Source organism: Podarcis gaigeae (genome assembly GCF_964106915.1).
Source record: "Podarcis gaigeae genome assembly, chromosome: 6".
NCBI classification, from domain to species: Eukaryota; Metazoa; Chordata; class Lepidosauria; order Squamata; family Lacertidae; genus Podarcis; species Podarcis gaigeae.
Genome location: NC_139682.1, coordinates 52,856,897 through 52,983,686, shown reverse-complemented (window position 1 = coordinate 52,983,686; position 126,790 = coordinate 52,856,897). Strand labels below are relative to the sequence as shown.

General features: G+C 42.8%; 1 protein-coding gene and 1 long non-coding RNA gene across 2 annotated transcripts; both read left to right on the top strand.

Annotated features, from left to right (window-relative positions):
* The first annotated feature begins 71,518 nt into the window (after positions 1–71,518).
* LOC310847841 lies at positions 71,519–84,151 on the top strand. Its single transcript, XR_014566049.1, has 3 exons — positions 71,519–71,614; positions 83,317–83,355; positions 84,024–84,151. It is a non-coding gene; the product is annotated as an uncharacterized lncRNA (long non-coding RNA).
* A 2,240-nt stretch (positions 84,152–86,391) lies between these two features.
* Positions 86,392–123,393, top strand: DMBX1 (diencephalon/mesencephalon homeobox 1). Its single transcript, XM_083745268.1, has 5 exons — positions 86,392–86,677; positions 113,158–113,324; positions 114,692–114,870; positions 116,998–117,352; positions 119,882–123,393. The coding sequence occupies exons 2-5, from the start codon at positions 113,171–113,173 to the stop codon at positions 120,280–120,282; spliced, it is 1,089 nt and encodes a 362-aa protein (XP_083601394.1). The 5' UTR covers positions 86,392–86,677; positions 113,158–113,170; the 3' UTR covers positions 120,283–123,393.
* The last annotated feature ends 3,397 nt before the right edge of the window (positions 123,394–126,790 follow it).

Here is a 126,790-nt window from a genome sequence, read left to right as displayed (position 1 = left end):
CAATGCTAACAATAACAACAAAACTACAGAAAAACAAACAAATAATAATAATAATAATAGAATAGCAGACCCTCCAAGTGTCCTATTTTCCAGGGACATCCCAGATTTGGAGAAGCCATCCCGGTTTCTGATTGATCCTGGAATATCCCACTTTTCTTTAGGACGTCCCTATTTTCATTTGAGAAATGTTGGAGGGTATGGAGTTATCTGACCCCCCTAGCCATCTGAAGCCAATCCTGCATAGGGAAGGGTTTTTTTAAAAAAATGTTTAATGTTTTATTATGTACTTATATGTTGGAAGCTGCCCAGAGTGGCTGGGGCAATCCAGTAAGGTGTGCGGGGTATAAATAGTAAAATTATCATTATGAAATGGGATGTCCCTATTTTCACTGGAGAAATGTTGGAAGGTATGGAATACTGCTTCTGATTTTAGATACAACATTTGATATATAAAGCTTTGCTCTGAATGTTGGGTCCATCTCAAAAACACTTGGAAAATATTCCAAATGAAGCTTTAACGTGGAGCCTTACGCCTGCTTTCTGTATTGTGTTAAGCTAAAATGAAGCAAATGTTGAAACATTCCCTTGCTAACTCTCAGTCTCCTGAAATCCATAATGTTATAATTAATATGTCACAGGGAACCTGCTCAATATTTATCAAAAGCTGGATTGGCAGGTGTAGATGAGGGTCTGGACTTTCCAGGTTTGAAACATCGTAGCTCCTTGAAAGTAAATAACATCCCATCCTAAACCATAGTGAATTTTAGTTCCATATTTCTATTGATGCACTTTTCATGTTCTTTTCTCCCATTGCAAAGTGCAGGTGGGCCGATTTCGGTTGGGACCATGGCAAAGGGCAAAAGGATTAAAGTCCCCCATCCCTCATGCCAGAATTGTGATCTGGTTTGTCTCCTGCATACCAGCTTATTATTATTATTATTATTATTATTATTATTATTATTATTATTAACCCACTGTGTAAGGGTTGAAAATGTGAATTATATCATGTCTAGCTTGGCTCTCATTTAAACAGCCTCTGATGGGGAGTGGGTGATTCCTGTCAGAGAGGTCCCCATCAATCCCCTTCATACAACTTCTGTGGTAAGTGGATGACACATAGCTGATTACCTCAGCCAACACTCCTGTACAGAGTAATGTCAAGTCATACAAAGGATAGTTATATGAGCTGTGGAGGGTTCCCTTTCACACACCAGAATCAGCTTTGTGTCTAATAGCAAGGACCGTGTCTCTATACCTCCACAACGCAAGCTGGATTTATTATTATACACTTGCATATGATATATAGACGCAGCATGCATCCTTTCTCCTTTTCAGAGTGTTTTGTTTATCTTAGTGCAGTTTTCAAATTGATTGTCTCAGATTTTGCATGTATTTATTGGGCATCCAACCATTCCACTTAAGCAAAATAGTGCTTAATATGCCCCAAGGAGAAACTTTACCCAATTGGCTCCCGGTGCTGTTAATTTGCATATCATTACCATCTTCTTAGACTGATAGCTTTGACAGAAGTGTCTCCCATTACTCTGCATTTAACTTGCACATTATCCAGGCTAAGTCACTCTGTGCTTCAGTTGCCATGAAACATCTTTGATGGTGGGGTTCCCTCCCCTCCCCGAAAAATACATATCTTCTTCAGATAGAAGAAGTGTGCATGCACACGAAAGCTCATACCAAGAACTAACTTAGTTGGTCTTTAAGGTGCTACTGGAAGGAATTTTTGTTTTGTTTTGACTATGGCAGACCAACACGGCTACATATCTGTAATATGTAAATGAACTAACTTACAGACTAAAATTGGTGCAGAGAAGAGAGAAATCACCCCTCCACAAATGCACACACATATATATGCCTTAATAATTACAAAGAGCAGACATGTTTTAAATACATCTTTCCCCTTAAAACTATGTGGAAGAAGTGGATAGGAAAGAAACAACTCACCCCACTGCAATTTCTGTGAATCATTAAAGCAGGGCTGGGGAATCTTTCGCCCTCCAGATATTGTTGGACTCCATCTCCCATAAGTCCCAGCCCAGCAGGGCCAATGGTGGGCAGCTGTGATGATGACGGCAGTTGTGGCCCAACAACACTTGAAAGGTCACATCTTAAAGGGAGAAGCCACATTCAAAATAAGGTTATAATTGGTGTGTTACATTGATCTGTACGTTGAGCCCAGGAATACAAAATCCTTGGCTGCAAAATGCCACACAGACAACAGTGTTGAGGAGTGGGTCATAATCAGGTCTCCTCCCATGCTTTTCAGCTTAACTGGTCTGCAGACTGGACTGGCACTGAAGGATTTGCTAGTATGATTTCCATGAAGCAAACAGGTTCATGTGTTGCATTCAGTGCATTCTGCTTTCTCAGTTTGTCTGCTAATGAGTCTGCTCTCACCTTCTTGCTCCCAAGTCTCACTAGGGTTACTTTATGAGGGTCATAATTCAAGTAGAGCCATTATCCTGGCACCCATCCTCCGCCCACATGATGCAAATGTAATTATTACCCAATTAATTGTGTTCTCTGCTGGCTCTGAGTTTGTGCATTTGCTGTCTACCTATTATTATATCAACATAATGTTGACAGGCCCTTTAGGCACAATTTTATGTTGCCACTGCATGCCCAATAATAAATGATAACATTTATTAAATATAAAGATGATAAAATTGTATAGGTATTATTATTACTATCACTATTATGGTTGCTGCTGCTGCTGTTATGTTGATGTTCTATTGTGCTTTTAATTCTGTTGTGAGTCACCAGAGTGGCTGGGGAAACCCAGCCAGATGGGCGGGGTATAAATAATAAATTATTATTCCTATCATTATTATTTAGACATATACTGCCCTTTATCAAAATATCTCATGGCAGTTCACAAGAATGTATTCAAATACTATTCAGCATACAAATGGGCTCATGTAGGGTTGCCATATTTTGAAGAGCTTCTACTTTTTTGAAGACTTCTACTTTTAACTATGAATCGCTATGACAACTGTTTTGTTGCCATTTAGTCGTTTAGTCATGTCCGACTCTTCGTGACCCCATGGACCAGAGCACGCCAGGCACTCCTGTCTTCCACTGCCTCCCGCAGTTTGGTCAAACTCATGTTGGTAGTTTCGAGAACACTATCCAACCATCTTGTCCTCTGTCGTCCCCTTCTCCTTGTGCCCTCAATCTTTCCCAGCATCAGGGTCTTTTCCAGGGAGTCTTCTTTTCTCATGAGGTGGCCAAAGAGCCTCAGCTTCAGGATCTGTCCTTCCAGTGAGCACTCAGGGCTGATTTCCTTCAGAATGGATAGGTTTGATCTTCTTGCAGTCCATGGGACTCTCAAGAGTCTCCTCCAGCACCATAATTCAAAAGCATCACAGACTGCAACACTACTTAGCATAGAGGCTGGGATGAGCTATGAATTAGGAAGTCCCTAGGTTGAATCTCACCAGAGCCGTCAACTATATAGATACGTGGTTCTTATCCTTCTTTAAAGTTCACATAATGTTGTTTAATGAAATCTCTGTCCCCCTGGTTGGCTGGTGAGCACTGGCAGAGGTGGATCTGGATCTCCTTGAGGTTCTGAGAGAGCCTGTCACTTCTCCTGCCATCTTCCCCTTCTCTGGACCTGAAAGACTTCCATGTGGTCTTCCATGAAATTGTTATCATGCAATCATCGGCTGCTTCCTTTCCACATGCTCAGAGATGGAGTTTGTGAAAGATCTATGCTGTGTAGCTTGGTGGAAATGGTGCTTTTGAACTCTGGGCTGTCTCAGTATCCTGGAAGGGACTCCTCATGCCTGGTGGTTCTATATAACTTCACGGACCATCCTCCACTGTGTTCTAAGCTCTTGGAATGTGTTGGCTGCAGCATGGCAGAAACACCAGAAGCTTACTCCTGCCTCAACCAGGAGCTTCTGCAAGCTCAGATCTAGCAGTTGCATTCTGCCTTCTGCTTTTGGGCCTGTTCCTTGGCAGCCTGCTTGTACTACCTTCTAGGCTCCATGATTTGGGGGACTGGGGGTGATAAGGGGCATTTCTGACACTGAAACTATTTGGAAATGGCTGGTAGGGAAGAAGAACCTGTGGCCTTCCAGATGGTGCTGGACTCCAGCTCCCATCAGCCCCAACATCATCTGGAAGGGACCGTAAAGCAACTCTACTATAGGTTGCACTGCTCCCATGCTTGCAACCTTCTGCTTTAAAGGATTACTAACAGACTAAATATATCACCCAATATTTCCTTTATAAAATGTATATATCATTTGATTGTAACACACAAACATACCTCAAAGTAGTTATATAACATGTATTAGTTAGGTCCAATGTGATTATCAGGTCAATTGTCAGATTATCGGTTCTTCTGTGTTGCTTTCATTTTTAATCTGTGTGGACATGTTTATTTTAAAGCAGCACAGGGAATCTCCCACTGTTTTTGGTAACTGACACAGAAAGGAAGGATTTCTTCTTCTGTTTTTACAACCCAAACTCTGCAGAAAAGAGAGGGAAACAGAGGGAACATAGCTCTCTCTCTCTCTCCTTTTAAAAAAGTGAGTGTTTGGGAAAGGAGAAGGAGGAGGGTAAGGAGGAGGGGACAACCCAAGATAGCTCTGAGGTACATTTCAATCTGCATGGTTCAGGAAGGCAGGAATTTTCAATCTCCTCTCTATCATTTTCGATATCATTAATCCTAAACACTCCATTTTCCATGCTTGCCCGCCCAGGCCCTGAGAGTGAGCGACACAGAAAGTGACACATATTCATCACTTGGCACTCGGCGCTGTGAAGGCTGTAATATAATATTAGTGTTGGGTTATCACCGTGTCTTTCTCTGTAGCCTCGGCAGCGAGGACGGTAGATGACACAAATCGATCACCTGTGACATTTTTGATTTGGTGTCACTTTCCCTATTTCTGCCATTTGTTTTGGCAGTTAAGAGGTAATTGTGTGACATTAGCATGAAAAAGACTGACTTTCCCGGCATATTTTATAGAAAGATATAGATTTTGTTCCCCAAGCGGCAACAGAGGGATGTGTCTCTTTTGTCTTTACGTTGTGGACTAAGATCTTCTTTGGAGGTGGGGAGGTGTGGGAGGGTGGAGGAAAGGGTGTGACATTTGCAGAATCTTGCAAAGTCTCCCCCCCCCAAAAAAAAAGTTTTTGGCATCGATAGCCCTATCAAACAGTGTTTAGGAGACAGAATTCACACCACAGTGTTGCATTTTCTACAGCCACTCACTAAGTAGTATCTGGAGACTCAAGCCAATCAGAATTATTGGTCCATGTTGTAATTTAGCATATATATATTTCAACCCTTTGGTGGCCAGCAAAGCAAATTTCAAGCTCAGCTACTATTTATTTAAATGCAAAGAGCAGCTGATTTTCCAGCCAGTACCCTTATATTGATTTTCTGCTTAATAAATTCAAATCCAGATACATTCAAATGCAAGCATTAAAGCTGCTAGCCACCTTTGGGAAGGGAATGAATCATGTACACTTGCAAATAAAGCTGTCATCAGCATCTGCTTTTGGCTAACTGTGAGAACTCACTGAAGTATCCTATCCTATATACTAACAATAACAAATTCATTCTCTAAGTATCAACCCTTATGCATCCAAAAACTCAGCAACCATGAACAAGAGAGAAGTATTAGCAGGCTCGATGGGGCTTCCTGGTTCACAGAAGTACAAAAGAAACATTAGAAAAATTTAAGGAGGTCCTCCTTTAAATGATGACTCAGTTCAATGAGGACTGGCCTTGTTAAATGGACATAGAATATTGGCTGTTGGGGGTGATGGTGGTATAGAATTATATTGGGAAAGGGAATGGCTGGCCAGAACCTTGAACAGAACAGTCTACACTGAAACATTTGTTTTGCATACAGATGTCCCACTTACATCTGTCTTGGCAACGAGATCTAGTTCAGGCATAGGCAAACTCTGGCCCTCCAGATGTTTGGGACTACAATTCCCATCAGTCCTAGCTAAAAGGACCCAGTGGTCAGGGAAGATGGGAATTGTAGTCCCAAACATCTGGCGGGCCAGAGTTTGCCCATGCCTGATCTAGTTTGTTACGAGGAGATTGATGAATGGAATGGCTGGTCTTTCAGCTACCATGGACACTAACCAACCGTCTTCATCCTTCTGTTGACAATAGATTATGAAAAATAAATTGTTTCATGCCAAATAAAAAATGCTATAAGGATTCTCTAGCCTAGGAACACCTAGCCTAGTCTATTCAACTGCTGTTAGATAGAACCAGCAGTATTCCATATCATCAGGGAAGTTTTTAATGTGTGACATCTTGGTGTATTTTTGGTCTTTGTGGAAGCTGCCTAGAGTGGCTGGGGAAACCCAGCCAGATGGGCAGGGTACAAATAATATATTATTATTATTATTATTATTATTATTATTATTATTATTATTATCCATGTTGGATGATATATTGGCTATGTGTTTTAGTTAATTATGTTTTTGTAGGAACATTTTAGTTTTATTCTTGTTGTAAACCATTCAGGGAATACGATTGAAATGTTTTATAATAAATGAATGAAAAGTCCAGAACTCTACATTTACAAACAGAAATGAACTCGGAATATTTCACTTTAAACAAACAACATTTTTTAAAAATGATGCCTGTTAGCCAAGGTTACAACCTTTGGGTCTGTCCCCTTCCCTGTACAGGCAATTTCAACAAGTTGAACAAATGCAATGAAACTAAGATGTAGGTAAATTAACGTATGAATCAACCAGAACTCATTCCTTAAAATTAAAATTAACCCCTTCATGGTTTTTAATGTGCATTCATATTAAGTACCTAGGAATTTTTTTACCGTTATCATCATATGGGAAATTACCCATACTACAATTTTAGTTAAAATTACTGAAAATCTTCCTTTTCACTGAGAGTTAGAAAGATTACAAATGTGTAATATACAAGAAAAGATTAATATATTTCCTTTTTAATGCTGAAAAATAATTTCAGCCAATTGGGTGAATTGTCAGTAAAAGATAACCCCACATTTCAATGCTTTCTTATTTACCTTAAAATAAGCTTTATGAATAATGTGAATCCTCATTCAAAATTCAATTAAATGTTAGGAAATGCTCTTAGGATGTATTTTTAATCTTTTGTTAGAAGCCACCCAGAGTGGCTGGGAAAACCCAGCCAAATGGGTGGGGTATAAATAATAAGTTGTTGTTGTTGTTGTTGTTGTTGTTGTTGTTGTTGTTATTGGAATGTGTTGGGTGCATTCACATAAGTTTTGTCACCACTGTACAATGCAAATTATCACCTTGCTTCTAACACACCTGAAAGTGACAGAGGACCTCAAATAGCAATTAAATAGTATCCTAGTGCAAATCTAAAAAATAACAATTCAACAAAGCTATCTCCAAATAACAGCAGTAGCCACAGAAACAAGAACAGCACACAGTCCATCAGATGCTTTGGCTAAATCAAACATTTTAAAGTTGTCTTCCAAAGCAGATTAAAACTGCTACCAATGGTATCAGCTGCCAGAGCCCGCCACTGGTGGCTGTTCAGCGGCCTCCTTTTTAAAAAGAAGCAGCTGGATCTGGGAGCTGCCATTTTAATTTCCCACAATACCCATGGTGTAGTGTCACTAATTCAGAAGGAACCGCTATCTGCTGTTATGCAGACCCACCAAAGTAAGCTCACCAAGGTAAGGTCCACCAGATTAGTTTGCTGAGGGTGTGCTCAGATATGGACCTGGTGGGAGGACGTATCTGAGAGAATATTCCATTAATGGAGTGCCACCACAGAAAAGGCCCTGTCCCTAATCACCTAAGTTCTATGTAGCTTGTTGAGTAATGGCTCTCACCTTCAAATTTAACTCTGTGGGCTATATGGAAGGATATGCATTTTGAGTGAACCAGCAGGGTGCAACACATACAATGATGAAGTGGATGGATGTGTGTTCTATACTTGCATCAGCTCCTTTTCTCATCAGATGCGCCATACCAAGTTGAACATGTTTAACCTAGTCAGGAGATAAATTGCTCCCCTTGTCAGTTTCCCATTTAAAATGCAAACGAGATTTGACAGAGTAAACTGAATAAAGATTTGGATCGGATAATCCAGTAAAAGCTAATTACTAAAACAAAATGAGACACTGAAGCACAGCCTCCCACCACCCTGCCTGCCTAACGAGGCTCCCTCATTTGATGAGTTCCCTGCCTCCAGTATCAGCGCTTTCTATCAAGGAACGCAAGCTATTAGCTCCTTTTAACAATTTATGACGCTCAATATACTGATTAGGGGTCTGTGATACATAATTTAAAACCACTTGGATGTCCTGTGGCCGTTAAGGAGAAAGCAATGAGTTTGAACAAACCTTGCTAATTAGAGGCCTTGATGACTTCTGATTAGGATTCCTAATTAGGTGTCTAAAGTAAATCTTTTCTTGTTTTTAAATTTGTTGTCTTCGGGGCTTCAGCTTGCTTATTACCTGATCCTAGGAAAGTGCAACCAAGCCTCACTGGGGTGGCAGATAACAGATTAGCTGCCAAACACCCCTCCTTTAAAGCAAGGTATAGTTTGGAGGATGTGAACTAGTGAACAGAAACAAGATGTTGAGGGGTGAATATTAGTATACATTCATTTTGAGTGGAGGATTTGTTGCCATCACTATTTCTGCTTCTGCCCTGCTTATCATAGAAGTTTTGTCTGCTTTCTGTGATTTACTTCATATTTCCTTTATCTTACCCTCTAACAGGTAGTGAAAAACACTACCAAGACTGAATATTTGGGGTTTTTGAAGTGTGTGTGACTGAATCCTTAACTCCCCATATCAGCATTAGTGGTCAGCTCAGTGCTATCAAAGTTGACAGTGGCAATCATCAGTTCAGGTTTGAGAAGATCCTTCTATGAACCAGAATAACCCAGCCATCTATTGCATGCAAAAATATTTGAATCAGATTACTGTTTCTTCTGCACTATATCTCTGATATCTATCTCCATCAAGTGTGTGTGTGTGTGTGTGTGTGTGTGTGTGTGTTCAACTGGGAAAATGGAGCATGTGCAATGAATGGCAAGAGAGATGAGCAACAGTCTTCAACTCATCTAGCGTGTGTATTGGTGAATGCAGGTCTGAGTTAAGCATTCATGTGAATTCAGGAAGCTTATTCACATGAACACATAATTCAGATCCGAATTGCTACTTTAGGACTGGAAGCCACACATTTTCCTCTGCCCTGTAAGCAAGGAAGGGATGCTTTGGTGGTGAATCATGGTCCCATCTTTAACCCCGAGCTTGAGGAAGGTGAAATTTGAAAGATAGCTGATTGCATGGTGATTTATAGATGGTCCCAGTGAGGATAATATGTTCCTGTTTGGATTTGTTCATCTGATGATTTCACAACACACCCTGTTTCTGAGTCAATCAATACACTGCCATTCAGTCTGATTTTTCAGATCTCCAGTGACACAGGAAATGTGGGTTGTGAAGTAAATGCATGGTAAAGGAATCACAAGGCAGCCTCAGTACATGTCTGTTTCATCTCAGATGAACATGACACCTTAGTCCTATGAACTGGCTAGAATTTCTTTGGGCAAGCCCCTGCATTAAATAATACAACATACAAATCTCAGCAAAGTATGATATAACTACTCAAGGAGATAATCTTCAAATGGACAATGGCTCATGAACCCAGTGCCTAACTGATGAAGAGCTTTTTTATGGTGGCCTTGAGCAAAACTACATTTAGTCAAAAGGCAAATCATGATTTGATGTCTTAGTCAATACCAGTTCTCCTTTGGAGTTATAAATTGCACATGGGGATACCGTGGGGAACTAGGACAGTCTGTTCTTTTGTACTCCATCCCACTTACAGTGCTTTAATTTAAAACTTTGTAATGAAGTTGCGTTTGCAATTTAGAGGCCCAAATTGCCCAGCCCTTGCATGAAGTCTTGGGTTTGCAATTTTGGGAGAGGGGAGGTTGCGTGCTGGTTAGCAGGCAGGCTGGTGAGGCCCCCTAGATTTAGAGGTCCTAGGCTTCAGCCTACTTAGCCTATACATAAATCTGGCACTGAGAATCAGGCTTAAGATCAGACTTAAGGGTCTCAGTATTCCTAGGTTCCTGGTGCTAAAGCAAGTTGAACTCCAATGATCGCATAGCAACCAAACATCTTTTTAAAACAGCCTTTTTGGGTTCTTTACCAACAGTCATTTCACATGGAAATAATGTCATTGGCTTTGTACAAACATGAATGTACAGCCTCCGGGGGAGAAAAGGAAAAATAAACACACAAAAATGATGGGGAGGAAAAGCCAAGATAATTTAAAATGGCTCCACTATGGTGGGGAGGGATGGAGAGAGTAATGATGGGCTCCATCCAATCGGGTCATAGCACTCATACAACCACTGTTCCTGTAGCATAGCATGTTGTGTTTGTTTGTCTCTCAGTTGCAGTTTCCTAGCAACTTTAAGGAGTGCTGCTGTTGCTTGCGTAGGTATCAGTTATCTGCAAATCTCATCAATCAAACAGTGGGTCTATTGGTGTGGAAGGTGGGCCAGAGAGACATGTGTTGGGACACCCATATTCCAAAGTTTGAGTGGAAGATGATGCAGCATGGTCTCCTGGACGCTGTGATGCTACAGCTTGGTGAGAATGACTTTGTCAGCAGAAAAAGCATCAACCTGGTATTAGGAAGCTTCCTATGTTGCTAAGGAGAGAAAGTGCCCCTAAATATCAAGGGACTCTTTCCATTACTTTTAACTTAGCTCCTTAGATTAACCCTTTGATTAAGTCTACTAATCCAAAAACTGAAGAAAATAAAGGAGTAGCTGGATAAGCAATCATATACATAAGCCCTGCATCACAATACAAATGGTCCTGTAGGTTCCGATTATGTAAGCGGAATTAATAGCAACGGGTGCTGTTTCTTTACACCACTGTGCACAGCTTAGCACACAGCCAGATTCATTTTTCATTTCAAGCAAGGCCTAAACAGTTTCAGTGTTGCCTAAGATGAATATTCAAGGCCTTCCTGCAATTTACATATCTGTAATCCGACAGGGAAAAGAAGAAAAGGTTGTCAGGCAAAATGAATTTGTGTCTCAAGGTCAGCCCTGTTTTGAAACCGATAATGATATTTAACAGCCCCTTTGCTGTGATCTGCATTGCATTGCTCTAATTGACAAATTAGCCATCCATATGGGCTCAGAGGCAATAATGCAGCCACAAATCCCAATAAATACAAACATAATCTGATATAAGATGGATCAGCCAAACAAGTGAAGGTAAGATTTAGCGCCACAAATGATTGTGCCTAAAGGAATTGCTCTTTGACAAGTTCTCATGGATCCATATGGCAAGAATGCAGAGTTTAGGGACACAGCAACATGTCTCTAATGCTACTGCTTCTGTTCTGCAGGGGAAAGTTGGGTTGCTAAATTGCCACTCCCTACCCTGTCTGTCCCCGTCAGTTCATGGCAACCCTTTTTGGTGGGAAGGAACCAATACTACTTAAGAGGTGTATTGTTGCACATCATGGCCAAACTCTTCTCAGCTCAATTCAGAATCAGCTTAGTTGGTGGTAGACAATGGGGGTTCCGAAACACCTGGAAAGGTTTTTGAAAAGACGAGGCATCTGCATTTGGTCTCTTTCCCCCCTCACTACCCTACCGACACAGCAAATGTGGAATCTCTGAAACTCCTTTGCTTCTGTGGCCACTTTTTATATAAGCATTTCTTCCATTTACAAAACACAGGTACGCAGCTCTACTGTTATATTAGGGAGAAGTTAGCTGCTTCCATTTATTGTCAGAGTAGAAAAGAATTGAGACCAGGTGCATGAGGGGATGGATGAGGGAAGATTGATCTTTTGTGTTGAGTTCCAGATCTCCTTCTACAATGGTACCTCAGGTTACATACGCTTCAGGTTACATACGCTTGAGGTTACAGACTCCGCTAACCCAGAAATAGTGCTTCAGGTTAAGAACTTTGCTTTAGGATGAGAACAGAAATTGTGCTTCGGTGGCGCAGCGGCAGTGGGAGGCCCCATTAGCTAAAGTGGTGCTTCAGATTAAGAACAGTTTCAGGTTAAGAACGGACCTCCGGAACGAATTAAGTATGTAACCAGAGGTACCACTGTACCTCTGATTTCTTTAGATTTCTTAAAAAATCTAAAATAAGTTACTTTGCGCACAAGGTTGTTAGCAGCCATGTGACAGGAGCCAGCCAAGAATAAATAGCACAGTGCAAGTTGGACTTAACGCTTTATCAGCAAAATCAGCTATCTTCTCCTCTGCCCTCTTCATGCATCTTCTGGTTCTGGAAGAGCAGGTAGAAGAGGGGTTTGTCACGGCAGAAGAGGGAGACACTCATGCCTCTTCACCAGCCTGACTCATCTCTCCCTCTTGGCCTCCCTCCTCTCCTGCTTCAGCTTCTCCCTCTGATTCAGGACTTCTCTCTGCCACAGACTCTCCCAGCTCACTACACCTTCTGCTTCTGACACTTGTGGGAAGTAACATAAGCAGCCAGGTACAGCACTTCCTGTTTGCTCAGAGTGGCAAACACAGAGGGGGATGTTACTCCAGCCAGGAGGACTTCCTGTCACACCTGTCTGGAGCATCCTCCCCCTGTGTGTGACCAGGTAGATGGGCGTCACCCTGGAAGACCCTGTAAAAGGGCCAGTCACGCAGCCATCTTCCTCTTTGACTTTCTTGCGACTCATGGGCTCATTCCTATATGGGATGAACTCAGACTCTTATCTGTAACTACAAGCTAAAGCCTGTCTTCAGGGAACCTACTGTGAAGTGAATGTAAGTAAACTTCTGATCATTACTTTTAAAAGAGGACTGTTGTGTCTTTATTCTTTTTAAGAGGGAACAAAGGGGATTTACCAGGAACAAACCCAATCTGGACAAGGCAGACTGGATTAAGTAAAGAGATTCAAATGAATCTACCAGCTAGCTTCCAGCAATATACTGGGGAATGTACTCTGCTACTGACTCACTAGCATGAGTGAGGAAGGATAATATTTAATCAATATATCCTCTCCTACTAGCCACAACATTCCCAAAAACTCCTCCTCCTCCCAGTCTTTCCCCTCTTCTCCCTCTGACCAATCATTGTTATCCCATCACCAATCCCCAGGATCTGAGCCTTCTTCCCTTGTGGGTTCCCCAGCTGTTTCCTCCCACCATTCCTCTGCATTCAACCAGTCCATGACCCCAGCCACCCAATCTATTAATTTGTTCACAGACCGATATTTGCATAAAATTATCTTATGTAAATTATATTCAAATTTGTATCTCAGACCTGCGCTCTGAGCTTTTTCAATATCTAGCAATGGTCTGCACCTGACTAGTACCTTCCAAAATTCATTCTCTGTTGTCAGTAAAGAGTAGTTTCTATTCTTTTCCACACAAAAGGAAACATGCCTTTCTTGCTTCCTTTAAAGCCCATTTTTCTACTTTAGCTAAATATCACTGATACGACTGCATTAAAATGATCTATTTTGTGATTAGGATTATACTATTTAGAGTACAGGCTTGAGCCAGGGTGAGAGGATAAGCGAGAGACTAACGTAACCATCTGGCCAGCATTAACTTCCCTGACCTTGACGCAACCAGGCAAAGCTTTAAAAAAAATCATTAGTTAAGTTGGACTGTTGTGTCTTAAAATCTCAGTAGGTGATCCGGAGGTTTCCGCTCAAAGACGTCGTCCTGCATCATTCACAAATCATCTTTAGCCCATAAACTATACGTATGGGCTTATGCAGTGTGTTCTTTGCTTTTTCATTCTCTCTTTGCCCCCTCATTGATTTTTTTTAAAAAAGGATAATGGACAGCCATCCCACCCACCCCACCCCATCCTCACTGCATGAGGATTCAATAAATTTCTTAAGGGGATTGGTTGTACAGTGCTTGTCATAAGGGTCCAGATGAAAGCCTGTAGGGTAGAGGTGGGGGAACCTGTAGCCTCCAGATATTGCTGAAATACACCTCCCTTTTTCTTTGACTTTTGGCCATGCTGAACGTCATCCGGAGGGCTGCAGTTTCCCCAGCACCACACTTTGCAGTATCTGGGAGGAAGGTACCATAGCAAGGCCAACAGATGCTCACCTATATACCCTGGAGCAAAATGTCAGCATGGAGTTGCTCCACATTTTACCATGTCAGTTTTATCATGGCTCTTTTCCCCCACCCAACCTTTTAGCTTGGCAAAGCACTGAATCAGAAGTGTAAGAAGCTTCCACAGAAGGGGGCAAACCTTCATGTTGCTTTCTTGGCTAAGCATATGAACTGCAGATTCTAAGCAGTTCCATCATTACATCGACAACAAAAATAAATTCACACATATATATATATGGAAGAAAGACTATATATGTGGAGCTATACATAGTCTGTACTAATCAAAGCACACACAAACAAAACTACACTGAGGGAACCCATAGTTTGTCCCAAGAAAAACTGAATTCTAGAATGTATATAAATGATAAAATGAGCATATTTTGCATACTTGATTTCACTTCTTTTAAAAATGGGGAGGAGTGACATGTCATGCAGATTAAGAATTTGTTCTCAATCACTGGGAATTGTGATCAACTCCTCCTTTGGCTTTTGAGACCTGCCCCTCCCTACACATCTTGCATTCTCTGTATGCTTTTCAATTTGTCTTCCAAGCTGTGTCATTTGTGAGGATCTAATGTAGTGAAGCAGAATATTCACACCCCAAAAGTGAAAAGACAACAGCTGGACATGCCTTTGTTTGTTATATGAAAATAAACTATATTGCTCAGAGCCTCCATATTTCCAGGCAAGAAGCAGAGTGAGCTATCCAATCATAGCCAGGTAATGTAACTTGAAATCCCAATAGGGTGTTTAAATCCCAATAGTGTTTTGGAGTACAGTAGGCATCTCGCTAGTGCATGAACACCATTCAACAGGCAGCTATTCGTTTATTTTATTGATGGATTTATTAAGGTGCTCCAAGTATCAAGAGCAGTGTACATAAAAAATAATTACAACACAACTTAATTATACACTCATTAAGATCAATTTATATAAGACAGCTGCATAATTAATATAGTAGCAGTGCTTATACATAAAGCTGACTTTACTCATACACTTCTCCACCCCTACAAGCATCTTCCCCTGTCCCTGAAATGAATACATTGTAATGGCATGAAACAGCTCATAGGGGAGATTATTCTCTGGGGTCACCACCAAAAAGGCTCTTCTATGAGTTCCTACATATATGATCTTAATGGATCCTAGGACTGGCCTGCTCCAACATGCTTGTGCAATGGCCCATTTGAGCATTACATTATCTTCCTGGGGTCCACTATCATGCAACCTGCATCTGTGCATGGTTACTTGAAAGTCCCAATGAAGCATGCCTATACTCTTTCAGAACAATGAAAGAGCACTCTTTGAGAAATATACATATTTTTAAAAACTACCCCAGGGCACTTGCAGGCACACAGCAGGGGCTGCAAATTAAGCTTGATTACTCCATGCAAAACATTAGCCAGGATACATTTACAAACAGTGGCTTCCTTCGTGCTAAAATTTATTTACTGGTAGGAATCGTTTCGTAGCTTTTAAAGCCTGTTGGGGAATTGCTCCACTTGGTGCTTGGCCATCTGGGCTAATTAAGAAAGAGAGGATTAAAATCACAGATGGGCTCCTCTAATAACAGTGATCAAAACACAACAAAATAATATAACAGGATTATCAGATGAAATTGCTCAAGGGACAGTATTAAAGCATGGCAAAGCCACGGATGGTTTGCATTTGGCCAATCTGAACCTAAGGCTAGTTGAGCCTAAGCCCTTGTTTTCATTTAACTGAGTCATACATTGTTACATTTTCCATATTTTTCATATGGCACATACTATTGTTCTGTGGTTTCTGTATTATTCTTTATATACCCTCAAACTACGCTAAATGAAATAGTTAGCAGTTTCCATTTTCTCACTCTGCTTGCTGCTTTGCATTGAGTTTGTACTTAATTTGAATTTATTGAAGCTTGCCTGCTAGCTATATCTGTTTAGCTGTCATTGTTCTGTTTTCCTTGCATCAAAACTGAGCATGGAGCTCACAGCCTCTATAGTGCATAATAAATTACTGTATGAAATTCCCAAACTGGGTGTGTTTTTGAAATGTGGCGTGTAACCATTTTATCCAAATGTGAAAATCCAGTCTCTGGATTGTTCGGCAATGTAATACATATTTTTATGTTAGCATTTCAAAAGTTCTCAGATGGCCTCCCCCTCCATCTGTTTTCCAGTGTTGGAAAGAATGGAATTTCCATCTTAATTCTGGAATTATTTCAGTCTTAGAATGTAAGAACTGCCTCACGGCATCAATCCAAAGTCCATTTAGCCCAGGCTTCCTCAACCTCAGCCCTCCAGATATTTTTGGCCTACAACTCCCATGATCCCTCGCTAGCAGGACCAGTGGTCAGGGATGATGGGGATTGTAGTCTCAAAACATTTGTAGGGCCGAGGTTGAGGAAGCCTGATTTAACCGATCAGGGTTGAGGGAAACTGTGGTCCTCCAGATGTGGTTGGACTACAGCTCCCATCATCCCTACTCATTGGGCATGCAAGTTGGGGCTCATGGGAATTGGAGTCCAAAAGTGTCTGGAGGACCACCAGTTTACCACCTCTGATCTAGTTTGTCTTCAACTCTGGCTAACACAACCTAACCACGCGCATGAAAGACATTCACAAGCATGGTGTGATGAAGAGAGTCCTCCCCTCTTTGCAGAATGCAGTGATCAGGGGTGCCCTGCCTTTCAAAATGAAGAACATAAAAGGAACCTTGCTGAATCAGACCAAAGATTTATCTAGTGCAGGATTCTCTTTCTCACAGTGGCCAGTCAGGTGCCTCTGGAAGCTCACAAGCAGTACATGAGGATGACAGCTTTTCCACTGTTGTTTCCCAGCGACTGTTATTAAGAGGCATACTGCCCCCTGATCTTGGAAATAGTAGTATATAGATCTCATGACTAGGAGCCAATGATAGCCTTATCCTCCAGGAAATCCATGTTTAGCTGTCATAACTAACACCAAGTCACAGCCCATGAAGATGTAATATTTAAGTAAATTTATCACATATTTGTTGAATTTGCAAGCCATTATAGTCCCTTAATACACTGGCATATAAAATGCAGATTACCTAGGATACATGGTTGTACTCAATGTTGCACTAAAGAAATCATTTTGTTGTTGTTTTGTGGTTTAGTCGTTTAGTCGTGTCCGACTCTTCGTGACCCCATGGACCAGAGCACGCCAGGCACTTCTGTCTTCCACTGCCTCCCGCAGTTTGGTCAGACTCATGTTTGTAGCTTCGAAGACACTATCCAACCATCTCGTCCTCTGTCGTCCCCTTCTCCTTGTGCCCTCCATCTTTCCCAACATCAGGGTCTTTTCCAGGGAGTCTTCTCTTCTCATGAGGTGGCCAAAGTATTGGAGCCTCAGCTTCACGATCTGTCCTTCCAGTGAGCACTCAGGGCTGATTTCCTTAAGAATGGATTGGTTTGTTCTTCTTGCAGACCATGGGACTCTCAAGAGTCTCCTCCAGCACCATAATGTCAGTGCAAATATTTCTCCTTGTGCAATGAAATGATCTCCCTCTCTCCTCCCCAACCCCCCAGGACATATTTGGGGATAGCATGGGATGCATGCAAGGAGAGGAAAGTGGGAAATCCTTTTGCACTAGCACTGATTCTTTTGGAAAATGTAGTTGAATACCACCCAGAGAACAAACTATTATGGGTATTCTCAGGCACTCCTCCACTGTGCCTGGATACACTGTTAGCAGAGGAACCCCACCCCCCAACCTCTCTCTAGCTACCAAGTGCCATTGCTGAAGCCATCAGGCTAACCCTCCATCCTGCCTGGATACAGCTCTGAGAGTCAGCCTTCCTCTAGTTGCCAACTGCCATTGCTGAAGCTGTCAGAGGAAGATGCAGCAGCGGCCCCTCCACTTCGCTAAGATCAAGCTGTACAATTCGTTGGATTACTGCCTGTAATATAGATATGAAGAGTTTTGGAGAACAGAAAGTCAAGACAGCCAAACTGTACCCGAAAGGGAGTGTTGTTTAGATTCCAAAATCTTTCCATCACTTAGGACAATTTCAGTAAGTCTGCTCTGAGTAAACTATAGCTGAATACCATCCAAAGCACTGAAAAACTGCAAGTTTTTTTAAAAAAAATGTTAAAGTACAATTTCATTATTTTAAAAAAAAAATCTTACACTGCTCTACAGAACTGGCTGGCAGCTAGGTGGCCTCATTCTGTACAACCTACCAGAAGGCACAAAACAGCACCAGAAAGGTCAGTGTGAAGCTGAAAATTTTAAAAATTGTACAAGCAAGTCCAAACACTTGGCCATATCTTAAATTTTTTTCAGGTAAGAAAGTGCAAGAGATAAACCCTTGGTCTCCACTCTTTGAACATATGAAACTAATATGCATTTAAGAGTTTTAGTTGTCCTAAACAAATATATCCATATAATAATAATGTTTTAATTTGTGTAAGCAACCTTGAGTCCCCATCTGGGGAAAGCAGGGATATTAACAACAACAAGAACAACAACAAAAGTCCCTGAACTATTTGTCTACAATTTGGCATTGGCACCTGTACCTGTAAATTTATTCCACTTTGGCCCCAAAGGGAAAACATCCCCATTTAAAGATTCTTCATTATAGTGAATGGGAAAATGCAGAGCTTCTTTGTAAACAAAGCAGCTCAGGAGTAAGATTCAGACTGATGAAGAGAAACTGCTCAATTGCTAAAACAGTAGGTGGATAGATTCTGGAGCATGAGCTTCCACAAAACATGGAAGCAGGACTCTTGGAGCAAACTTAAAAAGAGCAAAAGTGGCATCAGCCTTTGTATGCAATCTTCCCTTTTGTTCCCCAGTGCATGCCTATAGGCAAACGGACAGCAGAAGGTTGGGAGACCCATCTGTCTGCTTTATTTCACACACACACCCATTTGCTTATGATGGGGGTCATTTTAGTGCAGTGGCTTTCCATCGTTTTAACAATTAACATGGGATTACTGAGAGCAGGTTCTATAACCAACACTTCCTGCCACTCAGCTAGCAACAGCATTTTAAAGCCTAGGTCTGTGTTTTAATTCCTCAGATTCTATTAAATCAGGCTGCTGAGATTAGTCGATTAAGCTGTTTGTTTTTTCTGATTGTGGGTATTTATTGGAGAACAAAAAGAAATAAACCTTAGCAACAAAAGACCCAGAAAATGTGTGACAGCTCCCTAGTTCTACATAATTCACTTTGCAAAGTCCTGGCCCAGATGAACCTACAGCAAAGAAGACCAACAGAAGAGCAACATGGCAATAATGAAAGCATTACATTCTTATTTCTTGGGTGTGTAGACCAATGGCCCACAGTTTTATGACCGCTATCTAGACTGGTTACAGGACTGGTAACATAAAGACATAAGGAAAGCCCTGCTGAATCAAACCAAAGTCTCATCTGGTCCAACAACCTGTGGACAACCAGATGCCTATGGAAAACCACAAAGTAGAGCATGAGAACAATAGCCCTGTATTTTTTCCTGGCAACTTCTGCTTCTAATTTCTGAGTCATCTTTAAGGATAACCCTGTGTAGAGTATACTGTAATAGCCTGAAAGTAACAAAAGCAAAAAAGTACAGTGGCTAAGTCATCCTGTCCAAAAGGAGTTGTAGCAGGCAAACCAGCTCTGGTGTCTATTCTGATATGGAGTAACAACAGCAATGAATGTCCAAATATCCTATTGTTTTGAACACGATAAATGACAAGGGGGAAACCATGAATAATTCTTATTTATTTTGAGCTTCTTGGGAATGGAACTGGGCCATTTTTGATGCTCAGCTGTATAATCAAGAGGAAAAACTCCCAGGAAGTTTTCCCAGACTATAAGTAAGCAAATGCAATGGGGCATTCAAGTTTATTGTCTTTCAAAGGGAAGGCATTTCTATTACATACTCCCAAGTTTTAAAGAAAAGCTTGAATTTCATGCTATCAGTTCTAAAAGGAAAGCTTTGGGAAGATTTTTTTTTGTCCCCCAGGAAAGTATGAGGAATGTGTTTATTTAGCTGAGATAAAATGATAATTCCTAAGAAATCATTGTGGATTATGGAGTGAAGCGATTAGAGAGAGACGGTTATATTTATGAATGTGTGCATAGGCCTGCTGGTTAAGGGGAGATTAATCCCTCTTAGTCTGCAAAAGGACCCTCAGACTGCTCAAGCAAGCCACGCTTAGGCACCACAAGCCTCCTAGAAAGTCCTAAATCTTCACATTAGCTCCCTGCGTTCTCTTCATCTCAAAGTATAAGCCGTTTTTCTAAAGGATACTTCCATAAACAAGCCCCTGTGGAATCGTCAAGAGTTTGGAAATCCGGATTGGTGGAAATTTTTTTAATCCAAGGTTCAAGTGGATAGAAGGAGATTAGACTGCACTTTTAAAAGCTCATTCTTAAAGGGACAGAGCTGTCCTAGATCACGTATGCCATCTTGAGGGGTTAAATGGAGGCCGGGGAAGAACAAAGGGGTGCAAAAACAGAAAGAGGGGTAAAAAAAAGAAGCAGAAAACTACAGTTTTATGTCTCTGGCTCCCTCAGTCATTCCATGCCATGAAATCTTATATATTGTTCCAGGGAAAGAATATGTCTGTGTGTCAACCAACAATTTATTTCCAACAAGATATTTTTGATTGTTTTCAGGGATCCAACTGAAATATTGCTGCTCATTTGGACTGTGCAGAAACACTGTGGATCAGTTAGGAAGAGAAATTGGCAGGGGAAATTGAAGTCTGTAGACATAAAATAGAAAGATTAAGCTGGTAGCAGAGTCTTAATGGGCAGAATAGTAAGTAGTGAACTTCTGCAGTGCTCTGGAGATTGCTTCACATATTTAGTATTCAGAGGCTTCTTTTTTTAAGTGTTATTGTTGTGAACTGTCTTGGTATCAACTTTTGATGAGGGTGGACATATAAATATCATGCATAAAATAAAATAGAAAACAAGACTTCCATCAAGGAAATCATATTCATGTTGGGAAAATGTTTGAAATGCCAAATAGACCAGCTGCTTAGAATGTCCTTTCTCCCTTACTTTCCATGTATCTCCTTGCCAGCACACAACATCAGTTTGTGGTAACATGTATAGTAGCATTTCATTCTGCAGTGTTTTGCCATTAAGGAAGAATGAAGGTAAGGCTTTTTCATGCAGGCCACACTATACATATGCACACAAAATAAAATATAAAAACTGTCAGCCTCACAAATGCAAATTTTCCCTCCCTTGAACCCATCTTCACTCAGAAAAAGCTGCTTCAAGAGGTTTGTGCATTCCAGGTGTTGTAGACTCCAGTTCTCATCATACCTGATCATTGGCATGCTAGCTATGGCTGTTGGGTGTGGTTCACAGCATCTGGAAAGTTACCCCCTGGTTTAGAGAAATGGCTTTAGTAGTTCTTTAAATGCCTGGGCAAAAATGACGCTCAAGCAACTAATCTTGGCTTGTTTCATGTGTGTTTTTCCACTTGACATGAGAGAAAGCAGAAGAAGAAATGCAACAGCAGAATGTGCATCATATTGTTTTGATGATGAAATCTTAGGCATCCTAATGAATGGAACCATGAGAGGGCGTAGCCACACTTATCATTCCTCTGCTCTTCCCAGGCATGGCCTGCACTTTAAAGATCCATGTTTAAGTGCCCCCCTTTCTTTTCTTTTTTGCTCCAGAGCTTTCCCTGTGAAAACTCGCAATTTAAAGCTAAATCAGAACAAATGGCAACCCACGAAAAACCAAAATTAATGTTTGCTCCAATTGAGTGCTAAAGAGTGGATTTTCACAGTGAAAGTTCAAGGGTAAAAAAACACACTCCTACTCGGACACTGAGCTTTTAAGCACAGACCTGTGCTTGCAAAGAGCAGGGCAAAGGGTAAGTGTGGATAAGCCCTTAGTTAAGCTAGTGAGGAGCTGTCCATGCGTGTGGGTTCTGAAATGAAACTTAGTAAATATGACTACATTCCAATAATGTTATCAGTTTCAGAGTGGACATGAGCAAGTTGTGCATGTTTCTCTGTGCTGCAAAAGGGATGGATTTTATTGCCTTTTCCTCATCTTTGGTCTGTGTTCTGCTTTATATACTCCATTTTAAACATGTATATGCCGTAAATACAATGTGCAGAAATTACAAATATCTGTTTCAAAACATGTGTTTGAGATAGGAATGTCCTCCAGAGAGCTCCAAATTGACCGTGGCTTCCTATGAAATGTATTAACATTGGGAAATTTGTGGCTTTGGGTCAAGACCCTGCATATAAGTGGCTTCTCTAACTCTTCTCACCGGCTCATACAAATAGTTGAGACTGGTGAGTACTTAAGGTTCCTAACCCCTATAGGTTAGCCTATAGGGTTAGCCTACGGGTAGCCATCTGATCTTATTTTGACCTTAATCTGATTTTAAGTTGTATTTCAGTTGATTGCTGAATTTTATGTCTTAATGTATTATATATTTTGATGTTAGCTGCCCTGAGCCCGGTTCTGGCTGGAGAGGGCGGGATATAAATAAAAGTAATTATTATTATTATTATTATTATTATTATTATTATTATTATTATTATTACAGGCATCAGTATGAAACCCTAAATGGCTTGGGACGCAAATAGCCAAAGCAACACCTCCTCCCATACAGTGGTACCTCGGGTTAAGTACTTAATTCGTTCCAGAGGTCCGTTCTTAACCTGAAACTGTTCTTTAACCTGAAGCACCACTTTATCTAATGGGGCCTCCCGCTGCCACACAATTTCTGTTCTTATCCTGAAGCAAAGTTCTTAACCTGAAGTACTATTTCTGGGTTAGCGGAGTCTGTAACCTGAAGCGTATGTAACCCGAGGTACCAATGTATTGCCCTGCCTGTGTATTAAGATCTTCAGTAGATGACCTTTTGCTGGCGTGATCACTTGCAGAAGTGCAATATGTTTACATGAAAGAAATGGCCTTTTCTGTGGTTGTGCCATGACTTTGGAAAACTCTCCCTAGAGAGACTCAGATAGTGTTGGCAATCTTTATGACAGAAGATTACAACTTACTTGCCCAAGCATTTTAAAGGGACTACATTTGTCTTTGTTCTACTTAGTGGTTTTTAGCCATTGCCTTTTAGGTTTCAGGATCGGGTTTCAGGTGCTGGTTTTAACCTTTAAAGCCTTATACAGCTTCATACCCTCGGACCTAAGGGACCGCGTCTCCTGGTATGTCCCACAGAGGACCTTACGGTCTTGAAACAAAAACATCTTGGAGGACCCAAGCCACAGGGAGGTTAGGCTGGCCTCAGCCAGAGCCAGGGCTTTTTCAGCTGTGGCCCTGCTCTAGTGGAACGCTCTGTCACAAGAGACTGGGGCCCTGTGGGACTTGACATCTTTCCACAGGGCCTGCAAGACAGAGCTGGTCCACAAGGCCTTTGGCCAAGGCACAGTCTGACCCCCTCCTTTGGTAATTCTCACAGAACTCTAGCCCAAAGGTTGCCATTAATTTGATTTTGAATTGATTTTAGAATGAATTGACTTTAGAATGTTGTGTTACTTTTATTGTTGTTAGCCGCTCTGAGCCCAGCTTCGGCTGGGGAGGGTGGGATATAAATAAAATAATAATAATAATAATAATAATAATCTTTGTGGGATGTGTTTTGCCTTTATTGTATGTTGTTGCTATTATACTCTGCTCTGAAATCTGTTAAGATTAAGGGAAGTTTAGGGGGTTTTTTATTAAAAAAAACCCCACAACTTTAAATTAATTAATATAGCTTTATTTAGAAGAAGACATTTTTATAAATATAAATAAAATATACATTGATTGATTGATTTGCAAATCAAATTTTGTTTTCTGAAAAACACAAACACACCGTTAAACAATATCAGATTAATGTTTATTCTGAATTTGTACAGAGCATCCCTTTAAATACTCCAACAAATTAAGATTTTTCAGAACAGAATCCTTGAAAACTCTGATTCTTAAGAGGAAGGAAATCCAAAATTTCAACCCCGGAGTCTTTAAAGATTGCTAACTAGTCCAAATAACTAGTCTAAATAACTTTAAAGATTGCTAACTTGTCTCAGACTAATGCTAATGAGATAATATGCAATTGACCAGAAACAAATAAATTATTCAAAATCCACTGCAAGTGTGAAAAGTATTTAAATGTTATTGATAAAATCATCTAGACAGCCTCATTAGCAATTCACTCACATACCACCTGTATTGATTAGAGAATTTAAACAACAAAAACAAAAGAGGTGGGAGGGGGAGGGGGAAACACAAGCCTAATAGTATCCTTAATGTTAGCAGTAGCCGCCTTAGGGGGATGATGGTTACTGGGTTTGTTTAATATTTTCTTGCAACTTTTCAAGCCTTGTGTGTAGTCAGATCCCAAATCTAACAACCTAGTCTGGTATTTATTCTTCATTTTTTCACATGCAAGCAAATTAGGAAACGAAAGCATCCTGAAAAGCCTTCCAGGCAATAATGGAAGATTTGTGGGATGTCAAGTAAGCAGGCACCCTATGGCTTTGTCCTCATTTCTTGAGTCCTGGCAGATTCAGGTAACACTAAATATCATGCGCAGGGGGGATATACAGTGACTGTGTGCAGTGCAATTGTTCCACCTCATGTATAAGATTTTTCACCACCTCTGCTGCATGAAGGCTCTCCATGCAGACCTTGGAGGAAACACAACAGGACACTTCTGAATTAACGTGCACGGGATTCCCCTGAGAACAATCCGACTCTGCTCAAAATATAACGACTGCATAAAAAATGGATCCCTGGGCTGAAAGATACGGACTGCTCAGACTCAGCTGCACTCTCTCAAATTGCAGTGACCTCTTCAGTCACTTTGTTTGTCTGTTTTGCAAGTTCCATGAGGCCCAAGCTTCATGGGAACCACATCATGAGAGCCAGTGTGGTGTATTGTGGTTAAGAGCAATGGATTCGTAATCTGGTGAACTGGGTTCGCTTCCCCGCGCCTCCACATGCAGCTGCTGGGTGACTTTGGGCTAGTCACACTTCTCTGAAGTCTCTCAGCCTCACTCACCTCACAGAGTGTTTGTTGTGGGGGAGGAAGGGAAAGGAGATTGTAAGCCGCTTTGAGACTCCTTAAGGGGCGTGAAAGGCGGGATATCAAGTCCAAACTCTTCTTCTTCTCCTTCTCCATGCTATCAGTCAAAACAGTATAGCAGGATCAGTGTACATAGGATAGCACAGCACAGCACCAGATCAGCAACTGAATCATTCCCTCTCCCCATAAGTTTTAATCTCTTCCACTAAGATATGCTCCCTGCACCTTGATAGTGAAGCAGGCAGTGACTGGTGATGCTGCTGCAACGATGGGTGAATTATTATGTGTACTTTCAGTCTCTAAGAGTTTGGAGAGCTGTCATGCAGAAGGTGATGCTGACTTGTTTACTATTGCTTTAGAGGGCAAGACTAGAAAGAATGGCTGGGAATCTCAAGGAAGCAGATTTCAGCAAAATATGACTAGAAACATGCATGGGGTGGAGAGGGGAAGGGGAAAGCCCCATTGTGCTACCAGAAGTCCTTACATAGGGCTTCTGCTAACAGGGCTGATTAGGTGAATCACACCAGATATCTCTTACTCATACTGGAGGCTGAAGGAAGCCATGGGCTAAAAGAAGGAATGGAAAGAATAAGGTTTGCACAACATATCTTTCCCCCCTCTCCTTCCCCCATGCACCCCCTAAATCTGTTCTGGGTTTTCCTCCATCCATCCACAGCAGACATAGGGAAAGTGTGGGGTACATGCAGGACAAGGAGGGGGCATGTTCTGCTGATAGAACATGTGCCCATTGAATTGGATCAACAATTTCACCCAAAATTTTCTGATCCATTCAGAGCAGTCGGAGGGTGAGCATCTTACAAAATATTCTGCAAGGCTGAAATTCTTCAATAGTTGGGGAGGACCCTGAGAAAGAATATTCTCAGATTTTTTTCAGAACACCCCCTCCCCCCATGAGAAAATTGGCCCTGCTCTTCAAGGCCATCCATATAATAGTTTCCCCAGCTCTCAGCTTCGTGTTGCATGCAAAACTGCAATGTGTAAAGCACAAAAATCAGATCCCTTAAAAAAGCAGAGAGGTTAATCATGTGATTTGGAGCCTCTACCAGTTCCAAAACTCCCACTATCCACATGGCGGCATCATGGTGAGAAATGTCTAATGGGGGGGGGGGTGGTATAGATTGCATGCATGCCAACCCCTCCTTCAGAAACACAACAGGGATGCACCACAAGTCTTTGATATCTCAATTTCATGAAAGGACTTTTGGCAACATTCAAGTCATTCCTGCAGACATTTATGCCTGGAATAGCATCCCATTCAGCTGCAGGCCTGACAGTTGATATTTGTAACCAGTCCCCTGCCTCTCAAGTCTCCCCTTAGGCTCCACCAGGCCTGCCATCACACCATTCCTGTTGGCTCTTTCCTGCTGTCACCAAGCAGTCTGAACCAGGGCAATTACTAAAACAAATCAATCTTCTCTTGACAGTTCATTTACACTGAATTAATTTGGAATTAGATGCTATTATTGCAATTGGCAGCTCCCAATATTCCCAATACTACACAGCATCTTTGGGGAAAACAGCTCTGCAGCCCACTCTCTGAATTACAAAGGACAGTTTGTACTGATTGAGATATTAAGCTGGAAAAGGTGCTTAAAATAATATGTGTATTCCATTTTTTTCCATCTGTGAAGATATCAGGAAATTGCTTTCTTACTTCTCTGAGCAGTCAGGCTATCAATAATAGAGCTAATCGTCCCCTGGTGGTTTCCCCCTTTTGTTCTTCAGGACAACCTGATCCTAAACATGCCCAGTTGAAAGCAAATCTCACATTTCAATGGGACTTCTTTCTAAATAACTGTTCTGCATATTATAACCTGACGTCTTTTCTGATACCAATCAAATTAGGACAGCTAAACTTTATTGCAAGCTACTCCTGCATACCTGACTTTTGTTTAAAAAGCTTGAAGACTGGCTTTCCCAGTTGCAGCCATGTGAAAAGGCTGGGAGACTGATTACTTCTAGAAGCAGGCAAGTGGGCCTTCAGAGTGTGGGGTGGAAATCATTTATTGTAGTTCAGATATTAGTTTATGCCATTCTTTTGAGATGAAAGAGAGAAAAGTATCCAATTGCTAGTCTTATCCCATTTCAATCTTGAATTGATTCCATTGTTGCAGGGGTGTGGAAGCACTGGCCCACAGGCCAACTTTGGCCTGGCCTGGGTCCCAAATTGGCCATGAGACCATGTTCCCCAAACCACATCCACACTTGACATCATATGTGATATCAGGATGAGATAAGTAGAGATGCAGCTGGATCGGCTACATGACTGAGCTCCCATGGGGAACACAGTCTGCTCAGTTGACTGCACCACCAAGTTCCTCATGTGGAATCTTTGCAAACCCTGTGCAGAGCATTGACGTTCCAACGCTGGTGGGTGATGTCAAAGCCTAATGGGAGGTGTAATACAAAACACCTGGAAGGCACCAGCTGAGGGAGAGTGGCTTATACTGTTGACATTTGGATTATGTGACTCCTCCTCCACCTCTTCTCCACCTCTCCGGCATCCCAATCTGGTTTGGTAGGAAGGCAGCTCAGGAAGATACGGTGTTTGATTCAACAGAGTTTCCCTGAGTTGGAAGGGATTAGGGACATCTTGTGTCCCCTCCCCTTCTAACAGTGTTCAGATGAGTAGCCTGTTCCACAGATCCTAGCAGCCATGCACCCCATGCTGCAGAAGGCTCTCCGTAAGCTCAGTTGCAGAGCAGAGAGTTGGCACTGGCTTAGGGGTGCCCTACAAGGTAGAGAATTTTTTTTAAAGGGAAGGCAGATTCTACTGCCCTGTGGAGGTACATGTCTGTATTTTCCAACACAGACCTTACTGGAAAAATTGGGGACAGGGCAGCATAAGATCTCTGCCAGTCATGAGGCACTGATCACATAATTGAAAAGAAATCCCCATCCCTTTCACCCTACCTGAGTTCCCAAACAGTAATGCCAGCTCGATTGTTCCATGTGCCTCCAGAATTCTTTTTGTTGCCAGGCCTGAGTAGCTGAGACCATAGCCCATCCAAGTCCTTCTTCTGTAGGAAATTAATTATTCTTAAAAATTTACCTTTATGCCTCTCTTAGCCTTGCATAAAATCCTGCTGTAGCCAGCTTCCACTCAGCTCCCCATAGAAAGTTCCAGCAGCAAATTGCTGTGGCTTACACAGATTTGTTCTACTGCTTCCATCATACAGAATAAATATGGCTTGGCTTCCTTCAAATCGCATAGTTTAATGCTGTGACATACTTAATTTTAATGGTTACACACACACACACACACACACACACACACACACTAAGGTGGAATGTCCTATGGCTCAGCAAAGCCCATTGATTCTCAGAGTCCCCTTGAGCATATGTTCAGAGCAATGTGTCTTCACCTTCCCTGCCTCCTTTTCTTTATGATTTCTTTTTCTTACTATACTCAATTCCTATAATATATCATATTATCGTTGCCTACACCTTAACAGCACTTGCTAGCTAGAAAGCACTCTTAACATCACTCCAGTGCATATATTTGTTCTGTGCCTGTTGAGGGCCAGTGGATGCCAGTATGTATGATGCTGCTAGTCAAGAGGTCAAACCCAGGCTGAGCTGCCATAAATTTACAGAAGGCTTTAACAGCGGCAGAGCAAGCAGATTGGGCCTCTGGGGCAGCATGTGTGCCATGCACCCAGGGGCGGGGCCAGCCAGGGCAGGACTCTCCATGGGGCCTCCATGGGGCCTCCTCCCACTCAGCCATCCTACAGCTGAGGGGGAGGTGGTGGGCAAACCATTTGGGGCAGCACGGAACCTGCAGGTACCCAAGCCACAGCATCACTCCCAGGAGAGACACGTGGCTCGGGCGCACTGCAGGCCCCACAGTGAGTGCCACCTGGCATTTTGTCACCCCCCTCAGTGGTGACACCCGGGGCGCAACGCCCCCACTGCACCCCTTCCTTCCTATTAAAGATACGGCTTTAATAGGTCACCATATCTCAGTCTCCATTTCCACACCTATTAGAGAAGGGAGGGAGTACAAGTGGTGCAGTGAGGATAAACAGCTTCAGTGTTAGAGGCTGGGTAGGATACAAACGAGAAAGTATATGAATAATTGGAACTTCTTGGCCTTGTTGATCCACCTAAGGACTAAGGTTGAGCAAAAATCACCTCTTAAATTTTTCATTGTTAGTTGTGGGTGCTGATATTGGAGGTGGTGGCTGAGTCATTTCAATGAATATTCTGGAGCGGGAACAATTTTCCCCAGAAAACTCTCATCTGGGAATTTTCCATTTACCCCAGCCATTTTGGTTACTGTGCCACCTTCCCCAACCCCTGCTATATAAAATGCATATTCTCTGAATGCTCCCCTGAAAGATACCAATACTTTTATTTATTTATTTCATTCGCATCCTACCTATCCTCCAAGGAGTTCAGGATGCACAGTTTTTTACCCACTCCAATTTACTCTCACAACAACCTTGCAAGGTAGTCTGAGAAATAGTGACTGGCCCAAGCTTGCGTGGTATGATTCATGGCTAAGCAGTTATTTCTAGACCTAGGCAGAGGCCCTAACCACTGTACCACACTTCCTCTTTGTTCCAGTACAAGAGATATTTAAATGTACTATGCATTTGTGTGTGATGTGGTTAAACAATGGCAACATGGGGTGGGGAACATGTTGGCTCACATGGAGAGCGTGGGAGCTGGGTTCTATACTAGGCACTGGACTGCGCATGGTGACATAGCCAGAGACAGCAGATCAGACTGTGCAAGGGAGCAAGCTCTTCATTGACCCAAACAATATGGAGCATTTATGTAGCACATTTCATTTAAGTCAGTATTTATTACTGTCACGCTGCAGGTGGATGACTGAGACTGACAGAGGGTTGCTTACCAATGCCTACCAAGTAAATGCATGGCCGCATCACGATCACTGCATAACCTCTTGAATGCAAACTTGAAAACTGCATTCCTCACCCCAACAAAATCCTGGTCAATGTCTGTAATAATAAGCAATTTTCCCTAATAAAGACAATACTGCAGTACTCTGTAATTCAGTTATAGTGGGCAAATACAACTGTGCAGTTCTGCTTCGGATATTTAATGAAGAATTTGAGCCCACCATAATACCAGTGGAAAGCTACAGAGAAGCTGTTTCATGTATTATCATTATTGTTGTTGCTGATGTTGTTATTAGCATGCCTAAGTTCAAATCAACCACTAATTGTCATTTTTACTCCCACTGCATAGTCATGCAACTATGCAATTTATGGTTTTATCAAGGGCTCCTAAGCTTCAAGAGGCTGGGCTCCTGCATTTCACACACACACACACACACACACACACACACACTCCTTTCCTTTTAAATAAACCTGATTCGTTTTCATAACTTTCCAAAGCAGATATATATGTATATACATATATAAAATTCTTGAATTTCTGAAACATGCAAACTGATCACTGTGGCATTAAGAAATCTTAAGAAGACTTATTTTTAAGGGGTTTTATTAGGGAAATTCCTGCTCTTTAAGATATCGGTACGGTTGTCAAAAGCAGTCACTTTTGCAGATGTTGGGGCTTTTCTTACACTAATCTGCGAGGAAAGCCTGAGCCACAGAGATCACTTAGCAATTTTTAGATTTAAGGAGATGAGAGAAGAAAAGCAAGAGAGCCAGTCCCTCTAGGGTCAAGCCTTATTTGAATTCAGCGATCTCTTTCTAAACATGCAACAGTGTGGTTAAGACTAATTAATGCAAGACAGCTTGAAGAGATTTGATGGGGGGGGGGAGTGGAATTGCAATCCAGAGAAGACAAAAACAACAACTGCTCATCTTTCTCCCTGTCTCCCTTACCTTCCAGTTCTGATACATGTGCACCAGGTTTTAGAAACCATTCTGAAAAGCACAAACATTGTATGCGCTCCTTTCTCCCTGTCCAGAGTCGTATCCATCCATCCATCACTCTAATGCCCCGGGAGAGCTTGAGATGTAGAGGAATTAAGCACCCTCTCTTATTTATTAGTCTCTCTATTAACTCAGTATTTCTAATTCGGCAAGTCTTTAACACCTTTTTAAGCTTGAGAAGCACTAAGCCAGCTCTGTTCTTGACTAATCATATCAGCTTATTTCTGATATCTGGAAATTACAAGGAACACAATGAGAAATTACCGTAAACAGTCCAAAATTTTCAAATAAATGAGAAAGCATCGAAAGAGGGAAAAGATACGCCCAAACTTCTTTCGCCAACCATTGACCAATTCCTCATTATGCTCACCCTGGAATCGTTCCCTTTCACCTGAATTAGGGCCATGATGAAACCTAATCGGATTGATCCAAACCCAATGGGGGGGGGGGAGAGACTAGCCAAGCCAATCCCCAAACACTAGTTCAGCTCTACAGACTGTCAGATATACAGTATTTAAAACACCCTCCCTCATTTAAGCAATTCAGATTAAGTATATCATGGCTAGTTTGTATCCATTTGCTAATTTGTGGCAATTTTGCAATGGAATACATTATATTTCTACACCCAATCAAGCAATGCAGAAAAGTTGCATTAAAAAAAAACCCCTGACAGCATTCACATGTACATTTCCTTCTGGCATGTTAGTCCTTTAATATCTGATTAATGTCTATTTTGTCCCCTTCCTCCAGAGTATTTTTCATGCACTGTGCTGTATAAATCTGCATACATTTTGCTGTGAATCTGGTGGAAGGGCTGGATAAAAAGAAATAGTGTGCCTATTTTGTTATTATGACTTGCTGGAATAAGCTATTCCCCTTGCAAGCTAGTGCTAATTTCTCATCAAGTCCAGTCTATATCTGGTGTTACATGATGTTATATATTTTCTTTTTCTTGAATCGTGAGATGCCATGGCATAAATTGGTGGCTGGCAGAATATCTCTGCTTCGTTTGGGGTCCAGAGGACAAGGAAGCATTTCTGAATGTCTTTTGAAAGTCAGGTAGCAATTGCCAAAGAAGGCATATAAATGTCAGCTTGCCTTTCCACTTGTAACCAGAAATCTAAAAGGGGTAGATTTAGGCTTCCTTGCAACTGACCACTTTGCTAGCTGTAACACAAATTGCCTTCGCTAGACCTACGGCATGCTGATAAGAGTTCCCAGTCTTTAGAACACTAGCTGCACTTTCCCTCCTAATTTCCTCCACTTTGTCATGCTTAGCAAAGCACTCCCTAGCTACCAGATGCACCTCCCCATCACCAATGCAGCACCTACGTGGCTGCAGAATGGTCCAACTCTTCGTACAGCATCTCAAGATGGCAGCTACTCTAGATTTCACTTCTCCTATCATCACCATTATCATTTCTTGTATGCCACCTTCCCATAGTTGAAACATGCTGAAGGTTGCTGCAGCATGCCCTTCCCAAATAAAATCACAAAAGATAGCACAATGTAAATAGTCATAAACAAACTAATGAAGATAGCTCAGTAAATAGTCAACAAAATTAAGCAATCCTCACATACTTCACAATGAGATGTAATAATAAAAACACAAAGCCATAATCCCAATAACACTGAAAATAATGAGTTGTATGTGACTAATTCCTACTCAGAAGTCTATGCTCTGCCTTCACGGGGGAGGCAGCAATACTTCTGAATACTCATTTCTGGAAACTGGAGAAGGAGAGAGTGCTTTGTGTTGCTCACATATGCTCCAACATTTTCTCCGATGAAAATAGGAACGTCCTATTCCATAACAATAATTTTACTATTTATATCCCACACATCTTATTGGATTGCCCAGAACTCTGGGCAGCTTCCAGCACTACCCACCCAATGCCCTTCCCCCTTGGATGCAATTATGGGTAAATTGCCAGAGGTACCGCTGCATATATATATTCCTATACACTGATACCTCTGGCAATTTACCCATAATTGCATCCAAGGGGGAAGGGCATTGGGTGGGTAGTGCTGGCCTGCAGTGACTTGCATGTAAAAGGTAAAGGTAAAGGTACCCCTGCCCGTACGGGCCAGTCTTGACAGACTCTGGGGTTGTGCGCCCATCTCACTTAAGAGGCCTGGGGCCAGCGCTGTCCGGAGACACTTCCGGGTCCCGTGGCCAGCGTGACATCGCTGCTCTGGCAAGCCAGAGCTGCACACAGAAACGCCGTTTACCTTCCCGCTGGTAAGCGGTCCCTATTTATCTACTTGCACCCGGAGGTGCTTTCGAACTGCTAGGTTGGCAGGCGCTGGGACCGAGCAGCGGGAGCGCACCCCGCTGCAGGGATTCGAACCGCGACCTTTCAATCGGCAAGTCCTAGGCGCTGAGGCTTTAACCCACAGTGCCACCTGCGTCCCAGTGACTTGCATTAGTGACTTGCATAATGCAGATGTTTGATGTGGTGGCAGCTGTGAAGGAGTGTTAGAGGATTTAGAAGGAACTGAGACCTGCAAGAGGGTCCAAGCACTAGGTTTGTGGGTTGGGAAGCTGGTGATTTGGGGTTTTAGAAGGCAACAGATATAAAAAGATAAAATCAAAGTGGGAGAGAGAACATGCCTCTGACACTGTCAGTCCATCTCCAAGACATGGTAAATATCAACATTATCAGAGTAGTGTGAAAAATTCCACAGCCAGATTAGACTCAGATTTTTCCGAGGAGAAGACATGGAGATAAAGGCAAGGGCTTTCTATGTGGAAAAACCGCAGGACACACAGCCAACCCCTTCTCTCACCACTCTGTCAGGAACTCTCAGAAAGCAAGCACTGTTTTCACATCTACAGTCCATTCTCCCATATATGCTATCTGTTTCTCTATGATGCACTTCAGTCAAAAGAGAGCATGGTCATCTAAATACACATGGTCATCTAAATACACATGGTCATCAATACACATGGTCATCTAAAAGGTATAAGACCATAAGGTTCAGGGTATAAATTTGCCTAGCTGCCCATCAGCTGAAAGAGATGACAATGAAGGGGAAGGAGAAGCCAAAGGCAGTTGTGTCTCAGCTAAGTCTTCTCTCTTTCTGTTGCAGCCGGACAGAATGGCTGCTGATTAGGGATGGGATCAAACCTACCAAAACCCACACTTTCCAAAACATTACAAGAACCAAAACACAGCCATCCTTCAAGGTTCACACCCCTCCAAATTCTGCAATGCAGTTCTTCAGCTAAGTAATGTGAAAATGCTGGAGCAAAGTGTACATAAAAATGCATGTACTGGTGAAAACATACAAAAATGTATTCTAGGAAAACTTGCTTCACAGAAATGTACATATTAGGTAAAACGGCATGTAAACATGTGCCTTATTAGGAGAAATGTGCACTAAAATGCTGGTGGTTTTTCATATGAACGTTTATTATTATTGCAAAGTGATGTGAATAGGTGGAGAACTGATTGTAAGACTGGAAAAGTGAGAAACCGAGACAAACTGAAATAGAAAGATTTGTCCGTAAATTTTGCTATTTTTGCAGTGTTTTATCATTGTGCACTTGCAGAGGAAGGGGAAAGATGTAAATAAATGAAAGGAATAGAAAGCTGCAGGAAACTGTGCAAAAATTGGATGATGGTGATGATGATGACAGTAAACAATCAAAAATCCCTGATGGATTGGTTCCATTTTGGAAACAAGAACAGGTAATTCAGAACTCCAAAATCCAGGAAGAAAAGCAGACAGGGAGAATTTTGGTCCCTGAGTCTCATTTTCCACCAAGTATTTTCTCAGATAATCAAACTACAGCAGGAGCCCTTTTTCTGCAGCACATGTGTCCTAATCCTTAATCCATCTCTGTCCTGGAACAAACACACAATTCATTCTTGTTGGACTTAACTTCAGTTTCTCTGCTCATGGAGACAGTTGCCACAAGTATTTAGGGTGAAGGTGTCAGATTCCAGCAAAGGTTTCATAATGGGATAAACACCACCAAGACGGCTTTAACCTCTGAGTGATGTACATGAGGAATGTTCACACTGACAGCCCAGAATAGTTGTGATGCTATTTTACTGAGAGACCCTTCAAACTGTGGCAAAGGAAGACTGGTTGCAGTTGTTTGTGGTGGTGGATGTTTATGGTCTGTGCATGTGTCTGGGGGCAGGGGAGGGGCATATGTGAAGGTTGCCACAGCCATTCAACAACCCATTTCATAACAAACATTTCCCAGTGTTCTGTGCATCTGCAATGCTTCCCACCAGTTGTGGATGGCTTTGTGGAGCTGTGCCGCTCACCTGATCCTCCCCACCAGCTGAGTCCCTGCTGCAGAAAGGGAGAGGAACAAGGAGCAGCATGGTGCAAACATGCTGGCAGGAGCACTGGAAAGGCTCTGCCCGTGCATTTGCACCATGTCAACCTCAGTGCTGCCTCACCCTTACTTGTCTCTGTCCCATTATACAGCAGTGACTCAGCCAGAGAGAGGTCACAGGAGCAGCACAGCTGCAGCATGCCATCTGCTTCTGCCTCTCACTTCAGACCTTCAAACACAGTCCAGAACACACAGCTGGCCTTCAGAACTGAACCTTTAGACGACCAGAACTGGCCAGGTCTGCTCTAGTTCCCCTGCCAACCTGACACCATTCTTCCACAACCTGAATGCTTGCAGATAGCCTACAGATGGTTTAAGCCTCAGCATAGCTTTCAAGATGAGCCATCCCCTCTTCTTTTAATAAAAATGAATTTAATATGGTCTTGGGAGTTGGGATTAATTTACCTCCTGAGAGGATAGCTTTAGCCCAGCTCTGAAGCATAAGGGCGGCATAGGGGTCCAGAAGGCATATTAATAGCAGTGTAAAGCCAATCCTCTATAGCCAAAACATCTGCTAATTTAATAGAAGAATCATTGTTGCGCTCCTCCAAAGAGAAAAGGCAGTTAGAAACCAGAGGAAGAGAGTTTAGCATGGGGTGGGGAAAGGTTACTGTTCCTGAATGCTTTTTCAACAGCACATTCTTTTAATCATATGGCACTGCAAACTTGTAAAGGACAACTTATTACAACAAGATTCCTTACTGACTTGAAATGTGGAGTGTACTCCAACAATAAAATATGCAATTTCTTATATTAAAAATGCATGGATATAATACATAATAAATACCACTTCCAATATCGGAGGAAGAAGTCAAAATATTTAAAATGTACTGGAACTAAATAAATTGAATAATAAAAATCAGAAGTGGGACTTGAAGAAAAATTGAGTACTCCTGTTCAGGGTTCTAGCCAGCCAGGTATGTCCTCTTTCAGAATACTCCATTTCATTTCTCTCTTGCCCCCAGGTTTTCTGGTTTTCCCTCCAGCTTAGAGCTTTATTGTAGACATTCCAGGGGTCTGTCACACCCTACTGTGACCAAGAAACAGACCCAAGGGTGCAATTATTCAGATGGGAGCACTGATTTTCACTGGCAAGTGAGAAGTTGAGTGCCTCAAGAAACAAGTGAGTTTCATATTTCTCTCACTCTTGTTGTACCTCAGACCTCTAATCAAACTAAAAGATAAAGAGAAAATTAGTGATGGCAGCTGAACCCAGGATTACAGAAGGAGTCTTTGTTTGCCTTAATTCTCATATTTTGTAGCATATGTCTCATTTCAAAACATTCACATCTTTGCCAAGACCCTGTGCCTCTTAGTCGTAGAAATGTTGACCTATCAAATCTAACTCAGAATATGGGCTTAGCAATTGCTTGGAGGAGAATCTTTCAGATGTGATGCATGTAGACACCCATAATCGAGGAAATGTCTGAATATTGTTATCAAAGGAGAAAGTTCAGAGAAAAGTGTGGTGCAAGAGCTGGTGGGGGTCAGCCTTGATGACCTCGGAGGATGCATCTGAGCTTCCCGGTCTCTATGAATCTGTGAATTGGCTTACTATGCGTGAAGGCAGTGGCAAAGGCATCCCAAACAGAATAATGTGAAAAGAAAGATATTTGAAGTGTACTGGAGAAAAGAACATGGTAAACCTCTTAAAGGAAATGAAATGGAATGATTTCTTCTCAAATAACCAACATAAGGATTTGAAAATGAACATCTTTTAGTATTAATTTAATTAAAGCAGCATGCTGCCATCCTTTATAAAGCTAGAAGAATCAGTCTGTTTAATGGGTTCTCAAGCTAATCAAAAATTAATTAAGCGTTTAGTGGGGATTCCAAATCCCTGAATTGGATTTGAAGAAGGCTGTTTCCATGTCTCTTTCAAGCATTGCTTATTTTACTGTAACAGAAGGTGTGGCTGGCAAATCATTATCTACCTCTTTTAGGTGATCTTCCCTCACACTGGTTCTTTGAAAATGGAAAATAGCTACTTCTTTTAAAGAAAGAGACCATTCCAATATTTCCCCATGGGTGCAAAATTCAAATACACCTATTTAAGACTTAAACCCACGGATGCGTCAATTGGACTATTTTTTAGGATGGGTTTGAAAACATATAAATCTGTATCTTTTTGCTTGTCCCACAACTGTTCCTAATATTCATAGGACCACTTGTATCTGATTAATGTAGCACTGGATTTTCATACTCTCTGAGATCAGTCTCTTATTGCAGTGGGCAGCATTTAATAGGTTCATAGGCTAGCATAGATCTGACAGTTGCTAATTTACAACTCAACTCACCAAAATCTCTAGGGTATTTATCTATTTCAACCAATTGTGTGTCAACCTCTTATCTGTTTGTTTAATTGTTTGCTTGTTGCGGCATTCATTTTTAAGCTAACCAAATTGTGCTGTCAGTGACTCTTCTAAAGGTATGAGCACATGGATTGTTTGAGCAGATGGATTGGCTTGTTTGCCACATCTAATCCTCTCCATCCATGCACACCTCACCCCCACCCACCTCCCTGGTCCCCTGAATATTTGGTCATCAGATGAGGGCAGCAGGAGGGCAAGCATGGAGTCAATGTTGATATTATGCAACGTTGACCAAAACAACAGCCACAAACCCTCCTTAGATGCACCTGAATTATTTGTGGGTGGGTGGAACAGGAAAAGTTTCTATACATATCTCTTCATCCAAATTCACAAAGGATAAGGCTGCCAGTGGATACTAACTAGGATGGCTATTCAGGCTGTGTCCTGGAGCTAGCCAGATCCCAGATCCTGAACTAAATCAGGCCAGTTTGATTTGACCTGGGATTTGTGTGGATCAGGTTCAATCAGTCCCAGACTGCCCTGGGTTGAATCAGCTCCACCCAAAGCAATCCAGGCCTGTAAAAGGGAAGGTCTGGTGCAAGGAAGGCAGGGGTGTATGTGAGGAGATGTGTGTGTCAGGAGTTCAGCCTACACTCAAGTAAGACCTTGGTAGAGACGCATGCCCGACTGGCATGTTCCCTCCATCTTGGTTGATCGTTCAGGAGCTTCAAAAGCTTTCTTCTGCCTGAACATCACAGCGACTGATGCCAACCAACACAGGCACACTTAGAAATCCGCAGTCTTCGCAGCTTTGTGAAACAGACCTTCCCCACCAGGGAAGAAGGGGTAAGTGAAGATCTACAACAGGAACAAGGGGTTGGGGAGCAGGTGGAATGAAGATCTCCATTGGGATCTGCTACCCCTGTGGATCCTGCATCCCAAGGCAGTGGCCTCACCTTGCCTCTTGGCCCTGCCGTCCTCCCCGCAGGCTTCAAGGCTGTGCCCAGGTAGGTTTGAGGGCTGGGTTTGGGTCAGGTCGTCCTGGGTCAGATCAGGGTTGTTCCAAAGCACTGCATCAGGCCCCAAATTACATTGGGAGGCTTGTACACAGCCTTAATAGATATGAATTAGAGGCAGTGAGTATGCCCTTCTGCTAATCAGAAGTGGAGAAAGTCCTCTTTCAGCCTTCTCATAAGCATCTCGTTGGTTAGTGGGAGGGCAGGATGCTGGACTAGGTGGACTTTTGGTCTGATCCATCCGGGTTCTTCTTTGTTCTTGTGTTCCTAGGAGGATGACGTAATGAAATGCAGTTCCCAGCTAACTGTGGAACAATGGATACAGAGCAAATGCATGTCTGGCCTGTATTTTCATTGATACACATCACATACCCATTCAAACACATCTGAGCATTGCAGGCAAACAGATTGTGGGTCAGTGATCTTCAAAGCTGACTAAAATGAAAGGGACTCTTCTCACTTATGTCAACACTTTTGGATTCAGAGAAGTGAAAGAGGAAGTGAGGAAAGGTCTCGGACTTACATTTCTGGATGAAATCTGAATCATAGCAAATGAGAAAGTAGGATGAAGGACTGTTTTCTGTTGGAGCAACTTTTGACCAAGGATGTTAAAGTGATGCACACTCTCACTTTGCCTCTGTAGGCCCTCTCAAAATTGTTGGCCCATGCCAACTGGCTCACCTGGCATACCTGCCCCCTCCTGTTCTGACCTGAGGCATTGGAGATGGTGATGCAAGATTGAACAGCAGCATGGGCAAAACGCTTTCCTTGCACCACAGTGTATCTAAATATTTCTCCAACACATCTGTCATGAAGGGGAAAGGCTTCTGGACCATAAATGTGATTTTCAGGCACACTTGAATCCTAGCACCTGTTATTTTACAAACTGATGGTAGACTACATTGCTAGTGAATCTCCTTTAAGTATCACTTGGAAAAAGAACAGCAGCTATCTATAAGTAAACACAGCAAGGACTTCTTGGTATGGCTGGTGCTATGCTGAAACTTCACCTCCAATTTCTCAAATATTTTCTTGCCCTAAAAAAGAGGCTTCAATTTTCCTGTCTTATTCTCAGGGTACTGTATAATTTCTGTGGGTGCAGGGCTTCAAGTTAACTATGTTTGATTTTTCTATTCCTTTCCTGTGAACATTTATCTAGCTCTCCACAGTGTCCCTGGCTGCCCACACCTTCAGATCTGAAGAAGCCTTGTGGGAGGAGTTATATCATGATATATCCCCCTAGCCTCAGTCTTGATTGAAGCACCCTGGGAGGCTGCAATGTGAAGAGAAGTGGTAAGATGATTTGAAGAATGAAACAAAATGACATTCACATACATCCTTCAGCCATCTCAAAAATATAATAAGCATTAAAAAAAATTCCCTCTGCAGCTCAGTCATAAGTTCACTGAAAATTTATCTTCCCTTTGTCAATTTTCTAATGCAATTTCTTTTCTCATTAACTGACGGATAATTGTTTAAAAAATGGGAGAAAAAATCAAAACAGAACTAGATATGGCATACAACAGTTACAAATTGTTCACTGCTTCCAAAGGTATTGCATAGGTAGTCTTCCTCTAGTAGCATGCAAAACTTTGCACTTCAAAGGAATAAGAGGTATGATCAGTGTCACCCTTAATGCTTAATTCATTTTATGAGATCTATAGAGCAAAAATTGTCCAGACTATTGCATCTAATAAAACTTACACATCTTGCATTTCCTTTCAGCTTTGGAAATACATTGCCTGAATTTATTTATTTTTTGGGGGGGGGTCACTCATCATGCCTAGTGGTAAAAACCTTGTGCCAGAGTGTGATAAATGTGTGGGACTCAGTGAACCTCATATACTGAACAAAGGTAGGAGTGGAGCAAAGTTCCAGGAGTTGTGAACCTCTAAGCTTAGCTTTAGTTCAGTAGGAAACACTGAAACAGCTACTGATACCTTTTTTTGGATGCAAATTAAGAAGTCAGGAGAATAAAGCGCTTATGATTTGTATATACCTGTATATCCATTCAATTCAATGGACTGAAGTGTGCATAGGATATTTTGCTGTTAATTATCTGTTTATAAAAATACAGTTGGCATGCCCAAGTACATAATCACACATGGCAATAATGTGAATCATAATTCAGTGTTATATTTCAATTTTTCACAGATGTGATCCTTCCATCGTCTTGTAGGTTTCTGCACTGGTAATCCTAGGAATATACATATATGTATCCCAGTAGTGATGTATGGAAGTGAGAGCTGGACCATAAAGAAGGCTGATTGCCAAAAAATTGATGCTGTTGAATATGGTGTTGGAGGAGACATTTGAGAGTCCCATGGACTGCAAGAAGATCAAACCTATCCATTCTGAAGGAAATCAGCCCTGAGTGCTCACTGGAAGGACAGATCGTGAAGCTGAGGCTCCGATACTTTGGCCACCTCATGAGAAGAGAAGACTCCCTGGAAAAGACCCTGATGTTGGGAAAGATGGAGGGCACAAGGAGAAGGAGACGATAGAGGATGAGATGGTTGGACAGTGTTCTCGAAGCTACCAACATGAGTTTGACCAAACTGCGGGAGGCAGTGGAAGACAGAAGTGCCTGGCGTGCTCTGGTCCATGGGGTCACGAAGAGTCAGACATTACTAAATGACTAAACAACAACATCATGTGATCACATGAGCAAGAGCCTGAACAAACTATATCCAAACTATGTTTAAAATCCAGCAGGCAAAGTGACAAAGTTAGACTAAGTAAATTTCATACCTCAGTTTATCTCAGTTTATTATAATTCATCATTGTTCCGGCAAGTAATATGAAGCAGAGGTGTTTGCGAGGACGTTTTGAGGGGGAGGCCTGGAGTGCTTTCTCATGGTGTATGTAGAACCAAGAGACATGGACAGCAAGGGATCTGCTCCAGGACCTGCAGCCCCTGTGCTCTGTTTGTCTTCCTGCCTGAGAATGTGCAAAACTACACCTGCAGCAAGTGCAAGCTGGTTGTCTTGCTGGAAGACAAGGTAAAGCAACTTGCCTATCCACACTTTGAGCTACTGGGCAAAATGAGGAATTTCTTGATAAAGCAAAGTGGACTGTCCTGAAACAGCAACACATGTGGGGTGCCCCTAGGTAGGAGGAAGGTTGCCCATTGCAGCAGGCAAACCCCAGGACTAATGTGACACACAGAAGCAGGACTGTCAGGAGCTAAGCAGTGTCATTGGAGCTGCAGAATTGATCCCATGCCCTCACCCTGGACACTGATTCTGGGCCAGAGGAGCAAGGACAGCAGTTGCAGGTCCACCAAGGTCATATTTATTTATAATAAAATGAATCTGTATCTGTAGTGTCCTCTGTCTACATTACTACTTTCCATGAAGGAGAATCTACAATGGATCACAATAGAACTAGTTATGTGATCAAGGATCCATTATATATAACACACACACCAGAGAGCAGCAATACATAGCATAATTTATAATGTATTAGAATCAGCATGGCTGCAAACCTATATGTAGTTTCCTGGGAGTGAGTTCCATTGAACTCAGCAGTGCTTGCTTCTGATTGTATAGGTTCAACTTATAAAGCCAACTGAAATGCAACCTTTAACTTTTAATTAGAGACACAAACAAATTAGCAGAGAAGCTTTACCATTTTAATGGCTATCTTGAAGTTGGAACCCTGTCAAAGAAAAGGGGGTAAGTACCCAACCTCTACTTGATTATTTTTCTCATTCTTTCACCTTCTCTCGTTAATCTGTCACAAATAATATTGTCTTTTATTACTTTATGACATATTATGAATCACACTGTGATATTTATCGATGAAGTGTTTTCTAGAAATGGAAAAATATAATATACACACTTGGGACAGCTCATCTCATTTGCTTGCCAGAGCAAGGAGGGCTTGACAATGACCCTGGACCTCAGGCAGATGATGTCATCATTTCTACACTGAAAGAAGTATTGGCACTGCATTCACCTGCATTCCCCACCCCACTCCACCACCGTTCATCTCACAAAGCAAAAATGGGTGTGTGGCAGAAGAAGGACTTATAAAACAGAAGGGCTGTGGGAGGTGATATGCCACTCTGTTACTGGCTCCATGACAACTCTTTGAAAGACAAAGTGGGGGGGGCATGGGAATTGTCTTCTTCGGGACCCAACATTTCTCATTAGAGGCCTATGTATCAGATACAACAGCTAAAAGCCAGAATGACTCCTCCATCTTCCCCATGCCCAAGGATGTCAAACTCATTCTCAAAGAGGTGATCATTATGTAGCCAAAACAAGCACATCCATTCACAAGAGGAAGGCCTCAGCAGGTTCAGAGAAGCCCCAAGGATTTTTTTGGAGATACATATGAAAACTTTAGGGCTAAAATCCCAGAGGGGAAAACAAGGGCAACATGAAAACAACCACAATCAATGAGGACTAAATACGCTGCCCATGATTACTGGCTGTTGGGAGGGATAAAAAGCTGGGAGTGGGATAGGGGAGGGGAAACGGAGTCACATACCCTGAATAAAAGCTGGAAGACTGAACAGGAGCATTCCACACTGCAACATTTCGTTGCAGCCCCTCCACATCTTCACCTGGACCAGATGAGCTTTGTTCAAGGTCTCCCAACTTTCATTAAGTACTGAAGTTGTCAAAAATATCGCTAGAAGATTCTTTAATTCCAATCATTGTTAGGAAGAGCCTTGACACTGAGGGAGAAGCACTGTGCCATGAAAAAGCACACTAGAGAAGGAACCAAAGGGGGTTCTGCTTTGCCAGTAGGTGACAATTAAAGTAACTCGGATTCTTTGCCTGATTTGCTATTTTGAGTCATCCCTGCTTGCTTTTTATCCTCAGCAAGCTTTTTCAACTGCTCAGCTGATAATGTAAATAAATGCATAGACCGTGTGATGGGGATAGATGCGAAACTTCGGTGGGGTAGGGAGACAGGCCGGGGTTGCACAACAGGGTGATACTGTGCTACCTGAGCCCCCTTCTTTTTTTTAAAAAAAAGCACAACATCTTTGAAGTACCAATCTGGCAAATACACTCAATCAATTATAAATGAAATAATCTTCTTAAAATATTAGAGATTTGGGTGCTAAGCAATACTGGAAGATTACGGAGAGAAAATCAGTTTTAGAGCTTCCTAAAGTGACAGAAAGAGAATAATCGGAAGAAATGGTGAGAATTTTAAAACGATTATGTAGATTTGTGTCAGTGGAAGTGTCCCAGCAATCCTGAGCTGATCTCTTGTACGCTGGAAATAGATTAAGACCAATCCTTTCTTAAAGGGGCAGGTTGCTTTCAAGTTTATCTTTTTTTTTTTTAGACGACCTTAACATTATTTTAAAACTGAAATGGAATCTCAGACCCAAGGACATTATTCAGTTGTATTATAACCAAGTCAGGCTGGGAGTGGGAGGACTGGATGGGAGAAAAAGATTTTCAAACAAATTGCAAAGGGTGTCAAACCTTCTGTTAAGATGTCCAGCCTGATCCTAAGCATCTTTGCTTAGGAGACTTTCCAAATTACTTCAATGGGGCTTGCTTTAGCCTAGGAGGCATGTGTCAGATTGGAGGGTAAGGTTTATTCCCCCTTTAACCCAATTTAGTGGATACACCCCATGAGAGGCCACACAGCATTATTTTAGAGCTTGCTTGTTGATCTCACACCTAAGCCTATTATATATCAACCTACTGGGAGGTTTCGAAAGTATTCTGAGAATGGGTGGTAGCAGAAAAGGGTCACATTGAGGAATACAGAGTTGTTGTGTCAGGGAATTCCATACACCCAGAAAAATGAAAATCAAGGAAGCACAAATATCTAAACTTTGTATAGAAGTGAATCAAGGGAACTATTTGCCCATAGAAGCAATAATAGCTGCTAGTAATAATGATTCATACACTTTAGCTAGGCAAAATAGCCTAATCCTATGCATCTTGTTTCAATGAGTTCAAGAGGACTTACTTCATAGTAAGTGTAATGCAATTTTGGTTCTACAGTCCTTATCTCAGTGATCTTGTCAATAGTCTTACACTATTGATTAGTGTTGGGAAAGAGCTTTAGCTCAATGGTAGAGCATTTGCTTTGCACTCAGAAGGTCCCGGGTGCAATCCTTGAGGGTCTCCAGATAGGGCTTGCAATGACTCGCTGCCTGAAACCCTGGACAGCCACTGCCAGTCGGTGAAGACAATACTGTGTTAGATGGGCCAATGGTCTTACTTGGTATAAACCAGCTTCCTAAGTTCCTATGCACTACTCTTACTGTTCTACAAACAAGCAGCTAAAGCCCAGGAGGAATAATGACTCAGCCAGTCAAGCAAAAAAGTTCATAGCTGAGACTTCAGTTCATCTTCCCAGCACAATTCTAACACATCAGCTCTCTCCATGTAACTTACTGACTGGACCAGACTCACTCTGAGTTTTCAAAAACTCATACAGTAGGGAAATATTGTGCAGTACTTCATGATAAAGTGATAATGTCTTGTTAATTCATATTGATTCAACATTATTACTCATTACTAGCTTATTAATCAAACCAATATCCATACTAACATAGTATTTATTTCACCAATACCTGGTGGCTTAGAGGGAATATTCCAGCAATGCTTATAATAAATGAATCACTGTGAAAGCAGCATACAATGCTGAGTTATAGGTCACATAGCATACAATGGATGAGACTTGTTTTTAACTTGAAGGAGGCTTTGTGTTTACTATTAGCAAAAAGTGGGATATAGCAACTGCAGCAGCAGCAACAACAACAACAATGGTGGAACTGATTTTTTACTATTACAGAGCTGTTGAGCACTATTCATTCCAGAAATGGTCCCATTCTTGGACAAATGCAACATCTGCCCAGGGTATTTATCCCACTGCTGCTGCAAGTTTCATCCTTGAGGTGCAAAGCAAGATAGGGATTACAGTATACTGTAGACCAGGTAAGCAAACATGACTTCCACATGTTGTTCAATTCCCTTCAGCCTCAGCCTGCATAGCCAGTGACCAGGGAAGATGGGGCTTCTATAGTTGGCTACCTGTGCTCTAGGCAGGGTGCTATGGACCATGGAAGAGCAAAAGAAGGACTGGAGAGGACAATGGAATTCAGAGGAGAATACAGGTGGATATGGAGCTGGTCTGAAGGGCAATGTGGGAGGACAGGGAAGCCTTATACCATTGCCTCCAAATGCCTAGGAATCCTTCTAACCACTGCCCCTCTGTTATCACAAGGCATGAAACAAAAGTGAATGAAGTTCTTAATCGCAGCACTAATGCATTTATGAAGGTTAGGCATGAGGGGGAAAAGCACCTGACTTCTGCTGTCATCCCTAAAGTGTGGAGCTACACTTACCTGATTCACTGAAGAGACATTAAACTTGGGCAGGATGAAATAGATAATGTTTGCAAAGCTCTTAGCCGAGATTGAGGTGCTGCCATGTATTACTTGTCCTATATTGTGGCTGGATGATGCATGATAGTCAGGCATGGAATCAATTTTTGAATAATGGATATTAGAAATGTCAGTTATGACACTCAACCATAATGCATACAGCACTCTTGACTGCTTGGATATTGTTTCAGGCACTTAATATACAGTTGAAATGCTGTAATCACTCTATACTAATCCCCACACTTTATAATCCGCATATATAAACACACACAAACCTGGCTGGCTGTTCCCCACCTCTGAGTAAAGGTTTAATAGCAGGAGCTGTATTGAGTTGCCATAACACCAAGGCTCCCCCCTTTTTTTGGCTTAATAAATATTAGACAGGGATGAAGCAGTCTAATGCATCTGTGCCTATTGGCTCTTAAAGACTAATGTGCTCTAAAGCACCTCTCACCTTTGCTAGTTTTTATCATAATGTAGTATTACATCAGATATGGATAAAACTACCAGCTGGAGTTGAAGCACAAATGAATTATCTAATCCTCTGAATTTCAGTGCTCAAGCTCAAAGTATGATTCCAAAGGTGAATTTTCAGTTTCAAATTTGACAAAAACCCTGTTTCAGTTCTGTTGTCTGCCATGGATTCGCTCCTAGTTAAATATCATTGCAAGATAACAAGGTTCTACATGAGACTTAGGTTTTGCTGTCCAATCACATGCCATATTCAAGGGAACCCTCATGTGTCTCAGATGCCCACTCATGCCACTCTTCCGCTGGAAGCTACAGAGAAATGCTCTATAGCACATGTGCCTTAGAACTTTCCCAGAAGATCCATGGAAGGTGTTGATGTAGAAAGTGTTCTTATATTATTGATCTGAGCTTTAAGATTTGTCCTTTGGAGATATTATGCAAATCATCTTTACTTATTTGTTGAAGCCATTTTTATATAACATTTCACTAAAAGGTTCACAAGAGAGTTTACAAATAAGTTGTTGTTGTGTTTGGTATCTATTGGACAATCCTCTCACTGAAGCTTTTCCAAAAGCTGCTTATGAAAACAGGCACTATACCCATCTGAAGGAGCTCCACATCCACAAACTCAATTACTGCTTAACTTTCACAACAAGCCTTAAAGTTACCTTGCTCTAAATCATTCCCCATCGATCCATTCCCATTATAAAGTTCTCCTCTCTCTGCCAAGCCTGCTGTTCCAGTGCAATTGAGCCCAAGACCCTAAAGATCAATACTAAAGCAACCTGAGGGTCAGAGGTCAATGAGGTCTTTAACAAACGTGTCAGGTGCTCTTGACTTTAGCAGGCTTCGGCCTACTTTGAAGCCCTCTCTGATCCATCATAGGTTTGTCTAAGTTGTCATAAAGCAAATTTGCCACCATTGATTCAGACAGAATGAAGGTAGGAACAAGAGGGAGAGAGAATACTCCAAGAGGGAGGATGGTAATAGCTTATGGGCAATTTATGTCAGAGCAAGAAGGGAAGGGAAATTATGGAAATGTAAAAGAAAAAGATTTCATTTTGCCAAAACAAAGAAGGGGCAGGCCTCAGTCCCAAGAAAAAGAAAAGAAAACAATAAGTGGTGATAATAAGAGGAATAATATCAGCACAGTTTTAAAAACAATTAGGTTTCCTTAAAATATATTTTTGTACCAGCATAAATTTCAACTCAAAAGCTACTTACAGTTTAAAGCATAATTAAAACTAAAATAGCATGTTCTTTGGTGGTTGTAAAGCAGCATGTTGAAACTGAGGATCTGGCCCAGAGAAACTGAGTTTTGAACAAAATAAAGAGGAGGAAATGATTTTTTCCCTAAGAATAAGGTTCAGATGACAAATGGCCCGTCGTTCTGCAAAATGTATTAACGAGGCTTCACTATGCAACCAATTGCACAAAAGCCAATTTAATTTCTTGTTTGGGTCATTTATCTCCCCAGCTTTTTGTTACCTATAATTTGGCTCCAGATCTTTTTCAAAACTCATTATGAAATATAATCAAAATTCACATTCCTGCACTGGGATGGTGCTGAGTTTTATTTTAAAGGCACAGTGACCAGAAGAGGTTCCCCAATCTTACTAATGCATCCAGGAATATTCTAGTTTACCATAGTTGGATCAAGTATACATTTCATATAATAATAAACTGAGATTATGAATGTGCCCCAAACGGGATCAGAAATTTCCTTATGTGTTAGGCCATCATTTTAAAAGTTCTAACTTGGAGATCGAGGAACACAAGTCCTATTCCCTGCTTCTAAACCAATAACTAGAAGAAAAGGCACCTCAACTAATTCCTCCTCTGGAGAGATAGAGTTAATGTTATGTTTTGCCTTAGGAGCCCTGGCAAATTGCCTTATGAATATCACAGGATTTGGCCCCATGTTAGTGTCAGTCAACTGAAATTCAGGTTTAATGCAGTTGGCTTGGCTATTTTTTTGCTCCCAACGAAAACTACAAAGGAACGGCTGCTTTTCTTTTTTCATTTTCCAATCTGAAGTGACTCTAGTTTTTATAGAGACTGTCTGGAAAATTCATAATGCAAAACGCTGCAGATGAATCCCACCCAATACGCATGGAACAGGTTTTCAGGGGGCCTTTTTGAAAGGGGGCAAATATCCTTTCCTATCAGAATTCTGAGGAAGGAGACTGCTGCAGAAGCACTAACTAGTTGAGTAGGGGGACATCAGGCAAGATAGGATAACAACAGACAGGGCAGAGGCTTTCAGGACCCTGGACAGCACTCTGTGGATGGTGCTGGTTGCAGCTGCCATTCTCTGAGGAACTACTGCCAATGGGTGACTGCCCAATTTTGCAGCTTTTGGCTCCTCTTCCTCTTTGTCCAATAACTGAAGCTCCAGACTGAAGAGAGCTTGAGGTGGGTACTGATCTTGGAGGAAGAGAAAACCATCTATCCTAAATGCCTCTCCCAGCTCCACAAACAGCTCTGGTCTGGGCAAAGCTAGCACATGGAAATAGGACCTAGAGTCACATAGTGTTTGTACATCTTTATGATGGTGAATGGGCCACAGGCTAATTTGAATTGGGTCTGGGCAAATTTGGAAGTGAATTCATGTACATTCCTCTCTGCTCTCCACATTGAGGAATCCACAGCAAATGGGGGGGGGGTCTGAGGAAAACTGCACACCCCCAGCCCCACCCAAAAGCATTACTTTCATGCACACCCAAATCAAAACACATGATTATTCAGTGCAACCCTACACACAAACAAATAATCTACTGAGGAACAAAGTCGAAAGGAGGTAGGGCTTTGAATGTGTGCTTAATAACCAGAGCACCTGGCTAGAGTGGTGCATGCTTTGGTTATCTCCCGCTTGAACTCCTGCAATGCGTTCTATGTGGGGCTACCTTTGAAGGTGACCCAGAAACTACAACTAATCCAGAATGCGGCAGCTAGACTGCTGACTGGGAGCAGCCACCGAGACCATATAACACCGGTCCTGAAAGACCTACATTGGCTCCCAGTACATTTCTGAGCACAATTCAAAGTGTTGGTGCTGACCTTTAAAGCCCTAAACGGCCTTGGCCCAGTATACCTGAAGGAGCATCTCCACCCCCATCATTCTGCCTGGATACTGAGGTCCAGTGGCGAGGGCCTTCTGGTGGTTCCCTCACTGTGAGAAGCAAAGTTACAGGGAAGCAGGCAGAGGGCTTTCTCAGTAGTGGCACCCGCCCTGTGGAACGCCCTCCCATCAGATGCCAAAGAGATAAACAACTTCCTGACATTTATAAGACATCTGAAGGCAGCCCTGTTTAGGGATTTTTTTTAATGTGTGACATTTTAATGTATTTTTAATCTTTGTTGGAAGCCGTCCAGAGCGGCTGGGGAAACCCAGCCAGATGGGCGGGGTACAAATAATAAATTATTATTATTATATTATTATTATTAGTGTGTTATATTTTTTTCATGTGCCATGTTCACTGTCTTCCTGAAGAATTCAAAACCCAAATGGCTATGTCATATTCAAATTACAGATTAATTTATCAAAAATAAATATTACCATGGTTCAGAGCTGTAATTTATCTGTCTGTCTCTTAGAATCTATCTTCGGTGTAGATCTTAGAACTCTTGCTTATTCAGGACAGTTGATCCAAAAATATATCAATAATATTAATGACCAATTCGACTTTCATTGGTCTGAGACTTTTTGGAACAAATCCCAAATACTGTTCCTTGCAGCCACTGGTGAAACAACCTCATTCCGCTCAGTAGAAAATGGGCCCTCATAAGTCTGGGATATATTTTCAGTAGAGAAAATTACCTGTCAACAAGATGATAAACCTGCAGTGTCCATTGCTGGGTGGAACCTATTTGTTTTATATGCTAAGAAAAACTCTGAAGCAGCATGGTGCCTTCAATAAATTCTCTTGATCCCAGCTGAAATGACAAAGAGATCTGTTATCCAATATTACTTTTAAGGCAGTTGGTAAGCTATTTGTATACTGCACCCCTGGATGTGCTTAGAATGCTGTGTCTATAGGTATCCAATGAATCATAGAAATTGCCAGCCTAACTCATAGTGGGTCATACCTCTTGAGAGAAGCTCAGGGAGTTATTTATTTATTTGGCATTAGGTGCAAATGCATTCAGTGTCCAACACAGAGAATGGATGCAATTATTTGGAACTGGATCTGCAGCAGGAAACACAGGATTCCCAGCCCTGCATTTCCTTCAGAGGGGGACTGCTTGACATAGGTTTTTATGCCAGCTTCCAAAACTGGAAGTAAAGCCATGCTGAAGGAAAATGGCAGTGGGGAAATGGCAAAAGAGACTGGTCAGACATGGGAGGATTAAGAACTATCTCTCCCTGTTGATTCTCCCTTGTGAAGCGCATATCCCCCATGTCCCGGTTCCTGTTATCTTACAAACCAAGTTTCAGGAATACATTTCTGCAAAGATAACACTTTTTGAAACTCTCAGATGCAATCAACAGTGCATCATGTTGCAAAAAGGCAAGTGAATATGGAAATGAGGTGAAACAGGCAGATAGGTGAACACCAGTTGCAGACAGCATGGTGGACTGTGCCACTCACCTGAACTCCCTCTGGGAGTGGGAAAGGCAAGGTTTGTGGTGCAGTGCAAACAGGCCAGCAGGAATGACAGGTTGGCTCCTCTGGTTCATTTGCCTCATGGCAATCTCACCACTGCCTCACCCCATCCTTTCCCCATACCCGGTATACAGCCCCAACTCAGCTGGAAGTGGTCAGGTGAGTGGCACTGCCCCACCATGCTGCCTACTGCTGGAGAACATGTGTGAAAGTGATCTAGACCAGAAATATTATGACAATGCAATCCTATGCCAGTTTTCTCAGAAGTCAACCCCATTGTACACCAGTTTCTGATCCTAAATTGCTGTGTGTGAAATTCAAAGGGCAACATCAGAGCATCTGCCTATAGCTTTGGACTTGGTGGGTGTTGGGTTGGAGAAGCAGGGGAGCTTCGCCACTGCATTAAATCTTGGCTTACCTTACCTTGGGGAAGAAGAGGTGGCTGTATACAAAGTAGCCTAATGTTTAGCAGCCATGCTTATGTCTTCTTATCTCATGCAGAATTGCACATGGTGCAAAACGCCCAGTGGACTGAAGGAGGTGAGGCTGAAAGCAGAATATCTTTACAAGTCTGGCAACACGGCTCTGTAGCGTCTCTAGTGGGACAGATATGCAAGTGCTATTATCACTCTTCTAGACAAGCAGAGTATCAAATGAAGATTCCTGTGCCCTTCTGTGTCCTGCCAGCTTTTCTGGCAAGGTAGCAATAATAAGCAATCAGCTGATTGAAATGCTGCATTCCAGCCAGCCAGCAAAATAAGCAGGCTTTCCATCAGGATTCTCCACAACAGAGCCCTCATTGTGATAAATGAAGTGAAGAGGAAGACAAATGAATATAACCTACCACTGTGCATGGATTCATCAACTCATAGAGAGCTTCTGACATAGTAGGGGGTGGGAGAGAGTGGAGTGGAATGGAGTGGATTGGAGGAAGATTCTGCATTAAGAGCTTTGGTAAGATGAGACAGAGAGGAAGGTTACTTTTGGCTCAAAGGAAACACATCTGCTGAAAATGATACCTTCGGGGTAGGTGATGCATTTAGCAAACAGCTCTGAACCTGATTTTCACAGGTTCAGCTACCAAAATCAGGGCAGCCTTCTAAGGAGAGTTCAAGTTCTAAATGAAGGGTAGCCAACAGGGCGCTCTCCCTATGTTCTTAGACTCCAATTCCCCTCAGCTCCAGCCAGCATGACCAATGGTCAGGGATGATAGGAGTTGTCGTCCAGCAATATCTAAAGGGTACTGCAGTGGTCACCCCTTCCCCAAACAATGAGATAGATTTGCAAATGCACAGTGGTATTATTCTAAGGCGTGATCTGTTGTAATCCATAGGATTTATTTATTTATAAGAGTATTTATACCCTGCTTACTAACCGAAGTTCTTGAGATGTTTGTCTGCAAACTCTCAGCAATGGAGAAATGCTTTCAATCCAGAAGGTTGAACAATATAAATCTGCTAAGTTACTAAATAGGGGACGCAGGTGGCGCTGTGGGTTAAAGCCTCAGCGCCTAGGACTTGCCGATCGAAAGGTCGGCGGTTCGAATCCCTGCGGCGGGGTGCGCTCCCGCTGCTCGGTCCCAGCGCCTGCCAACCTAGCAGTTCGAAAGCACCTCCGGGTACAAGTAGATAAATAGGGACCGCTTACTGGCGGGAAGGTAAACAGCGTTTCCGTGTGCTGCGCTGGCTCGCCAGATGCAGCTTTGTCACGCTGGCCACGTGACCCGGAAGTGTCTCCGGACAGCGCTGGCCCCTGGCCTCTTGAGTGAGATGGGCGCACAACCCCAGAGTCTGTCAAGACTGGCCCGTACGGGCAGGGGTACCTTTACCTTTACCTTTAAGTTACTAAATACAGTGGTACCTCGGGTTACATACACTTCAGGTTACATACGCTTCAGGCTACAGACTCTGCTAACCCAGAAATAGTACCTCGGGTTAAGAACTTTGCTTCAGGATGAGAACAGAAATCGGGCGGCGGCGGCGCAGCGGCAGCAGGAGGCCCCATTAGCTAAAGTGGTGCTTCAGGTTAAGAACAGTTTCAGGTTAAGAATGGACCTCCGGAACGAATTAAGTACGTAACCAGAGGTACGACTGTATGAACATTTGTGAGAACTGTGCATAAGCAGACATCTTAGAAAAAGCTTAAAGAAGAAGAAGAGTTTGGACTTTATAACTCACCTTTCACTCCCCTTAAGGAGTCTTCAAAGCAGCTAACAATCTCTTTTCCCTTTCTCCCCCGCAATATACACTCTGCAAGGTGAGTGCGGCTGAGAGATTTCAAAGAAGTGCGACTAGCCCACACTAGCAGCTGCATGTGCAGGAGTGGGAAAGCGAACCCGGTTCACCAAATTATGAGTCCACCGCTCTTAGCCACTACACCACTCTGGCTTAAAGGTAAAGGTATAGCAAATGGATATGCTCATCAGCTTGCTTGGCAAAATTACCTTTATTGCTATCTCCCATCAATACTGAGCTGCATGACTTGGAGTTCTAGTCTTGTGAGGGAGACCAGCTAGCTGTCCAGCAAGGCATGGAGCAGTTCCATGCCAAACCATCAGAAATGAAACACAAAACTAGGGTCTAAGTAGAAAGAAAGGCAGCACCCACAACAGCTCTACAGCAAGTGAAAGGATGGTTCTGCCCACTCACCACCGTCCTGGAGCACCAGTGGAGTCTTGATCAAGAGTATTTTTTATTTATATACCTCCCTAAACAAAACATGTTTTAAAAAAGTGAAACAGTAACAAAACAACAACAACCCAAAGCAGCTGAAAGGTTCAAAACCTGGGATGATAAAATGCTTTCCACCTGATGTTGGAAACATACTAGTGTAGGCACCAGGTGGAACTCCCCATAGATGGAGAATTACCACTCCCTATGTCTCAGATGACAGGGCACCCTAAGATGGTCTCGATATAGGTTGATTCTTCCTATCAAACAGGGCTGACAAACATGAGGTTTGTTTATTGGTCTGCATTTTGGCTTAAACTCATTGCTGCCTCTGTTCCTGGGAGTCAGGGAGATGTTATGGAGGGTTTGTAGCTGGGGTGTGTGATCAGTCAGGCCTCTGTCTGCAGATTCCCTAGGTGGGGTGTCTTTCTACCCACAGATTTCACAGAGGTGGGCCTTGGCCCCAGTAAGTTCTAGTCCCACTGCAGGGGTCATCATCAAAAGTGGGGTAGGCATGGACTTGTTATGACACGGACACACCTATCCTGTTAATTTAATTGAGGCTCTGCCAACTTATACAAGAAAATGTTTAATGGAAACCAGTATGTGGGGGGAATCTCTTACATTAGTGGTACAAACACTGCATAATCACCTAATAATCTATTGCAATGTTAGAAAGAACTTGAGGTTGTTTCATTTCATTGGCATTCTTCATCTGGCTGAAGGGATCTATATTCAAAGGCTATTTCTGGTCTACCTCAAATGATAGCATTGTAAATTATTGAGCAATTGGTAAACAAACATGTCTCCTTGTAATCACTAAAACCCTCTGCACTCCTTAGATGCTCCATCATCTGAGTCAACCCATCTCACATGAATCCTCTGGGTCACAAGACCACTGCTGTGAGGTTTGCCCAGATTTTTGCATGCCCAGTTGGTCTCAGCAAGATACCATTAGCTTGCAGAAGGAGAAAAAATAAGCCCCATCTGGGGCTCTGAAAACACAAGTTTGCTGTTATGAATTGAGCAGAAGGTGGGGGGTACAAATGGTTTCATGGGGGGGAAGAGTGTTTTCATCTAAGGGCCTAGTCCTAGGCGTGCACATGCAAAAGCCAGCTCCATTCAGATCAGTGTTTTCCAATAAAGGGACTTAGGACTGGGAGGTAAAACAAAAGTTATTCTCATAGATAGATGATAGATAGATAGATAGATAGATAGATAGATAGATAGATAGATAGATGATAGATAGATAGATAGATAGATAGATATAGATAGATAGATAGATGATAGATGATAGATAGATGATAGATAGAGATAGATAGATAGATAGATAGATAGATAGATAGATAGATAGATAGATAGATAGATGATAGATAGATGATAGATAGCTAGATATAGATAGATAGATAGATAGATGATAGATGATAGATAGATGATAGATAGATAGATAGATAGATAGATAGATAGATGATAGATAGATAGATAGATAGATAGATAGATAGATAGATAGATAGATATAGATAGATGATAGATAGATAGATAGATAGATAGATAGATAGATGATAGATAGATAGATAGATATAGATAGATGATAGATGATAGATAGATAGATAGATAGATAGATAGATAGATAGATATAGATAGATTCTCTTTCCCCTTTTCCCCTTGGGGTATATGCTGAAGAAATAAATGCATAGAACCAGGACCTGAAATGAGTATTCTTCTTATTAAGGCTGCAGTAGACACATCCCCACCCATCTGCTGTTATGAGGTGGAGGTCTCCCTCTACCCAACCCAAATGGGTTCTTCTTTGAATAAGGTTTAGTTGAATACCATCCTATACTGCAGAGACTTGCTGCCCCTTTTAATGGATATGAATATAAGAGCAACATTGCACAGGAGTACTTGTGATCCAGGACCTCCTTGGTTGGAAACACAGGGTCAGCTACCACTCTTTGAAGTTAGATTAACTAAAATGCAGACCTTTTTCAGTTTAGCAAGAGAATTCTTACTCAAGAGTCAAAAGAGAAAGAGAAGCACTTTGAACCATATTGAAGATCAAAAACATGCCCCTGGCTCATGCACTTCTCCCTCCTTCTCCCTTGCTTCTGAACAGATTTCCTTCTCCTTTCCATGCTTTGCAGTAAGCACAGCTTGCCATAAACAGGGATGCACACACTAGCTTTACTCCCAACATCCCTACATGTACCAGCTGTACCACACAAACTAGCACACACACACACTAAACAGGAAAGTCTGAAGGAGGATTCTAAGTGCATTCACCCAAACATGCTTAGAATCCTCCTGGTAACCAGGAACCCTAACCATGCAAGATCCCCATTCACATGGAGGATTCTGAGCACATCCACAAAAAATAAGCTTAGATAGGTCCCCTACAGCCCTTCCTGTTCAGTGTGGGATGCAGGGGTGTACCTAGCCATTGGCTAGGTTGGCCCTGCTAAGGGCGCAGGCCCAGCAGGGGGGGGGGAGTCATGTTGCTGCTGGGTGCTCCCTAGCGAAAGACTGAAGGCGCCACCTGCACAGTGCCTCCCACAGTGCCAGCTCGCCACATTCCTGGGAACACAGGGATTACGAGTGCTCATGAGAGGAGTGGGGAGTGGGGCAGAGACATAATCAAAGCTCCCAGGCTGATGGCACACATAGGCAGAGCTGCTTTGTGAAGATGCAGAAAGGGGTGCATCTAGAAAAGGGTGGTTTTAAGGGGGTTGTAGGAAAGGATTCCCAATCTCCTAAAAGTGGAGGAGGATACGGGGGAGTGGGGAGATGAAGGACAGTGTTATTTTAGAACAGGATTGCTCCTTGCTATTGAGGTTTAGGAAAGACAAGAAAGACCTTGGCCAAAGGGGCACTTGTGTGCTGTGGTTGGTCACTTGAGCCATATGCTATTCCTTTGTATTTCTACCTTTCTGGAACAATTCCACATCCATTGATAAGGTTATATAGGGAGAAGCATTTGCAGGGGGTATGGGAGAGAGAGAAATCTGCAAAACAATCAGAGATGACCTGTTTCTTGTTTTAACTACTGCACTACTCTACCTTTCCCTGCTGTTAATAAAAGCACAGCGTGGCCTTTCCTAATGCTCAGTGAAAGGGCTCTGGTTTACCAAGATGCCCATCTGCTCCTCATAAGAAGCCACATGAAAACAGAGAAGAGACTATAGAGATAAATAAAGAGATACATCCGGGTTCAAAAGAAGCTTAAGGGGATGGAATAATCAGCAGGAGAAAATCCTGAAGAAAATGTCTGCAATGCTTATGTTAAGGGATCCCAGTGATGCATGAGCTGCTGTTTTTACAAAGTCCCTCATGGCTGCAGAAACAGACCAAGGTTAGGTCAAAGGCCAAGAAAAGGGTCAGTTTGCCATTGAAAGTGAAAATTGCTCATAATGTGCTTAACACCAGCTTTAGGAATATTAAAGAACAATCTGGGTTTTGTCAGTTAATAAACTGTAGCAAGCACTTCATGCATCAACAGTGGACTATTATTTTATGGATGTATTTATTTAATAACCCTATGAATCAAATGTTGCCATTTTAAGTTCACTGCTCTGGTGTCTCACAGGGAAGCTGCTTTGGGAGACTAGAGAACAGATTCACCTTCCATTCATTGATGTAAATATTAGGTAGAGAGACTGTCCTATCAATTGCCAGATACACTTTCTGGACATTATCTTGATCTTTTATTTCCAAGAAATTGAAATCAAATGTTTGGTCGAAAGATGGTTGGCTCAGCGGAGTTACATGACACAGACTTGAAGGTAAGACTCTAGTTAAGGAGAAAAATTATCACTACCACCACCCCAGCCAGCATGAACCACAGGGCCACGTTTGTTCTTCACATCGTCTGACTCCCCACCCTGCCGCCGCACACACACTGCACTGTCTTCAGATTTGCTCCAGGTGGTTAGGGGATGCGCGTGGCACCGTGCTCTAAACCACTGAGCCTAGGGCTTGCCGATCAGAAGGTTGGCGGTTCAAATCCCCATGATGGGGTGAGCTCCCATTGCTCGGTCCCAGCTCCTGCCAACCTAGCAGTTCGAAAGCACATCAAAGTGCAAGTAGATAAATAGGTACTGCTCCGGCGGGAAGGTAAACAGAGTTTCCGTGCATTACTCTGGTTTCACCCGAAATGGCTTAGTCATGCTGGCCACATGACCCGGAAAAACTGTCTGCAGACAAAAGTCAGATCCCTCAACCGGTAAAGCGAGATGAGCACTGCAACCCCAGAGTCATTCGCAACTGGACTTAACTGTCAGGGGTCCTTTACCTTTAGGTAGCACCAAGTTGGGTCCAACTCTAAATACTAAATTTGCTTTACCATATGTGAACGGGTGTCACTCACTGCATGTCAACACATTCCAGGGAACATTGCCTGATCATATTATATTACATATCATGCCATACCAATTATTTTATTTAAGGTATTTAACACCACTCTTCATTCTTGCAAATACCAGGGTGGTGTACAAGGAGCATGGCTAAACTAGACATAGAGCAGACTAGAGTAGAACATAACCTCCCCAGACAAATAAAAAGGCTTTAATTGGGAAGTATGAATGGTGAAGCTTTGCTAAGTTTTTAAAAAACTATCCATATTTGTGATTATGACATTAAAGTCCCGAAGGGACACAAAACTAATGAATTAAATGCAAAGTAATAAAAAAGATACATCCTGAGGAACCAATGCTATGCCTAATTGTACACCCTGAGAATGTTTGTGAACTTGATGCAATTCAGCTGTAATTTAACAGGTAAGGATTTCCCCACAAAGATATTCAAATCCAATTTATTTGTTCATTTTCTGTGCAGTAGAAGTTGGCTCTCTAAGCTCTCCTAGGAGATGTCAAGCTGCTCCCATTCAGAATAATAATAATAATAATAATAATAATAATAATAATAATAATAATAATAATAATTTCTTGTACCCACCTATCTAACTGAGTTGCCTCAGTCACTCTGGGTGGCTTCCCACAGAATATAAAAGAACACAACGAAACACCAAACATTAAAAGCTTCCCAAAACAGGGCTGCCTTCAGATGTCTGCAAAAAGTTTTATATATATATATATATATATATATATATATATATATATATATGAAAAGTTTTTATTGTTAAAATAATTCAGCATTATGCAAAAAGCCATATAATTGTTTATCTCTTTGACACAGTTTGTATTGCAACCAGCAGGATCAGATCCTTAGTTTGCATTGCTCTCTTAGAACTTCTGGATTGTGGTCTTTCTGCTCGGCTGAGTGTTTAGTTAGAGTTCTGTCTCATTCACAGGATCATCTGGGGTACGTCAACACAACATGATTAAGTAGAGTATACCTCCTACTGAGAGCCTATCCCTCCGACTCCCAAATGTTGCATATCAACATTATTTTAAGACTCATCCCTGGCCAGATTGGACTTTACAATCCATCTAACGACCCTATTTGACACACACACACACACACACACATTTGACCCTCTCCCCTCAAGTGAAAACCTGTAAATAAACCCTCCAGTTGCCAATCAATGGGCAATCTTTCTAAGCCTTGGAATTGTTCTGTTAGATTAAGCCCCCCTAATGAATTCCTCATTGAGCCACTGAACAGAAATGAAACCTTGTTAGCTCATTATCCTCCTAATTAACCCATTCTACACTTGCTCCATCCTCATGGGGAGGTAGCAGACATGTTTGGGTTTCACACTGAGGTATATCAATGCTCTCTCCCAAGAGCCCTTTGTATTGGTAACGGAGATTTATTTGCGATGACTAGAGAAGGCAGCAGCCTGCAGTCCCTTCTCTGCCAGATGAAGGCCTGGACATTTTGTTACCCTCAGGCTACAATTTTCCCAAGGACAGGCAATGTGGATGGAGCACCACACGCCCTTTTTTCTTCGGTGACAAATACCCTGTCCTGCTGTTCTTGCTTTCATGCTGATCACTAGGCTTGTTAAGCTGATGAAGAGGCCTGCATGTACACGCACAGATGCACAGGGAAGAGGTGCCTACCTAGACTGTCAGCTAAAAGGTTTCAGCAAAAAACAGAGCAGAACTGCTCCTGGTTGCCTTACCTTTGTGACATAAGAGAGGTTTGCTTATCCTGTTTAAGTAGCTTCAACTGAGCAGCAAATAGGAGAAGGATCTCTTCTCAATAAGAGCATCTGCATGAAATCAGGCCATTTTCCATAACTCCGTGGCATTTGGCCTTGAAGCATTCTGGGATGTCAAGTCTTCAGGTCCTTGATACCTGCCAGATCTATCAACTGGCCATGCTCTTGTTTGGTGGCATATGTTATGTGCAAAACTGGAAATAGGGGCAATAAATAAGGCAGATGCCTTCTGGGGGCGGGGGTTGTATAATTCCTTATGGTCTCATAGCTCAGCTCCTGTCATATTTTGCCCCACCCATGCAGGATGTATGAGAAAGTGTCATAGACAATTGTAAACTCATGTGGAAAGAAGGGCTCTTTGTTTTTCCCCTAGCAGGTTTCATGTAGATGCTCTTCATTTTGCTTCTCATGTTTTACATGCAAACATTTCAATGTTGCAACCCTATTCTGACCTACCTGGAGATTCCACTGCATTCAGTGCATAAGATTGCATTATAAATCAGGGAAATCACCACCTTATTCTAATCTACAACTCCAGGTGGACTAAAGGACTAAACTAGATGTGACATTTGTCATATAATTTGATTGGCTGGTTGCTTTCCCTTCACAGAGTGCAGGCATGGTGCAGGGAGCTGGATCAGGACTCTGGTGGGGAGAGAGGGAGATTTTAATCTTTGCTCCACTGTGGTCCTGACTGAATCCCCAACCCATGCCTGCTGTTTGCAATGGGAGCAAAAGCTATCCACCAGTGCCTACAGAACCTTTCTTTCCATTGCAATTGGCGCACACTGTGGAGCATAGACTACAGTCCTGATCTGGCTCAGCACATGCACACATCCGTGCTGACAACTTGAATTATTATTATTATTATTATTATTATTATTATTATTATTATTATTTTATTTATATGCCACCCATCTGAATGGGTTGCCTCAGCCACTCTGGGAAGCTCCCAAAAATATTAAAAACGCAATAAAACCTCAAACAGTAAAAACTTCCCTATACAAGTTGCCTTCAGACATCTTCTTAAAGTCAGATACTTGTTTATTTCCTTGACATCTGGTGGGAGAATGTTCCACAGGGCAGGCTCCACTACCGAGAAGGCCCTCTGCCTGGTTCCCTGTAACCTCACTTCTCGCAATGAGGGAACTGCCAGAAAACCCTCCAAGCTGGATCTCAGTATCTGGGCTGAATGGTGGGGGTGAAGACTCTCCTTCAGGTATACAGGAATAATAACCACATGGGAGCAAGAGGCACAACAAAGCAAAACCCCTAGTTCAGCCCATGATAGGATGATCTGTGTGGTAAGGACATGTCCACATACAGGCAAATTTCAACCGGCAGTTTGTAAGCATGGCTGGGGCAGGAATGAGTATCTTTTACAGCCAGGATCAGAAAGAAAACAACAAGGAAAACTAGCTACTGCTGCTGCTACTCCTCTGAAGTTCACCTTCCCCATCTCTCCTTCCTCCTTTTCCTCCTGCACAAGCTCCCCTTTGTAACCCCCAGCAGCCAAGTCCAAAGGGGGCCTCTAAAACTCTATGAAAAACATAAGCAGCTGTTTTCAACTGTTAAGAGAGGCTGTTGATATCATAGTTCCAATAAAAGAAGGAGGGGGGAGGCTGTATGTGCTTTCTGCAGCTTCCCTTCGAAAATAATTCATTTTTCTCTGCATTATATTTCATGGTAACCTAGAGACTCAATATGTTCTGGATTACTGCATCCATTTCTGCTCCGGCCCTAATGGCCCACAGGAGTGCAAACCTTCCAACCAGAGTCCTCTAAATCTGGTGACTGGGGAGCTGGTTGTACTTCCTTGTTTTCCACTTGATAACTAGCCCCTTCCAGCATTGCTTTTATGGCAGTAATCTTCCTAGGCTGGATGCGATTCTTGTCCCACTTCCCTCCCCTTTCCTTTCCTCCCTCACCCCCCTTCCTCCTGTCCCCTCATCGGCAGAACCACCAGCCACTGAAGAGATTCATCACTCTGTCCTTTGTGCCAAGGCCGAGTCCTCAAGATCTGTGGACGGTGGTTTCCGAATGTCCCCAACAAATGAAGCAGCACCAGCTGGCATCAGTAATCTTGCTCCCAAGCTGGAGTGGCCGGAATGGAGCTGGGTCTGTGGAGCTCATCAAGCAATAGCAGCATTCAGAAAGTATGGTGAGATATGGGCAGACAGGCAAGCAGTCGCAGTTGCCGTCGCAGAACAAAATAGCTGGCCGGCCCTGGCCTGAGCAAATGGCTGAATGCATTGGGAAACAGAGCAGCATTGGGGGAAAACACAGGGAGCCCAAGGGCCACATCCTCAGCAGCAGATCTGATGATGCAGCTGTATGCCTATTTCACCAGCTTGAAATCGAGGTGAATAGTCACTGTCTAGGTAGCTTATGGTGGAAATGCAGAAATGATTCTTTCTCGCCCTATTCAGAGTACACACTATGTCTGAATCCTGTAATCATATTGTCTCCCAAGACCTCTCTTTTCCAGGGGGAAGAAGAAGAGAAGAAGAGTTTGGATTTGATATCTCACATTATCACTACCCTGTTGTTGTTGTTGTTTAGTCGTATAGTCTTGTCCGACTCTTCGTGACCCCATGGACCAGAGCACACCTGGCACTCCTGTCTTCCACTGCCTCCCGCAGTTTGGTCACACTCATGCTGGTAGCTTCGAGAACACTGTCCAACCATCTCATCCTCTGTCGTCCCCTTCTCCTTGTGCCCTCCATCTTTCCCAACATCAGGGTCTTTTCCAGGAAGTCTTCTCTTCTCATGAGGTGGCCAAAGTATTGGAGCCTCAGCTTCACGATCTGTCCTTCCAGTGAGCACTCAGGGCTGATTTCCATAAGAATGGATAGGTCTGATCTTCTTGCAGTCCATGGGACTCTCAAGAGTCTCCTCCAGCACCATAATTCAAAAACATCAATTCACTACCCTAAGGAGTTTCAAAACGGCTAACAATCTCCTTTCCCTTCCTCCCCCACAACAAGGTGAGTGGGGCTGAGAGACTTCAAAGAAGTGTGACTAACCCAAGGTCACCCAGCAGCTGCATGTGAAGGAGCGGGGAATCAAACTCAGTTCACCAGATTACAAGTCCACCGCTCTGAACCACTACACCACACTGCCTTTCTTAAAAATCAGAACAGCACCAGCAAAGCTCTGGTTCTGACAATATAACACAGGAGTGAAGAACCTTAGGCCCAGGAACTGAATGTGGCCCTCTGGAAACATCTGTCTGGCCTTGGGAACTCTCTCCCAGCCGACACCACCTCCCTAGGCTTCAATCCTCACCAGCCCTGCTCTGCACCTTCCAGCTTTTGTCCAGCTGGAATATGTCCATGAACTATGATACTGCCTCTTTCTTGGCTGGGTGGAGAGATGTATGTGTGTTTTTGAAGAGTCCGGCTTTTGCGTGGCTTAAATATCACCTACTGCATGCAATTAAAAGTTGTTCCTGTGGCTCTGCCCATTTCCCCACTACCATCTTGTGGCTCCTGAAAGTTTACTCCTTGGGGAATGCAGCCCTCATGCTGAAAATCTTCCTCCATGCCTTCTGCAAAAACCTCCACTGAACATGTTCCCAAGGAAACTGCTGCATGGAAGGAGCTTGACCTATAATGGTCTTGCTGGTAGTACATTGTTTTTACCGCCGTGAATGACTGTTAGATAAATGCAGATGGATCATAATTCAATACCACAAAAACTCAGCATTGGATTCTGACCTGTGGATTCACTGATTTCCCAGGTTTGAGCTTATCACCCCCAATATAGGCTGAGAAACTCTACCTGTTGCTAAAGAACTACATATTATAGGCCAGGTTTGTTTTTTCTTCCTAGTGGTTTCTCATTTGCTTTGAGTTCATTCTTGTGCCACTGCATGCTTACGTATGGAGATGGAACATATTATGCAGATATATTTTTTAAGCAACCTAATACAGCTACTTGGCAAGTCGGGTGTCTGGGAAGCTCCTTTTTATCTGCCATCTATTGTGTCTATACAACATAAGAATAATCCTGTGCACCTCTAGCACAGTGATGGGCCTATGCCGCTCCAACCCACCCCTGCCTATTCAGCTGGAATGGGGAAAGAAGAAAGAGATTTGTAAATATTTTAACCAGATTAACAACCACAGTTGAGGTGTTTCTGGGATCAACGTCTAGGGGAATCGCCATCGTCAGCTTAGACAATAAAACAGGAGCAGATTAAAGGGGGAGAACCCGTCATCAGCCATGGCAGCTAATTGGTTCACTGTGATCAGCTATGCGTGATAGCAGACAGCATTAGAGCTGAACAGAGGAGTAAAACACAATGGATTTTTCTGAAAATGGGTGGGTTAGCCAGATGGCTGTACGAGATCACGTCTTTGCTTGAGTGTCTTTCCTTAAATTGCAGTGCAGTAGTAGCTAGATCTCCTGGTCAGCAACTTTTTTTAAAACCAGGGCATGTTTGGAGTTGAGCAAGGATTGAAGGACCTTATTCAGCATGACACAATCTGAGGGCTCCTTAACCCCTCACCCTTTCCCAGAGAAAATAGCAATTGAGGGTTTAATGGGGTTTCCCCCTTACCCCTCGGGTGCTTACTTCCATTTGCAGTCCAGGTCAGAAACAAATGGACGTGAGCAGCTGAGGGTCACAAAGAAAGAAAATCTACCCAACACCTTTTTTCTTATTTTGGGAGGAGAGGGTTAAAGAGCCCCTTGTCTGTGCCTTGAACATGGTAGCTGAAGTGTATAATTGGGCAGAAAGCTTGGAGTAGGGGACTCTACTGTCAGTAGGGATGGGGAAATCTATCCATTTTGGTTTCTCTCAGTTTCTCATTTCTCCAAATTAAGTTCACTTGTCCACATTCCCACAACAGTTTGCCATTTATTTATTCTCAAGTCCTTCTCAAGTCCTCGTGGCATTCATCAGCAATTAGAAGGTCCTTTACAATCTGGCTCTCCCTCCAGTGAGTCCACACAGTCCTAGCCTTGCAAGCAACACACCTCAGACCCATCCTGGTAAATGCTGGGACTTGGGTGGAAGGCATATGGCTCTGCCCCACTATACCAGTCACTCCTGCATGCAGCCCCATCCAGAGCAGGTCGATCACCACCTCCTAGAATCAGTGAACTGCTTACCTGTGTTTTGTCTAGATTGAACTTTAAATTAGTGGTGTGCCATTTTTTGTGTGTGAGGTTCAATTTTTGCCCTTAACATTGAGAGGATTTCTTTTTTAAAAAAATCCTGCCTCCCACTCTTTTGTGCAGGTTTAGCACTGTGCAGCCATTGTCCCTCCAAACTCTTGCTGCCTTGATACCCTTTTAAAAGGATCTTTGCCCTGCATTACCCAATCAATCAGGGATCACATCATGAACAAGATGATGCTACAGCAAGCAAGCAGATTTGACTATGTGGCAGCAATGTCACAGTCAGCAAACACATCCTCCTATCACCCTCACTCTAGAGGGGCAGGAAGAGAAGGCATCCACATTGCCTAGGGAACAGGGTTGACATTCCTAGTCTTACTGTACTGCACTGGTGATTTTATTGCCTGCCAATGCTATGCTGCAGGACTTTTGCTCCAGCTCAGCTCTAATTCTGTATACATTTGAAGCATTTGAAGTTGGAGCAGGTTGTGGGTGGGATATGCATTTCAGTAAACATGCATAACATCCTGCTGAAAGTAATATGGGGCATATTGTCAAAATCTGCATTCGGTGCACATCCAAAAATATTTGCATTCTGCGCTCCTCGCTCTCTTACTTTCCTTGAGATGTACCTTCAGGTGTGCACCTAAATATACATCCCCATCCACACATGGTCCCAACTAATCAGATGCCTGCAACTAGCTTCTGGTGCTTCAACATATTGCCTCTCCCAACCCCAATCAACGCCTGTCTCCTTACAGTTTTCATCTTTTCTTATACGGATGCAGGAAATGGTCAAAAAGTGGGGGGTGGCATTAATGTTCAAGAAATAGAACCCTGCTTTTTTCAACACAGCACTTTTGTATAGCTACTGGCATCACCTGATTGCTTTTGAAGGTGTCAGGTGGTCACCTATCAAATGCTGTTGGCAAACGCCTTTGCATTAAATACCGAGTATGGTCAAATATCAAATGAAAAATGAGTTATTGTAATATCATCCCTTGTTCTACCTCCTCCACCATGAGTATTGGGGTGCTTTGGTTCCTCGATGAAAAAGAAGCATATTGAGCTAGTAGAGATGTCTGTTCAATACCCACACCCCATTTTGCATCCTCTGCTCTAGCTGCATGGGCTGTGTGTACCTATGGCTTGGTTAAAGAAAAAAGAAATGTCCAGCAATTTCTAGGAGGTGCAAGCCCATGTACAGCACACAAAGTACAACACAGAAGGATCCAGAGGCACGTGGGTTGAGTTTTTTATTTTTATTTTATTTTCTCCAAACAGTTGACCCCAGGCCATATTCCACACTGCTTTTCTGAAGCCCTTTTCAAAAACAGCTTGTTGCATAAAGGAAAAATCCTGACCTACGGAAGCAGTGAAGAGACACAGCCTTAATTGCACAGCTCTTAGAATGGAACCCCTAAAAACAGAGAGCACAGAAGCAAGAGCTAAAGAACTCAGTTGAAATATGTTATTCCTGCACCACTTTGAAAGCGGTTTACAGTTCCGGAGGTCCGTTCTTAACCTGAAACTGTTCTTAACCTGAAGCACCACTTTAGCTAATGGGGCCTCCCGCTGCCACTGCTGGAGGAAAATTTCTGTTCTCATCCTGAAGCAAAGTTCTTAACCCGAGGTAATATTTCTGGGTTAGCGGAGTCTGTAACCTGAAGCGTATGTAACCCGAGATACCACTGTATTACATGAGCACACATTGGTTCAAATATTTTGGGTTCATATTGTGCCCTTATGGACTTTCCTCATCACTAATTGTTTGTCTCCCAGTATTTCAGTTGTCAGTATCAGCAAGAAGGAACAACTAATGCCCAAGTTGGACCAGCAATTTGAAGTGCAACCTTAAGCATTTCTACTCAGAAGTAAACGCTAGTTCAGTGAGACTTGCTCCAGGTAAGCATGCACAGGGAGGCACCCTTAATGTTGCAAAAAACAAAAAACATGGAATGTGTTTCTTCTGAGCACCTACTTCCCCTGGACAACAGTGTCAACTCTAGAGTTTGATTAAAGTGTGGGATAATGATTTGAGATGGATTGTAAAGTAGTTTCAATCCTGCATACTCCCAGACACCCCAGGGCAGTCTATTCATAAAGAATCATTCTTAATGCAATCAAATATTTCTTCAAACTGTGAAAGCTTAAATATTCTACCTTTGCCATTTTGGTATATGTTACACCCCCCCTCCTGCCCCTGCCCCCCACAATACTGTCTCTGTGTGTAATATAATCCTTGTTTATGATAATTGATTTTCCTTGTCCTGCCTTCCTGGGAATCATATGCACACGTTTTACTCCCCTTTTAAAGATCAAATGACATTTAGGCCTGGGCGATTTGAATCTGAGTTGGTCAGAGAATTTAATACAATAAGAGTGAGCTTAAGGGGAAAGCAGTTAAACCCTAGATATATTTCTTATTATTGCATAGAAAACCTTGAATTGAGAGGGAAGTTTGCATCTATTTTCCCGTTGCCTATTTTAAAGGCTGTCAGACTTGGTTAGTCTCTCTCAAAATTAGTCCTTTGGATCATCTTCTTACTAAAAACAAAATCTTAGCTTTTTTTTTCCTTGAAGCGATAGCGGATTAGGTCGAGAAGCTTTGTTTAGCTAAAGCGAGGGATTAAAAGAGATTTGCCCCCATAAAGTTGTGGTTTGATGGTGCTTTTATCCCTGGATGTTGCTAAAGCTGTGTTGCTTCAGGATTAGGAGCATACAAAGAGTTTCCTTGTGCTTTTTCGCAGCCAAGTGGGGGAAAGGGGGGAGGAGACAGAGAGACAGGGGTACAGAGGCAAAGGGACTGGGCTCCCTTGGTCTCACAAAGCCAAAGTTTAAATCCACTGACACAAACTTCACCAGACATGGTGTGAATATAAGATTTCAAAAAAAGAAAGAAAGAGAAAAAGGGAAAGGGAAAAAGGAGGGGTGTGGGGAGAAAGAATGCTGGATTGCCGGGCAGAAGAGAATTGCATTTCGAGAAGACAGCGAAGAACCGTGCACCCATTTTCCTGCCTCAAATAAGTAAACTTTTTGCCTTGCTTAGAATGTGAAGACTTGAAAATGTGAACCCCAGAACATGATCCCATCATGGCTGATTCCAACGATGGTTCTGGTTAGTGCAGTTTTTGGTCTCCAGTCTAGCTGCATCTGTGGTTTAACTGTGAGCCTCTCTGAGCATAATGGGGTAGACAAAGCAAAAGGCCAATGCCCACTATCCCTCATGCTGCATTGGGGCTTTAGCCCTATGCACACTTACCTAGGAGTAGGGATGGCTGAATCAGACCATTTCTCAAGAGTTTGCCTTTTTCCAGTCTTAGCTGTGGTTCTCCGCATTTCCACATCAATTTGTGATTTTTAATTTTTTAAAAAATCCTTACGAAAATTCATCTGCAACGTAATTTCTGCTGAAGTATGCATTTCTGTATGCCTAACACACACATTGGTGTCAAGCAATTTCCCCTAATATACTGCATTTTGTATGTTATTTTCACTAATATATGCATTGATATGCATTATTTACCGTGAAATATGCTTTTGGGGAACCAAAGAGCGCATTGCAAAATTCAGAGACATGTGGCTCTTGAAGGACAGCTATGTTTCAGTTTGTGCAATGTTTTGGAAAGGGCCAATTAAGTAGGTTCACTTTTCAACATGAACTGTATTGGATAACCTCCTCATTCCTACCAGGGAGTAAGTTCCATTGAACTTATTGGGACTTAATTCTAAGATGTGTATAGAGATTGCACTGTAATTCCATCGGCCTCAAGGTGAGAAAACACTTCTTTGCCTGCTACTCATAGAGGGGAGCCCTTTTTTTGCCTCAACCACATTTCCAGGTTCACAGCACCAAAGAGACAGGTGGAATATACCTGGGTACAGGTACAGCCTGAGGATTTACCTCCTGTTGTTTTGAGCATATTTGAATCATTTGGGCATGTACAGATGGGGAAAGTTACATTCCCTCATTCTGGGAATGACAGCATGGTGTTATGTCAGGTATGGGGACCCTGTGGCCTTCCATGTATGGTTGGACCCCATCATCCCTAGCCACACAGCCAGTGGTCAGGGATTATGGGAGATGTATCTAGGAGGGTCACAGATTCTTCCTCTGTCTTTTGGGCTCCTTGTCCCTTGATAAGAGATCTTCCTGCCTTAAAGCCTTGAGGCATTGAGCAGCTCACCCTTCAACAGCAGTACCATTTTCCTTCTCCTCAGCTAGTTTCCAACTAACTTCTTGAAATGTTCTATTGAGCTTTAGGGCTTCTTGAAACGCTCTATTGAGCTTTAGGACTGTTCAGGTCCTGAGGCAGCTTTGAATGCATTGCGATGCCAGGCCTCAATCAAATGATCAAGTGAGAACTACTGTCGCATTCATTAATTCTTTTTCTTTTAATTCAGAAATGAGACCTTTGAATGTCTCCTCAGAAGAAAGTCCAATTCGGTTCAATGGAGCTTCCTGCCAGGGCAGTGGAAACAACAACAACAAAAACACCTGGCTCAGTGGGTCATCCCTGCATTATAGAGAATCCGTACCTTGATACTTCTGCTTTGTTTTTCTGTTTGGGAGGGAGTTGGTTCTCTAATGCATCTTTTTCCTACTTCCTAGGAAGAAACATTAGCTTACATCATATAGCATAACCAGAAGGTATATTATATATAAACATTGTTGAAGTTAAGCAGGTGTGCATCTGGTCAGTGTATGAATGGAAGTCTACCCCATGTTGATTATCTTGAGCTCCATGACGGAACCCAGATGGAACATATAGTAAATGTAACAAATAAATTATAAGCTATGTATATAAATTATAAGCCAGAAGTGGCTTAGTCATGCTGGCCACATGACCCGGGAAAACTGTGTCTGAGAAGCAGAGAAACGCCGGCTCCCTCAGCCTGTAAAGCAAGATGAGCGCCGCAACCCCAGAGTCATTCGCGACTGGACTTAGTTGTCAGGGGTACCTTTACCTTTATGTATGGAACTTATGATAGCTATTTATTGTAGTTAGGATTTTAATTATATATCTGTGTTTACAATAAATAAATCAAAATCAACTCAGGGTAGATTTAACCAGAATTTTTACCTAATAGAGGCAAGTGGAAGCTGATGCAGAGATTAATTTCTCCATGAATGTATCATGCTGAAAAAAATGCAGCTGCCTCCATTCTCACCAAATGCACATGCTTTCATACATGAGTGTGAATCAGCATGTATAAAACTGTAACAGAAAGATATAAGATAATCTAATATGCAAAAAGAGTCAGTAGTGCTTAAACTGAGATGTACCAGCTTCTGCAGAAGTCATGGCTTTCAAATGGTGAGGCAGGGAAGTTATGCTAGTATAGCATATATATACCAGCAAAACAAGCTATAGACTAGTAGCTAACAGACTCCTGTTAAGTTTGATTCAGGGGTCGATACACTGGAATTCACCCACATGCCTGTGTCATAAACCGGTCATATTGTACATTGTATTGCATTCCCTCTGTGGCAGCAAGTCTGTGGGACAAAAGGACAAGGTCAAATGTAACTCTCCGCTGTTTTAATGTACGCTACATAAAAAAGAGTAATCTATTTCCTTCACACACACACAAAAGAAAAGGGGACCAGAGAGTTATGAAACAGAGGATAAAGGCAGAAGACTCACAGCCACATTCTTGAAAAATAAAACAGCATCTTCTTGTTTTTAAGGAAAGAATTGATGTGGCAGCTTGCCCAATGTTTATACATTGGTAATGGTATAGAAGATATTGTCAGCTGTGTGATAAAGATCTGCATGGCCATTGTTCTTGGCAGGGACTAGAACTGGAAATGTGGCAAATTGAACTTAAGAATGGTAGAATGAAAAATTGAAATGAACAAATCCCTCTGTCTGCCCCATGTGCCCCCCCCCCCCAAGTTTGATAGAACCCTGGGATCTGACTTACACAGAATGAAATAAAAATCAGATCAAATGCAGGAACTGAATTATCATAGGATGTAAAAAAACAGATGTGAATATTTTTCTTAAATGGACTTCAAAATGCTAAGAAAAGCATATTGGTGAGTAAATCTATGGGAACAGATTTTGGAGAAACTTTTGGTAGATGAGTTATTTTTATAACACTGAATGGGGGTTTACTTCAGTGAAACTTACAGAAAATTTCTGCCACACTTCAAAATTGATCACTATCCTACAACCACACTTGTGAAAGTTTTTTCCTGTAATTTAGTAAAAACTAGAGGCTCAGGTAGTATTTTCTCTGTTATATATTGACTGTCGAAATGCAAGCTGACATCATAATAGCCATTTCATTCCAGAAGGCCAGTAGGGTCGCAAGGTGATTGTATTTTCTCATCTTCAACCAAACTTACTTTGTATATGCTGGGATAGAATTCTGACTTGAAGAAGTCACAATGGAACCACAGAGTTAGAGAGGGCCTTGTAGGCCATTAAGCCCAATTGCCTGCTCTGTGCAAGAGATCCAGAGCTGGAGCATCCACAACAAATGGCCATCCCACCTCTGCCTGAAGATGTCTAATGAGGGGAAGTCCAGCTCTCCTGTGGGCAAATGAGTCCAATGTTCAACTTATTTTACCTTCAAGAAGAACATATTTGTGTTGTGTATACTGTGTGATGTTCCTTTATAACAGGTATGAGGAACCTTTGGCACTCCCATGTCGCTGAGTCACAATTCCCATCATTTCTGGAGCTTGACCATGCTTGTTAGGGCTGCTGGAAGTTGTAGTTCAGCAACATCTGGAGGACCAAAGATTCCCTATAATTACTTTATAACTGGGTCACTGAGCACTCTGCACACATGCACAGAAGCCTGATCCAAATCTGAACCACAATTACCCTGAAAAGCCTATGAGCCAAACTAAATGTGATTGTGGCACCTGTTTCACCTGTTTAAATATGGGTTCATCCTGCTCACCCATAAGGCAAGGGTTCAGTGCCTTGATTTTTAGATCAAAGGGAGTGTGCAGGTAGAGGAGTACTCATTTCTTCTCCTGCCTGTGATCTACCACCCACAATCTGCTCCTCATGAATCTCCTTAACTAAGCTCTAATACTGAAGTTCATCTGGGAGAAAATTGCTTCTAGGAAGAGGCTATGGGGAGATAAGCAGAGATGACTCCTCACAAGTGAGCTCCCAGCCCTTAGGACCTGAACAAGCTGTCAATGGTAGCAATTTCTGAACATAGTGATGGTTTCCATGGGACCAGTAGTGTATCTGGAGTCAGGGTTCAGCATCTGCCCAAAGGAATGAGTTGCACCCTCATTCTGGTACCAACACTCTGCTGCCTAATCATATGAGCAACAATGGCAGCTACTATAGTATAAGCTCCATAGGCTAGAGACAGCTCACCCTAGGGTGACCATCATAGTATTCCATTGCCCATATTGAATATTGGTGACCCCTGGTGCAGAGACTTATAGACGATCTGAAAGAGGAATTTCTGTTTGTGATGTGACCACCATTTGACTTGGGCCTTTAGTAAACAGGTTTTGCAGGGCTTTGCATTGTTCCCACATGCACACTCTAAATAGCTGTTTGATCACAGATAGCAGTTAGGCAGAAGAACTATATGTAAATGTCATAGGAAGCAGTGCCTCTTCCAATCCCATCTGGGTTACTACATAAACAAAGGAATCACACATGCAGCATTGCTGTGGAGCGGACCCTAGGAAGCAGCCACTTGGTTGATTGATTGATCTATTGATATTGATTTTGGGGGAATGGGTGATTATGCTTAGTTCTTAAAGAAGTGACATTAAAAGTAGCAGAATTAAGTCAGCAGCTTGATGCCTTTTCTGCTAGCAACAAACATTGCCAAGCAGCTGAAGCATTTTCGACTGACCTTTGCTTTTGCCTTTTGATTTTTTTGTCCCCAAAATACTCCATAATACTTGTATTTTGTCTCTTTTAAGATTATCTCTGATTGATTAAGCTTTGTATCAACCTCAGCTATAGCTGAAAGACTTATCAAATCCCAGAAAGCAGATTCATCCTGATTTCAAAAGGGAATCGCTCTTTTATCCTGTATAAGTCTTTGTGGCATTTTAGATTTTGTATAGGAAGAAGGATGCAAGCAGGAGATGTTTGGCTTTAGGTCTGTTTTTTTGAAAAAAAGCAAGAGACTAAAGCAAATATATATATATCAGTAATATTCATAGATAAGGGGAAGTACAAAAGGATAAGAAGGAGCTGATGCAAAATATAAATACATTGCTATGTGGTTGCACCCATTGTCAGAAAAAAAAGTAAGTACAATGAAACCAAATCAAATCAAAGTTGTTCAGGCCCATTTTAATTCTACTGATCAATTTCACCACTATGCAGGCATTTAACCAGGCACACATCAGAGATTCTTTAATACTCTGTGACTCCTGGCAACAACAAATAAATGAACAATCAAACCAGCATACACTGTGCTCCCAGAGCAAACCAGAACTCCAGTAAAAACTAAATACATTGCCTACCTAATATCAGCCTCCCCACTGCAGTGCAGATGAACACATCTGCTTATAAAGGCCACTAGATAACTGACAGCAACACAAACAGGTTGTGCCTGTGCAGGAAACATGTTTCCAACAGATTGCCCCCTCCCCAGCCATGAGGAATACACAGAGAGGAGAATTATAGCAGCAAATAGCCATTGAGAAATCTGGTGCTCATGTATGGTTCTAGCTATTAAAAACTCCAAATAATTTTGAGCCTACTGAACAGAAGAATCAGATTTTTAAACGTTTTTTTTTCTGTTGAAACAGAAAACCATGTGCATTCATGTTATACATGCTCAGTACTGCAAATGAGACCTGTGACTAGTACATATGTTGCTGGAACAATGCGGGAGTCACAACAGAACCATGCCTTCCACTGCAAAGTGACCATAAGGGTGGACCATAAGGGTGAAAGGTCCATAATACAGATCTTCCCCATGCCAGTTGACTGAATTATCAACAGCGAGTGACCCACATCTGCATGGATCTGGGCTCCTCCCAGAGGAGGAAGCACGTTCCTGTGGCTCCTGCTGCAGGAGGAGAGACATGAAGATGCCTTTGAATTGGGTCCAGGATCCCTTTGATAAAGGCATTTGGGTGGGATGTTTTAAACATACAGTAGTACCTCAGGTTACAAACACTTCAGGTTACAGACTCTGCTAACCTGCTTAACCTCGAGTTAAGAACTTTACCTCAGGATGAGAACAGAAATTGTGCACCGGCGGCGTGGCGGCAGCGGGAGACCCCATTAGCTAAAGTGGTACCTCAGGTTAAGAACGGTTTCAGGTTAAGAACAGACCTTCGGAATGGATTAAGTTTATATTAATAATTTATTATTTGTACCCCACCTATCTGGCTGGGTTTCCCCAGCCACTCTGGGTGGCTTCCAACAAACATGGGATCCAGTGCCATCCTTGGAGCCAGAATGAAAATCATGGAATATTGAACTAGTATAATCATAATATTCCAGATATTATGCATATGGATATTTGACAGACTATATACTTACCTGGGCTAAGTCCATTTGAAAGCACTTCCTGGTCAGTCTGCATAATCCCCAACAGGCCTTCGGGGACGTGCATATAGTAACTGAATTTTGTACATTTTCATGATCTCCCTTTTTTTCTGCAGTCCAGGACCCTTTTAACCACTTTCAGCTGTTCCCCATTCAGCTGAGCAGCACAAAGGGGACTGCAGAGAGAGGGAAATGTTACACTTCTCCTCACCTTCCCACAATTCTGATGGAAATCCCTATTAATAGTACCATAGGGCCAGTCAAGATAGAAATTTCATCGAAGGAAGATTTAACTACTTCCATCATTATGTGCATATTCCTGTAGACCTGTTGGGGATTACCTATATTGACCAGGAAATGTGCAGAATTTCCTCTTCAATGAAGGCTTAAAAGCCTATTTTCCATGATGCTGGTGAATGTGCATAATAGCCAGTTATTATGCACATTAACTGCTCAATTTACTGCTCAATCCCCTTAACAGTGCCCATGGCTTTACAGTGAAATAGAATCAGCCCAAATGTGACCCATAGCTATAGCCTTTTCTCCATGTTGACTCTTCCCCACTTTAAAAATGGCACAAGTTAAAATAATTGTATTCCCCTGAAATAATACAAAAGTAGCTAAGTGATGCACTAGACTGTGTTTGAAAATCCACACATATTTAATTCCATAAATAGCTTGGAAGCAGGGAGGGAGACTAAGCCAGAGCACCATAATTCTTCATCATAGCTTTGCAGGCTTAGCAGCAGACCCACTGCTGAAAAATGCTTCAAAAAACAAAATAAATGATCTTCTGGTTGCAGAAGTATTGATTTTGCCCATATCCAGTAATAAAGAGCAAGTCACCTGTAGGTAAAACTCTTGTAAAATATATTTTATACTCTATTAGTTCTAGAGATAGAGCTATATGCAGCTGAGAGAAAGGGAGAGAGGGAAAGATGACAAATATTTTCTGCCGAAGTATTTCAGGCATGTGTTTCCTGACACTTGTTGAATTATCTGAAACTGAATTTTCTCCTTTCATTACTGGAAACTTATCAAGCATGCTTTTGGGGAATCAGTGTTCTAGGTCTTGCTTTACAAAGGAGCAACTGACTGTAAAATAACATTCCTGCAGGGACCTGATCCATGATATACTGAAGCCAGGGCTTCTAAAAATGCTGGAAGATGAATTGGAATCAGAGACTTTCTTTTTAAAAATCATTTTTATTTGATTTTTCAAATATAAAATTGTAACAATCCAAATACATATCTATATATTGAGATTACTGTGAATCTCACAACTTTCCCCCCACCCCCTCCATGGGGTCCTATTCTCAACATTTACAACTGCATATTATTCCATACTCCAAATGTTATCAGTCCATATTATATCCATAGTATTTGTTACATTACAAGTTTCCATCTGCTTACAGTGGTCTCCTAAATAACTTATCAATTTTTCCCTTCTTCTTTTTTTAGTTTTGTCCTCTTGGTTCCTGAGTTTTCCAGCCAGCTTTGCCATTTTGGCATACTCCATCAACTTAGCTTGCCATTCCTCCCTGGTAGGGAGTTGGTCTTCTTTCCACTTCTGGGCTGGAATCAGAGACTTTGAACCCACTCTAGTAAATGCCAGAAACTCAGAGCAATAAGGTTTTTGCTGATATACCGCAAGACAAATGCCACACAGCTTCTACCAGGTTTCCTGCAGTTGTTTAGAATCACAAACAGGCCATATCTAAGTACAGGTAAGTGCTTCATTATGTGGATACCTCATGTCCTCTTCTTCATTGCATCCTCTTCCTTTCATATGATCAGACAATGGCAAGTTTATGCCTGTATCCTGCCATGCCCAAATCAGGATGTTGGAACTGGTGTAGGTGTAGAAAGCCCTAAGCAACTTGGGGCCTAAATACAGTGGACGCTCGGGTTGCGAACGTGATTCGTGGGGGATGCATATTTGCAACCCGCAGCGGCGTGTATGCACACGTGCAGGTTGTGATTTGGCTCTTCTGCGCATGCGCAAAGCACGATTTAGCACTTCTGTGCATGCGCAACTACCGGAAGTAACCCATTCCAGTACTTCCGGGTTTTGGCAGTCCGTAACCCAAAAAAGCGCAACCTGAAGCGTCTGTAACCCGAGGTATGACTGTCCTTTAAGATCAGTAGCAGGTAGTGGCATGGTGTGGATAGTGGCGTAGCTAGCCACTCGGGTTCCTGATGCGGGGGCGTGTCCTGCAGCTGGGGGCGGGGCAAGCCTCTCTGACGCTTGGAACCTCTCCACCGCCTCCCCCTTGAAGGACCACACATATCTGCTCTTGGGTCCCTGAAGCACAGATTCACACAAAGCGGCAAAACATCCTTGCAGGTTATTAACAGGATTTTTATTTGAAGTGCATATGCAAAACAAAGGTACAGAGCAATAAGTTTGCAATCTGCACCCCCTAGTCAGGGTGTGCCCCCTTTATATAGATTTGCAGAATAGAACACCACCTGATCACTTGTAAACCGAAAGTTATGGCAACTTCCTATGTTCTTACATGGGCTTGTCCCCCCCCCCCTTTCCTTCCTGCACCAGCCTCTCCACGCCATGAACCTCAACACGTGTTCAAATGTAAAACATGTGATTTATACTAGTGGCAATAAAATGGGGCTTTGTCTCCTGCATTACTTACTCCTCCCTTTCAACTCGCCTCCTTGTTTTCAGTCTCCCCCTGTCTGGGGCCAGAATGAAACATCCATCTAGCCTTGCTCTTATCTCTCCCCCGCCTAGGCCTAGACATTCCAACGAGAGGCCCATTTGCACCATTTAAGCAAGAAAAAAAAGCCTTGTTCTTCTGGCTGGAAAAACCTCGCCTTAAACAGTTTTTTGGGATCATATAGAGAACAATATTCTAATGGCCCCTTCACCCTCAGCTGTAGGGAGGCTGAGGGAAAGGCAGAAGGCAGGTGCAAGTCCCACGCTGCCGTTTCAGGCAGCGCAGAAACTGCAGGCACCTAAGCCACCATGTCACTCCTAAAAAGTTTCGTGAGCGCAATTTTTTTTTAAAAAAAAAAATACAAACTCATTTTGTCACACACACCCCTCAGTGATGACACCTGGGGAGCACAACACCCCCCCCCACACACACACCCTCCTCCACCACTGGGTGTGGAAGCACTTACTTGATCTCCCAGTAAGTGAGCTGCTTACTGGAAGAGAGAAGCAGATGGGTGTGGCCGCAGCACTGACAGCACTCACCAGCAGGAGTGCTGGATTGGCTCAGCTAGTATATCTACAATGCCTTGCCGCTATACAATGCTTGTATATCTACAATGCCTCGGCTAGTATATCAACAATGCCTTGCCGCTTCCGTGCCCCTTCCAGGAAGCAGCAGTAACTCATCTACTGGGAGGTCAGGTCATACTGGCTACCCTGCGCTCTGCGAGCAACAGGGAAGGCCCTGCTCATGGTTCCATTGATAGGTATAGTCCATGGAACTGTGAGGTGAGACAGGGCCTTCTCTGTGGTGATGTCCTGGTTGTGGAACGCCCTTCCTGGGGAAATGTGGCTGTTCCCTTCGCTGATAATGTTCATGCATCAGCTGACATATTTATTTATCTGTCTCTTCAGTACAGACACTAAGCAGTCCAGCTGCTCAAGTATTACTGTATTTGCTCTCTCGGCTGCTTTTTGAATTTTGATATAGATTTCATTTACTATTTTAACTAAGGTTATATGATTATTGTATCATGTCTGCTGCCCTTGACTCCTGCAGGAGGAAGATTAGGATATAATTAGTAGTAATAGTATTTATTGTTATTATTTAATATTTATTTTTAATAATGATGGTAATCATTTGACTTGGACGGGTATTTGGTGTCATTTAGTGTTCACCCAGGTCTTCATTTAAAATTGTTTATGGATAAAATTTCTCGAGTTCTTAAATTTCAGATTGGTTTTAACCTGTTAGGGTGTGTGCGTTTTATTCTGTACAATGTTATCTTTGATTGTGTCTTTTGTTCTGTTTTTCATATTATGTACCCCATTCTGGGATTAATTTTAATGATGAATGGGCTAGAAATGCCCCAAATAGGTAAAACCTTCTCCTACTGGCATGAGCTACATGGGCATGAGGCCAAGAGATTAGTTGCCCGAAAGATACAGACCACAGTAACCATTACGCCAAAATGCAGGGTTTCTCTGGCATGGTCACCATTGTAACTATGATAGACAGATAGGGAACACTCCACCAACTAGTGTATGAACAGTCCAAACATTGATTTGTATCCCCCTCCACGTATATTATAGCATATGACTCAGCCCTTCTTTTTGTACCACTAGAGAATGCAGGTGAACAAATGCATGATTGAACAGGACCTCTAAACTTTCTGTAGTTATTTTTTAAAAAAATAGCTGTGACATGCTACCTTTCCACAGGGATAATTTTTTATTTTATTATGGATCACTCTTGCAGTTTCCTCATTTGCAGTCTGAAGTGGTACAACCCCAGAAGAAATCCACCAAGTACTCTTGGATTGTGTCCAAGATATTAAGGCCAGGTGAGTAGTACGTCAGTTTTTTGGCCAAGCATTCACCAGTGAAATGGCTGCGGAGGATATTCAAGGAAGAAATGTTTGACACCCATAGTGGGGAATACTGTGTGTGTGTGCGCGCACGCGCGCCTTTTCTATACACATGTTGTAAGGACTATAGAGATTCTAGTGCAAGGGCCTTCATGCCCAATGTCTCAACAGTGTAAATCAGAAGGTGTATTTGCAGAAGATCTCCTCCCACCGTGGGAGAGGTTTGACAATTTACTGACAAACTAACGTTTTACAATTTACTGACAAACTTCCCATAAGGAAGCAACAAGCTGACCTGTGAGAACCCACTGTTGATATTGCTCCTTTGGTTAATTGGCCAATCTTGCCTGCTCTGTTTGTGGCTACCTGCCATTGGACTTTGTTCTCATCTAACACAAAACCACTATAGGCTCCGTTCAGGGTTCTTCTGTCCTGCTGGGGGCATATGCTCATTGAACACATCCAATGAACATATCCCTCTCAGGGCCTGGAGGAGAGTACCCTGAGCATACATAGCATGTATATTCACAGTGTAACATATTTTGTGAGTTTCACCAGATAGTTTCAAGCCTTCTAAATCTATAAAAGTACACCCTGTTCTCAATTAACCATAGCTGCTATTTCAGTGGTTGGCCAGAAGGCACGTTCAGCTTTTTATTCCACATTCACACATGCAGAGTTGTCCTATGTCAAAATGCTCAGACTCTCTGTATGGGACACTAGGATCTTGTCAAACGGACATGCTTCCTTGGCTTACAGCGCAAGCCTAACCTTGTCTACTCAGAAGTAAGTCCTGTTGAATTCACTGGGGCTTACTCCCAGGTAAGTTGCAGCCTGAGTTTTTAAAAGACGACCATTGCTTTACATGGCTGTATAAAAGGAAAGAAAGAAAGAAAGAAAGAAAGAAAGAAAGAAAGAAAGAAAGAAAGAAAGAAAGAAAGAAAGAGGAAAGATGGTTTGTTTTGCTTCAGTAAACACCAGTGAAATCTTCACTCAGGGATTCTTTCGATCCAGACAGAGGAGGAGGGCAAAACAACCCAGAATCCTTGGCAGGAACCAATACCTGTGATGCCTCCTGCCCCTGGGATCACCTTGCATCAGAATTAGAAGTCATCAAAGGGGTGACACAGCAGTCAAGGTGCCCACTTTCTACTCAAAAGAGGGCAATCAGTTGCTCATGTCATGAATATATATCAGAAAGTGGGTTGGGACTGAATCAGCCGTGGTGTAAAAAAAGGAGCATGTCAGAGAGCAGGCCAGCCCTTTAAAGCAGGTACCTTGAAAGGAAGGTGCGGGGGGGGAGGGGGAACCTCTTTAAGATGAAGTCTGTGCTAATAACATGTCCAGAAGATGGCTTCTGGCAAATTGCTTTGTTATTCTTGTCAAAAAAAAAAAAAAAGTCCCTTGGAAGCAGTCAATTTTAAACCATATATCAAAATGATTAATTGCCCTTAAATGAGCAGATGCTGAAGTACCCTTGAATAGAGGCAAAGAGGCTAAAGCCTTTTTGGATTGTGAGCCTAATGTATTCATTGAGTTGGCAAAATATCATTAGAGCTATTAATTAGCTGCAAGAACCCAAGCTTTGGAGAGTCCAAGGTGTTCCTGTTTGGGGTCCCCCCCCCGCTCATTTTTCCCCTAGGGGGGAAAGGGTCTTCCCGGGATAAGGGAAGCAGGTATTTTAGCCTGTGGAGAAAATGCTTGATGTTACACAGGTTGCCTGTTCTTTTGTAAACGGAAGCAGGGCTGTAGCTTCGCCTCCCTGGGACCGGAAAGGCTCCAGAGAGGTCCTTTTGGACAGGATCCTAAAAGAGTCACGCGGAGGGGGAAGTCAAGCTGCAGCGAAATGAACGGCTCTCGCTTCCTAAGGAATGTATGTGTGCAGGCGGCCCGCCCCCGCCCCCCCCCCCGTGCTGATCTTGAGTTGGCCGGTCGGGATTGTATTGAGGAAACCAGAGCAGAAACTGGACCAAGCTGGCTCCACCGTAGAAAGGCGATGGGGGGTGTCCTCCTGCTTATTATTTCATAGGCTTTGCAGAAAAACTTCATTCGCAACCATGCGACATCATGTAGAATGGAGCCGATTTCGGGACCCTGGCGAAATGGTTGCTTTTTGTGAAACATTTGCTGCCCTGTGGGCGTGTAAAAGAGAAGTGCTGTTAAGAAACGTTTGGGTTGTAAGAGCGAAAGAAAGATGTTCTGCACCCACAAATATGGGACCTTCTTGCTAACTTCCCCAAAGGATTTTGGGCATGGGGGGCGAGGGGGGGCGAGAATCATGAGTCCCCTCAGCCCACACTTCAGACTCTCCGGGTATCAGCAAATCCCTAAAACTCAGCCTGCTCAGCGTTCTTTTGAAATCCTGCATCAAATATGTTTTCAATGAATTCATGGAAAAGGGGTTGGGGCTGGGGCTGGGCTATGGTGGAGGGGGGAAAGAGGGAAACTTTTTAAATCTGTTTAAGTTTATAAACAAGATTAAAGAAACAATGTCAAGGGTCTTATGGAAATGGTGATAGTGCCCCTTTAAATAACAGCAAGCGGAGATTTTCTATATCACTGTGCAGTTTAAATCTGTCTTGATGGACTGGACATTAGTCCTCCTTAAATCCTTCAGAAAGCAGCTTTAAGGAAAAAGGCTGAGAGGAATTTCTTCTCGCTTTAATTGCTTAAGAAACGGTTCCCACAATGAGCGGTGGCCTAGATTCGCCTCTCATTTAAGTTCTGATTTTTAAAAGTTCACAAGTTAATCCCCTTTCAGTCTCACACGAATGCAGTTGGCACAGGGGGACAAAGTAATGGACAATATGCGGGGGGGGGGGGACATTTCAAACCAATTTTTTTAAGGGGGGGAAATCCAATCCCTTCCCCCACCCCAGCTAAAAAAAAGGGGGGGAGGGAGGTAACCGGCATGGTGTTGATTTGGTTAAGCAGCTATTTTAAGACCTTGTTATCATTAGAATACGAGGTGACTTTATACATCATGGCGAACTATCTGATATAGGCAAAGAGATGGAAGGGCGCGCCCTCCCCTTTAACTCTCCGCGCTGGAAGGACGCAGAGAAGTCAAAAGGGAATAATTCCAACATATTTCCAAGGAAATATGGTTTACCCACCCACACCCACACAAAAAACCCACCACATTTCTTACGCCACTAATTAGGATGCAAAAAAACTTTGGGGGGGGGGGTTGAGCGCTGGAGAGATGCTCATTTTTAAAACTGTTAAAACTTAACAGTAAGGTGGTTCTTATTTTCTCTTCTTTTTGTTTTTTTTAAAAAGACGCTTTAAGTTGTCACTCGAAAAATAACGGTGAGGTGTGAAGTAGTATTAAAAAAAAACACAGAACCGAGTGTTGCACTAAAATAATTATCAGAAGAAGTGGGAATAAAATGGGTGATGCTGGTGAAATCGCAATTTTGACAAAGATTGGAAACTTTGGTATGGAATTTAGAGAGAACGGTTCGAATTAAGTCAGTGGTGTTCATTCCCATACAGGCGCTTCGAAATCTCGCATCAGTCAGTTACAGGAAAGATTTTGTTATGTAGAAAGGAACTGGATTTCTTTAAAAAAAAAAAAATCTAAACTCAGATTACCATAAAAATAAAGAAAACATGGGGGCGTTATTTGATAAAGTTGTACCAAGTGAGTTTTCATATAATCCATAGTAAGATTAATGAAGCTGATCTTAGAACATTGTTGCATCAGAAGGAAAAACGTTCCTCGCTAAAAACGGTGGCGTTTTTGACATCCGTTTTTAAGCAGTTGCCGTCTAGGAAAGTGAGTTTGGGTCGCATGGGTGTATATTATTTCAGCACACATGTTATAATTTTAAAAAGTAGTGAACAAAAATAATAATTTTATTGAAGTCCATAGAAGGGAGTAAAATATGTTTTACCAAATTATAATTAAAGCTTCTGCTTTTTTTGTTTGATTTACGAAATCGAATCCTGCCCTTTTGCTCAACAGATTTGTTTGCTCTTCTGCATTTTACTATCAAAATCTATTCTTTATAGATCAACTGGCAGGGTAAGATCACCGCAGGATAACTTAACTAAGCCAGGATATGGGTCGGTTCTCCTCTGTGTGTGATCTTTAAAATAATAATAACGTTTCAACCCAAACTACGATAATTAAGAAGACCGGAGAAAGTTGTCACCTTTGCTAAGTCCATCTTTCTCTCTCCCTTCCTCTTTCACACACACAAAGGCAGGATAAGGTATGCTGTAAAACAACAGACGTGAAAAGGTAACTTTTGAATCGAACTTCTCTCCCGCTTCTGCCCAATCAAAAGAAGCGCAGGGTATTTATTTGTTTTGTCAAGTGCCCCCCCATCCACCAATCACCGTCACAACTCCGAGGAGCTACAGGTTTCTAAGGAAGGAGCTGCCCCTAAAAGGGCAGCATGGGAGCAGACAGAAGAGAGAAGGGGACGGGGATAGAGCCGAGGGCGTTGCGAGGCGTTTGGGAAGCACCGTTTCCGGGGATTTGTAGAGGAACATCTAGACTAAAAATAGGGAAAGGGTTCTGGTCTCTTTCCTCCACCATCGCTACTTCCTCCCTCCCCGCCAGTTTTAAACACGAGCTACAGTTACTGGCTTAAACAGACCAAGGGCAAGGAAGGTTGAAGCAAAACGCTAAGCGCTTTCTTTCTTTCTTTCTTTCTTTCTTTCTTTCTTTCTTTCTTTCTGTCGCCTTCTATTCCGATCAGTCTCGTTTTTGTTTTGAATGATACACAGCTATGCTGAAAAGTTTGCCCCAAGAAAACCTCGCGTTGTCACTGCTTTTTGAGAAGCTTAACAAAACCAAAAATGTTTGCACGAAACACGTGGGGCGGGGGAGGGAGAGAAAGGTGACAAGGTGACAAGCTGGGTTTCTGACCTTTCCTACTGACCCGATTTCATTTTCCTTGTCAGGAAAACAGAGAAATAGATAGCTCCGCGTGACACCTGCAGGCCAGGTGATCAAACTTTTCTGGATGGATCAGAAGAGGAGGAGGGGTGGCTAGCGGCGCGGGGAAGTCTCCTCACAACCCCAATCGCCACCTCTGGAAAGCCTTCCAAAGGAACATTTAAAATAAAAATTAATCTTCAGTTATTTTTCTCTCTCTTACCCCTATTTGTTTGGAAATAGATTTAAATAGCTTTGCTCTTTCTGGGTACATGCACGTTAAAAAATAATAATCATATTTCGTCCCCCCCCTTCTTTAAGTAGTTCAGCGCCTAAGACTTTATGATCTCCACTGCGTCTTCCACACACACACATACACACTTTTTTGCCAGAAAATATATAGGCTTAAATTAAAAGGTACTCCTTCTCTCCTCACTCCCCCCTTTCAGTCTTTCTTGTTCCCTTAATTCCTGCCTAAACGGTTTTGCTCTGGGAGAAGAAATCTTTTCTAGAGGAGGGGGGGGAGAAGCCCTCAAGAAGAGAAGGGTATTATTGTTTTAATCCTCTTATCCGCAGTCATTTTAAAACAGGGCGTTTTGGAACCTGAAATGGCGTCTTGTCCTCCCCAATCCCATCCTAAATCCTTCTGGGATGGGAGAGACTCGAAAGGCAAAGAACCCCCCTGGCATCTATTAGCGGTCCCCGCGAAGGCTTTCAACAACTGCCCTTTTCGGCAGCAAAGGCATGACAAAGCCGAAAAGCAAATAAAACCAACCCTGTGCAGTTAGTCAACTCTGCCAAAAAAAAAAAAAAAAAAAAGTGGGAGAAAGGGAGCTAGTCTTGGCTGCCTGCGGAGGGAGAAAGGGGCGAAGACGGAGACCTGCAAGGTCCATGCAGAAGAATGTGTGTGCGCGTGTGTGTGACGGGAGGTTGGAGGTGTGTGGGTCGGTGTGGGGGTGACAGCATAGAAATCCAAGGGGGTGGAATCTGTTCTGTCCACCCCATTGTGCCGCATCTACTCCTCCCGCCTCATTTTAATCCCTCGGATTATGTAGGGATCCAATCTTAATCCCACCGGGAGTCTTCCCGCACACCCAAAGGTGGGGAAGGGTGGGAGGCCACCCCTAAACCCCGCATGGGCCAATTCAATTTCCTACGCCTTGCCTAGATGTTATTGTTTATATCCAGTTACCTCTTCGTTGTAATAATAGTAATAGTAGTAATAATAGCAGCAACCACCTCTCTTTACGTTCCTATGCCAAACACGTTGGTTTGGAGGGAAAGGGCTTCACTTCCATCCAAATGGAGGAGTGGGGAGCTGTGATCGTCGTTAAAAGCGGGTCAGAAGCGTCATCAACTGAGAAGTACACCGCTGAGCACGCGCTGGCGCCTCAGGTTTGGAGTGTAGTAATCGGGCCAAGGTCAAGGGCGCAGTCGCCGCTAGGCAACTTCAGACTTTTCCTGACTGGGAAGATCTCCCTCCTGTTTGACCTGAGGAACTGAGATAGGTGATCCTTTCTCCAAAAGCCTCTTTTTGGAGACCCCTCTATGCCTTTCACCGGCCTTCGCCAAGCTGATGCCCTCCAGATGTGGTCAAGCTGAGAAATCCTGGCAATTAGCCATTTCTGACAGACATTCCGGCCAACTACATCTGGAGGGCACCAGGTTGACGAAGGGGAGGCCATAGATCTAGGTGAAGGCAAGAGAGGGCCTGGGTTTTTGGTTGTGGGGCTGAAACTAGACTCTAAGGAAGACACTCGGTGATTCGATGCATAAGTGTATTGGAACTGGCAGCAAGTGTCAGACGCAGCAAGTCCGGCTTTAACATTTCCAGAGAGAAACTGACCTGATCCGAAAGGAAACGCGTCATATAAAGAGTGCGCATCTGCTCCCAGCGGAGCGGCCAGATCAAACCCCCTTCAGGGGGCAGCCAGCCAGTCACGCCGGCCCTGGCAATGCAGCCTTCCAAGATATCGTATATAAATGTGAAGGGAATGTGAATTGTATGGCGATGCTTGCCAGTAGGCCCTTGCCAAAAGAGGCAACTCCTTTGCGATCAAACGTAGAGAAAAAGGCCAAGAGGCGTCTCTCCGCCTTGGAGAGCCGCGGTCACTTTTCTCAGGCTCAGATCCACTCCGGCCACTTATTAAACTCTCCTCTGCCCCTCCGCTTCTTCCACGCCAGCCTGGCTTGCTCTGATGATCTGCCAGGGATTCAATTAGACTGTTGCACCTGACTAGGCTTGGAGTAAATGAATAGAAGGGGAGGGGGGCAAAAAAAAAAAAGCAGCCCATCCACCCTACTCCTCTTAAATTGTTATTAGAAGAGTAAGAAGGAGGCGGAGGGAGACTTGGCGGTGGCGGCGAGAGATCGGCAAGCCTCCCTCTTGATTGACAGGGTGAAGGACCATTGAAAATCTTGCAGGGTAGCTCCCAGGTCTGTGTGAAGCTCCTTTTAAAAATCCTTCCTGATTCCTCCTCCCCCAGTAGATGGCAGCTTTGCAGGACCCAGAGACAATTGGGAAACCCGGAGCAGGAGGAGGCTGGAGTAAGGCGAGCGCTCCCCTTCCGCTCCCGAGTCCCTTTCTGGGCACCCCACGCTCCCGAGTGAGACCCTGACGGAGGCTCCCCCCGGGCCGACTGCAGCCGAGCCTAAGAGAGGCGAAACTTCGGCTCCCAAGGTATGGCCTCCGCATCCCGCTTGCCCCTCCCTCTGCTTGACAGAGGAACTGCCCGGCGCTCGAAACTTGGCCCAAAGGTTGGTCCTTCCGCGCGTGGATCCCCCGGCGCAGAGCCTGGGCGAGCGAGCCCGAGCTAGCAAGGAAGGAGCGTTTACACCCGGGAAGCGCGGGGAGGTTTGGCGACCATGGCTTTCTTTCTCTCTCTCCCCCACCCCGCTTGCTGGAGAGGTGGGTGGGACTGGGCTGTGTGGTCGTGGGGCTCGTTTCTTCGCAGCAAAGTTTCCGACGCTGTGCTCTTGCGCCGGTTGTCACGGGCCGGTTCCCTATTTCACAGCCAGGCACCGACCCCGCGTGTGAGTGACTAGGCGGCTACTGACTAGCCGAGGCTTCCCATCTCCCACCGTTGACCCAGTGTATCATTTCTGGCCAGATGGCTGGACTGCTGTCCGTTCCGCCAACTCTTTCTTCTTCCTCTTTTCCTCCCTTCTTCCCTTTGAACGGCTCCGCTTTTGGGGTTTGTTCTGGCTTGGCTTCATTTGGAATATATTAGTCTGCCCCGTAAATGTTTTTTTTTTTCTTTACCCCTCCTTCCTCACCCCACTCCCCTTTACTAAATATAGACAAATCTCTTGCCTCGCTTTTCGAATGTAATTTTTAGCAGATGGTTAAAGAAATAAAATTCAGTGTGGTTTCGTGTAGTTAAAAGCTTTTGCTTGGAGAAGAGGCTTCAGGAGAAAGTGAAGAAGGTGAAAGTTTTGTCTGTGTGTGTGTGTGTGTGTGTTTAAAAGATACTTCATTCTCCTACTGTTTTCCCTACATCCCTTCTATTTGCCTACGGGCAATTAACAGCGCATCTCTTCGTCTGTAGGCACCAGTGGTAGATTGTCAATTTCACCCCTATTTACATAATGATGTTTTAATAAGCTAAACAGCCTAGTGAGGTCCAAGGGGGAGAGAAACGGGGGCGAGGGGTGGGAATCTGGAGACAGAGGGGCGGGGGAGATTTCAGGCAAAGAGGAGAAACCAGCGCTAGTGGTGGAGATATAGCTCAATAGCAGGAGAATGGGTCTGGATCTGGGAGGTTTTTTACCTGGTGGATAAAAATAAATTACAATTGCGGGGCGTGGGAACGCTGTTTGAGAGCAAAGTATGTGAAATAGATGGCATTGAGATCCTCCCCTCAACCGTTGCTAATGCGAATCAGCTGTAGACACACCGGCAATCCAGTTCAGCCCTAAAGTGGAGGCACCCCGGATTCGAGGATTATGCGCTCGAAATCTATGCAAAAGTTTATTCTGAAGTAAGTCAAGCCAAGTTCAGTGGGACTTCTTCCTAAATGCGTGTGCACAGGATTTCAGAGTTAATGAGACTTCAATGCTGCAATCCTATACACACTTACCTGGGAGTAATAAGTCCCATCGAACTCAAAAGGCCTTTCTCCTGAGCAAACTTGGACAGGACCGGGACGCGTTGGCCTTTTAAGGAGACTACAGAGGTAGACACTCCGAAATTTTGCCTTCACGAGTTATGGTTCACGCTGCCTTGTAGGTTTCTGTTGTTGCTGGTGGTTTCCTTGGTGAAGCCAGCCGCTCCTTCCCACTCAACCCTGCTCGCTCCTTCATTCCGCCCCCGTCCTTGCAAGGCCCCAGTTAAAATATGCTTCAAACCCACATACTTAAATAGGCGACATTCGAAGGGGAGATCGGCCTACATAGCCAGAGATTTCCCTCGGATAGCGGGTAGGGGAAGATTGGAAGACGAATCAGCGTGGACGGGAAGTCTGGGCAAGGACCATTTTTCTCTCCTTGGGTAAATCGGGACACTCAGCGGAGAAGTAGCCCTACAACTCATTGATAGTAATAGCAAACCTGCGTCTATCTACTCAGAAGTAAACCTCCATGGCTGGGGTGGATGAACGTTGTAGTCAAAGATATCTGGCAGGGGGCGCAAAGCTGGGGAATCTGTGGCTCTCCAGATGTTGTCGGACACCAGTTCCCATCAGCCCCAGCCAGCAGGGGCAACAGAGTTGTCTTCCAGCAACCTCTGGAGGGCAACCAGCCTAAGCCGCCCCACTGTGCACGTGAGTGGGGGTGGGGGTATTACTCAGTCTGTGCTCCTGTTTGGATCCAGGCAGATGTGGATTTGCATATGGGGGAGGGGCAGTTCAAGAAAATCAGGAAATGGGCTTCCTTTCTTAGTGGGCCAACCCAGTATGCAGGGTTTGTACCTTTAAGGCCCCTTGAACTTGGTGAGAGGCGCACAGGATCGGGTTGCGCCCCTTTCAAAGTCAAATGCTATACTTCTGAGTCATCATCAGGTGTTTGGAATTCAGTCTCGTGCTTAACAATATACATTGGTATCTCGGGTTACGTACTTAATTCGTTCCGGAGGTCCGTTCTTAACCTGAAACTGTTCTTAACCTGAAGCACCACTTTAGCTAATGGGGCCTCCTGCTGCTGCCGCGCCGCAGAAGCACAATTTCGGTTCTCATCCTGAAGCAAAGTTCTTAACCCGAGGTACTATTTCTGGGTTAGCGGAGTGTGTAACCTGAAGCGTATGTAACCCGAGGTACCACTGTAATTCAAACTCCATGTAAGCAACCTTAAGCACACTTACTTACAACCGAGTAAGTCCCGCTGAACTCTGTAGGCTTAACTCCTCTGAAAAACTCCCTTAGGATTCTGAGGGGCCATTTAAGATCAGGCTGCTCTGAAGAACAAGAATTCCGTGACTCTTTACAAAATGATTTTTTTGGGGGGGAAGCGAATGGTTTTAAGCAATACTATCCGCTTATTTTCTTCTGATCAACACTAATATGACTTTAAATGGGGGGGGGGAGTTTTGGTTTCCTGTTACTTCTTGTGTATTTTTCTGGGGGGAAGGTCGGGGAGGCAAAGTTTGAGAAATAATTTTCAAATACAAATGCAGAGGGGAGCTGGAAATAGACCTTTGCAACAACAACATCTCTCCAACTTCCGGACAAATGTATTTTACCTCGGTGATTTCATTAACTCCTCCGTCCGCGTGTGTTCGGCTGCTGCCTCTTATTTAGACGGTTAGGTGGTGTTTGCCATCAGGCCCGAAATCCAGTATCCTTGAGAGAGGAGCAAGCCGTAGGCATTCACGATTTCAGGTCAGATGCGCTGCCCTGCGCTCCGATTCCAAATCGGAGTCAGCCTACGATTGCATTGTCAGTGAATAAATTGCCCTCGAAATGTCAACCTGCCTTTTCCAGGAAAACGCCCCCCTAAACGAAACGAGTTAAGTCCCACGGACTTCAACGAAACTTTAATTCCCAAATAAATCTGAAGGTCACAGCCTTTTTAAAGTGGCGCGAATCGAAAGATAACTGAGAGAATCGTTGAATGAACAGGTTTAGCTATTTGTTTGAACCATTCATTCTTACGGAGCAACCAAGCAAGAACTGAACTCAAACCGATTGTGTAAAGTTTACACCTACAAAGGCGGAAGTCGGGCAAACACGCGTGACTTCTCCACTAGCAATATATGTGCTGTGTGTGTCTTCCCCAGAAGAAAGTGATGGGCAACCGTTTAAGCCGAAATACTTGGACTTAAGCAGGTTTGGTTTCATGGATGTACTAAAGCGCGCCAAGGTTCTAGTCCCTGGCACGGAGCCTTTAACAGGATTGTGGATCGGGCTCAATAAACGACGCTAGTTCGGTCCTGTATCGCAGAGGGCGAAGCTGGTTCTGAACATGGCTGGTGGTTTTAAAAGACACCCGCTTCCCAAAAAAAGAGGGGGGGGGGAGAGAATAGACTGTGGGTCAACGAGGACTCCTAGCGGGCTCTAAATGAGAGATCCGAGGCACATTCGTTTGTCCGTAAACTAACAGGAAAGCAATGGACTTGTCTGCACAAATAAAACGTTTGTAGAAAACAAAACCAAAGTGTGCGCGCTTTGCCCAGGTGAAAATCTACGGTCTCTCTTTAACTTTTTGCATTGGCTTTCTCCACAAACAATGGTTTGTTTAGATCTGGATGACAACCCCCCCAAGCCGTCCCCTTCATCTTCATCTCAGGGACCTCGAGTCTCCAGCAGGACCTCGGGTGGAGCGCTGCCCGTTAGCCCCGAGGTTTAGTTTCTGACTGTCTATAGACAGGGACTATTTTATTTTATTTGTATTTTATTTGCTACGGCTTCACTCTTTAGGGAATGCTAGGCTGTTTTTCGTAAGAGGCAGCAGGTACAAAATATTAGCTCGCTGCCTTCTGATATTTTGGAAACGGTGCCTTTTGAAAGCGCTCTAACGTTTCTCAGAGTCCGGGTCCCAAAGAAGTAAACTCGGAAGTCAAATCCCATTCACGCCCAATAGGCTTTCTCCCCCCCCCCCTGCCCCCATTAAAATTGCAATCCCCGCGAGAAAGCCCAATGAAACTCAAGGGGATTTACTTCCAAGTTGACACGTTCTAGAATTAGGCTGTAAATCGCTGGAGATCGCAAGCTAAGGGAAGACTTTGAAGCAGAGTTTAAAGTGTGTGTGTTGTACTGTTGATGACAAAAGTCTCTGGCTACGCAGACGACTTGAGAGGCTTTAGAAATTTGGCGAAGCTTTGGCCCTTGCCATTTCCCCGATCCTGAATGTTCAAGGCGTTCGCAAAGGCTGCGCGCCGATTTAAATCCCTGACATTTAATTTTGTTCAGGGAACTTCCCGCTGGTCCGGCCTGTCACCTCGCCCCAGCTGCTAGGATAACCACCCCAGGACGTCTTCCTTGGGGTCCCTCTGCCTTCTATTGTACATCCCATTTCCACTCGCCCCCCTTCCCACCCCCCTTTCAGTTCCACTTGGTTGACTCTTCAAATTTTCCATGTAAATGACAGTAATAAATATCTAATCATGTCCTGCAGCTATATATATACGGCTCTCTGAGCAGGGCCTCATTAATGAAACATCAAGCGAAAGGGGGAGAAAGTTTCTTTCTTTTCTTCTTTCTTCCAGGCATTGTGGAGAAAACTGTTTGCGAAGTACCCACGAATCACAAGAGAGCGTGGAATAGCCTAAGAACGCCGTTTATCTCTTGTAATCATCATCATCAACAAAAAATTCATTTCGAGCCGTGTTGGCTGGCCAGCTTTATATATTATGTAGCTATGAGTGTGTCGCGATGTGTGCGGGGAAAATAATGTTAGGAACCTCCATTTAAACAGCTCCGACTTTATCAACACAATCCATGGCGGAGCGTCTCCTGCGCAAGCTCCTGTGAAATGAATGAGAGCGGCGAGGGACTAGCTCTTGCGCACCCTTCACTCATTTCAGAGGAGGTCCTGGAGGTTCCTGCCCCTTACCTTTTGCAAGATTGCTATTAACAATCTTTCGACAACTTGCCTCAAAAGGCTCGCGCGTGTGTTGTATAGCGAGAGTTTCCAACGTGAAAAGTGGTTGTTGTTTTTCAGCAGAAATGAACTTTCTCTCCGCACCGCCAGAAAAAAGAAAACCCATTTTGGGTGCTGTGTGTTAAACAGCCAGGCCAGGTGGAGTGAGGAAGGAAGAGCGGGAGAGAGAAAACAATATCACAGGCTATTAGTATCTGTTCTTGGGTCAGCCCGCTATGGAGTAAAGGCAAGCTTCGGGGTTACTCAGAACTCTTCGTCATGCTCTCACAATCCTTCCCCAACTGAAAGATTCGACGCTACATCTGTTGGGAGGTGCATCGTTTAATGAGAGGAGAAAAATATAAGGAGTTAGACTTGGGGGGGGGGTGAGGGAAGAAGGAACCCTGCGGATCAGGACACGAAGGCAAAAGTTAGAAAGTGAAATGGACAACATAGGAAACAAAACCGACAAGAGAAAATCTATAGCACAAGAGAAAGCAATGGAAGGGCAACTAAGGCTGCAACCCTATCCCCACTTACCTGGGAGTAAGCCTCAGTTGAATTCAGTAGGACTTACTTTTAAGTAGACATGGTTAGGCTTGCGCTGTAACTTCTGGTTTTGGACCAGCGGCAATTTTGCCCTTCATTTGCCCTGCACAGAGAACAAGACACTTCAGACAAGTATTTGGAATCAAGTTATTCCGCGCATCTTGCCCTTAGAGATCTTGATGGGAAATCCGTCTCCCATGGGGTTGTTTATTCTTTCACCGGAAAACTGACACATGCCCATCAGTGGCGTGACTCCCCAACAATTAATTGAACCCATAAAGCGCTCTTAATGCCAGCGGGGGCAGAGGGCGGGGGAAGTTGAGATAAGTCTGAAATGAAAGCGCACGAGATATTGTTCTCCCAGCGCTAAACAAATGGAGTGATTACATTCTCTCCAAACGCATCAGTCACGCTACATTAAGCAGCAGAGAGCTAATTATCCCAATTAGGAGGCTGATTTATAATTAATGGCTTGGACCAAGTGATAATTGGATGTTAATGGATAACAGTTTTGTCTGGAAGTAGCCCCTAGCTTCCCTAAAGGCCAGCTTGCCTTTCCATCCTCCCCTTTCCTTCTACTTTTGCTCAAAGCAAATGAAGGAAAAAATAATCTGATATTAGGTGAATCAGTGAGAACGGTAAAGGCTGGGAAGGAAGGTGACTGTAGTGTTAAGTAGAATCAGGGGAAGTTTAAGACTGGGAATGACGGGTCTCAGTTATACAAAATCTTAGGGCTGCAAGGGACTATACCGTGAAGGGTTTAATAAAAAGTTTTGCAAATAAAGCTGCTAGAACTCGTTGTTTTAGTGCTAATAAAAGTGGTAAAGGCTGGAAGCAAGGCGATTTTAGTCAGTCTGGTCGGTGTTAAGGGGAATAGATGGGAGTATAAGATTAGGAATGACTTGTCTCAGTTTACCAGAATCTCAGGGCTGGGAGGGAATATACACGATCTGCTTTCATATGCCTTCCAGTTATACCCATTCCCACCCCACCCCTGCTATTATGTAAATTGCTAAAACATTTACTGAATTAATGTCCAATGCAGAGCTTGCCTGCCTGACCGCTCCGTGCTAGTGTAGAATTGAATTCCATAACTTTCTTTACACGTGTGCCAGAGGCTGGGAAGTTGGAACATTTTAGTCTTGAGGTGTGTGGGTGCGTGTGGAATAAGGTGTTGTGTCTCAATAGAGACAGCTGCACACATAGCAACATAAAGGAGACAGCGAGAGAGAGAGAGAGAGAGACTTTCTGGCAAGGACAGAAAGAAACTGGATTGTCCCCAAATTCTTTGACGATGGTCTCCTGCCTGCTCTGCTACTCTGTCCTGTTCAGAGACCTGCTTTGGGTGGCAATACGCAGACAAGCACAGGAACTAGTGTCTGACCACTGCAGCAGGACTTTAAAATGTTGTGTCTGGGGTGTGCAGGGAGAAGGGGCATGCGTTGGGCTGGCACTGATCTTATTCACTTAACACTGAAGAACTGCACACCTTATTTTCTTCTTCCAAATGACAGAGTATGTAATAACTTTCTGCACTGAGATGGTTTCCTTCTGTGTACAAAAGTGTGTCTGTCTGTTCAGAGTAAGCCATTAACAGGAGAAAGCACCGGATCAATTGGGAACAGAAAGAAGAATGAGTATCTCTCCCCTCCCAAACATTTATTTGTGATCATTTATTGACACCTGAGAGGTAAACTTATACAAAGCTAGCGTTGGCATCCATCTGTCTCAGGAGACAATGCAGTGCACCTCTGGGAGTGAGGTCAAGTTGTTGGGGGGTTGCAGTGCCTGCTGTGGCTGTATAATAATGATCATTAGCACATGTCTCCAAATATATTTTTGGTCACATAGTCTTGAAAGGCAAATCTCTGTCTCTGTCTCTCTCTCCAAAGCCCTGTCTTAAGACAAGAATGCCAGGCTTCACTTTCACATGGTTTTAGAATTGATTCCAACTTGCATTTTGTTACAAAGGAATTCCAGGTGCTTATTATTGTTGTTGTTATTAATAATATTAAAAATACTGCTTGGTTGTAAATAGAACCTCTAAGCAGTTATACTAATAATGATGATGATGATGATGATGATGATAATGATAATAATAATAATAATAAGTGTGAGCTATGGGAATAATCATAGCAATGCACCTTATCACATCTACTATCCGAGATTTCTCTGCTGCATTTGGACCAAAAAAGCACTAAGGCAGCTTAAAACAGAAAAAAGCCCTACAATATTATACTAAGAAAATACAACTTACAAAAGTTTAAGATGGCACTGGCTTAATAACAACTTTAAAAAAATCAATAAATACCACTACCACACCTAAAACAAAAAAAAATGTCCTCTGCCTAAAAGAAAAGAAAAAAACTTTTTTTAAAAAAGGTCAGAGATCACCCCATTGGGTCAGTGTCTGTCTAGGCAGTAGCTCTTTATGAGGGCCCCAGACAGGTGTTGGGGTGCAGAGCAGCTGGGAAAGCTCTCCTCCAGTTGTTCCGAATGCAGCCTCTCCCCTGTAGAAATGCCTTATCTGCCCTCTCCCCAGCTGGTGATTCCAAATATAGGTGTCCACATACATGCATGTATGTGCTGGCTGCCCATATACTACTGGCAGGGCCAGCCCACCCATACGGCAAGGTGAGGCAACTCCTTTGGGTGGCAGGATCCACAGGGGCAGCTGATCTGACCTCCATGGAAAGCCTCACCTGCTGCCTCTGTTTCAGTGGCAGCGACAGCTCTGATACTTTTCTTGGAGGCCGGATTCACAGCCTCTACAGTGGCCTCTTGGCAGATAGGAGTTACTGCTAGTCTCCTCCCTTCCTTGTTCCCAATGTAGATCTTTATTGCTTCCTTGTTCCAGGTATATTTATTCCCACCCCCAGTTCCTGATGCAGATCTTCACTCACCCCTTCTTCCCTGGCTGCCGCAGGTGGCAGGCACCATTTTGTGGTTTACCTCAGGCGCCAAAATGTCCTGGGCTGGCCGTGGCTATTGGACCAGGTTCAAGGCCAGGTATTAATTTACAAGACCCTTAACAACTTGGGTCAAGCACTTCAAGCACTGCCTAATCCCTTATATCCTTTTTTAATCCCTGAAGTCTTGGGGGGAGTCCCTGTTAGTGATCCCCCCCCCACTCATGGCTCAGATCCACAGCTTGTTTCTACCAGGAGCTGTGTGTTCAGTATTGTGGGCCCAATTTTGTGGAACTCTCTTCCAGCTGAGGTCAGTCAGGCCCCGTTCCGGCACCAATTGAAGGAATTTTGATTTCCTCAGGCATTTTAACTGGTCTGATTTTACAGTTTCTAACGGATTCTTATATTTTCTGTATGTTATTCCTTATACCACTTAGAGACCATTGCAGTTAAGTAGCACATAGGTTGTTAAAATAAAACAATCAGAAGAATAGTAATATTAAAGACATTAAGATATACCACACATATCTATTTCTGCACTAGTTGAAATCTCTCCTAATTGCCCCAGATTAAGAAAAAAATCATTAAATCCTCTTGAAGAAAAAAAATCAGGGCAATCTAATATGAGATCTGATCCTGGGTCTGCTCTGCGTGACCATATATGAAGGCAGACACAGCACTGAGCGGCATCACTTTGTAATGTGATAACTACTATAAACAATGTTTACCGACCATGGACAGTAGTTATAGTTGGTGTGATGTTGCGGCCTGACAGAGCATGCTCCAGCGACCAGACAATAGAGTTCTGTCCACTTTGCAGACTCTGGTACCTGTCACAACATAAGGCTTATTAGCTGTGCCCTGAAGGGACAATATTAAAGACTACCAGAAAAGGCTCCTTCCAGGTCAGACGAAGTGGACACTGTCACGAGAGGCCAGGAACTATTTTTTTTCTCCACAGCATTGGTCTCTGTAGCCTGTGGATAACTGTAATGGGTTTTGTCCCCAGAGTCATCAATCTCTCCTAAACACCAAACACATCATAACAAAAAGCCAGAGAAACAAATTCAGTAGTGTCCAAACCAAAATGAAGACTTCTGGCTATAGCAGCTAGGCGTGTTGTGCGAGGGTCGGGATCAAATTGATCAAAGCCAAACAAGCAAACACATCTGCATTGACATTACTGCTGGAAGAAACCTCCAGATGAGATGCCTGAAGTTAGATTCCTAAACCTGTGCTAAGATACCTAAACGAAAGCAGCCAAGCTTTTGCTCTCACTCATTTATTTCGACGTTCTTTCTGTTGCTTACATTAGGATTTGCAAGTGCTTTCAAAAATAAACCTGTGTTGAGCTCGTAGATAAAAAGGTATGAGTGCAGAGAAGGAAACATATTATTACCCTTTCAAAAAAAGACTGCCAAATTAATTTGCTACCAAATCCCTCTGAATTTCTTAGTTGTTGTTTTTTTTAAATCAAGATCACAAAGGTTTGTAATTGTAAACTTCTTAAAATTAAAAAAAAAGCTTCTTAAAGTTATTATTCTGGTGCCAATAATGACAATTTGGCTTTTCAGGCCTGTTTGCTCACTTCAAAAATAATCAAATATTGTCATCTATGTAGCTTACCATCTGATCGAGAATTCTGTTGAACTGAAACACATCTGATTCATCTGAGCTAAAGTCAATGAGGCTACCACCCAAGCCCTAAAATCATGGCTTCATGTGTGTGTGATATGTCATGTCACTATTTCCCCCTCTGCATCATGTTCTCCAACATGTAGAGAGCCAATGCTCATAATGTACATCATGTTATTATAGTGATATACTTCAGCACATTACACTTGTTAAATGGGTACAGGTTCTATTCAGCAGCTCAGTACATGGTGGAAAGAACAATCGTACTATAACATACATAGCACATGAATTTATTGGGCAGAGTAGCACCATGGAAAGAGGAAAAATAGTTTTGAAAATGAATGTGTGAAGCCACTCCAAGTCCCGCTGATAGTAATGGAATTTATTTCCAAGTTCAGATTGTTGTATGATATCATCAATTTACCGTATATTCAAGAAATGTGTTTGATTTGGGAGTAGAGGACCAGGGAATAAAAAGCAGAACCTATCTTTATGACAGATCTAATGAAAAGCAGTAGCACCAACTCTGTCCATGTAGACCAGCTCTCTAACAGGTCCTTGGACAGCATGTTTACAGCAACACATCTGGAAACATGTGGTTAGAGCCTGTGTGGACAAGAGCCACACAAATAAAATTCAGTAGGTTATATCCAAAATGGCAGAACATTTAATTTTCACCAGTGCCCCCCTAGTCAAACTTCTCCTGAGGGTTAGGGAACCTCTAGAAAGGTATGGGATATGGTGGGTTGCCCTGCAGCTCCATCTACCCAATGGACCACCACACATACACTGGAGCTTCCTCTTTTCTGGAACAGATGGGAGGAAGGGGATGGAATCAATGGCTGCTAGCCATGGTGGCCATGCTCTCCCTCCATTATTGGAAAGAATACCTCTGAATACCAGTTGCTGGAAACCACTTGTTGGTTTCCCAGATGTATCTAGTTGGCCACTCTGAGAACACGATGCTGGACAATCTGACACACTGGCCCAAACCAGTGTTATTATGTTATTATGGAAGCTGGTTGCACCAGCAGAATTACACATGCATGACTTTGTCTACAACCCAACAGCATCTCACCAACCTTGCATTAGCAAGAAGCACTTTTGCTACTGCAAATTGACCCTTGGATATACAATTCAGCGTCCTTGATGCCTGCAAAGCACAAAGTTTCATAACCACAAGGAAGCAATCACTTTAAAAATGAACTGTGCAAAATTGTCAGACAGTATGTAGCAAACAAGTCTATACTGGCAGAACAGATTATCTTTTTCATCTCAAATCCTTGCAGTAGTTCTGATTAGGCTATTGTATATAAGCATAAGGAACATGCCATTTGTTTTTGTGTAATACACAGCACAAGCAGTCTCACACTGCTGCAGTCAAATTATTTTACAGCTTTTAATTCTTTGCTGATGGGTATTACTTTTCTACTTAATTGAGTGCTTAATTATATTATTTTAAAAAAGGAAAATGTTATTTGGACTAGCCTATCTTTTGATCCTAACCACTACATGGAAAAAATACAAATCAACGGAACTTACGCTCAATTAATGTGCCTAGACTCTGCTATTCCGCATATTTCCCCCCAAATATCCACCTTGTTAATAGGAACTAAAAATAGGCTTAAATACACAGGGCCAGATCTCTGCTGTCTGTGCATTCAGCATCTGTTTGTGAAGCATGTGCAAGAGAAGACCCTCATATTGACGAAAATTAAGAAAAGAAGCAAACAAAGTCTGAGAACAAAATATGTTACTTTTTGCTGATTCATTAACTGTTCTGATTGGGAGTCCCAATTTCCCCCTTGAGTCAGATTACATTTGTGTTGTGGGGTCCATCTTTCCCTCCATCCCTTTTTTACACAAACAAATCTACAGGCCAACTAGGGAAAAGGAGAGAAGAAGGAGAGAAGACAAGGGGAAAGAGCAATAAGGGTTTCTGTACCTTGCATGATTTAATTTTCTCCTTCATTAAAAAATAAAATAAAAAACCCTTTCCATTCTTCCATCATACCAGCCAGTTTGAACTCACATTTTGAGTCTGGATATGCAATACAGTGGTACCTCGGGTTATATACGCTTCAGGTTACAGACGCTTCAGGTTACAGACTCCACTAACCCAGAAATAGTACCTCGGGCTAAGAACTTTGCTTCAGGATGAGAACAGAAATTGTGCGGCGGCAGCACAGTGGCAGCGGGAGGCCCCATTAGCTAAAGTGGTGCTTCAGGTTAAGAACAGTTTCAGGTTAAGAATGGACCTCCGGAATGAATTAAGTACTTAACCCAAGGTACCACTGTAATTAATTACCAGATTATATAGGAAAAGATTCAGTGTGACATGCCTCGTGGTCCAGCAATCTTCTATCATGTACATTAGAGGGACAGGCTTGCTGAACAACTGTTCCACTTATGGAAGTGGAGTTACTACTAGGGTACATTGAAAAAACCTCACTTTGTGCTGGGCATTATGAAGCCTTCTTAGGCTCAGTGGTGTAGGAAGGGGGGTGCAGTGGGTGCAGGCCACCCCAGGTGTCATCACTGAAGGAGGTGACCATGGACATGGCCTGTAGCACACCTGTGCCACAAGTCTCTCCTGGGGAGTGACACAGTGGCTTGGGCACCTGCAGGCTTTGCGCTGCCCGAAACGTCAGTGGGGGCTTGCAGACCCCCCCATGGAGGTTCTGCGCAGCATGCTTTGCCCTGGCATTTGCACCGCCTCGGGAACCCAAGCAGCTAGCTATGTCACTGCTTAAGCTCTCACTGCTGCCCCATCTGGACTAAGAATGACTTCAAGACCATGTGCTGTGTTGGCCTATGACCACATAGCAGACTGAAACCGCCTCTGTAAGCAATTAGACTGGCATTGGAGAATCCCTGACAGATGTCTGTAGAAGCCTGTTTGAAATCTACTTTCTGATGGAATTTCTATTGCCCAGAGACAGAAAGAGGAGGCTGACTATCAAAGAGCAGGAGATTTCAGAATTTTATGGCTCATGGGTAACAAAAGAAACATGTATGGATTGCTAGAGAGAGAGGGAGAGATGCCTAGTGGCGAGCTAAACTAAACAGACAGCCCGTTTTCCCAAACTATATGTGACCTGATTCGTGTATGTGACTCCTCCATAATATGTTCATGTGTTCGGCACCAGGACTAGGCTACATGAATGCTTTATGTGAAAGATGTTGAGTGTGAGGAACAGGAACAGGGCAATGTTGCAAAGTTTCCCTCCTGACAATGGCATTACATATGCTTACCTGGACAGTGTGGGATCGGGGCAGGATGGGAGTGACATTGGGGCTGTGGGCACTCTGGCTGAGCCAATTCAGTGCTACTGCCAGTGAACCCACACAGCTCCATCCTTGATGCTGTCCTGTTCTGTCCAAGTAAATGGCAGAAACACCACTGTCATTATTGCTCTCCCATGTTGGCTGTGCCTAGTGAGGGGATTCTAAACACAGGCATAAATGCGTTCATGTCTCAAACTACCACCCAGTTTTGTAAGGAGACCAGCATCAAAACATCTTTAAAAACAACTCTCCTCCCTGGAGAGAGAGTCCTGTAAGCAGGTTGCCCCTGCCAAGAAGCCCCTCTCCTCACATCAGATGGCAGGGACACCTGGAAGAGGAAGATGAGAGTACACATACCTTTCAGGTAATCAGGTTTTGAAATAATGTTCTTCAAAAACTTTTTTTCCCCCAGCAGTGTGGAAAAGGTGATCAGGTAACAAGTTCAAACTGAAATCCTGACACTTCTCCCTTGTGACAATGCTGGGTGCTTTTGCAGTAATCACATGGCATTCCCTTCAACCACGTTTTTCTCCTTCACAGAAATTGTTATACAGACTGAGCCAAAGAAAGCATGTATTAGCATGCCTGTCTTAAGATACAGGCAGAATTGAATTATTTATTATTATTTATTTATTTATATATTTATTTATTATTATTTATTATATTTATTAAAAATAAATGACCAGGACAAACTTTTCCAAGTGATCATTCAGTCCCAGTGATGTGAGTTTCCGGTACTTCAGTAGCATGTGAAATAAGAACTGCAAACTGACGTTTTTAATTTTTTTTGCTGAGTACCTTCCCCCAAAATCCATTTTAAAATAAAAATTGCTTTTCTTACTACCACCTCTTTTTTGCAGTCCATTGACTTTTTCCAAATTTATTACTGTAAGTCCCACTGAAAGAACTGGGGCTTGAGTTAGTAACTAACTCAATGAATTCATTTAAATGGAACTTGGACCTGGCTAAAGTTGGTTGTGGCATTTTTTGATATTGCAAATATACAGCCATGCTACATTTTGTCGCTGTGGAAAATGCAGTTCTCCCCAAAGGTTGCATATCTGCTGCAACTGTCATGCGGCGTTGTGGCATGTAGGTGCATGAGAGCAACACACACATCATAATCCCATGCGCACAAACTTGGAAACAGGTCCCACTGTGTGGAGTGCCACTCCCACCCCTAAGTGGGGGCTAATTTGCCGCACCTCAGCTCCCCTGAGAAGAAGACTCAAAATGGTTTTGCCCTGGAGAGGAGTTGGCAAAGGGTCAGGTGGGCCGTCAGGCCAATCAGGATGAGGAAGAAGCCAGAATTTCACCCTTCAGTTTGAAGCACCCTCTCTATGCAATAGTTGCTTGTTTCAGGGCTGAGTAGGAATTTTTTGGGAAGTAGTTTCTGATTGGCCTTGGCAATCCTCTTTTTTGCCCCTTCTCTACTGCTGGGAGTCCTGTTCTTGGAATGGCATTTTTATTTGTTTAGTTGGTTTTTAGTCTGGACAGGAAAATGCCCAAGGCATTATTGGGCTAAGGGCACTCTTTGTCACCCTAGGATGCCTTGGCATTGAGGCCCTTTGGGGTAAGGTTACCAGACGTCACCTTTTCCCAGGGACAGTCCCTGGATTTACAAATCAGTCCCCTGCCAAAATCCTATCATTCCTAATGAAGTTGAAAAGTGTCCCTGGATTCATTGAAAGAAATCTGGTAACCTTACTTTAGTCTGCCTTTCAGGCTTCACAAGACCAGAGTGCACTTGACATGTTTACTGTACTTACCCAAAGTTCTTGTAGTGAGGAGGAATAATTCTTTCCAGTCCTTTATTGTGGGATAACAGGCGGCACCTTGTAAACGTGCCCAAGAGTGGGGAGGGACCTGATTCCTCCTGCTTTAGGGGACTTTCATGTCCATACAGGGGTACCTGAGGTTAAGAACTTAATTCGTTCCAGAGGTCTGTTCTTAACCTGAAACTGTTCTTAACCTGAGGTACCACTTTAGCTAATGGGGCCTCCCGCTGCTGCCACGCCGCTGGAGCCCGATCTCTGTTCTCATCCTGAGGTAAAGTTCTTAACCTGTGGTACTACTTCCGGGTTAGCGGGGTCTGTAACCTGAAGCATTTGTAACCTGAAGTGTCTGTAAACAGAGGTACCACTGTACTATATTTTGATTTGGCTATTATTAATTTATTTAGTTGTTTACAGATCCTCTCTGTTGGTATATTTGATCAGGTTTTCACCACAGTTGAAGTTTTGTGAGTCTTCTTTAAAAGTGCATTGGAAATTGGGATTTGTCTAGGTTAAAGTGTATAAGATTGCAGCTTCATTCACTACCATATGCGATGTCACATAATTGTGATAAATAAAGGGGCAACTTGTTTCTCCAATGTCTGTGTCTTTTTTCTGAATATATGTTTTAAATTTGATATATCTGCTCACATTTAAATTTATAAAACATAAACTTTTTATGTTAGAAATGAGGAAAAAAACAGTTTGGTAATTTGGACTTCCAGAAACAATATGGGAATTGTCACAAACCTACCTTTCAAAATCTACACTTCCCTGAATTTTATGACACAGTTCTCAGATATTTTTTTTAAGTGTACAAATTGCACACATTAGAGAAAATTACATGCAAAAAAGCAAAATGAAAAATGCACACTAAATTCTGATGAAATTTTGTGAGGGCTTTCAAAACAAACAAGCATCAATTCACACACTGATACAGTAATATGCTGAACCGAATGTAAGACTGGAAAAAATGAGAAAAATTTAAATTGACAGAACAATTAAATTGAATTGTATATGTGCATACTGGAAAGCTAATTTAACACTAAAAATTCCAAGAGCAGCACAACATCACACAAGTATTACCGCCTGCTATCTCTGAAATGCTTTCCCCTTTATTTCATTTTAAAAATAAATAAATATTTGCATTCCCCTCTTGTTCACATCTGGTGCTAAACTGCCCATCCAGACCTGTTTGCATAATAACCCACAAGGAGGTTATAGGCTCAGCACAGGTATACACCATTATCCATTATGTGTGACTGAACTATTGTGCTCCTGGCATGGGGGCTGCAGATGTAGCATGCTAAATTCAGACATGCAATCACTTACAGCACTTTTTATATGCATGAATGGTAGTTCCCTGTGGGATAATTTGTGCCGACACTCAACAGGGCTTCAGACAAGAACCCGTTTGCTTGACATGGGTTGGCTAGGGAACTCTTCACAGTACTGACATGATCTGCATCCCCCAGAATAATGTGTGTATCAGAATACAGATACCATTCAGAATTTGCACTTCTCCAAATATTGTGATGCAGTTCTTGGCTCAGAAAAAGGTATCAAAGTGCATATATATATATATATATATATTGTGAGGAAGCATGTACAAAGATGTATATTTAAATGTATATTGAATGTGGATTTTTATGCAGATTAATGTGAAAGCAGGATGGAGTGGACTTATGAATGAACACAACAAAAGGAGATGGAATGAAAATAGACTGATCTGTCCATCTCTAGTTGAAAATAGAGATACTTTTTTCTATTTTACTACCCCATTCACTTTTAAAATAATGAGTTTAAAAGCCTTGAAAAATGAAAAAAAAAAGGACTGGAAGTTAGATCAGATAACGAAAGACTATGATAGTATCGTTGAAATGTTCAGTCACTGTTAACAATCTGATGTTTCATGATGGTTTTCAAATGCAGTGTGTTTCATTCAGCGATCAACTGTATGCAGCTCCACAAGTCAGATTTAAGGAGAACCACCTCCAGGGTAGAGGGCATCCCTAGGAAGCAGGTTTGAGCACACACACACCCTTTCTCATTTAAGAAATTAAAACCCTGACAATGTGCTGATGATATGGCAGTGTAATCAGAGAATGGCTTTCACTACTTTTAACAGAAGCTTTTTGTAAGCATTTGCACTGGCCCAAGCAGAAATGTTCTTAAGGCAGACTATACATTAGAACTGAAAAATGACACTTCGGCAAAGGAACAGTAGCAATAAATCCTTGTTGCCTTAGAAGTTGTCAAATTGAAATGACAATCTTATGAAATGCTGAAAAACACCCTTATGAAACACCCTTTCCTGAAATATTCCAACATTAAGGCCACATAACCAAAGCCATTTAGAATAAAATATCAGCAAAAGATTAGAATACAATGTCAGCAAAATTCTGTACATATTTTTCTATCAATGGTTACAATCCTATACCAGTTCCCTGAGATTCAGTCCCATTGGTATCAATGGGATTTCCTTCTGAGTAGACATGGATTATGGTGATAGTCTCATTTAAAGCTCATTTATGTTGGAGAGTTTAGAATTCAAATCTACTGAGATATATAGCGTTCAGTAGTACACACACACACACACACACACACACAGGCTTAAACCCATTGCAGGTTAAGTATCCTGGTGCCTTTGTTTTTTTCATTTCAACTTTATTTAGATCTTTTAAAGGAAATCTTTTGAACCCTGATTTATTGTACATAGAGAGTCAAAAGCTTTTTGGATGAATCTGAGAGAAAGTTGCAGCATTTCGTTTATATCCCCATCAATTATAAAAAGGGAATGTTTCCACAGATTTCAAGTGTCCTCTCAGGAACAACAACATTGATTTAGGGCTCAGAATTCATTTATTTTTATGGGAATTTTGGAGCCTTTGGACCTGAAAGGTTCAAGAAATACAGGGAGGAAATGTGGGAAAACATCTTGCAGAAATCATTTATTTAGAGCCCTCCTAGATATGTAAGGGACTGTCACTACGTTGTTATGAACTGCAGCCATCCCTGGATGGAATATGTTTTTCTCATAAAGGTGGGTGGAATAATACATTAAGAGGAAACGGGTGTTTATATAGTGCTCATGTTGGGGATTAGGATTCATGCTTTGCTGTGAAGTAGAATTCATGCCTACCTACCCTCCTGACAAATTAGACAATGTAATCAAGAAAGGCAAATGCAAAGAAGAGAACATGGTGAGATGCTGCCTGAGGTACTGGCACTGTGGTCAGCAACCTGAAATTCATGGGCCAAATCTGATCCATAGGTGAGTGGACTTTGACTGCTACTGCTGTTTTGATAGCTTGGCATAAAAACCCTATTCTAGTCAAACGACAAAAGGAGCTGGAAGCTCCCTGCAGAATTTTCACCCCCTGAGGGGAAAAAACGGTTACTTATACAGCCTCTGACCTTATGTATCCATCTCCATAACTTTTATCATCCTAAGGCACAAGAGTAATAGAAGCTGTTGTTGTTGTTGTTGTCCTATGATATGGGTGGAGAGCCTGTGGAATTCCAGAAGGAGCCCGAGAGATGTGTTGGTGAAGGCTGAGACACGACTGGAAGCAGTTAGGTAGCATGGAGAACAGTGGCCATGGTGGTAGGAGGGGAGTTGGGCACACACAAGAAGTGGGATCATGTGTTATAAGAGGGACAGCATACAGAGAACAGTTGTCTATATGAAGGGCTGTTAGAAGCAGCAGTGGAGGGCATGCTGGAGCAGAGCTGCACACTTGACCTCTGTTCATCTGCAGCTTGCTGAGACAGAGAGGGGAAGGGGCACAAAGGGGAGGGGAGTGTGCTGCAAGTGCCCCAGTTCAGCCAACCCTCATTGCTGCTGTGTCCCTCCTGCTCTCCATCCCACTATGCTGCAGTGACTCAGCCAGATGGAGGTCCAGTGAGCAGTGAAACCTCAGCATGCCATCTGCGGATGGTCCTCTTTGAAGGAACCTTCTCTGAAAGGTTGGGTTTTGTACTTCATAATAATTGGCTTTATATAAGCATATTGAGGAATAATTGTGCTCTCTCAAAAATGGAAAGGAGGGGAAGTTGACCACTTCCTAAATAATACCTCTAGTTTTAATTTATATATTTTTTAACTGTAGCTATATCTGTATTAAGGGACGCGGGTGGTGCTGTGGGTTAAACCACAGAGCCTAGAATTTGCCAATCAGAAGGTCGGCGGTTCAAATCCCCGCGACGGGGTGAGCTCCCGTTGGTCAGTCCCTGCTCCTGCCACATAGCAGTTCGAAAGCACGTCAAAGTGCAAGTAGATAAATAGGTACCACTCCGGCGGGAAGGTAAACAGCATTTCCATGTGCTGCTCTGGTTCGCCAGAAGCGGCTTAAGTCATGCTGGCCACATGACCCGAAAGCTGTACGCCGGCTCCCTCAGTCAGTAAAGCGAGATGAGCGCCGCAACCCCATGACGGGACCTAATGGTCAGGGGTCCCTTTACCTTTACCTATCTCTGTATTGTCCCTGTTATACCTAATTGCAAATTCAAATGTATCCCTATCATGTTTTATGACTTCCTTAATTTTGTATGTGGGCTGGAACTGGTCTGTGACCGAAATAATAAAATTCATTCATACCTCTAGTCTGGTGGTAAATGCAGGGATGCAGCTCCCTAGCTGCGTACAATGTGAATCAGAAAGGGATTTATCAGAATTGGTGGTATGGCACACACGTGAGATGGGAGGATGGTGTGGCATGCAGGAGTTTGTGGAAAGGTTAGACTGGGAGTGTTGCATGTCTGAAGTGGAAGAAGTTTGATAAGTGGGTCATGTGTACTCAACTGGGCTTTTGGGTGCATGTGCCAAACATTGTGGTTTCAATGATCTGAATATCATACTGGAGACTTATACAGAAGAAAACATGGAAGGACTACTGGTGAATACAGACAATGTCAAGAACACACAGAGCCTGGCTGCAGAGGAAGGCCTTTTCCACTTGTGGACTGTTTTCTGATGTTGCAAAAGAGCACTGCTTGAAAAATATACTCCCTAAATCCAGAGAAGCTCTTTTATTTGTACAAGACTTTGAACATGCATATTTTCACTGACTGGAGTCTGCACCAGCTCCAGGATAGAGGGAAGCTCTTGGCAGGGTACAAAAACAGCAGCATTTGCCACCATAGTTTTGCTCATGATACAATGCCCCAGAAGTCCCATCATTCTGTGGCATTGTGTGTAAAAAAAAATTCTTACTGCTATGGTTCTTCATGACAAAATGTGATGGCGTTTCTGGGGCATTGCGTTTTGGAAAAAATAAGATGGATGCAGCTGTGGTTGTTGGGACTTGCAGTGGAAGCTTTAGGAGGTACTGCTATTGACAGTGAGTCACAGCAGGCGTCAGGACCGACGACAGTGACTCAGGACTGACTGGAACCTGTATCTTCTGGAAGGCTGTATCTTCCTTCTTCACTGTGCTTCTGTAAAAAATAAACGTGCTGCACCACAAGATGCCTTTTGCTAGTGCTTGTGCAAGAGTTCATGGAGCAGCACCAATATATTTCCACTCACACTCACAGTTCTTTGGATCCCAAGTCATACTTAGGAAATACTCAGGAAATACGGTACACGGTTTTAATTGCTCCTAGCACAGAATATGGGAGCACCGGAAAAGATGCTGCACATCAAAGATAAAGACAATAAAGATAAAGACAAAGAAAAAGCAGGTGCAGGATTTAGGTTGACATCCCCCTCTGCCTGGAAGGGCTTTCTGTAGGGTTGCAGATGGCTGCAGGTGGAAGCGGGCAGAAGAACTCTTCCCATTAACTTCCTTAACCTAACATATTTTAGGATGCAAACTAATGGCTTTAGCATGGCTTCAGGTTTCGAATCAGGTTTCGAAGATCTAAAACCTGGCGAGCAGAGCAAGGCAGATGAGAAAACTACAGAAAGGATAACATAATGAATGAAGAGCAATGAGTAATTGACTGATCAATGCCAACCACTGAAGGATCTCATTGGGGTCACTCCTGGGCCCAGTCCTTTTCAATATTATCCAACATTAATTTCTGAAGTAAGAACTCAGTTCTGTTCTGCATTAGCCTGAGGCCAGAGTGGGAAGCTGTCTAGGCTTATGCTCTAAAGTATACTAAGCGGAAATGCTTCAGAAGAAGGCTGCAGAAATTATAATAAAGTAGATGTAATGTGAGAGGGGAAGTAAAATTGGTATGTGCTTTCATCAAGCACTTTGATGACATTAAGTTCATGCTTTATCCTCTTGAGAACTTTTCCTTGATTCATTCGGTGCTACAGTTCAACTAGCTTCCTACCAATGCTGGGAGGATGTGATTGGAGCAATTCTGTCATTTCAGTTGCTTGATTTTGGACATTTTCCTTGGTTAATGTCCATAAAAACCTGTATTGGAGAATCAGAGATGACACTGCACCAGGACTATCATATAAATTTTGTCAAGAGCATATTAAAAGGAGACTAAATGTCTGCAATAAAAAAGCAACAACAGCAACTAACAATTCAGAGTTGTTTTATTTTTATTGCAAAAATTAGATTCCTTTTTAGAGTCTGATATTCATGTTCAAGGACAGCAAATCAGGGTGTCAAATATTGGCACGAAGTGACTTTTCACAGTGCAAACTCCTAGTGAAGTGTACAGGTCTTAGTAGAAAAAAGGGACAGTTTTGTTCTTGAATTTTTGGATTCAGCTCCTGGTCCTGTCGTTTAACATCACAGTATTGAGGCTAATCTCACTTGCATCAATTGCAGATGCTTCCATTTCCTATTAACTTTGCTTTCACAAACTTCCCTCTAATTCTCACCCTCTTCAAATCTTCAGCAAAGAGCATTATGGGAGCTGCAACCATTATTAATAGGAGAGGTGAAAGTTCAATCCCCCATCGTAGTAAGGACAACTTAAGATATGCTCTTTTCACTGCACAGTGTTAATTTATATAATATACCACCTAATCAAACTCTGCTGTTTATTCTCCAATTGGCTGCAGCATTACCAATGCCCTCCAGCCACAGAACGACATAAAAGATGCATTTGCAGATTTTGAAAATTAAAGCCATCTATACAGCCAGTGGGGAAGATCAGCTTATTTGGTTGCTTAATGAAATATAAAGATTATTTTAACCAATGTAAGCACAATTCGACAGCTTGCAAAACACTGCTGCAGCTTGACAAATGGCCTCCACCATTTACAAAAGAAAATTGCTGCATAGTGTCTTTTAAATATTTAATTTATTCTATTTGGAGCATGCAGGGAGGCAAATGGGAAGTTAACTGTGATTCTGCGAGCCTACAAAGAATGGATCTAAGATGTTGTTCATTCTTAAATTCAGGTTAGAGATAACAGGAAGATTTTAGTACTCTTCTCCACAGAGGTGCTATTAAAAGCAGGAACTACACTAGTTATAAAACCGAATTGGATAGATGTATGGAAAGATTTTTTAATTTACAGTATGATGTTTCCATCACAGCCTATTTGTCAGGAACAGATTTTTGTATGTATTTTTGTGCCGATCTCATGGTTTTTCTAGTTCAGACCTTCAAGAGCCAAGTTTCCCAGACTCAAATTATCCTGGAAAGATGAGCATTCGTTCAGTCCCCTCCTTAAAAACTCAAATGTAATTTCTTATGCAATCTGGTCCACTCATAAATATTTGTACTCCAAAATTACTTACCTACCTATTTCAAGTCTTGAAATAGCTGTTCTATCAGCTGCATTCCTCCTGTTCCAGCAACAAAAATACAGATTTGGTTCAGCAAGTTCTAATGAATAAATCCACACTGTCTTCTAGTAATCCAAAGGGTTTTTTTCCCTTGCAACTTTCTAGTGGCAGGTCACTCCTTTCCTGGGTGTGAACACCCAAACAGTGTATGTTCTTCAATTGTTTGTGTGGGTTCAATTAGCTTTGCTTTCGGTGTATTTACTTTGTGTTGACTACCCTTTCCCAGACATGAGTTTTGCTATTGTTGTTAATCTTGCCTTTCTACATTCAGCTGGGGTTTCACGCTATTGTTTCTTCCATCATTTCCCAAAGATGCTTACTGTAAGATTTTGTGATCTCTGATCAGCATATGTGCTACACGCTTGTCAGGGGCAGACTTTGGTCTTTCAAATTTCAGCTGCACCCTGTGTGAGCCCAAAATCTAGCACTCTCCCACCTACTACCTTCTGTTCTGCTCAGTTCTCTATATCATAACTGCAACACCCTGTGACACCCTCTAGGCTCGGCGCCCAGTGTGGCGGTACTGGTCACATTGCCCTAAATCTGCCTCTGCCCAAATGATTCGTTTTATTTATCATCATCATTATTTTTAATCTGCATACTGTCAGTGTGGTGTCAGTGTGGTGCCAGTGTGGTGTAGTGGTTAAGAGTGGTAGTCTCGTAATCTGGGGACCGGGTTCGCGTCTCCGCTCCTCCACATGCAGCTGCTGGGTGACCTTGGGCCAGTCACACTTCTTTGAAGTCTCTCAGCCCCACTCACCTCACAGAGTGTTTGTTGTGGGGGAGGAAGGGAAAGGAGGATGTTAGCCACTTTGAGACTCCTGAAGGGGAGTGAAAGGCGGGATATCACATCCAAACTCTTCTTCTTCTTCTTCTTTATATCTTACAATACTCAAGGCAGTTTACAAACTGAAGAAACAAAAAATGTACATCTTATAACAATCTAATGCAATACAAAAATGTGATAATAAAACATAACTTTAAAATAGGTAACCTATATCAAAAAAGTAACATTCAACAATCACTAGAATAGTATTAAATAATAATAACAACATATAAAAGTTAAACAGAAATCCACTCAGCAGTTATAATAAATTTCTAAACTATAATCAATAAAACAATGGCAAGACACAGTATATAAAATAATACAATATAAATTGAGAAGCAGAGATTAGAGGGTGGGGCAAGGCAGGTGCAAAGAGGCCTTGCTTGATGGAGTCTCTCCCCTCACAGTTAATTCGGCAGTATACTTCATCTATCATGCAACTCGGGGTGGCTTGCATGAGTGTGTTTCATGGGCAGTCTACCATCCAGGCTTTGAAGCCAAGTTATTTATATCCACCTGATACATCCACTTGTTTGGAAATGCTAGATGGAAATATTTTCACAAACAAACTACAGTGTTGGACATTCTGTGTTGGATTTGCACCCAGAACAGAATTCCCTTGATTTGATATTTGCTTAAAATTGGTGGCTAGGAAACTATTAGAGAGCTCACATCCTGCTGAAGGAGCCTTGTGTTTTAATTTCATTGTTATCACTCACAGTTGGAGGCATATGTTTGTGATAAACATTCATCTTGTGCAGGCTAGGCCAAAACATTTTTCTGTCTGAGGCAAAGGACAAGAGGGTGCCTTTCCTCACTCCATGTATCAAAACCGACTAAGGTGGCATTTGAATCTATCTTACTGCAGCACTGGCAAAGGGATAGCATCCTGCACTACACTTGAGGGAAGATACAGGGCAAGTAGCACACAAAGCTCTTCTGTCTCCCCTCCCTTCAGCATATGCCACCTGTAGCAACGGTCTCATTCTGCCTAATAGTGGGGCTGGCCCTGCATTTTGTCTCCTGAGCCAACACATGACTGAGAGCTTCACTTGCTTGTACTTCGTCCTTCTCCCATGGGTGTTTGGATAAACTACACATGTAACCGCTTATTACTATTATGTGCTAAAACTTATTCTGCATGTGACTGATTTCCATGGGAATTATATATACTGCTTCACTGCCTGCACACTGATTTGGAGTTGCTGGAATATATGTTTTGTTTCGTCAGTAAATTATGCTGGTAGCTATGGTACACAGGTAGTCAGTATTCCATGGAATATTTAAGATTCTCTCTCTCCTAGAGTGCTTGTGTAACCAGCTTTGTTATTAAAGTTTTATTAAAATCTGTTCATTCATTTTGCAGGCATGCACATGCACACACTTTCTGATACAGGAAGTACAGACTTGTCAACAGGCAATGTTACAAAATACCATACTGGGAATAAGATTTGGGTACTTAGCATCTATAGGAGAAAATAAAATAAAAGAGCAAACCACATCACAGTTCACCAGAATGCTTGTGTTATGTGCAAATGGGATATTGTGCCATTATCACTGAAAAGGGACATGCGGGAGGACCGTGGTTGAGGTCCACCTTGAATAACAGAGAACTACCCCTTTTCCCCCAATGTGGAAAGGCCCAAATTGTTGGGAAGAAAATTGTGAGAGTCAGGATTCAAAGAATAATGAGATTTCTAAGGCTAGAGGCAACCCATTTTCCTATGTTTGAAAGATGACTGGTTAGAAATGAAATATGCCATTCTCGCTTCTGGTGAAAACACTGAGGGAAAGGGAACTTTCTCTCCCAACAGCCTGATGTACTTCCAGAGCTTTACATTAGTTCAGTCCACTTCTGTTCATACATTTGTCAAAGCCCGTATGTCACAACAATGAGGGGAGGGGAATGCAGGTGTAAAAAAACAAAACCTCAAAAGATCAGTTGCTTTTATTGATAATCAGCTGTACACCTAGATAAAGCCATATTATGGTCACCAGCATCTTTGTAGCTAACCTGGAAAGGAGGTAGGGTGGGGCAGCAGCAAGATAGGGGCCACACCTGTGCACTGTCAATTTGGTACTCTGACTGCTGCACCTGCATGGACCCATCCTCACTTCCACCCATCCTCAGTCCCATCCAGGCAAGCAGTAGTGCCAGTTTCAAGGAAGATGGCTCTTTGGATACACTGGTAGGTCCACATGCACTTTGTTCTGTTACACCCCATGACCCTGTGAGCTAGGTTAGGCTACGAGACCACGACTGGTCCAAGGTATGGTTGAACAGGGATTAAAGCTGAAGCGAACATACCTTGGACTTGAGAAAAGTGAACCTGATGGATTTCCATGTGGAATTAAATTTCCACCTACATGATTGATGGTTTCACATCAAAGGTTGCCTTTGCATTAGTCGCACTAACAGTCTCCTCCTTCTCCTTCTCCTCTTTCTGTTGCTACAGGTCTTATGTCACCATGCAGCACTATGGAGTGAATGGCTATTCTCTTCATGCCATGAATTCTCTGAGTGCCATGTATAATCTTCACCAACAGGCAGCACAGCAAGCTCAGCATGCCCCAGACTACAGGCCGTCTGTGCATGCCCTGACGCTGGCAGAGAGACTGGCTGGTAAGAACAACTTATGGATCTTGTCTTTGCATTGGGATAGTGTACAGGATTATTACTGGGACACGGCTGAAATGACAGCTGAATTTTGAGAAGACCAAAGGGTTGGTAATTTTTAAAATCCCTGAAGATGAGCACAAATCCAAGGAAAAGCAATAGCAGCTCAGTTGTGCAAAATGTCCTGGACTTTATGTGAAGCCTCCAGAATAGGGAGCAAAAGTTAAGGTAACCAAACTGGAATTTTAATATTTTGCTTCATGCACTTATTTTCCACAAAGTTGCATATAGAATCCAATAAATATATAAAGGTGCTATACCAAATTTAGAAATTGCATCAAGCTACTCTGACTATAACATATGGCTGTACAGCAACCTGTCCTTTCAAATTCCAATACACTGCATTTGGACTTTGCTCTTGCCTGTAGGAGCTTCCAAATGGCAGATGGGGAAGGTGACTTTTGCAACTTCTCCCTCGCCCCTGCAGCCCCATGTCACACACTCTGGAAGAATGTGGAAGAATGAGGGAGGATGGTATTGACATACATCACGTCTCCCCCATCTCCACCAGTGGGATCCCTCCAATGGATTAAAAGCCTTCCATGGTCAGAAGGAGATGATTATCTTCTACAGATGCTCAAAAAGTCAGAAACTACCAGAGGGAGGGTGCTCTTGTGCTCAAATCCTGCTTGCTGGTTTCCCACAGACAACTGTTCAGTCCCTGTGAGAACAGGATGCTGACCTAGATGGGCCATTGGCCTGATCCATGTTCTGATGTCAGTGTTACTGGATTACAGCTCCCAGTGGCCTTCATCATTGGTCATACTGGCTAGGGCTGATGGGAGTTGGAGTCCAGCAGTGTTCTGAAGGTTGAAATACTGACCAATGGAAGCATCTCTGGAGGACAGTCATATCACTTCTTTAGGCCTCAGTTTCTTCAGTTGAATACAATAAAAACAAATAGCAGCTAGAGAACATTCAGAGTTTTGCTGCTATTTATGTAGATCAGGGATGGGGAACCTGTGCCCACCCCCCCAGGACCTACCATCTCATGAGGTCCAACCACATGGAGAGGCCAATCTAAAGCTACCTCAAGCTGTACACTAGAAACCTCCCCATTTATTTAAGCCAGCGGTTCTCAACCTGTGGGTCGCCAGATGTTGTTGGACTACAACTCCCATCATCCCTGAACTCTGGCCTTGCTAGGGGTGATGGGAGTTGTAGTTCAACAACATCTGGGGACTCACAGGTTGAGAAAGGCTGATTTAAGCTGCTTTGTTAGCTGCCCAAATGCTTTTCTTTATATGATGCACACAAATTACACTAATTAAATTGGCCACTTCTCTTGTCCTCCAACGGCTGTACGTTTCAAGACATCATTTTGGAGGCCCGTTATGGTTCCCAGCACCGCAAACAGAGGAGAAGCCGCACAGCTTTCACAGCCCAGCAGCTGGAAGCCCTGGAGAAAACTTTCCAGAAGACTCACTATCCAGATGTGGTGATGAGGGAGAGGTTGGCCATGTGTACCAATTTGCCAGAAGCCAGAGTTCAGGTACCCATAATGTTAACCATCTCATGTTAACCATCCTGGGTGAAGGTAGATGTGAAATTTTAAGTGCCTTGGAATGGTGTGCCTGGGTGTCAAAACCCATTTCTACCACACATATAAACATTTTACCTGACTTCACCCTTAGTCTCAGCCCAGATGTTGCTTCCCTTTGCATCATAAAAATGGTATGTCCTGTTTAGATATAATGAGTAGTGCCTGCATATTTTCTCCCCAGTGTGTTTTTGTGATATGCAGAGCTATTCATTCAAAGGATATTGTAAAGTTTTAGATCCACAGCTACCACGGCATGGTTTACAACCCTCTTCATGAGGCTGTGCATTCAGGCTCTGTGCATACAACCACACAAGGTGCTTTACTTCTCAATCCTGGCATCACCTGTGTGGCCACACCAACTGCACTTCCAAATGCATAGAGAACAGACAACTTTCCAAACTATATTGTCACATGTCCTATTCAATTAATGCAGGCAGATGGTTGGTGGTGGTTAACCCACTGGGTCCTTGGGAGGTGAACTTATTTTGCTTTGTAAAAACAAAAATGGTGAAAACTTTACTGAACTATAAAATAAAAAGAACATAGCAGTTCAAGGGTTCATTGTCAGCCATTTCTGAACCATGAAGAGTTGGCTATTTCTAATGTAGCATTCTTTCAGATCATAGCTTTCATTGCTCATGAAAACCTCCACGAATCTGGTGCCTTTCAAATGGTTTGGACCACAGCTCCCATCAGGTCCAGCTAGCACAACTGTGCTGGCTGGGGCTGATGCTGCATGGACGTAGCCAGGATTTTTGTTAGGGAGCAGAACCTCAGTTTGCTATGTCTTTTTATTGATTTTTATTGGTTTAGGGGGGCAGCTGTCCCCCCCCAGCTACACCCATGGCTGATGAGCATTGTATCCCAAAGCATCTGGAGGAAACCAGATTGGCAAAAGCTGTTCTGAGGAACCATATGTCAAGGGCTGGCTCCCAAACCCCAGGAAACAGCTCTTGTTGGTTCAGATGGTATCTAATAACACAAGGACCAATGGTACCAAATAGTATGGGAAACAGCCTTATTAGAAAAAACTAACCAATAAACTGAAACTGACATGGGGACAAATGGAAGAAGACGCCTTCATCCCAGTATGGCTCCCCTTTGTCATATACACAGCCCAACAAGACAACGACAAGAATTCACCAACAGCATACAAATCAATATGGCTAACTTGATTCAAAAACACCCACCCCACTCACAAATGAAAACAAACTTCATCACAGCCAGTCACAACCAACCAACCACACCCTAGGCCAACCCAAACCTTTCTCACCACCCAAAAAACCACAAGTGAATAGTAAAGAGAACCTGCACAAGCGACGCAGACACAAAACCCCACACGTACATTAAGTAAAATAGAAACATTGCCACCTGACTCCACCCCCACTCACTGTGTCCCCCTCCAATCCTTTCCCCCTTTTCTTCCTAATGTAACACTAATGTCTCAACAAATGAAACTGATCTGTAGAAAATGTAACTTGAAAAAAGAGACATTGCACATACTTTTGTAAACCAATAAACCTTTAATAAAAAATACAGTTAAAAAAAGAAATATGGTGTCTAATGACCAGAATCTAAACCCTGAAAAGTATTGCACTGTCAACACTCCTTAAGCCCAAGCAGTCTGGGCCAGTAGATTCCCAGACCTTAAAAGACACCACTGAGATTCAAAAGAAGGAAGAGATGGCTCCTTGAGCCTCTGCTTAACCAAGTTAGACTACAGTAAGTAACCAAGATTTATTAAAAGATAATACACCCACACCCATAGGAGAGTACAGTTAGAAAATACAATTAACAATTAACAAATATAGTTGTGAATTAGAAAGCACAAATATTAAAAGGTCTGGTTGGGAATTATAAACAGGGAGGGGAAAAACCAAAGCTATCTAAGGCAGTCCCTAGAATAGCAAATATGATCTCCCAGGTGAACAAAGATTGCCCACCAAGTGCAATGTCAGGTAAGGAACAAAACAGGAAATACCATGGAGAGGGGATACAGACTAAATAACACTGTTAGATTACACTGGTCTAATTTAAACCAATTTTCCGGTCTCTCTCCTTCTCTTCCAAACCAAGGTTTGGTTTAAAAACAGGCGAGCCAAGTTCCGAAAGAAGCAGCGCAGTCTGCAAAAGGAGCAGCTGCAGAAGCAGAAGGACTCTGAAGCCAACCACAGTGAGGGCAAAGCAGACACTCCCGTCCTAGAAACACAGACTGCGACTCCTGATGCAGACAAATCCATGAGCCTGCCCAGTGAAGTCAACGCAGAGCTCAACCTGACTCTCTCGGAGCAGTCGGCCAGCGAGTCGGCAGCTGAGGACCAGACAGACAGAGAGGAAGAATTCAAGATCTCGCTGGAGGAGAACAAAGCAGAAAAGAGCCCCGGAGCCGAAAACAAGGCACTGAGCAGCAAGAGAGCAAGCCCAAAAGCAGGTGAGGAAGGAAAGCGACATTCTCCTTTGTGGGAAGAGTTTTGATGTGAGCAGAGCCTAAGGATGGGTTCAGAAACAAAGACTTTTCTCTTGCCCACCAGATAATCTCAATAAGGGTAGCCAATGTGGTACTCTCTAGCTTCTGTGAACTACATCTCCCATCAGCCCCCAGCCAGTAGGGTCATATATCTTGGATAATAGGAGCTGTACTTCACAGCATTCGAAGGGCACCATGTTGACTCCCTCTCTTTTAAAGGAGCAATCTAGCTCTTTCATTCCAGTCACTTAATGTGCAAAGAAAACATACACATCACAAAAGGCAGACTGTGCACAGGAACCTAAGCGTTGAAAAGATTATGGTGCCCCCATATTTAATTCAAAATAAAAACAGTATGAAACCATAAAATAAAAATTTAAAAACAAACAAAATAAAACATAGATTTGTTGCAGGTGTTGGCCAGGGATGATGGGAATTGTAGTCCAATCACAGTTCTACATTTTAAACATAAGGACATATGAAGAGCCCTATTGGGTCAAACCAAAGGCGTATCTCGTCAGGATCTTGCTCGCCCCAATAACCAGCCAGATACCAATGAGAAGCCACAAAGCAGGACATGAGTGCATCAGGCCTCTTTCGCTGCTGTTCCCCAGCAACTGCTGTTTAGAAACATATTGCCTCTGATCCTGGATGTAGTCATCATGACACTGACCCGGTTCACACATAACATTAAGGACTTAGTGGCAAAGCATATTTCTGTTTACCATTTGCACTATTTCTCCAAAGTGCTTTACAATCACACTGGCTGCCAATATGCCACCTGGCCAAATTCAAGGTGTTGCTCTTAGTGCATAAAGCACTAAACAACCTAGGACCACCCTACCTAATGCCTTTCTCCATACATTCCTGCCCAGACATTGAAATATGCTAGAGAAGTGTTGCTAAAATGGCACTTGGCATACCAGCACCCAGACTGTGGAGTTTATTGCCTCTGCAAATTGGGCACAATCTGTATTGAGCTTTAGGTGCCAGCTTAAAACTTCTTTATTTATTTCTACAAGCTTACCTTGCCGTGACACATTGCTGTGTTCTTTGGATCTTTGCTTTTTACGTTTTTTCTCTTTTGACTGCATGTTGATTTTATGTACATCACTTTGAAAAGATCTTTTTTATTTATTTAGCGGTATACAGACACTTATTTATAAATACATACATGTCTACAGCGTTGAGCCATCTTTTCTACATATATATGATATGATACACCATGCTCAGCTGCAGACTTCACCCGCATGGTGAATACAATTCATTAGGGATTCATAGGCAGCTTCTGCTTGCAGTGAATAGGTAGGGTTAAAAAAAGAAAAATCACACAAGCTGTTTATCCTCGAGTATGTTCAATCCAGGCAGATCAGACAATTGCTACTTAAAAGCTTACTGCATAATGCATGCACTGTGCAAAGTTGACTGCATTATTAACCTAGTGTTACCATCTATCTGCTGCCACATGGTAATCTGAGGAAGGGGAGTGGTGATGGCAGGGAGCCTAGCTACGTGGTGGGGTGCTACCCTCAGGTGCCATGTGATAAGCCAATTGCTGGTTGTGTTGATCCAGCCAAAGTCTGAAAGTCAAGTATTATTATTATTATTATTATTATTATTATTATTATTATTACCCCCGCCCATCCGGCTGGGTTTCCCCAGCCACTCTGGGTGGCTGCCAACAGATTAAAAACAGAATAAACTTCCCTTCAAATGTCTTCTAAAAGTCAGATAGTTGTTTATTTCCTTGACATTTGATGGAAGGGCGTTCCACAAGGCGGGTGCCACCACCGAGAAGGCCCTCTGCCTGGTTCCCTGTAACCTCACATCTCATAGTGAGGGAACTGCCAGAGGGCCTTCGGAGCTGGACCTCAGTGTGGACCTCAGTGTGGAGACGCTCCTTCACGTATACTAGGGCAGGGATGGGGAACATGTGGCCCTACAGATCCAGATGTTGTTGGACTCTGACCCTCATCATCTCCAGGCAGCATGACCAGCATGGGAGTTGTAGTCCAAAAACATGTAGAGGGCCACAGGCTCCCTATCTTTGGTCCAGGACCAAGATCAAACAAAATGTTCCTTTCCTACAATTTGTCTTCAGATCTTCTCATCCCAATCTCTTGGCTTGCCAGTCCCTGGACATTCATGTCCCCATTTGAACAGGGTGTAAATGTGCATATGTAGGAAATGGGGGAAAGGAGTCCTTTTCCAACTGTTGGTGGGAAAGGCAAGGCAAGAGATTGGTGCTTCTTTCCCAACACTCACACTCCTCTCTCTCTCTCTCTCTCTCTCTCTCTCTCTCTCTCTCTCTCTCTCTCACACACACACACACACACACACACACACCATTCTGTATCTTCCAAAGTTGCCCTGTGTTGCAACAAGATGGATATAATACGTTTTGAACATCAAGAGAAACCGTTCTTTTCAGGTTTGTACTCTGTGCTGCTGATAATTTTGACTGACTTTCTTCTGCTGTGCTTAACAATGCAGATTCCCCCATCAATGCCACGGCCACGCCATCTTCCAGTAGCAGCATGTCTCAGACACACTCCTATTCCTCCTCGCCCCTCAGCCTCTTCCGCCTGCAAGAGCAGTTCCGCCAGCACATGGCAGCCACAAACAACTTGGTCCATTACTCCTCCTTCGAAATGGGGAGCCCTTCCACCATGCCTTATTTGGGCATGAATGTCAACATGGCGCCCCTAAGCTCCCTGCACTGCCAGTCTTATTACCAGTCGCTCTCCCACGCCCAGCAGGTGTGGTCCTCTCCTATCCTGCAGGCTTCGTCCTCTCTTCCAAGCCTGAACAGTAAAACGACGAGTATTGAGAACCTTCGGCTGCGAGCAAAGCAACACGCTGCCTCTCTGGGCCTGGATACTTTACCAAACTGAGAGCCAGGCAGGGGGTGGGAAATGGCAAGAACCCAACCAACAGATAACCCTAAGGAAGCGCGCCATGCCTTTGCCACTGAGTGGGTTTGTCTTTAACACACGGCACAGCTCTTGGCTCTGTCCCACGTCATGCTGCTCCCACCAGTCCTGGGGGAAATGTTGACCCAAGTCTCCTATAGCTCTGGTTTCCACATCAGACGTTGCTACTGCCTATTTCCATGGCCCATTTTAAAAATAATTATAACAACCCAGAGGAAGGAAAGATGTCTTAAAAATGTGAACTTGTCTTCAGAACTGTGAGTCAAACTATGTAATATTCAGAGAGATGCTTTAGATGGCGCTACGATAAATGTGATTGCTTTGTTTCTTTGCGGGACTGGGGAGCCTCATACTGTACATAGTTTATATGATGTTGAAAATGTTCCTTCACTTGTGTGTTAACGTCAGTGTTGCCTTATGCAGAATTGTGAAGCACCTCCCTTCCCTTTTCTTTTACATTTATACTTAGATAGTAGATAGAATCAACTCTATAATAATAATTATAATAATAATAATAATACAAAAAGCCAGCTGACCCAGGTGTGGTTTAACTGAAAGCTGTTCTGAGCCCCCAATGCCATGTTCTCCTCTAGTTCTTTGAAATTGCCCCATTTTATTAATATCAGGTGATGGTTGCAACTTTGTCCTGGTTAAATCACTTCCAGTAGGACAGTATCCAATTTCTAGATGAGTTCTTCAAATGAAATGAGAGGCATGAACACACTAGAATTTTTTGGATGAAGAGATTTTTTTCTGCCTGCTGAACTGTACACACTGACTGTGCCATTACAAGATTTTAGTGTGCCTGCGTGTAAACTTTGGTACTAATTTGGACAATGGAGAGCAATTAAAATGTGTGAATGTGCCATCTTCCACTGTTTTTCTTTATCAATTGCACATTGCAAATCTTTGATAAACAGTTTGAAGGGTTAAAGAGAGATTTAGCAAAATAATTAAAAATGACCCCATGCCAAATTATTTCTGGCTTTAGATGAAAAACTTGAGGAGGACTGAGATCTTCAAAAGCAGAAAACAAATTAATCAAAATGCATTACTAATATCCATGATCTGGTTTACCTGCAGCAAATGACCACGGGGCAATTCATATCCTTCAAAGCTAAGACTATGAAAGGATTTGATGTAAAACTCAAACCGAAAGTGAAGGGACTGAATACTTGTTTCCAGGCAATGCAAGAACACAATCCATGGCTAAAGAAACCTGGCAAGGTCCCTCAAGCTCAACCTGTGTCAATTACATGGGGCATGTGGATACTCCTAGGGAAAACATGGAATGTGAGATCCAGTCTTATGAGTCAGTTGCCTGCAGCTGATGCACATGTTAACTGGATGGATTTATTCCAAAACACACATTAGGGCAATACATCTACTAGGCCAACCAAAATGTCACACAGTAGCATGCAAAGTTAGGTTAGACAATAAACAAAAGGGTGTGTGTGTGCAAAACATTGGCTGATGTTGGAGCCATGGGGCTGGATTCAACCTACTGGCCCTGCCAGTAGAAGCCCATGCAAAGACTTCTGCCCTCCCCACTGCAAGCCCCCAAATTGGCCCCAAAGGGATCAGGAGAACCCTGGGAACAGCATGCAGTAGGAGGAAAAGGCAGATAGTTCACCAGGCAAGCAGAAATGCTTATGCTAAGGGGGCACTCTTAGTGCTATGTTGAATTTTTTAATTCACACTCTTAATGTGGAAAAAGGTAGCGGTCATTCATATAAGGCTCTGCTGGGTGCTATGAAGGTTTGGGAAGAAGAAAAAACAGTAGTTGACCCAGCATTTTTGAAAAATATAAAATCCAACCGCTTAGTTATGCAGAATAAGGTCAGGATCTAGCTGTAGACAGGGTCAAAGTAACTTGTTAGGGAAGGGCTGTAGCTCAATGGTAGAGCTTTGCATGCAGATGGTCCCAGGCTTCATCCATGGCATCTCCAGCTAAGACTGGGAAAGACCTCTGTCTGAAATCCTGGAGAACCAATGCCAGTCAGTGTTGACAATCAGTAGCAGAGAGTGGTGTGGGGCACTGCCACTCACCTGCAAATGTACCGGCAGAACCAGTCAGGCCATTTGTGCCATGCTGACTTTGCCACCACCTCTGTTGTGGCATGGAGCGGCAAGGTGAGCAACCACAGCTCAAGTAGGTACCACCCCACCCTACCCCACCATCCATTAAGGCTGATAATACGGAACTAAAAAGACCAATGGTGTGACATGCAGTGAGGCAGCTTCCTATGTCCTTCAGCTGATCAACTTACAGACTGTTAATTTTAGAATTCAGCTATCTGTTCTACAAAACCAAGAACCACAGACAGGTCCTTTTAGTAACCATGTGTATTTGTCTCCTGGCCCTTTTTCTTTTTCAGTCAGTATCTCTCTACACCTAAAAAATAGTACTTAAGAGAACTAGTTAAACAGCAGATAGCTTTTATAATACACCCACCCACCCACCCACCCAACAGATATAAAGATCAATAAAGACCTCAAGTTCACTTTTTCAAAAGCTGGTGATACATACAAAGAATATTGTATCACTGAATAAAACTTTCAAATCTGACTTTTTGCACTAACTTTCCTCTCTAACAATTCTCAACACAATTCCAGTGAAAAGGTCTTTGCTAAACGTAATTATAATATTTTTATCTTTAAAAAAGTTATTCTAGTGCTAATGGCTGAATAGTGGGGATACGTTATACAGAGTAACTGAAACTCATCTAGAATCATATCTGACCACCTTAACATTTCTATACAAAGTTGATTGGAGAGGTGCTTATGTGCACAGACAGACCCTCATTTTTGGTTTGGGAAAATCAAAACCTTATCCCTGCCATTCATTACTATTACTGGGTTCTGAAGACAGATAGGAATGCCTTTCAAGATGGGTGAAGCATTGATTGTGGCTGTAATGTTATGAGTCTGGTCTCCCAGAACTGGAAGCTTTGCTCTTACTGGGTGCTCCTGATTTTAAAAAGCACGTCTCTTATTTCAAGATATTGTAGTTTAGACCTCATACCTTATTTAAACTTTGAGATAGCAGCTTTATTTAAACAAATGAGGACAGAAAAGTTTTAAAAAACAACAACAACTGTGAAAGTATGTTTTCTTAAAAAGCTTAGTAGAATTAATTAATGGTGCAGTCTTATGCATTTTCTCTAGGAAGTAAGTCACATTGCTTTAAATGAGGCTTACTCCTTTGTAAGTATGCTTAGGCTTGCAACCTAAATTAACAATCTACGGATGGAGGATGGTATACAACTATAATAAATAAATAATAAATAAATAAATAAATAAAAGCAATTATCAGGGAGCTTGAAAATCTACTCTCACTCAATTTCAGAGATGTCAGTGTTGACTAGGAGCAGTGCATCCTGTTTTGCCGCTTAAAGCTACTGGACTACAGTTTCCATCATCCATGACCATTGGCCATGATGGCAGAGACTGATGGGAGTCCAACAGCATCTAGAGAGCCACGGGTTCTGGGTTCCAGATCTAGATTGTGTTTCAGCTTGTTTCTAGAGTTTAGAGTAAAATGGAGAAAGTAGTGCCATTTCCCTCTCATCTGGCTCTCTTTCTCCCAACGGTAGTCTAATCCAATTTCTACCACAGTATTCAAATTCTTTGGGGGTGAGGGGAGAGTTTCATATGTGCATATAGGAAGTTCACAGTTCAGTCAAATAACTTAAAAAGAAAGTTATGAACATTCCAAGATGACAATGACTTGTCTCAGAAATGAAACAAGCATTGCTTTTTTCCTGTTTCATTCCTTTCGAGGGTAAATAAGTGGACATGATCGCACATTTCCATGAGGACAGTTCATTATCTGCACCTCCCCCCTTATAAATACTGCAATGAACGTACTAATTTCTTGTAAAAAGGCCCAAACTCTACAGCTGGTTTAGCTATAAACCAAGAAAGGAATGTACATGTGAATTTATTTATATGCTCATTCTTCTCCCTCACATTGTCTCAAATTCCTTCACCTTGACCTTGAAATATTTATTCTGTAAAATCTGCATGAACTCACAAGATTGTTCTAAAATGAGTTTACCGTTCCACCCGCTATGAGTGGCATATTGTCTGGTATTTCCTACTCGAAAGTGTCATAAAACATATCACAAGAAAACACAAGCTAGGTTTATGATTTACCTATTGTATTTTGCACAAAATTGTAGGATATTGATCTTTAAAAACAAAGATTGTGCTTCAAGAGAATACTGCAAAATTATTTACAATGCAATCTATACATCTGGGGTCCCCAGTGTGGCAGCTGTGGGCGCCATGATGCTCTCAGACATCCTCCTTGCCTGCCTGCCAACGCTTTCTGCTCCTCACATTTTTAAAAAAAGAAAAAAACATTTTTGCATTTTTGCTGAGAGTGAGTTTCTTGTTGGGGTGGCCCTGCATTTTTAAAATGTTTGTTTTGTTTTGCAAGTCTGTGGTCTTTTATCTGTCTTTTTGGAGGGGGAGTTCTGAGCTTCACCAGGTGTCCCCCTCCCCGCCCTGTAAAGTTGTAATTTTGTGTTATGCCCAACAGCAGATTCTTAGATTGCCAAAAGTGTCCCTGGCCACCAAAAGGTTGGGGACCCCTTCTATACTTGTCTACTCAGAAGGATTCCCATTAATTTCAATTGGGCCTAATCCCAGGTAAAGTTTCAGTCCTTTGAAACTTTAGGGTGGATGAGACTCCACAGGATTCTACAGAACTGCCTCTCTAAAGGATCTATGGTCAGAGGCCGTTCTGATGGGGAGGTGAAAGGCTATGCTGCCACAATTCTCTGGGACTTATTTCTGAGAAGACATGCATAGGATCATCACACTGTAAATTTCATTAAATTTAATGACACTGAGGCCTGCATTTGGCCATACCAACAGCAGATGAGATTAGAGTTTTTGTACTATATGATTTCACATTGCAGGTGGAGGGATCACATGACTGAATGGTCTTATGTGCACACCCACAAAACAGCCCATGTCAATAGAAAGCTAGAAGTTGGGGAGAAAGGAAGGCTGGAAGCTTCCTCCCTGGCAAAATATTGATCATCTTTTTCTAACAGCAGTTGAAGAAGAGTCATTCTCTGTGGAGAGCGAATCAGCTGTCGGCTATCGGCTATCTTTCCTGGGAGTAAAGATTTCATTATAACTCAAGCTGATTGATAGAATCACTAAACACTAATTTGGGCACCAAACAAAAGAAAAGGGAACGGCACTAGAGATCCCTTGGGACTTTCTAAATCAGCCAGTGGAATAGTAGGAAGTTGTGTATAATGCCTAAACCAGATTTCACCAACATGGTTCCCTCTAGATGTTTAGGACTGTAACTCACATCAGTCCCAGCTAATACTTGGGGAGGGCACCAAGTTGGTGAAGGCTGACTGGGGCTGTAATCCTAAACACATGTTGAACACAGTGGGACTTGCTTTGAAGTAAACAAGCATAGAAGTATGCTTCGGGCTGCCATACGTCTGGACTTTCCCAGACATTACTGGGATTTCAAAGGTGGAATTGGCATCCAGTCAAATAATCACATTTTTGGTGTTTTTCTTAAAAAAAAATAAAAGCTGAACAACTTTGGGGTCTTCCTAAAAAATAGTTCAACAACCCTAGTTGTGCTCTCATTTGCCTACGATTACAGTGATACCTCGGGTTACATACGCTTCAGGTAACACACTCCGCTAACCCAGAAATAGTGCTTCAGGTTAAGAACTTTGCTTCAGGATAAGAACAGAAATTGGGCTCTGGCGGCGTGGCAGCAGCAGGAGGCCCCATTAGCTAAAGTGATGCTTCAGGTTAAGAACAGTTTCAGGTTAAGAACGGACCTCTGGAACAAATTAAGTACTTAACCCGAGGTACCACTGTACACATAATGATTTTTAAAAATACAGTGGTACTATTTCTGGGTTAGCGGAGTCTGTAACCTGAAGCGTATGTAACCTGAAGCGTATGTAACCCGAGGTACCACTGTATCTGCTTTCAGTGCAGATAATAAGACAAAAGGACGGGCATTGTTAACAAGCGACGTGAGCTACAAAGGTTGAGGGTGAAATTCCTTCTAAAGATGTGCCCTGACTTAAGAAGGAGATATATTTCCTAAACTATGCACCTAGTATTGAATTTAAATGGTCCTCTCTGGCTTTTGAAACTCTGGATAGCTAATGAGGAGAAGGAACGGCCAATTTCGATGTGTCTTGGTGGATGGGGATGTGGAAAGATTTTAGCATCTGCTTTGTGAAGTTGTTTCATGTTACTGACCAATGAGTTCCCAGCCACAAAATATGCATGTTGGCCATATCTGAATAAGGAACAAAGCATTTTAAAGGGGGGGGGACATCAAAGCTATGTACCATATAATTTTCTGTAAAGATAAAGAAATTAAGCTGTAATGTAACAGTTTTGTGCTGTAGGATTCACTATCTGGCAATGCAAACATGTATAGTATTTATTTATTCTGATAGTTTAA

Bases quoted from the DNA above. Each gene is read 5' to 3' on its own strand.
- DMBX1 (XM_083745268.1), top strand. From the start codon at position 113,171: ATGCAGCACTATGGAGTGAATGGCTATTCTCTTCATGCCATGAATTCT. The intron at 113,325-114,691 runs GTAAGAACAACT...GTACGTTTCAAG, and splicing joins GCTGGCAGAGAGACTGGCTG to ACATCATTTTGGAGGCCCGT. The intron at 117,353-119,881 runs GTGAGGAAGGAA...TTAACAATGCAG, and splicing joins GAGAGCAAGCCCAAAAGCAG to ATTCCCCCATCAATGCCACG.